Source organism: Uranotaenia lowii, chromosome 2 (assembly GCF_029784155.1).
Source record: "Uranotaenia lowii strain MFRU-FL chromosome 2, ASM2978415v1, whole genome shotgun sequence".
Classification (NCBI taxonomy): Eukaryota; Metazoa; Arthropoda; class Insecta; order Diptera; family Culicidae; genus Uranotaenia; species Uranotaenia lowii.
The window spans coordinates 271325686-271447581 of NC_073692.1; the positions used below are offsets into that span (position 1 = coordinate 271325686).

A 121896-nucleotide genomic window follows, 5' to 3' on the forward strand; every position below is an offset into this window, starting at 1 on the left:
AATCGACTTTAAAATTTTAAAAATTGCCAAATAGGGGACCAAAGGAAATCCGCTAAATCAAATTTTTAACATTGATGTCAAATGCATGAAACGTCAAGAAAAAATTTGACCAAAAATCAATTTTCTGGGACTAAGCCTAATACAAACTATTTTGAGTTACTGTAAATTGGAAAACATGCTATGATTTAGCATGTCTCGAATATTTTTGTTCATCAGTGTTAGTCCCAGAACGTCGGTGATTTTTGTTTTTTTTTATTATTATTATTTTTTGATATTTTTCTAAAGTTATGTCCGGTTGAGCTAACATTTGTCACCAATCATTTTCAAGACTATAAAAAATATGTGTATGGTCGGTTTTTGAAATAGCAGATTTTTTTGATTCGTGCCACTCTAATGAATATGATTTGCAATTCTTAAAAAGAAAGTTCAAATAAAAATTATTTAAAGAAACAATTTAAGATATACATCTTCCCATACAAAACATTTAATCAAAACCCGCCTACTACTACCTCAATCCTGAAATCAATAGATTTCAAAATTAAAAAAGCCATAGTAGTTTATATGACTAAACGGAGGATTTGAAGGATTTTGAAATTTTGAAAAGTTTCGTTTTGGCCCACCTTAGAGAACAGTCACTTATTTTCAAGCGGATTTGTGCCAACGTAAGAACTTAACTACACAATTAACACACGACGTATTACAGGACATGACACTTAACGTTCTTACAAACGGAAAAAAGGATTCAAAATTACCTTTTTTGTCGACCGGTTTCGGGCTCGATGTTACCCATCTACAGGACGATGTCCGACTGATCACACGAAAAAATTACTGGCAGGATCGTACTACGAGTGTCATAGTATTTGTCGAAGGATGGTTCCTTTTTAAATTTTTCTTTTGGTGAAGGTGAAAAGCGGCGACATAATTGGTGGGTCATCTTCATTCATAAGCGGTTTCTCGGAAGTGCTAATGAACATCGACTCCCATGCGTTCAAATGTGAGGCTTTTCTTACACATTTCTTATAGATAACTTTTTCCCAGTTAATGGAGTGACCCATTTCCGTTGCGTGGGTGGCTACGCTAGATTCATCGGCCCTGTTGTTGTCTACGGCGTTTCTGTGTTCTTTAAGTCGAACTTTAAATTTACGACGAGTTTGGCCAATGTAAACAACTGAGCAACTCTCACAGGGAATTTCATAAATTCCGGATCTCTCAACATGCGGGATCTTATCCTTCAAGGAGACCAACCGATCCAAATCCAACCAACCGATAGGGAACAGTGCTATTCAATTCAAGGATTTGAATTCGTGTTTTGCAACTCCTGAAGCAGCACAACTTATTGTACTGCTATCAATATGGTTTTCGAGAAGGCTGCAGTACATTAACAGCAGCGACTGAACTAGTCGATGATATACACAATGCCCTCGAGCCCTCGACAATCGCAAGTTGATGGGTGTGTTATTCCTAGATTTAAAAAAAGCCTTCGACACGATCGATCCATACTACTGAACAAATTGGATGCCTACGGAATCAGAGGTATTGCCAATTCTGTCTTCGCTGACTTTCTTGCGAATAGAAAGCAGTATGTACAAATTAATCAATCAACTAGTGATCCTGGATACCTTCCCGTTGGAGTTCCTCAAGGCAGCAACCTGGGACCCTTGCTGTTCATCTTGTATGTGAACGATATCCATAGCCTTCATTTGCACGGCAAACCAAGACTTTTCGCTGACGATACCTCCTTGTCTTACGAGAACTGCGATGTAGAGATAGTTGTAGCTCAGATGTCAGAAGATCTTAAAACTCTTCAAAAATACTTTAATGCTAATCTAAACTCGCTCAACCTGGACAAGACAAAATATGTCATGTTCCGATCTACTTCCCGGCAGCCCGAATCTCACAACCAGCTCCAAGTTGGCTCAACAGTCATTGAACAAGTCAAATCGTTCAAGTATCTAGGACTTATATTCGATGAACAGATAAGATGGAACAAACGTACGAAAAGAACTTGGTGCTATACATAGCATGATATGGAAGCTATCCAGATTCGTACCCACCAAACATCTGAGACATCTATACCATGCATTTGTGCAATCTAAGTTGCAATACATGGTATCCGTTTGGGGAGCTGCGAGAAAACGAGACATAAAACCTCTGCAAGCTTTGCAAAACCGAGTGTTCAAGAAACCCAGACTTTTCTCTACGATTAACCTTTTTGAAGCAGCCTCGGCGTCAGTTCTGCCGATAGCTGCCCTAAGAGAGATGCAAAGTGTCGTACAAATCCACAGTCAACAAGTTCAGCGCCAGCAACAGAATCATCGATTTCCTACAAGGTCCAGAGGAAATCTAACTCAGAGAAGACTGAAAAAGTGAAGAGATCCATTGCTCAAATAAAAAAAAAGAAATGAGAATTGATTGTTGATTAACCTTGTACAGCGAATCTTTGCATAACCATCACCAAAAGCTTATCGAAATCAAAAGCTTTAGTGCGCAAGCAACCGTGCCTAAATTTTTTCAAACCTTCCTACAAACATAGGTATGTTAATCCAACCACAGATTTAAGCCATTACAGTGTTTAGTTCATCCGATGTCCATCAACCGGAAAAAGTATGACAGCGGCAATTCCACCCAGCCCAGAACACAGAACAGCTTGTTTATAGCACGTGCTGAGCGAGCGAATCGGAACAGCATGATTGCGGCACAACTGACAATAGTTTTGATTTTGATTGAACATGATCGCTTGACGGATAGCGGTGGCGGTGCTTCTATGATATTTTCGTGACTTAAAACATGCATCAACCTTCACGCTGCGGTGGTTGGTTTTAGGCAACAGATGGAAATCAGTTGGAAGGAAAACCTATCAATTTGGTCTTTAGAACGATACCTGAATCTTAGTTCTGACAAGGACTTCTGATTATAAATTCTATTCTGTTCTGTTCATTTAATTCATTTTTTCAAACGGATTTCCAATCCATCTTCTCATGATTAAATTTGTATTGCTGAACAAGCATAGATTGAGAAACGTTCCGTAGCTGAGAAAATTCAAAAGCCCAAAAATAGCTTCCTTCCAGGGTTAACAAGTATCTACCTATGTAGTCACTTTTATTACACAGTGAAAAAATCTCGCTGTTTAAGAAAACAAACTTAACGCGTACTTAACACAGTTTAACATTACTATCAGCAGCCGACAAACCTTATCGCCTATATAATTATGTGGTTCTCGATACACTTCAGGCAAATTACAATTCACTCATAAACGACGCAGCTGGTCGACATTGACGATCCGCTATAAAGTGGAGTGAAAGCGAATTCTCGATAAACTGGCCTCTACTGAATGAAACAATGCATCTAGTTTCGCATCAGCAATGCGCGCGCATTGCAGCATATCTGACTTCGTCATACCATTTCGCTCATTAAAATTTGAAAGCAGTGATTTTTTTTCTGTCATTGGATATGCTTAATAAAAACGTGGTAATAAAAACGTTAAGGGTATTCCATGATAACGGAGCGGAACCTTCGCCTGGAAAATTCTTAACTCTCTTATCGGGACATCGAAAAACCACAAATTTCCAACGTCAATTTTGCTGCATGTCTCAATTTGATTTTTCTGAGACTGAGACAAGATAGCCAGCTGCCTTTTTTTTAAATGAATAAACAAATCATAAAATCATAAAAAAAACATGTTTCGTACGCAAAAAACCTTTTCATGTAAAATATGTTCCTTTTGTTTGATGAGTTCTGGAGCTATACCGAAAAACTTGTATGGAAGCCTTCCTCCCCATTTTAATCTCCCCACTCCCACTGAAAGGAAAGAGGGGTCTCAAAATATCATAGAAACACATTTCTCGTACCCAAATACCGAGGAAGATTGACCCCAACGGGTTAAACTCCTATCAAAAAAGAAAAAGAAAAAGTACCCAAATACGCCAAGAACCAATAATGGTTAGATTTCCTTCTTTAGTTCTCGAGTTAGGCAAACAAAATCGTATGAAGGTACCTCTTTTTTCAACGTGTCTTCAAGGGATGTTAAACCAACAGAGAAACCTTATTCGTAGGGGAGAGTGGGGTAACGTAGGCCACTCTGAATATCTCTGATGTGTGTTAAGATAAAAATCTTAATCCAACTGTCATCGTCGTCTCTTCGCGTAAGCATATTTTTCTTTATGTTGTTGACTTAAATACGCAACATATGCTTTATGTATCAAGCTTAAAAAATCAAAAATTTACTAACATAATTAAACAAGCACCCGCTAATTGCATCGATCACTATGGGGCAGTTCCATACAATGTGGCGGCAAAAAGTACGCTCAGGTGTTTTGGACTCTTTTGTAATTTTTAAAAATTTTGTATGAAAATTACTATTTTAACTAACTTAAAATAAATTCATACAAAAATTCTTTATAAACATCTCATAAAGTAGGATGCTTGGTGTTTTTTTTGACTCTACTTTTTATTTCTTTAAAAAACCGGGTTCTGTACTAACTGATCATTAAATTATAAATGTCAACGAGACATTTCATGAAACTCAAGAGAAAAATGTGTGAAATGATTGATCAATCACGAGAAATTTTGTTGAATTTATACTCATTAATTGGTAAAAATTACCCATTTGCATGATATTTTCAGCTTTATTTCACTATAACTCAAAAAACTGTGCTTTAAGGTGCCTGGAATCCCATTCATTGTATTTTTAGGACCTTAAACTAGATCTTGATAGTAAAAAGAGTATGGGGAAATGCGGGGATTTTTTGGCAAGGCTTTAAAGTTTTTGACTTTTGAAAAAAAAATGATTATTTTTTTCATTTTTATCATAGATCAATTTAGTGTGTAAAAATTTTGAATGGTTCAAATGATTGCTTTTAATATAACCTTTCATATGGTGTACTTGAAATTTAACAAAAAAAAATTCCCTATAGAAATATATGTGATTTAATTTTTTTCTTCATCATATAATTTTTTCAATTTTTCAAAGTCTGATGTCTGTGGTGCGTTCAGTATCCATGATAATGAGTTGAAAAACTGAGAATATCTTAGTCAAATATAAGTTATTAACTAGTAAAAATAAAAAAGCGATCCGACAAAGTTCAGTTTTTGACTTTTTGCCGCCTCAAACCCCATAGTGCGGTGGAGAACGTAAAGTTCATAACAAAAATATGCTCATACGTTATTGATCTTAGTTTTGTCATGCTGTTTCACGTGGAAAAGAAATTTTTAATAAAACTTCAAAAAGTCACACAAACGCAACCAATTTGAAAATCATAGCTTGTGGGGAATCGTGGGCCACATTTTGTGGGGTATCTTGGGCCACCTATATTTTTATGTTTTTATACACATTCAGAACTTAAAATACGCAAAGCTTGGTTCTTACATGATTTTATTTTTCTGTTCAATGGACGTTTCTGGTAAGAATAAATTTTAAACGTAAATTTAATAGCTTAAGCGGGGTTCTACTGTACATATTTCGTGCTATCTGAGGTGGCACCGAGCTATTGTCGCTGAATCCCCAAACCGGAGTTATCGTCAATGAGCGCTGGCGACATTTACTGGCGACACTCACTGGCGACAAGTTATTATCAGGACGTGTACAACGTCGGGTGTGTTCTTATACCAAAGATTTTTTATTTCAAAGGAAATTGCCGCAAAAACAAAGGATTTTTTCCTTTGGTTTTGGTATAAATAAAAAATCCTTTGGATCAAATGCATTTTCCTCTGTTTCAAAGATTTTTTCTTTTGAAAAATCTTAGATTCAAAATATTAATGCTTTAATACAAAAACCAGTTTCATTTGATTTAAAGTTATTATCTTTGCTCAAAGGTAATTTAGATATAGATTTAAAAGCATTTATTCATTGAACCATTTTCCATTTATTCCAATTGGAAGATTTTTACCCTGTTGTTTCGAAGTTCCTATTAGGAGTTTGAATAATAAAAAGATACAATTTTAGTTCTTAAATTCTTTTTTATTCACAAACACATAAAACACTGGTTCACTATAACCGAGTAGGGTCCTTGATATCGTTGACAAAGTTTCGCATTCTCCGTGGGCCGGTCAATAAACTTCCGAAAGCCACTCCAGCTGCTGGCTGGTCCGACTGGTGATTGCCGTTGAAGATTGGGCCGAAAAAATACTACCGCGGGATTTGGGGAGGTGTTACTTTGCGCAGCTTTCTCCATGTTCGAGAGACTTGGAAATCTATCCGTCGGCCGTGGTCCTGTAACTATACAAGCGTTTTAGAAAATCTTGAATTCACTTAAATATTCAGTATTTATTAACTTACACTTACCATTTTGCATCCTGAATCCTCCTTATTTATAGCTTACTCCGATTCACTGGTTTGATTTTTAAAACGAGCGGCCGAACTTTATTCGATTTTTCGGTTTTCTGTTCTTCTTGCAAGTCAATGCAAAATATCTTCTAAGTTTGAAGTCTTTGTTTCAAAAAATTATTCTTTTCAGTTTAAAACATTTTTCTTTGGTTGAAAGAAAATTTACTTTGTTTCTAAAGAAATATGCAATTGAACAAATTTCTTTTGAACCAAAGAATTTGTTTGAAAGCAAAGTCCAAAGTTATTCAATTCAAAAAATTTATTCTTTCTTTCAAAAATTATTCTTTTCAATCAAAACTATAATTCATTGATTCAAAGAAAACAGGAGCTGGATTCAAAAAAATGAATGAATTTAATTCGTTCCAAAATTCAAGTTTACTCTGCGTAAATACACGGAATCGTCCATCTTGTGACAGGCAATCGTAATCATAGGCATGGTAGGCGAACAATTCGCTGTCAAAAAGCGCTCCGTCTCCACCCCCACCAATGAGAAACTTTTGGTACTCCTTGCCTACTGTTGCTCAATATGCAACCACCCGTAGCTGTATAGGCACGCTGGTTATTACTTTACAAAAGCGTTGCCAGTAATGATATTTCACAACGTCGCTAGTTGGCAAGGTTGCCGATCACCAGCGCGAAAACTTCGGATTTCAACTTCAATGACAATATTTTAATTTAATCAAATACTGTAAATGTTTTGGAGGTTATGTGACTTACATGACAATCATAAATTCTCTTTTGAAATATTCTTGTAATTGTTTAATTTCCTGTATATTGATTACCGTTTGCATACTCAAAGAGGTTTATAACGACTAAAAGTGTATGATTATGGAAACAAAATGATAAAGTAATTCGTTGTAAGCCGTATTCCTTTCGTAGTTTTTGCATAAGATGTGAAAAAACATCATAAGATGGAAAACAAAATACGTTGGTTTTTCTGATCAAAAGTCTTTCAACAAAAAAAGAGTACATTTGGTAAAATTTTACAAAAAGAAGAGTACCTTAAAACGGGGTAGCTTTGATCACCGGGGTAATTTTGACCATCAATAAATTTTTCCACATTATCATCAATAACTTAGTCTATAGTTTGATTTTTTGAAAAATGTTTTCTACTTTTGAAAGCCTATTAATTGAGTATTAAATAGACAAAATTTGGTTTGCATTCGAAATTGTTTTCTGTTAGAAAAAATGTAATTTCAATGTCTTAAAATATTTATATTTTCCAAGGCTCGCAAACAAACAGCTCTCCTGATGATACCAAAAAGTATTTAGAAGCAAACGGGTGATTGAATGTGAAAGAACAGCTTTTATTCTTTGTATATGCTCAGTTATAGTGCTACTTTTACAGTAAGTGAATGATAAATATGTGATATTTGAAAACTAAGAACATTTTCCAAAAGTAAGCCCTTATTGGACAAATGGATAGGAATCCTAACAAATAAATATCTTTGAAGAAAAAATGAAAATGAAAATAGCGGGAGGGCCCAGGGGAATGTGTGAACTTCATATGGTCAGCAAATTCGAATTAAACACTGTAAGTGTCTTAACAAAGTAATTTGGTGAAAATCGGTCTAGGAAATTGCGAGTTACAGGTGTTTTAGTTTAGCGGACTGATTTTTTTTCTAATTTTAGAATTTAAGAAATTGATAAATTTTTTTATTTAAAAATCGCCCCCACGGAGTGGAAAATTTTGAAAATTCGAAAGAACACCCACTAGAAAAGGTTCTAATTTTTAACAGAAATTCCAGCGTATGTGAGTATTTTGTAACGGTTTTTGACGCTTGGGGGGGTGAACATCCCGATCATCCCCCCCCCCCCCCATAGGACCGCGTCTGGTGTGAAGGTAAAATTTCATTTGTATTTTGAAGCTTAAACTATTTAGTAATTATTTTAATTTTTGCCCCTAGATGTATGCTGTTTTATTTTTTCGATAGTAAATATTTTTAAAAGAAAACGTTAAAAATCAAGGTAATATTGATAAATTGAATTAGTAAACAATTATGAAGGTGTTTTGTATCCTTTATGATCATGAAAACTCGTTAAAACCGTAAAAATAGAGACTGATCAATGTAACCCCAAAGCATCAATTCCTGAACCGCAAAGAAATCGATTTTTTTTAAATTTAAAGTAGTCCGATAAATTTTGGCTACCATGTTTTACGTTCATAGGAGTCCAGTACTGGTTTTAAAAATATAAAACATGCCACATTCCCCTTAACAGGGAAAAATAATCGAAAAATATTGAAAAAAGTGATCAATATTACCCCGGATTACGGGACGTCCATTTATCGATCGAAAAAGAGTACATGTACTCTTAAAAGAGTACGTATGGTCTCCCTAGGTTAGACGCCGGTAACAGTTTGGCGGATGATGCTACTATTTGTATGATGCAACAATCGAAATAATCTATCATGAATGGTAAATGAAAAAAAATCGCCTCGACCAGAAATCGAACTCGAAAAGAACATTTTCCAAGAGTAAGCCTGTACAGAACAAATCGCTTGGACTTGGAACCACATAAAATGATGAACTTTGAAGAAAAAAAATAAAATGGGAAAGTGATAGGACCCCAGCATGTAATTGAATGAGGGTAAAACATGAGGCCCTTGGAGCCAAAGGTGCTTTTAAGTTGTTATGTTTGGCCATTTTCCATATATTTTTTGATAAATTTTATTTTTCTTTCGAACGTAAAAGCACTGTAAAAGTATGTTGATAAAATTCTAAAAATTTGAAAAAAAAAACACCAAATATAGTTTGTTATAGAAAAATCGTGTGAAATTGTTAACTCAAAATCGATAATTTTTGCACTTATACTCTTTTGGCTCTGAGGGCCTCATAAAATTTGTATTTCTAGTCTATAAATATTGTGAATTTTTTTGGCCTTACATTTATGCAACATCATTGTCCATTTTCAATTAGTATTTTTAAGAATAAAAGTTTAAAAAAAATTTGTTCGATATTAACAAAAAAAAATTACTGTAATTCATGTTTTCATGCCTTCTGAGAAAAAAGGTACAATTTTTTTTGAAGATTTTGGTAGTTAGGTATATGTAAAAACCCATGCTGATCAATAATGTAACCCCGCCACATGAAATCTGATTTTGTGATGTACTTCGATTTTGAAGAATGATTGGCAGGCTGCATAACTATGTTCAGGGCTTGCAGCTTGATATATAAATATTGTGATTTTGTGAGCTTGAAAATTGCTAATAATTCATGATCGGCCATGCGATTTATACGAAGTTCAATAACAAACATTCTTCTGAAACAGCGCGAAAACTGAACCAGAATTATCACAACTCAGCCTACAGCATCTTGACTGAAATCTTTACAGAAAAAAGAGCCGCCTGGTTGAACCAAAACAAAACAAAGTTCTATTTGCTGCTTAGACTGAAATATGATTGAAGAGTGACCTAAAATGCATTTACGATAGCTCTCTCTCGCTTATCAACGGGCCACGTAAGTGAAGGGGCATCAATTCTGCCGCCAGTCTATCGGCAAACTGGCAATCGCATAAACAGTTTGCGGTTTGAAACTGATCCCAATTCCGCCTACTACATCCACAATCATTACTCGCATACAAAGTACATACGATTAGGTACGTCATTTGGCACACTTACTCGGTAAGCAATTTCTAGTTGTTCCGGCGACCGTTTTGCGCATACGCATTTGTATCGTCCACTATTTAATGCACTTTTAATCTTCTTGGTTTGTGCGCGCGGTATGGAATTGGTACGAGACAATTGTATCTTGGTTCTTCCAAGAGAACGACGCAGTCAGATGATTTTCAAAATACGACTTGTCGTTTCTTGTTTCGAAATTCAGCTGAAGAATTTCGAAATTTACTGATCACTTGAATAGAACTGCTTTGGAATTGCAAGTAATCTTCCGATAGAACTTTAACACACGTTAGAACAGCAAAACACTTTCATTGTTAGACGCTATCGGTAACTCGCGCATTCACGAAATCAGCGCCATCAAATCGAATTAAGCGCGCACTGGTCAAACGAACCAACCGATAAAGGTCACTGAAGAGGCAGCCGGCAGAATGAAAACGCAAAAAAAAAAAATAGATACAAAAATTTAAAAGCGAAACATTTGAATTCGAGGATCAGTAGAAAACTCGACCGAAGCTGCACAGTTCCACATGCGCATCAAACCACTTATGTATATCAATGCCCTCGGTCGGCCTCCACTATTCAAATAGTTTACCGAAGTGCTAGAATTCTACTGGGCCTCGGAAAGCATGCAAACTCAAAGTCCGCCTCCGTCCGTCAATGTTGCTGTGTATTTGAGGAGTCTTATATGCACTTTTCGCCGGTGGAAAACCGAAAACAGCGCGGTAAACTTCCTGACGAATATTGGCCGACACAACCGACCTGATCGAGAACCCAAACAGAACTAAACAACAACGGTTCGTGCCAAGAACGCACGAGGAGGACGGCAGGCCGGCTCGTCGTTTCATCAGCTCACTTGAATCGATTTGATGGTTTTTTTTTGCTGGCTAACGTCTTTATACCCAGGACTTTAGCTCAGCGACAGCACGCCACTGGAAGTCCCTATTTTTGTTTGAATCTACACCCAGGAACAGAACCAGAAGCAAAGAAAATAGCTCTTTAGTGGAAATTTAAATCACTCACAGAAATCAGCATTTCCTGTTACAGCGTTTGGATGCGTAGACAAAATGCGCACTGGATCCGTTCCATCTCACGTATGAAACGTACTTAAATCTGAAATCTAGAACGGAGAATTAAAATCAAACCAGAAATTTGAAATCCGAAACGGAGAACAAAAATCTAAACCTGAAATATGAAATCTCAAACGAAATCTCTAATCTGAAACTGCATACTTAATCTTAAATTTGAAATATGATTCAAAAACCTGAATTATGAAATCTGAATATGAATCTGAAATCTGCAATCTGAATCTGCAATCTGAAGTCAGAATCTGAAGTCTGAATCTGAAATCTAAATCTGAAATCTGAAATCTGAATCTGGAATCTGAATCTGAAATCTGAATCTGAAATCTGAAATCTTAATCTGAAATCTAAAATCTGAATCTGAAGTCTGCATCTGAAATCTGCATCTGAAATCTGAATCTTAAATCTGAATCTGAATCTGAAATCAGAATCTGAAATCTGAATCTGAAATCTGAATCTGAAATCTGAATCTGAAATCTGAATCTGAAATCTGAATCTGAAATCTGAATCTGAAATCTGAATCTGAAATCTGAATCTGAAATCTGAATCTGAAATCTGAATCTGAAATCTGAATCTGAAATCTGAATCTGAAATCTGAATCTGAAATCTGAATCTGAAATCTGAATCTGAAATCTGAATCTGAAATCTGAATCTGAAATCTGAATCTGAAATCTGAATCTGAAATCTGAATCTGAAATCTGATTCTGAATCTGAAATCTGAATCTGAAATCTGAATCTGGAATCTGAATCCGAAATCTGAATCCGAAATCTAAATCTGAAACCTGAATCTGAAATCTCTGCATCAGGAACAGCACAATCACGAAACTTTTTACAGTGTGAAGTGTTTTTTTAATTTCAAATAAATTTTATTTTTGTGTTGTGAATAAAATGCTGTAAAAACAATTTTAAAACTGATTTTCATTTCAATAGTTTCATTTTAATAATTGTATCTTAAGGACAAGATTTATTGTATCGTTATTTTTTTTTATGAGATATCCATTAAGTGAAGATTCCACGTATGATACAACTCGCTCGGAGTGAGTAGAAAAAAGCAAAAAAATGGTTACTCTACTTAACGACCCGTTCCCTGTATCGTAAAGTGCGTCCAAACGATTCCATTTCATGGAAAAATGATAAGCCTTATCTTACATTAATAATCCAAAACTATAGAATAAATCTTTTGGGTGTCTCGGGAAGAAGATAATGGGAATAGTCATTGTATAATATACTGATTTATGCGGGTTATCTTAAAAATTGAGAATCTGAAATCAAGGTTGCCCAAAAAAAAAATTGTTCGATGTTTTTGAGGAAAAAAATTCCGAGTTTCTGTGATTTTACCCAAAAATTCTGAGATGGTTTTCTTTGATGTTTTTTCCAATAATAAAAATTATATCAGATGTCATATCAGATTGCGTCTTTTTACATTTTCTTGAGAAAAATCAATTAACATGCCCAATCTTTTCATATTTTCCAGTTCGTAGCTTAAAATCAAAAATGTATATTGACGTAAAAAAAGCTATTTTGGAAAAACTTATGCAATTTTTTAAATTTAAGTGAAATCTGTGAATATATCTGAAATTCTGTATTCAGTGACACAGATTCTGTGATGAAAAATTTGCTCAAAATTCTTTGTAGTTATATATTTTTCTGTGATTTCGGCAACCTTGTATGAAATCTGGATCTGAAATCTGAACCTGAAATCTGAACTTGAATCTGAAATCTAAATTTGAATCTGAATTTTGAATCAATTTGTTATCCTCTATTCAATCAAAGTTTCTTAATTTTTCCTAGATGTTGTAGTTTCAAAGGATTACAATTCTCCAATTTAATACATAATTGAACGTTGCGTGCCTCCTTATTCTCCCAATTTTTTACAAGGATTTCTTTTAAGTTTCAAATATTAAAAGTTTCATCTAAAAAACAAAAGCCTATAGAAGAAAAAACCAAAAACATCTCCACATAAGTAATAACAAGATCTAGAATTATGTGCATCTCGGAAAAAGTAAATTTGATAAGCCTGTGTTATCAATACCTCGGTAAAATTTATCTGTGGTAAAATGTATGAGGAAAAATTGTGTTTTTCTTATGTATGTATGTAGTATGTAGGTAATCCACCATGGGTGCACGGATTCACCGCAGTTTTACCAAAGTATGAAACCTCTGCATTCTTTCGATTATCAAATCGGCATATCTCCAATGCTTAGTAAGTCATACCCGGCACCATGGCTTCGTGTCATTTGTTGTGGGTGAATGTATTTCGTGTCGCTGTTTGAGTTTATTCTGGAAGAATGTATCAATCACCTCCAAAACCAGTTAGAAATTTATGAAATCTACAATTTTATAAATTTTCGCAGGTATTCCGGCATCCGTGTATATACCTGGCCAGTTTGCAGATGATTGATCGTTCTGATATATAGGCAGATAATTTTTATAAATTTCATTAACACTTTGAAATATTACCTTGTTATCACACCTCTTAATTGCCTTACCTGATACCTTCCTACACTCAGAAATGAAAAAAATATAAATTTATTATTTTTCATGTATTTTCAAGCTTCACCGTGCCCACTCCCAGAATTATTTCTCGGCGTGTAGTTTCTGAAATATTTCTCATCGAGAAATATCTCGGTTATTAAAATTTATGCATTGAGAAATATCTACGACAGTGACATCTGGTGGTGGTAAATGGAACAAAATTTAAAACGGCGGTTTTACTAAACGAATGCAACGAATGATATTGAAAAGATTTCAGGATTAAATGGTTCACGATTTTATAATTAAAATTTTTATTTTCAAATCATATGAAATTCATTACTAAGTAAAGCACCATGATGATGTTGCTTAACAATCTGAAAATGAAAAGCATTCTTTGAAGCCTTTTCTAAGATTCTCGTATAGAAATTAAGTACACCCACGAGCAGCGCTGAACTGGTACTTTGCTTCGCTCGACCGGGGATGAGCAGCTTCGGTGTTGGTTCAATTAATCAGCATCACCTGCGTGAATCCTTCTGGAGAGGCTGAATCCATTCCGGACAATCGACACCCCCACAAATATTCCACATTTCTGATGGCAGTGGACCGAACTGATTTTTCGACCCAGTCATCGCCCATGGTGCTGCTGCAGCTCCTAACGTTCGAATACCGCCTGTAGTTAATAAAACGGAGTTATTATTTTCTTTTTAGAAAACAGCAGAAGGCAGGAATACTTACATCCGCAAACGATTTTTGCACGTTTTGGCTGAAAAAAAAAACAAACATAACGAAACGACTGCCATGCATGGCAAGAAGAAGAATAAGAAAATGACAGTTCGAAATATTTCGGTTCTATTTTTTATGCGCTGGGACATTTCTCGCTGAGAAATGTTTCAAGTGCATTAAAAATTAATAATCCGATACATATTTTTTAGACACTGCGGCAATTAGTCGCATAGAAATAACGTGATGATTAAATAAAAATTATTTTTATATTTTATTCATTTCTGAGTGTAGAAAGCTACCCAAAATTGGTTTCTTATTGCCACTTGATTTAATAGGAACTTTTTCCCTTCCCGCGTTAACCACTAATCTCCCATTTATTCACCAATTTTCCAGAGCTTTCCTCTCTTCTTTTTCTGCAATATCTAGAAGCACGGTTTCTCTTTTTTTATTTCACACTTTTCAACTTTTCCTTTCCCAAAATTGAAATTTTCGATGAATTCTATGGGCTATGTCACTAACAATTGCTTCACAGATTGCGAACGGATATTTCATTTCAATTTTCAAACCATTTTAGAATCTTATCTCCACATTTTCTCATTGATCCACTGCGTCAACTTCACCAACAATTTACCCTTTTATGATTGCTGAAAACAATGACTTTCTCCACAATGGATAGGATACTTAAATCAATTTCATATTAAGACTGCATTGATTACTCCACATCTTAAATCCCTTTCCACATCACGAATCATCTTCGAATTGCTCGGAGCTTAGTCATACATTCGCTATCCAGACTTTGTGCCAGAGTATGGGCGATGGGCGCGCTCGCAGTCCCGGTTTACAATTTCTCGTGTGTTAAACAGAGAGAGAAATAGCCTTCACTCCAATTTTACTCCGATTAGCTGTCATTCTTATGGAAATCTGTGTAAGAGTAAAGAGCAGGCTTTATTCTTTTTAGCAGGCCCAATCCCAATTCAGCATTATCAGTAAAGCACCATTCTTTGTTTTTAGTGAAATCGGCTTGTTGCTTCTCCTTACTTGCCCCCACATGAAATCATTTGCATCACACGCAAGCACATTTCTTTCCGAATCTAAGCCTAAAACTTTTCGTTCAGACCGTGAGTTGGTTATCCCAAATTGAATTGCTTGAAATATGCATCATTAATAAAAATAATCAAGACGAAAAGCCCTTAATCAATGATATTGAAAAGCAGGAAAAGCGAAAGCTAAGTAGATGCAGGGCCTTATTCTGCGACGCGAATGACGTGACTCGGAGTCACATTAGTCGTAGTCACGTGACTCTAGTCGGGGTATTCCGAGAGGCGACTCACTCACGGTGACTAGTTCATTGCCTCGGTGGCTTGATGTTCATTTTGACGTTCCAGAGGCGATGAACCAGTTTCATCGGGTTCACCATGCGAACTGTCAAATATGTAAGGAACATTCAAAGCAGGTAGTGTGATATTCAATTTCTTAGATGACGTCACATTCATTAAGAATTTCAAAATAATGCATTAAATTTTTATGTAACCAAACCCAATGTAGGACTTAAATAAATCAAAACAAGTCAGAGATTAGACTGGTGATTCTGTTTTCATACATCGAAGAGTGTAGTCGTAGTGTCCCGTTTCTCCATCGAAAATTTTTTAATTCGATTGATTTAGTGAGACTGTGAAAACGTTAAATCCGCGAGTTTTTACACGGTTCACTGGGATATCGAGGACTAACCTACCTGGCAGCCTGCTGAATCCGGAATTACACTACCGTCGCGCAGCTGGGAATTTCTTGGAGACTCGACTGATTCGTGCCTGGATTGCCGTGACCGAGGATCCAAAGAGGATTTGATTCAAGACGACTCACCAAGCTTGACACAGCACGTACTCCGATCTTGACGGCGAAACAGTTCGGACGGAGTTTTGTGGATACGGACGATACGGACCGAGACGAAACCACGTGGCGGCCGGCCATTGTTTATATTTGGAATCTGGTCCATCGCTTACACCGAAACAAATCGTTGAATACGAATTACAAGTTTGTACTTTTTCTTTTTTCACTTTACTTACACTATCTTTTTCTCTTTATTGTAATTTCGACATTTAAGTGCTTCGTTCATATTTTCAAAACGGAAGGCATTAGTGTCTCCGTTAGAAAATATGAACGAAGGCGGGGGGTTTAACCCTTCATCTATGGATGAAGAAGGGTTGACTTATGAGAATGAGGAGCATTTGGAGGATTCGGATGAGTCTGGTCCCTCAAATGCAAGTCACACTCAGATTGATAATTCCTCATCATCCATTGCGGAGAGTAGAACAACCCGACTCCGACAATACGTAGAAAGCTCAGATTTCTCTGGCCCTTGGGTGGTTTTCATCCGGCCCAAAAAAGATGGTAAGCACCTTAATGTAGTTCAGATCACGAAAGATCTGGCAAGGTGGTCCTCTGTATCCAGCGTAACTAAGGTGCGGCCAAACAAGCTGCGCGTCGTTGTGGGCAACCGGAAGGCCGCAAATGAAATTGTTACTAGCAATTTCATAAATTTAGAGTATCGCGTCTACATTCCGTCTCGGGACGTAGAAATCGAGGGCGTGATCTCAGAAATGAGTCTGAAGGAAGAATACGTTAAGTCCAACGGCGTTGGTAAGTTTAGGAACCTCGATTCGACTTCGGTCGAAATCCTGGATTGCCGCCAACTCCAAACTACCACCGTCGTAAACGGAGTTAAAAAGTACTCGCCTTCAGCCTCATTCCGAGTGACCTTTGCAGGTACCGCCCTCCCTCACTACGTCTTGATTGACGGAGTGTTGAGGCTTCCTGTGCGGCTCTTCGTGCCTCGCGTAATGGAATGTAAGAATTGCATTAAATTGGGGCACACTGCGTCGCACTGCTGTAACAAGCAACGGTGTCCCCAATGCGGGGAGAATCATGGGGTTGGAGCGTGCTCAGCAATTGAACACAAATGTGTCTTTTGCGGGGGCTCACCCCATGATACCTCCTCGTGCGAGGCATTTAAGAGTCGCTGGGATAGTCAAAAGCGCTCATTAAAGGAACGATCAAAACGTTCCTATGCCGCCATCTTGAAGAGCGCGGCGCCTCCGATCCAACCTAAGTCCACAAATATTTTTTCAGTGTTGCCAGTTGACATTGAAGATAATGAATCCACTGATCAAGACCAACCAGTTATTTTTGTAGCAAACTCCCGGAAACGCGCAAAACCTGCTTCTAAGAACCCCAGGGTTCCAAAAAAAATCCCAACCATTAGCTCTCCAATAAGCGTAAGGCGAAAACCGACTACATCTTTAAAAGAAAAAAATGTTCCTCCAGGATTCTCCATGAATTTTGCACCCCAAAATAAACCAGAAATTCCGACGACTTCTAAGACCCCAAAAACTAATGTAAATTTGTCAGAACCAACTGTTCAATCGGGACTATTCAAGTTGTCTGACATTTTGAATGGTGTTTTCACGTTTTTCAACGCATCAGAATCGATCAGGGGCATTGTAACCTCAATGCTACCTGTAGTAAAGACATTTTTAAAGCAATTGATGCAAACTTGGCCCCTTCTTTCAGTGTTTATCTCTCTCGATGGCTAATTTACGCCCAGAGGTCGGAGATATCACTGTTTTACAGTGGAATTGTCGTAGTCTCATTCCTAAAATGGATCCGTTCAAATTTCTTCTTCATGAAACTAGTTGCGACATTTTTGCCCTTTCTGAAACATGGCTTTCTTCTCAATCAAACATCTCATTCCACGATTTTAACATTATCCGTCTGGATCGCAACGATTCTTATGGAGGGGTGCTTTTGGGGATCAATAAGCGCCACTCCTTTTATAGAATCCACCTCCCTTTATCAGGAGGAATTGAAGCTGTTGCATGTCATATAACTATAAGAGGTAAGGACTTATGCGTTGTCAGTTTGTACTGGCCTCATAGAGTTGCAGTGGATCGAAATCACCTAGAGGACCTGTGCTCAGTGCTTCCTGAGCCAAGGTTGATCCTGGGTGACTTCAATTCACATGGAACTGTCTGGGGAGAACAAACAGACGATTGTCGTTCTACTCTTATTTATGACATTTGTGACAGTTTCAATTTAACAATTTTGAACACGGGTGAAAAAACACGGGTACCTAAACCTCCTGCAAGACAAAGCGCAATTGACCTCTCACTCTGCTCAAATTCACTATCATTGGATTGCCAGTGGAAGGTAATCCCTGATCCCAATGGTAGTGATCATTTGCCTATCAAAATTACAATCACCAATGGGGTCAGCTCTTCGAATTCTACGAATATGACATATGACCTTACAAGACACATCGACTGGAAAAAGTACTCGGACGAAATAACAACAGCCATCGATTCTATGAATGTTTTGCCTCCTTTAGAGGAGTACCACTTTCTTTCACGTTTGATACATGAAAGTGCACTTTGCGCACAAACAAAACCCATCCCAGATTCATCAGTTCCTCGTAGGCCTCCAAACCCATGGTGGGACCAGCAGTGTTCCAAGCTTTATAAGGACAAATCAAAAGCATTCAAAGATTTTCGGAAATATGGAACTCTCGTCCTTTTTGATGCTTATGTTACCCTTGAAAATCAGTTCAAAAAATTAATCAAAGGGAAAAAGAAGGCGTATTGGCGGAATTTTGTGGGCGATTTATCACGGGAAACTTCCTTGAGTACCTTATGGAAAGTGGCACGAAGCATGCGCAATCGATCATCTACAAATGAAAGTGAAGAATATACACATAGATGGATATCCAACTTCGCACGGAAAGTCTGCCCAGATTCTACACCTGTACAAAAAATAATCCGGAATGTGCCTCCAGATAGGTGTGGTCTGGATTCCAGCTTTTCGATGGTCGAATTTTCACTTGCCCTCCTCTCTTGTAACAATTCAGCTCCGGGAATTGATGAAATCAAATTCAACTTGTTGAAAAACCTTCCGGACGCCGCCAAATTTCGCTTGTTGAATTTATTTAATCAATTTTTGGAAAACAACATTGTTCCCCAAGAATGGAGACAAGTGAGAGTTATCGCTATCCAAAAGCCTGGAAAACCAGCGTCCGATGCGAATTCGTACCGTCCAATAGCGATGTTGTCTTGTATACGCAAATTGATGGAGAAAATGATTTTGTTTCGTTTGGATAAATGGGTAGAAGCAAATGGTCTCCTTTCAGATACTCAATTTGGGTTTCGAAGGGGCAAAGGGACAAACGATTGTCTTGCTTTGCTGTCTTCAGAGATACAAATGGCGTACGCAAAACGTGAGCAAATGGCTTCAGTGTTTCTAGACATAAAGGGAGCTTTTGATGCAGTCTCAATAGAGGTGTTGTCAGACAAGTTGCATTCCAGAGGTCTGCCTCCTCTATTGAACAACATCTTATACAGCTTGCTTTGTGAGAAACATTTGAACTTTGCTCACGGAGATATTGCAGTTAGAAGAACCTCTTACATGGGCCTCCCACAGGGTTCATGTTTGAGTCCACTTTTGTACAACTTTTACGTAAGTGACATCGACAGTTGTCTCCCTGAAGGCTGCACTCTAAGACAACTTGCAGATGACGGCGTGGTGTCTGTCACAGGATCTACTGAGTCTCATCTGCACAGACCTTTACAAGATACTTTAGACAGATTGTCTTCCTGGGCTTTGAGGCTTGGGATTGAGTTTTCCCCTCAGAAAACGGAGATGGTTGTTTTCTCTAAGAAACATAGACCAGCTCAACCTAAGCTTCAACTCCTGGGCAGAACGATCACTCAATCGAGGTGTTTTAAGTATCTTGGGGTTTGGTTTGATTCCAAGTGTACCTGGAGGGCCCATATTGAGTATCTGAAAGGAAAATGCCAACAAAGAATCAATTTTCTCCGATCAATCACTGGCACCTGGTGGGGAGCCCATCCAGAAGATCTTTTAAAATTGTATCGAACAACCATTCTCTCAGTGATGGAATATGGTAGCTTCTGTTTCCAGTCAGCTGCCAAATCTCACCTCATCAAACTCGAGCGTATCCAATACCGTTGTCTTCGCATCGCTTTGGGCAGTATGCCAACAACGCATAACATGAGTCTCGAAGTTTTGGCAGGAATACTCCCACTAAAAGATCAATTCAATTTATTATCACTCCGGTTCCTCATCAGGTGTGAGGTCATGAACCCATTGGTGATTGTAAATTTTGAAAAGCTTCTTGAGAAAAATTTTCATACCAGATTTATGTCTATATACCATGTCCTCATGTCAATGCAGGTAAACCCTTCTTCGTATTCTCCAGCTCGTGTTTGTAGCCTAGACTACGATGATTCTTCTGTCCAGTTTGATTTGTCTATGCAGCAGGAAATTCGTGGAATCCCGGATCCACATCGTCCACTTCTGATTCCAAGAATTTTCGAAGCTAAATATAGACACGTCGATCCTGATAAAATGTTCTTTACTGATGGATCACTTATAGAGGAATCAACAGGATTTGGAGTGTTCAACGAAATATCTAGCGCCTCTTACAGCCTTGAGTCACCATGCTCTGTATACATAGCAGAGTTAGCAGCAATTCATTGGGCTTTGGACAGTATCGCTTCAAGGCCAGTTGGGCACTACTTTATTGTAACGGATAGTCTGAGCTCTGTTGAAGCAATGCGCTCGATAAAACCGGGAAAGCACTCGCCGTACTTCCTCGAGAAGATACGGGATATATTGAGTGCTCTTACAAGATGTCGCTTTATCATCACCTTTGTTTGGGTTCCCTCTCATTGCTCGATACAGGGTAATGAGAAGGCAGACTCTCTGGCAAAGGTGGGAGCGATGGAAGGCGACACGTATCCACGTGAAATCGTCTTCAACGAATTTTACTTTTTGGTTCGAAGAAACTCTCTTGTCAACTGGCAGCGCAAATGGGACGAGGATGAGGATGGTCGGTGGCTCCACTCGATTATCCCAAAGGTAAGCCTTAAACCCTGGTTTAATAGATTGGACCTGAGTCGGGATTTTATTCGTATATTTTCCCGTCTCATGTCCAATCATTGTTCCTTAGATGCGGTACTCTATCGTTTTGACATTGCTAGCAGCAATTTGTGTGGTTGCGGCCAAGGTTACCATGACATCGAGCATATTGTTTGGTCGTGTGAGGTCCACCTTATCGCCAGAACGAATTTTATAGACTCCCTTCGGGCCCGAGGAATGCCACCCAACGTTCCGGTGAGAGATGTGCTGGCTATGCTTGACTTGGACTACATGTTCGAAATATATCTTTTCCTTAAAGCTATCGATCTTCGCCTATGAATCTTTTTATTTTCATGTTTCCCTTTCTATCTCTCTTTTCCTCAAAAATAAAAGTGTTAAGCTAAGAAATAAATTGTTAAAAAAAAACGAGTTTGGCTCCTTAAAGCCTTAAGGTATGAGCCGTTTCAAATAAAGGATTTACAAAAAAAAAAAGTCAGAGATGAACGAACTTTTAAGTTTAAAGTTTCTCTAATCAAACAATCAATCAAATCAAAACAATCTTCTTCGAACAAGCTGTAAATTTCTAAGAAAAATTAAAATTGTCTTTCGTTCCAGTTCTGGTTGAGATAAAAAGATCAAATACAGATTGAAAACTTAAATCTAAAATTTCATTCTATATTAACAATAATCAGATAAATTTTTATTTTTCGATTTGACGTACTGTAATTTTATTTTATTTCTTTATTTTATTTCTGAAACCAGGATGCTAGGTAACATTTGAAATTTTCAAAAACCAGGATATCTGGGTAAAATTTGCATGTGATGAAAAAATTTTCAAATTACAATAAACTTTTGGTCGTTTTAACACCTTTCATCTTCTTCTAATAATTTATCAGTATAAAATCTTGAATTCTTGAAATATTCTTCTTTAAAGAATGTAACATTCACCGATATAGCCGTTCAAATAAATATATTTAGATACTTTCTTAAGGGATGAATCGTCTGAATGAAAATCATAGAAGAAGAAGATGCTACTTTTTTTTTACAATTGTGATTAAATAAATAAGGCACACTTTTTCAAACTTCCAATACATATGTTGAAACGAATATTGCGTACCTCAAAAATCAATTGCCCTTTATGGAATAAAAGTTCATTGAAGTTCATCTGAAATAAATTTTGCCCAACGGGCGTATATACCCAGGTAATGCAAATCTAATTGATTCCAGGCACAATTTTTCAAAGATTTCTAATAAAAACGAGTTTTGATTTGTTTCCTAAGCTATTTTTTGTGATTGTATTCAGCTCAAGCTGTAGTAAATGCTCTTTTCAGCATAAAAAGTAACGATTATTTCTCTGTCTAAATTTATTCGTAAAATATGCATCACCTACCAGTGATGGTTTGAATCATTTGACTTAATTTTGAATCATTTGCTTATAACTTCTTTTGAAAACATTTTTCCCAGAAATGATGTTCTAAACTTTAGTAGAACTAGATCTTAGCTGCAACTTTTGTGACCAACACAAACCTGTATCTCTTATGCCTTATGAATGAGAAATCGAAAAGTTTAAATTTTTGAGCAATGATCGTAATCACAATCATTTGGATTAGCGGGTTGGATTAAATCCTACAATTCATACCACATTGAAGATACATATTTATGACATACAAGAAAGTTGTAGCTTAGATCTGTATCTACTAAAGTTTAGAACATCATTTCATGGAAAAATGTTTTCAAAAGAAGTTATAACCAAATGATTCAAAAATAAGTCAAATGATTCAAACCATCACTGTCACCTACCATTAAATTTCTTTGATTTTTGCTACTGTGTTCTTCTTCTTCTTCTTTTTACTTGAACAGCTTCAGCCCTTCAGCTCAGCCGTTCGGGGGTAAGGGCCAGTAACTAAGACTATATGCCCTGTTTACGGTTTCATGTTGATTACAAATCAATTTTGATTTCTTTGGTGAATTTAGCTACTTCTTCGTAATGGGATATTTCTTTAGATTTGAATAGCTCCTGCAGATTCGTGTACTTGGTATAGAAATCGTACTTCCTCCTTGTCGTGGCGAAACGTGGGCAGCAGAAAATGATGTGATTTGAAGTTTCAGGTACTTTGCAAAGTTCGCAGTCAGCATCGTCGTTTATTTTCATTTTCGCCAGCCAGTGCTTGGAAAAGTCGTGGCCGGCCATCAAGCGATTTAGTAGCCTTACATCTTTTCCGTTTAGGTTCTTTCCCACAAACCATGGTGCGGTGGAAAATTCCGGTTGTATCGTATGGAAAATTTTTCCTTTTTCAGTAGAGTAACGTGTGTACCAATCTGTTGTGCTTTCAGCCAGTATTTTCTTCAGAGCGTTGAAACCATCCGTAAGCATGTACCCGTTTTCGATCACCTGTCCTGACTGGAGACTGTGTTTTGCCAGTGCATCTGCCACTTCGTTGCCACCAATAGAGACATGGCTTGGTATCCATTGGATGGTGATCCGATGTCGTGAACAGTTTTGTAGAATTTTCAGCAAAATACTTTCGGCTTCCTTGGATTCCTGTGCGTTAAGTAACATCAGGCACGACGCTTGCGAGTCCGTGTAGATCACGGCTCCCTCGAGACACTGCTGGTCGATCATTTCTGTGGCTTTGTGGATAGCTAATAGTTCCGCAGAGGTGATGCTGGTTTCTTTAGCAAGCTTTTGTGATAATCTCGTTCTTGTTTGTTCTACAAAAACTCCTATACCACAAACCGACCCATCCTTAGAGGCATCTGTAAAAACACGGCAACGACCTCGATATCTGCCGTTCATAACGAAGAGTGCCAGTTGCTTCAGCCTCATTGGATTTGAGTTTTGTTTCGATACCGTTAGCCCTTCTAAAAATGGAAATACTTCGACTTTTAACAGGTTGCTAGAACGCTCGATGGATTGAATGCTATCGAATAGTTCTCTGTTCATCCAATAAGTTCTTTCCATGTAGGTGAACTGATTCCATTTGTTCACATCGTCTGGTAATTCGATTGTTCTTAATTGACGCGCGATCAGATTATTTCTTGACATATGCCTACAGATTTCTCTCGAAGCGATATATGTGTTCCTAAGATCTACCGGCTCTTGACCACTAAGAGCGACCAGTACGTTCCTAGGTGTGCTTCTAGTAGTTCCCGTGACTTTTCTCAAGGATTGGTTGTTGACGACAGCAAGAATATTGCGGTTACTTTTGCTTGCGTTATTGTACACAGAGCTCCCGTAATCCATTGTGCTACGAATGAGTCCCTTATGGATTTTTATCATTGATTCCGGGTGTGCACCGTGTTTTGCCCCACTTAGAACCTTAATCATATTAAGTCGATCTTGCACTTTGGATCGAACCTCTTTTATATGCAAACCGAAATTGAGATATCGATCGAATATAATGCCCAGGTATTTATGAGATCTAACTGATTCAAGCAAGGTGCCGTTGAGTGATATATTTAGCTGTTTGTCACCGTGTTGGAACAAAATCGTTTTTGTTTTTTCTGGGTTAATTTTAAAATTCAAAGACCTCGCAGTTTCAGTAAAATTGTTTAAATATGCCTCTCCGATTTCGTTGAGGTTTTGTAGGTTTTTCGCTCGAACGAGAATCCCGAAATCATCCGCATACTGGACGAGCATCACGTCAGGATGTTCGATTTTGTGCAAATTTACGGTGTAGACGTTGAAAAGCGTGGGCGATAGGACGTCCCCCTGCGGTAGACCATTGTTAATTGTTCTTGAAAGCGTCTTTTGTTTCATGTGGAAATTTATAGTTCTGTTTCTCAAGAAGGAGAGTATCCAACGAAGCACTTCGTAGGGAACTTCTATTTGCTGCAGAATTTCTTCCAACTTATCGATGTTTATCGCGTTAAAGGCATTTGACAAATCAACGCATATCATAGCAGTTAATAGTTTGCACCTTTTGTTTTGTTTTACCCAGTTTAGAACAAAAGATACACATGCATTGGTTGATGTGTGTTTGCGGAACCCAAATGAAGTTTCGGGCAGAATTTTGTTAATTTCAAGAAAATCTTGGAGGCGCTCTAATACTGCCGAGTTGGCCATTTTGGTTATTGTGGGTACTAAGGAAATTGGACGCTTACCTGCTACGGTGCTCTGGTCTCGACCAGGTTTTGGTATGGCGATCACCTTAATTATCTTCAAACTTTCGTCCAGAGTTCCTCTCATCCACATGTCGTTGATCAATTCAATTATCTTTTCGGTAACCGCGGGTTTGAGATGGGTCAGTAATTCGTACGAAAGGTTGTCTTCACCGGGAGCGGATGTTTTCTTTTTCGAAGCCAAAGTTCGATACCAGAAAACTTTGTCTAGCAAACCACCGATAGATAAAGGTAATGGTTCCTCGAACGGTTGCGGGTCATGTTTTCCAAAATGCGTGTCTAGAAACTCCTCGGCCATAGCTTCGTCCTCTTGCAATAAACAATTTTCCTTTTTATAAAACCTTTTTCCAGTCAAACGACCCACTTTTTGCCAGAGTTCCTTCGAGCTAGAGAAAGGGCTCACTTCGTTGGAAAAATCTTCGAATTTTTTAAAGATCTCCTCTCTTTTCTTTTTTTGGAAAATAGCAGCTTTCCGTTTATAATTTAAAAGATTGTCAATCGAAGAAGTTTGATTAAACTTTTTCCTCGCGGCAGTTTTTTCTTTCCAGGCCTCGTCGACGGATTCTGACCACCAAAACTTCGGGGTTTTCAAATTTTTCATTTTGTTTTTCTTGTGAATTCTTTTCATTTCAGAGGAAAGTTCGGAGAAGTTGTCGTTGAAGTTGTGTTCATCCACAAGCTACAAAATGAATCATCTGAACTGTCAAAAGATATTTTCGAAAAGAAAATAATGGGCCCGGAAAAAGGTAATTTTTTCAAATTATATTTTTATTTAAACTAAATTTATTACACACCTTTCCACTCTTTTTCCATTTCAGCTATATTGTAGAAGTTGCAATGGGTTGGTGTTTATCCCGGTCTTAAGAAAGAAAGGTAGTTTTACCCAATTAAATTTCATTAATAATTATTACATGTTAAATTTATTCCAGATTCCAGATTTGCTGCTGTTCTCTAGACATTTCTCCTCAACTATTTAATTGTTGGAATTGGAATAGAACGAGAAATCCGTGGATGCTGAACCAACCATGGCCAAAAAGGCAGTGAAAATGTACTTGGGAACACCAAAAGAAAATCGAACGGGAAGTTACCCAAACCAAGAAAAGAATAAAAACACAGAAAAATGAGAAAAACGGAATTTTTAATCCTTCTATTTTGAAACATCAACAAAATTTGTGTATAATTTACGTAGCTCAGCCTCTTGGCAAGGCTCTAATTTGATAACTATCATGTTGGGTTTCGCGCATTTGATTGTTTCGGGTAGCGAAAAGCTTTTCTCCATAACAGCCGGCGGGGGTGGAAGTCCAGCTATGAGAGTTCAAGTGGTTCAAGTTTTTTTTGTACTATTTAAAAATTTACCCAAGAATATGAAGCAGATATTCAAAGAAATTCAAAAGATGTTGGTTATGTTTTCAAATTTGGTCCTTTTTCACACTAATTTTGTGGCAATAAAAACCTCCTCTCGATTTTCTTAGAATTCAGCAACTTTCCTTCTTGATTCTTACCGAGTCACCTGCGTAATAGGTTACGACTTCAAAAGTCACTTGGCACCGACTTGAGTCACGCCATTCGCCTCTGAGAATACGGTGACAGTTAAAAAAAGTTCATTCAAGTCACCTAAAGTTCATTGAAGTCACGGCATTCGCCTGCTAGAATACGGTGACTCTAAAAAACCAAGTCACTTCACGTCACTCGCCTCGCAGAATAAGCCCCGCAAACTTCTCCCCGCGCAATTTCCACCCCGTCCAAATCATGACGCGCTACGCTTGCTTTGATTGAAAAAAAAAAGTTGGCGGCATTTGGTCACTACCTCGTACAACACACGCGCTGCCTATTTTGAGACATGTTAGAACTTGTCTCGGCTGTAGGTGTTTCAATAGGAGTGCACTTTTTCGGGCAGATTTTCCAAATTCAACGAAAACATTATCAAGAAACACGATGTTCTTTCACATTCAATCACACAAGTTGGCTCCTTCGATTCAAAATTGTTCTATTTCACCGATCGATTTAGTTTTTCGCCTCACCCACACGACAAACACCGACGCGCAACAAGAAATACGAAATCGAACCGAACTCGATGACTGTTCGATGCAGACTGTGGAAAAATTGTGTTTTTCTTATTGATAATTAAAGTTCATAAAGTTGGATAAAGTTTGCACAGTAAAATGCTAACAAAATATAAAAATTTTACAGCCATTCCTTTAAAACGTTGGATCGATAGTTTTTGAACTGCCGATCAAGCTGGTAATTACATCTAAAACTTCGCTGTTTGTATACATAATGAAACTTTTTTATTATTTAACTTGATTTCATAAGTTCATGGATGGATGGATGTTTAAGTTAAAGTAAATTAAATTTACTAAATACCCCATTCAAAAACGTTCACACGTTTAACGACAGCTAGTGGCTACACTGAACCCAAATTCACTCGTAAAATACACATGATTTTCACTTAAAAACAAGGATGCAGTGATTTTCTTCCATTCAAGTGCGACATATACATTTAACTTGGCAGTCACTTAAATTTTAAGTGAATTCATCCACATTCACTTCAGTCGTCACTTGAATTTGAAGCGAGAAAAAATATTCACATCCCCATCACTTGAATTTCAAGTGAATGTCGGGTTGCAATTGTGTTTATTTTCAGAGTTCAAAATGGCAAATTCTAAAGAGCAGCGTTTAAAGCTTTTGCTGGATTTGGATTTTTCCAATTTTTTAGTAGGCGATTTTGGCGGTAGTTTGAGTTAAACGTGATGTAAGAAATTTAAAGGTTTAATTTATTCAAAGGTGTTATCATGTTTCAGCTTGTGGGTTGAACTGGACAGATTTTCTGGTTTTCAGCAGGGAAGTTTTATACTGTATTTGTTTTCTCCACTCGTGGAGTGTTCCACCGTACCCGATAAAAACAAACACAAATCGTCGCCAGTGTATTGCTATCTCACTCACTCACACGCTCTCTCGCAACACTGGCAAAATTATCGGTGGACCACCGTCCGTAAGCAGAACTCCGACAGGTCAAAACCAGTGCAACACCGTCCGAATAAACAAACAGTTTGACAGCACCTAGTGGTGCACCAGTGCAACACTAGTGCAACACTCTGCATAAAAAAATACGGTATTAGAAGTCGTACTATCCGCAGTAACCGATCTTCCTTGGGATAACGATGGAATTTCCCAATCAATAAATTTATGGCGAAAGCGTAATGTAAGTATTTGAAATCGATGTGGTGTTCTATAAATGTTTTTTTTATAGAATTAACTAGAAACTTACTTAGAAATTCAGATCAATTTCACTCGAACGTCATCGTGTAATTCCGGTCACTTAAGTGAATACACTTGACCCATCACTTAAAATACAATTGAAATTACGTATGACAAGAATTTACTACAGATGTCACTTATTTTTTAAATGAAAATTATTTTGCAGAGTTTTTTTTCTTTAAATAACGGTTGCGGGTTGACATCGTTGACATTCTTACACAAGATTTGAGCTTCAGCCCGACCGCTATTCTCTGTGGTTTTACATCGAACTTCGTTTCGTTACTCACTTTTCAAATCAACTAATTCGAATTATTTCCTGCTATTTAACCAGGGAAATTTCAACGAATTCTGGAAGAAATGTCAAAAGTCTGGAGGACACCTAAAACAAAGGCTGACAAAAGTTCAAATAGTATGGAAGATGGAAGATCCAAACAAAATCTGGAAGGTTGACATCACTGCTGACCACACACAAACGGTTGAAATCGTAATCAAACGCTTCCACATTTTCCATGGAAAATGTGGAAGCGTTTGATTGCAGTCGTTAAAAAAAAATGTTTATAAACGAGTACTCGTGCATGCATTGAAGCACATGCTGATAGCTGGTGAATTTCAATATGCTTCTCGAAATGCGACTTCATTTCGTTTTAATTAGATAAAAATTGAATCAGCTACTTTAAAAAATACTCTACTTCCAAGGTAAGTTAAATCATTATATGTATAGCGCGTTTTGGTTATCAAAGATGTTATTTCACAGTCCGAAATGGAGTCTGCCACAATGCAGTACGATGCTGCGGCCGGAGGAACAGTTAAACTGCCGGGGGAGATCGATTCATTGCAGTTCAACAACGAGCGGTTGTTGGAGATCAAAGCAATGCTCCGGAGTTTAGCCAGCACAGAAAATCAAACTAAGCTTATGCATCAATCCCTACCGCTGCATATGCGAAGACGGGCTATGAGCTATAACCCGAAGCGGTTACCCAGGAAATTCCGTTACACCCATATAGCCCAGTACAGTAAGAGTGGCTTGCCAGAGAAGAAAAAACGACCTTCCCGGAAATATCGCCGTAAAGCAAGCAATCTACTGAAAGAATACGAAAGGCGCCAGAAAAGCAACATTTGGCTGGAAACACATATCTGGCATGCCAAACGGTTCCACATGACCTCCAAGTGGGGCTACAAAATTCCTTTGACGGCCACGAGCAAAAGTTATAGAGCTTCTTATAGAGCAACGTCGAAGCACTGTCTGCTACAGGACTTGTCCTATTACGGTTGCATTGAATTGACAGGGGACGAGTCCATTTTGCGACAGGAACTGCAGCGTATTTGTTCTGATAAAGTTGGCCTAACTATGGTTGCCAAAGCATATATGAGTGGAGTTAGAGCTGGTCAAGTGTGGCTCTTTCAAATAGACCAATATCCACTACATTGTCTAGGTCAAATCAAATTTTTATGGAAACCTCAAACTACAACTCAAGAGAAACGTACAGTCTGGTTGTTTGCCCATCCAGTTTTCTATAATAGTTTAGTTAATGAATTGAAGAAACTATTTGCATTAAAAAACGCCCATTATAAAGGAGAATCTATGGAAGGAGCTGAAATCAAAGCCCCAAGTTCTATAAGAATACCTACGTACGAAAATCTTGACATCGAAGTGCGTCTGCGAGAGCTTAAGGATACGTTGAATTGTTTCCGACTGACGGGACCCCTGGCAAATTCAGTGTTAAGAGCAGCAATCAAACATTACATTCCTTTGGAGCCGGAGCAAAGCAAACCGAAACATTGGTTCGCGGACTGGAGACAATGCACTTCAAACCATGAGCTTCACTCTAAACAGGCATTATTCTACGGACAGGCAATGCAACTACCTTCCTCATCCAATTTCAGTCCGGGTAAGGGAAAAAATTTCACAACTTCGAAAAAATTGATCTAAACTGTATTTCTGTTTTTTTTTACGATTTACTCGTGAATTCCAGGTTGCATAATAAGTGTTACAATGGAAGAACCTCGACTAAACCGACCTAAAAGGCGTACCAAGGCTTTGCCGCCATTGGTTCTGGAACCCGTAACACTGCCGCCATTGGACCCGTCTGTTGCTAACTCGCCCCTCTGGGAACAATCGATCCGTGATAGCGTCACAAATAACATGGTTACCACCCATGTACTCAATCAAAAGCGGAACGAACAAGCCTTGGTCCCGGGAGAAAGATGTGCCTTTGAACGATCCTGTCAACCTGTACCCATAATTCTAATACAAAACCCCGGCTCACAAGATAGTGATTTCAAGCGCCTTGGTTATGGTGCCGGATGGGATTTGATAGCGCCGTCAGGTTACGGTCTTGCACTTTGGCAAACTTTTATTATGTGGGGAGCCAAACCTGCCGGTTTGAAAGAATTCGACCTGTTGGCCATTGAATCTGGCAGGGATATTTCCAGGATTCCAGATACCATTCTCGGAAAATTTTCAGCTGACGATGAACATACCAACAGTTGGAAAAAGTATTTTTCCCGGCCCAACAATCGGCGCATCAATTATACCAAACTTTCAATCGCTTCTCCTTTTCGCTGTCCATGGTCTAAACTAATCTCCGAGTGGAACGACTGTTCGGAAGATGATGCTTCATCTTTTTTCGTGCTACGTGATCAAGAAATCCTGAACAAAATTCATTTGTGCTTAAATCGAAAATTCAACGTTCAATCGTTACAATTACCGAAGAACTGCCTTATACCTATATTTCTTACAATGAAAGCGCGTGGCAGTCTTGATAGCAATTCAATAATTTGTCTCCCGGATCGAAAAGATTTCCGACAAAATAAAACACAAAACCAGTTGGGAGATTCGACCCCTGTCTACACAGAGCCACTCAGAAAGGACCCTCGTTCTAAAGAACGACATCGATTGCGCCAAATGCATCTGCGATTTCTTAAAACGCTTCGCAACAGACGAGTGCGGGCGAAGAAAATCCAGCAACGGGCACATCCTGGAAAGCTAATACGCATAAGTAGACCTCAAAACGATAAACTTATAAGTGAACAATTGACGAAAATGCAAGAACTGTGGCTGCCGGCAGAACCGGAAACAGTTCGGAACCAGTGTAGCCGAGAGTGTTTTGGCTATATTACCCAGTCCAGTTTCAGTCTTTCGGAAGCTAACGTAGCCGCTCTCGGATACATAACAGGGCGAGGGCTACGAAAGCTTTTCAAAATATGTATCAAGGGAACCTTCAAGGTTCTTGTTCGCAGTACGAAATCCAGGAGCTATCGATTCGCGAATTTCAAGGTAAGATTGGAATAAATTTTATTTAGTGTTCAAAATCTGGATATCTTCTATGTAAAATATGTTTGAACGTTGCTGAATATCACAGCCAGGGAGTACATTTACTTATATTTCATGTGGTGTTGACCAAAACTGCGAAAGTGTGATGCATACAAACAAAAATGGTATTTTCTTTTTATTATTCTACACTTGCGCGTTATTCGTACCTCACGCGAAAAGAAAGAAAATTAAACATTTTATTTGAATTGAACTAAAATATATTTCAATATCTTTCACTTCCACTCAGTACCATCATAGTAGTTTTACATTTTCGTCCGAATTAACTCGGAAAAGATCGATAGCTGAATAAATACATTTTAATTAAACTGTCACTACAGAGCCATTTTTCCTTGTTTTCATCATGCATATTGAACCGAGATGTAATACGGTTTATTTTCCGTTCGTTCCTGTCAAAGTCTCATGCGAACACCTTACACATAACTCATCCACGTTCTGCTTCAAAACTTTAGTGCTGTTTACAAACTGATATCAAGCCATCTAACTTGCGGGATAAAATTGTAACGGAGAGGTAGAGATGATTAAAAGTGGAATTTTTAAAAATCGATTTTTTTTTAAGTTATACCTTCAGCTTGTTTTTTGCATGACACAATTATTAGTACGACTTATTTATTTTCCCTCAATCAGTGTGCTTGATTAGCCTTCATGTTTGCTTTATATAATCTCAATGTTGAAAACGCTTATTGTGGTTTGATTGGAATACTTATTGTTTTGCTTTTAGTTCATTGTCATTAGGGGTTTTACTTAATCTTTGCGATTCATTATTCGTCGTGTTATCGGGTTCTTTATTTAAATCTGTTATATTGGTTCTACATCCCTAGATTACAATTTTATTTTCAAAACTATCGACTGATTGACTGTGTAAGACTAAAGTAAGTATGTAGGTGTTTCGAATTTTGTTCAATTTGGAATTTAGTTTGGAAACTAAATTAAATATATATATTGGTTTCAAATTACGTTCATGGTTTACATCTATTTAAAGAAGTAGTGTACCAGCAATTCACTGACGAGGAACATGTTTTTCGATAAATTTCTGAAAAAATGAATTCCAAATTATAACTTTTTTCAATTTATCTCCTTCAAACAAAAAAGTCTTACCTTCATATCCTCTAACTCAGCTTCAGAGGAGGAATGTGATAAACCTCTATACGATTGGAATTGAGAGTTTTTCATGAAAGACTTTAACACACTTGATGATAATTGACCAAATTTGTACGGCACTACTGGATCGCAATCGCCGTGACATTGTAAAATCTATCGAGAATTCAATAATTATTAGCTAGAAAATACAATTTAAAATTAGAAAAAAAAAACTTGCCGGTATTGTATCTGGACACTTGAGAGTTCCCGGGAATTGCTTATGCATTGGCAACCAACACGAGAGTGCCATAACTCCAGCCAAAGGTTCCGCAAAAGTTAGTGCTGCATATAATGCGAGGGCTCCTCCTTGTGAAAAGCCGCCTAGCATGATCCGATTGGCAGAAATGCCAGCCTAAAAACGGTAGAAAACGAGCGTATTTATGTAATGTTTGACTAAAATTTAAATTAGTTGTTGAGTGATAAGATGACCATGACAAACAAAAACTTATTTAATTGTTCAATAAAAAAGCTCGAGACTCACATGAATTTCGCTCTGAATCAATTCGTGCACATTCCGAGCCGCTTTCTTGATGCCTTCCTCATCTTCGGGTCCACCGATGTCGAGTGTTTTTAGATCGAACCACGAAGGCATCCGAAAACCAGCATTCAACGTCACCGGAATAGTTGGGGCTGTCGGACAGATGACCTTCATATCCGGAGTTCGAATCATCCCCATGGTAGTGGCCCAGCCATGACTACAAAAAACGTTAAAAAAAACAGTTTCAATGTGTACTGTGTACTCACAAAATTATCTCAAATATTCAGTTACTGGCATTCAAACTTCTAAGAGTTTTGCGCACTTTTCATGTTTTGTATGTTTTTTAATGTTTTTAAACTTGCTGATGAGTGTGAAATTATATTTAACTACAGTAGAATGACATAATTTTCAATGTTTATAAAAAAAACTAGAAGAAAAAATAAACGGTAAAAAAGTAGCTTAAATGTTACCACCTGAGATACTTGCCATTATCATAGTGCTTCTTTAACAGACCGTAAATACATAATTCTATCGCAACTATCAAAAATTAAAAACCTCGCCAATGTGTGCAATTTACAAATCAAACATGTGTGCAATAATAGCGTTATACCGTAATTACATAATTCATGTTTTATGAGTCTCCCTACAAGTAACAACAATACTACTAACAAAGCCTGTTGAAAAGGGCGGAATGAAAATGATAGCTATCAAGATTATCAACACACGGGCGATTCATTCAAAATAAAACCTTCCAATCCCATTATTTCACTTACCCGGTATCCCCCAGGCCGTGCAGGAAGATGAGCTGTAATGAAAATTTTATAAGACATCGATTAACCCTGGTCCATGACCTGACTAAGCTTTTATAAACAAGGAAACCGATTATCGATTACTTATTTTTGAAGCCCTTTAACCAGCCGTGAATCGAAGGTAAAATTGAAGGGTGAAATCACTGTTTCAGAAGGAAATTTCTTACCGTTGAGGTGTGTTTGGCGGCCGATTGGATAATTACTGGAGCAACAGCCATTTCAATGTTCTGGTTATTAAGTTATGCGTAGCGAATCAAGTAAAACAATGTCAACTTCCGGCAATGTTATTAGCGACAACCAGCTAAAATTTTTCACATTCACTTCTGCGACTTTTATCTTGCATTCAGATGACAACTCGCTCGCCAGATGCAAAAAAGTCGACTACTGTCATGTAATCAGGAAATGAACAAGGCGAACGTCGATCGGTTCGATTACTGCAAGTCTGGGTTGGCAGGTGCCCAGATTTGTCTATAAAACCAAGACTTTTGTGACCCTTCGACCAGATGATCAGACACAGGTTTTTTCCAGATTTTAACTGAGAGTGCCCAGATTTTACAGACTTTCAAAATTAAGTGATGAAATCAATATTCATGTATCGGAGTTGATCCGTAACTGCCAGATTAGACTGGAAATCTCGTTTGTATTTATTGGTATTTGAGTAATCATTTTTTTTAAAATAAGATCGACATGGTATGTTAGACTGAGTCGATTTGGGGTCATTTTTTAATTTCTCAAACCCTGGGGTCTTAAATGCTTCGTTTTGGTTAAAATCCCATCCATGATTTTTGCAGAATTTTAAAGTAACGTTTACATGAGTAAATTTAGACTTTTAGCACAGAGAACCAGAGTTCGGGCTGGAGCCCCAACCGTGTTTAAAAATACCAACCGTGATTTCAAAATAAACGACGCCATTTTTGCAACTGATCAAAGAGCCACCAGATGTCGTTACCTGTACTTTCATTTTTTCCATTTTATCTACACGCTCAGACGATAGTACCTTCAACGAATTAAAAATGCACTCAAAGCCAAATTTATTTTCAGTCACTCAATCAGGTTTTAAAATAATTGTATGGTTTTTCAGTTTTTGGCCTGTGTTTGTTTTTGTGGACATGAAATTCACTACATCAAGACTTAATTGAATTTTTTTTTTTATAATTTAGAATAAATTTCGATGATGAACACAAATTTAAAAATTCATTCAGTATTCTTTTTTTTTTAACAAAATTGTTATCTCGGTAGGATTGGTGAAAACTTGGTGCATGGTGTTATATCGGATATCTGTAATTAGTATAATAGAAGGGGGGAATATTTGAAGAACTTATACAATTTTGATATCAAGTTGCTTTTAAATGCCTATTGCTATTCCCTTAAATTCTTGGGATTCTTAGGTGTCCGGGTAACCTCCATGCAGTTACTTTGCCTTGTCTAAATAAGAGGCTAAATTCGATATTTAGAAGCGATTCCAATTTTCGTATATTTTCGGAAGTAGGTACTGAAGTCCTATCCTGACAGAAATGACGCGATACCTGCTAGACGCAATACCTGCTAGAATTTCGCAATGTTCGAACGAAGATGGGTGGTGATACTTTCGATTAATTAGATTTGAAATGCTTCGTTATGAGTGAAATTTGATTTAAAAAAATTTGATCCATAACAAAAAGTGGAGTTTATCCATTAGAGGGGTATCATAAATTAACACATCATACAGAAATCCTGCGGCAAATGTTTACTGAACTATTTTTGAAATTATAATTTATATTAAACCAGACACATAATTTAAATCTTATATGAACTTTCTCTTCAAACAACTAAATAATGTTTGCTTTTTTTTTCTCAAACAAAAGCCGCAGCTCGTGGCGTAGAGGAGAGCCTTCAAGTCTTCTAAGCCAACGGCTATGAGATCGAATCCCGGTCACGGCATACATTGTACACTTTCTGTGGATTGGTGGTTTTAGCATTTGTAAGATGCTAGCCATCATATCCTCGAAAGAAATACGCTTAGAGTTAAGAAAAAGGAATCTCTTCGAGGAAACATCAAGTTTTATTGAGATCCTGTAGGGGGAAGTCGTCTACTACCGGGCACTTAAGGGTTTTAAGCAATAACTTCAAAAATAGATTTTTGTAAATTTTGGTTCTTCTACTGATTTGAAGAGTATCAATATTATGATCACTTAACTATACTAGAAAAAAAATTAATTTACAACATATTCATGTGGTAAGAGAAATCATTTCATGTTAGTTTTCACTCATTTCCAAAAGTGTTCTCTATGGCCGGACACTACGAATTACTTCAGCAAAGTTGTCACCAATGTCACAAAAACGTAGCAAAATGACAGAAATCACTTGCACAGGTCTTGTGAGTATGTGTTTTCCAATACTGAACGTTCTATGAAGCCAGTCATAAAAGTTTTTTTGACAAACTAGAATGAAACATTTGTTTCGAAAAAACTAGAGAAAAATTGTCTATGACCGGACAGCAAAATCTTAAGTTTCTCAGAGGACCAAAATAGTTTCGTTATTGAATCCTTATCTTCTGTTAACCATTTGAGGGTGCTATAGAGATGAAAAAGTGAAAGTTTTAAATTGCAATCATCTATAAATTTTAATATTTTCTTGTCCGGTCATATAGACAACAACTTGGTGTCCGGTCATAGACAAAACGCATTTTTTTAAATTTTCCTAATATTTCGTTTGAACTTCCGTTTTATTATCTTATATCTACTGTAGTCGAAAGATAACCAATCAACGATGTCGTTCATGTGCAGTTCAAATTTTACAAGCAAAAAAAAACTTACCACAATACAAATGCAAAGTTTAGGGGATCCTCTCCGTACTACTAGGCAAAAGCTTCAGATGTCCATCATTGGTTTACTTTTTCAGATTGGATTACGATATTTCTAACACCATATCAGGCTACAATTTACTTTATTTTCATGGCGTGAAAACATTATTAGGATATTGTGTTTTCGAAAAATCTATGTTGTCCGGCCATAGGCGATGTCCGGCCATAGACGACTTCCCCCTATGTGTTTGTGATCGTTTAAAAAAAAATCAGTGGCTCAATACAAAACGAGTACCAAATGAGGCATCATTGCCAAAAGAAAAAGATTTCGTTAAAAGCGCATATAGTTCCTGCTGCAAATTTCATTATGTTGCTAAGAAAACTAACTTCCAGGTGCGACCTGGAAGCAAATTTTTGGTTATTTGTGTTCTGAGTGTTCTCAACTGTTGACAAAAAAAATCGACCACAACAGCTGAGTCACTTAGCTAAGAGCCACTAGATGGTGCTGTTTTTAGGCCAATTTTAACGGTTTTAAAATGGCCGACGATTCAAATTGTTACACACGGATTCGACACATAATTGTTCGGGGCCCGTTCTCTGTTTCTCTGTGCTTTTAGATTTGTATGAGAAAAATGGAATATTTTGTACTGAAAAATCATCATCAGTTTGGTTTCTTCTGTGCAATGCCTTGGTTATAATGTTCGGTTGTATGCAACATTTTAATCTTCCTTTGCGATTAAAAAAAAGGAAAATTCTACACGGAAAATAAAAAAAAGGTAAAATTTACCTTTTTGCGAGGTGATTTTTTTCCACCCTTCTTTCGAGGTAAATTTTACCTTTTTTTCATTCACCTAGCGAAGAGGTAGATTCTACCTTTTTTGAATTCACCTAGCAAAAAGGTAAATTTTACCTTTTTCGCATTCACCTAGCAAAAAAGTAAACATTACCGTTTCCCATTCACTGATTTAAAAGGTAAACGCCAATTCGTTTGATTGGTTTCCTCAATAAAAAATAAATCAAAATTCATTCAAAATTTGATATTTATTTTAAATAAATTGGGACTTTCACCTTATATTTAATATTTGGAACGTATCCCCGTTTTTAAAAAATTGTTGAGGCAAGTCCTTTCTTTGCCAGGCTCGTGACAATTCGGCTTTCCGGTTCTCCCGAGCCACCATGGCTGCTGAATAATCCTTCTGCATTGCGTTAACACATTCATGTCCTTCTTCGCTCTGTGGGCCGGTCTAAAAAAAAAAACGTTTTCAACAAGAACCATCACAACTAAATGATATCTAAGAAAACACTTACCATTTTGTTCCGATTTTCACATATTGGGCACGAAGCAAAACTTTCTTCCTGAACGACAAAACAGCTTAACCTCAATAAACGGGTTTGACAAATAGTTACTTTTTTTCGAGATGAATTGTACCGTTTTGTTTAGCTCAATCCAGGTCAACTTCACCTCGCTACGAGGTAAGTTTTACCTTCTTTGGTTTTACCTTTTTTTCTAGGTGAATTATACTTTTTTACTCAGCTCAATTCAGGTGAACTTCACCTCGCTACGAGGTAAGATTTACTTTTTTATGATTCACCTTTTTTCTCGGTGAATTGTACCTTTTTTCCAACTTCGGTTCAGGTAAATTTTACCGCGCTGTGAGGTGAGTTTCACCTCGAAGAGGTAGAAGTTACCTTTTTGGCTTTCACGAGCGTTCACCTTTTTATCTCGGTAAATTTTACCTTTTTATTATTTTCCGTGTATAGTTTGGCCGTAACATAGTGAATGCGATGCGATGCGAATTGTTACGGAAAAACGAATTAGCGAAATACAAAGCGAATTGCAATCTATTAAGTTTTCGACACCAAATGTTTTAGTTTTGACAAGAACATTTCCACCTCCTTTGTTTGCAAATGGCCGATTCCAACGAAGCCATGGGAACGCATTCATGTCGACTACTCTGGTCCTGTGGATGGCTACTACTACCTAGCTATCGTTGACGCCTATTCCAAGTGGCTCGAAGTTTTCCGTACCCGCAGTACGACAACCACCGCAACACTGGAGATCCTTCAAGAAACCTTCGCAAGGTATGGATATCCACGTACCCTAATATTTAACAGGCAACAGTTCCCAGTTCGTGAGCTCAACGTTCAGGCAGTTCTGTTAATCAAACGGGGTCAGCCACATAATCACGGCTCCGCAACACCCGCAGTCAAACGGACAAGCAAGTTCAACACCGAATCAAAACGCTCCCGAAGCAAAGACACCTGCTGAACTTTTCCTGAAAAGATCGGTTCGAACAACTCTGGATCTTGCCAAGCCGCAGATTCCGAGCCCAACTGAAATGAGCACGAAGCAACGCCGTGATGATAGTTTCATCCAGCCTCCTGTTACTATCCATTACCAGTCTCCTGACCGTTTAGTCCAAAATGGTAGGCTTCCCAGTTGGCTGATGCACTACGATCTTTCTTAAAAGGGGGAGATATCAAGGAATAGTCGAGATAGCCATGACTTGCTGTCATGGCTATGCAGTAACAAACTAGATAATTTTCATCACTCTTATTCTGACCACGAAAGAAACAAGTTTTAAAAAAATATCGTTAGACAGTATTTCTCTTGTTCAACTTATAGAAGAATACAATACTAAGTTTAATTTAAGTGCAAGAAAAATTGACAAAAAGTTTAAAAAACCGCTAGTTTTTTTTTTTTTTTGCCCAAGAGTAAACATCGATCACAGTTGTACCGGATAAGTTTTTCAATGACGTGTCCGCCAACTTCATCGTTGATATAAGTCGCGAATGACATACAGATGTTAAAACGACTATAATCGAAACAAAAAAAAAAGTTTGGAAAATTTGTCAAAAATTCTGTGTTTTGCATTTTGACAATCTAATTTGACAGTTGGAAAACATTAAGTTTTGCCTTTTTGTTATTGAAATAGCTGATTTTGAAAAAAAAGGAATAAGCATTTCTTGATATAAAATAATATAAAAAATTTTAAATGTCTAAATTATCATATTCATTACTTGCTTTCAAGTGGCTACTAATTGTTTAAAGGGTTACGGTACAAATTTGGTCAAGGGAAAACGCGTGTAAATCGGTGAAATCGTTTATTTAAAAAATCAAATTAAATTTCTTTTTCAAGTTTAATTAGTATAAAATTCAGAAAAAATATTCAGTTAGGCTTCCGCTTTTCCAAATCCGAATTGTCGGGCCTTACGCTTAACCCCTGCCATCAGATTTTGTACAGTCACCTTGTCCACCTTCTTCACCGCAGAAAGTCAGTTTGCCTTGAACTGCTGCTCGTCCTTAGCCGTTTTTTGGTCTTCTTTAGGTTCCGCTTGACAATAGCCCAGTATTTCTCAATTTGGCGGAGCTCCGGCGTGTTGGGAGGGTTCTTGTCCTTGGGAACCACCTGCACGTTGTTGGCGGCGTACCACTCCATGGCCTTTTTACCGTAATGGCAAGATGCCAAATCCAGTCAAAACAGTACGGAACAACCGTGTTTCTTCAGGAAAGGCTGTCCCTGGAAGCTGCTCCTGTCCCTGAAGCTGCTTGTAGTCGGCTTTGACGTAGGTTTCGTCGTCCATTACCACGCAGTCAAACTTCGTCAGCATCGTCGTGTACAGCCTCCGGGATCGCGCTTTGGCTGTCGTATTTTGTTTATCATCGCGATTTGGAGTCACTACCTTCGATACACGGTTGTAGACGATAGACCCAGCTTATTTGCGTCATCTCGGAAAGAGGTTAGGGTTTCGCTTGAAACTACCGGCAACTCTCTTTGTCGTCTCAGCGGCTTCTGGTTTTCGATTTCCCCCCCGATCCAGACTTCCTGGCTGTCGAAAAACGTTCCCCAAACACTTTAATTACATTTGTAACGGTTGATTTGGCAACTTTTAGCGATTTTGGCAGCTTTGCGTGCGAGTAGCAAAATTTTGTTACGCTGCTCTTCTTCCTTGGGCGGTATTTTGACAACTAAAGAGTGAATTCCAAAATCAAAATAGGAGCAACATTCTACACACACACACACACACACACACACACACACACACACACACACACACACACACACACATTCAAAATGAGGGGTATTCAGGTTTTTTAAATGCAAAATTGAAAGAAATACGTCAAGTTGATATTGACCTTTAGAAAATATTTTGGAAGTAAGTATATCCACGTGGACATGACCCAAACCCCTACACCCCCACCGGCCTCCCACCCTCCCCGTAGACATGCGTGGACATTTCCATACACCCTTCATCTCCCTAATTTCTCCACGTGGTATATGAACAGCACCAAATGCAAAAATGTGCCAAATTACGTCAACTTTTCAATCATCTTTTCAAAATTTATCTACACAGCAAATTTTTTTTTGCTGGAAACCAGCAAAATTTTGCTGGTTTTTGTCCCGCTGACTTTCCAGCAAAATTTTCAGCAATTTAAATTGCTGGAAAGAACAGCAAACGTTGATGCTGGTTTCCAGCAATTTAAATTGCTGGAAAATCAGCAATCCAGATTGCTGGAAACCAGCTATTTCTTTCAAAACAACCGGCTGTATTTAGTATCAAATTTATATTTCATTAAAAATTAAATATTGAATACTGACTGTGCATATAATGGGCAATAAGAAACAATTACTTTCTTCCATTTTTCAATAATGTTTGTATTTATTTCCAAAAACTTTTTCTAAAAATTTTACAACACCGGCTCTAGAGTGGCAGCTTTGTGCCAAAGTGTTGATCATTCGCCACCTGAAAAAAGAATTCTGATTAGTATCTTTTATGAAATATCTACATGTTAAATAAAAACTCACTCTTGATTTGATGTCTGGTTGCTAGAATATAGAGGAAAATAAAAATAATTATATTAATCTAACCAAAATTCGTAAAATAGACCTTGCATCAGCATACGAAAACAAACAGACTTCAATTTGACAACTCGATTGCTGATTTCCCAGCAAACTAGATCAATTGCTGGAAAGTCCAGCAATTTGGAAACCGATTGCTGATTTTTCAGCAAAAATGACAAGAACACAACCGAATGCTGAAAAATCCAGAAATTCGAAAATCGATTGCTGGTTTCCAGCAAAATTTTGGATTGCTGAACGTTTCCAGCAATTTTTTTTGCTGGAAATCGAGGCAAAAATTTACAGTGTAGGGTGACTTGAACAATGTTGACGGTTCATTGACAGAAAAGTACGTTTTTACACCACTTTTTTACATTTTTGTGGTCATGATCTTAATTTTTTTTACAAAATATACCCTTATGTGCAACGTTTAGCTTCTATCTTCAGCTTTTTTGAACACTTGCTGAATTTTTTTTGGATCCCATAGCTGATCTACAATCTTTTTCGGCAGCGTGTTTTTTTAGGATTTTTTTCTTAGACTTTAAATAACGGATAACTGAAGTGTTATAGATTAATAATGCCTGAGAAACATATTTGAGTTATATTACGAGGTTTCCAAAACTAAAAACATTGTAAAAATTGATTAATAAACAAGAAAGACACAGTGACGGACAAAACTTTAAGACTTCTCACCAAAATCAAATGAAGCTTTAATACCTACTTTAGGGTTGAAAAATTGATGTTCTTATTTGTTTACTGCATAGTTATAAACTCCACAAACAACATCATACATCTTGCAAGTTTCTGGGAAATCCTAAAACTGGATGACCTTATAAAAAATGGCGCGACAAAATATAACACCACTTACAATTTTGCTTTGATAAGCTTTCACAATCGATAATTTTTATGGTTTATTCATCTTTTTGGGCATGATATTCAACTGACAACTCTTTGCACACTGTCCATTAGACTGAGTCGATTCTGGGTCATTTTGGAATTTCTCAAACCTGGGATCTAAAAAGCTTCGTCTTGGTCCAAAACTCATCCATGATTTTTTGCAAAATTTTTAAGTAACGTTTACATGAGTAAATTTGAACTTTTAGGTTTGTATGGGAAAATTGATTATTTTGTACTGAATAATCAACATCATTTTTGTTTCGTCTGTGGAACCGAGCCAGCTGATGGCTTTTGTGCCAATTTATATAAATTTATCCAATTTATCCTAAAGGAAATTTTCCGCTGAACAACTTTGTCGAAGGCCGTAACTTTGTATCTTATTAGGAAAAAAGTTATCTGCTGTTTAACAGGGGTATGTCTTTTCGCATTGATAAACAATAAACACAATTGACATCCCTGCAGAGTGCCTAGCGAGGTATTGCTTGACTTCTTTCCATGCAACACTTCGCGAGGCTCAAGCAGTGATGTCAATTGAATTTATTGTTAATCAATGCGAAATGACATACCCCTGTTAAAAAACTAATAACTTTCTTTCCTAATAAGAGCGAAGTTACGGTCTTCGGTTTATAAATTGGCACAAAAGCCATCAGCTGGCTCGGTTCCACAGACGAAACAAAAATGATGTTGATTTTTCAGTACAAAATATTAAATTTTCCCATACAAACCTTAAAATTCAAATTTACTCATGTAAACGTTACTTAAAAATTTTGCAAAAAACCATGGATGAGTTTTGGACCAAGACGAAGCTTTTTAGACCCCAGGGTTTTAGAAATTCCAAAATGACCCCAAATCGACTCAGTCTACCGTCCATGTGGTTCAGGGGGTTCAGGAGGTGTCGTGTCTGGTAGAAAAGGGTGACCAGGTAGACCCCAACGTAGTGAAATTCTATTTTTTTTTTGTTCACAAAAGTCAATTTCGTTCATCTTGATGTCAAAAACGGACCATATATTGTCGGAAAGATTCAAGACGAGGTTTTGGGATGCTTCTACCGTTGTTTGGAACATGTCAATCGAAAAATATAGATTTTTTTCTTCATTGAATGCTTTAGGTCATAGGTCGGCAACCTGCGGCTCGCGAGCCGCATGCGGCTCTTTGGATGTATAACTGCGGCTCTTTAGCTCAATGTGCGAAAATTATTATAATCCTCGAAATTATCTAAAGTAAACGGAAGTAACTTAAGTTTTTCTCCTGTTCAGATAATATTTTCCAGAATTAAAAAAAACATAAAACATATAGCATTTGGAAGCCTGAAGCAATTTTTCCTCGCTGGCACGGGAGATTTCCCGTTGAATTTGATTTTCTGATTTAATCGGATAAAAACCGAGCATTTTTTAATCGCCAAATAAAGTCCTTACTGTGATTATGAAACTGAGTTTGTTTTTCTTGAATTGCATATTTTAAAAATAAATTTGCTTTACCACCGTTCTGAAGAAATATGAACATCAGTTGATGATTTTAATAATGCTTTCAATACTGAAAATAATTGTTTTGTGCATTAAAAATTCATTCTTGAAACATTTTGTTTTAAATTTTTTCAAATATTGAATTCCATCTCTCAATTTTCTTTTCAAATCCATGGAAAAAATTCAAGTTCTTTGTTCTAATTTTGAACATGAGTTCAAGTGAACAAAATTTTCAAGTTTGTTAATTTTTTTTTTTGAAAACCAGGAGCTAAGTGCTGGGTCTAATTTTAGAATTTCATGTATAATATGAATATTTTTAGGTATTTAATCGAAGGAGAAACTTTATTTGGTAAAGAAGCATTTTCTTCCATAAACTTTAATACACATATCTTTTAACAACTTTTACTTTTTTTTTTAAATTCTAAACCTTATTCCTTAATCGTGTTTTGCAATTGTTTTTAAAACGTCATAGCTGTTCTAAAAGTTGATTTTGATTTCTTAGCCTTTATCAGAATTTTGGTTTTGGTTGGTTCTATGAAGTGATGATCAAAATAACGTCAAAAAACTAAAATTTGAGTTTAAAACATCGGTTCGTTGAAAAATGAAAAACAGCGAAGCAAAGCCAAAGTTAGACGTCTATTATTGTGTGAGATTTATTATTGTTATGGATGATCCGAGATATCTATCAAAACTTTCATTGGAGCCCAGCATATTTCTACACCATCGGTTGAATCTATTCTTGACGATTCGAAAAATCAAAGGTACACTGAAATACAGCAAATCTGGCAAGAATTAAAAGTATCTTAAAATTTTTTTGACTGTTTGAAATATTTGAAATAGTTTTGTTTTTAAATATTCAAAAATAAGAATAAATGATTCACACAACGAATCTTATATCATTAAAATTGGTTAACATTTTCAGCCAGGGAACCGCCAACAAACTACTATAATGATTAACATTACAAATTCGCAAGTGAAAACTGAGAATTCATTCAACTAATTAAAATATCTGTTTGAAAAAATCAAATAGATTAAGTTAAAAATCACTAATTGTATAAAAATTTTAAATATGAATTTATGATAAGAATTCATAGAAACTTTGACAGAAGGATCAACCTGAATCCATGATACATTTGAGAGTTTGAGGTTTAGACATTATTTTTAAGATTTCAATAGTATGGAGAGGCAACAACTTGGAAGGGTTACGATTTTGAACAGAATAGAGAATTTAAACTTAAATTTTTGTATAGAAAAATATAATTTTTGAAAACTTTTTTTAAAATTTTATCTGAAATCAAAATGAGAACTAGAGAACTGAATTCGAATGCTTGTAATAAAAAACCCGATTTAATACACTTAACAGTGGATTGGAGGCTTTCTTACAGAGTATAAATAATCTTTGAAAACATATGACACAATGATGAATTTCTTATTTCTGAATTATAAATGATTTATCTATAAAAAAGATAACGATTAAAGAAATTCGAAAGCAAAAATAATCAAACTCAATATTAAAAAAAGGTGCACAGTACGTTTTTTGGGGGATAATTGAACTGATAATTAACAAGCTCATTTACTCTCAAAATATTTCAAACTGTTTAAGTTTGAGAGCCACATTACTCGACACTCACTAGTGGTCTAGGGGTTAGCCTCCCCATCTTTCATGTTAGATGACGCACAGTGGGGCAGGACCTATGAAAGCTTGGCCAAAACCCCTTTTTGTAAATTTCAAAAATTCATCATAAAATTATGCTTTTCAGAAACTGGACATTACACCGATCACAAATCTGTGAAACAAAACTTAAAATTTGTTGTTTCATACAATTATCTACGTAGGTGAAGTTGGGGTTTGATGCTGATGCATTTTATCGCAAAAACAAAAAAATATTTTCAATACTCCACTAAAATTTTATTTCTTGAAGAAATAAAAAAAAAACTAACATGGATGTGTTCAGAATAATATGAAATTTATTTATTTGAGGCTGAAGAATTGAAAAAAAATCGTAATTTTTTTTACGAGCATAAACGTATAACGTTAAAAAATTACGAATTTTCATCATATTGGGACATCAGGAAAACATGTTACCCCACGTTACCCCACTCCCATTTCTACTCGAACATTTAAATGGAAGTCTCAGCTATCCAACAAAACTAAAACTAGTTGCCTTTTTTTGCCTACTCAAAAGTTATTCACGTTTTGGTGAATCATGTTTTTGGACAATTTTCGTACTTGTGGAATTGCTTTTGATAATGGTTTTGTGTATGTATGTATGTATGGTTCCCCCATAGGTAGCAAGGTCCTGCCTATGTCTGTGTGGTTGGCCCGAGGGCTTCCACGGCCGATGGTTCGTCGAGGGAAGGCATCCAACCCTCAGAAACCTGCAATGGTTGGCTACCACTCCGCTTGCAATAATCTCTACGGGTTATCCCCAGATGCATTCCCTCTGGTTCCCAGTCCCCAATATGCAAATGTATAAATTATTAAAATTCAAAATAACATATAAAAAAACAATTACCTGATACCTGAAAAAGAAGTGATATTAGGTTCCTGTTTAAACAAATAATATATAAATGACGAAAGTTTAGTAATAAATTGAAAAACTCAAAATGTTGAATCGTATTTTGCGGCATCACAGTAAAAATAATTTGAATTATTTGAAAGAAATGAAAAAATCTTACAATCTCGAAGAAAGCACAATCTCAATAAAATTATGCTTTCAATTGTTGTTCAGCTCAAGTAAATATTGCGATCACATCATTGAACAAAGCTCTGTATGCGCCTATGCAAACCCGACCAACTTCTAGTAAACCTTTGCACTCCACTCAATATAAAAGAAGATATTGCCAAATTCCATGTAGCAATTAATCAGAAAGATATTCATTTTCGCGGACAAAATATGCAACATTACCATTTTACAGCGACGGCCACGGCCAGCTAAAATCGTGAGAGAGTGAGTAGTGAGGTCAGTTTATCAAACGTCGCTCGCTGGCTTTCATATGCTCTTTGCTCTCATCTAGGGAAAATTTCATTATGAATGATCATGATGATGACTGCCGATGATACATCTGACATATTTATGAATGGGTGAGTGAGATGCAACTTACAAAATAAGACAAAATAGTTTGTTTCGCATATCTAAAAACTGGTAATGTGAAAGAAAAATGGAAAGAGATAGTATGATGATAACATGGAATCAGAGGTGCCAGGTGTCCTGATTTATCAGGATTTGTCCTGATTTTCGAGAGACCGTCCTGATTTTTCAAAAACTCTCGAGTTGTCCTGATTTTTGAAAATTTGTCTCTAAAATGTTCTGATTTGTCCTGATTTTCATAAAAACTTCTTGAATATGATCGAATTTTTTGTTAAACTATGAGAAAATCGAATAAATAGGTTATAAAATAGATGAACTCATTTAACAGATGATAATCTTCGGTTCAGATGATATTTAAATTGTGTTTTTCGATAAGAACTACCGGCCAGCCTACAAGCTGCGTACTGTTGTTGCATAAAGTTTACAGCACCTGTATTGCGCCTTTATTTATGCAATCTAAGCAGAAATCCTTATTGTTTTCATGAATAAAGAGGTGTCCTGAAAAATCCTGATTTTGAACATCGAGTTGTCCTGATTTTTGACGTGACCACCTGGCACCCCTGGCTGTACACGCCCTGATCTGGCCTTAGTCGAAAGCAGAAGTGCCAGGTGTCCTGATTCATCGGGTTTTGTCCTGATTTTCGAGAGACCGTCTTGATTTTTCAAAAACTCTCGATTTTTGGAAACTGGTTTCTAAAATGTCCTGATTTTCTTCAAAACTTTACAAATATAATCAAATTTGTAGTAAACAATTAATTAAGAGGTGTCCCGAAAAATCCTGATTTTTAGCTTCACGTTGTCCTGATTTTTGACGAAACCACCTGGCACCCCAGCATGGAATATCCTCACCGAGTTTTTTTTTTCGCTCTCTCCAGAAATGTTGCTTCTCATCCAATCAGTAACGCTAGCTGCCGGGCGGGACCTCAATGATGTGAGTGCGGGTGGCGAATCGAAAATTTTTCTTCCAAATTTTATTTTTACCCCGCATTACATTTCTCGCATTTCTTCATTCAAACCCGAAAACACCACAAAACCAATCATCCAATGACAGAACAGCCAAATCATCTCATCTATCATCATCTCATAAAAGTACTCCCAGCGATATGCCCTGTTTGATGATTTGAATCGCCATTTTTCTTCACTTGTAAGTTGCGCATCAATTCAGCTTCGCATCATAAACCGAGAAGTTTGCCCACGACACCGCCATTTTGATTAAATTAAATTCCCTATTCGAGCACACTGTTTTGGAATATTTTCTCAATCATTCCATTTTCGATTAAGAAAAGTATTGCACAATCTTTTAATTGGAATGCGCTCCATAAATATTTTCTTTTATCAAGAGAAACACAACCCCTCAATTTTTAACCGGCGACGCGACGGCTCCATCCGACAGCAGAAAAAATCGACCGTACTCGAGCGCTGTTAGCTACGGACTGAATTGCTTTTGATAATGGTTTTTGCTATAAAAAACTTAAACTCAATCGAATTTAAAATTTAATTTATTATTAAATTTAGAATTTAATTTTCTTCAAAATTTATTTTCCTCTCAGTTTGATTATACTATTTCCATTTTTAAAAATTATATTTATCTACAGACAAGCAGATAAGATTCTTTGGAATATGAACTTTCTATAACCTTCTCAAATCCTTTTCGGTCAGATGTTTAGTACCTATCTGTTAACTAACTTAATTTTTTATTCAACATTTTTTTCTATAAAATGTAGAGATCTTAAAGTTTTACTCAAAAATAAGATAGAAATTATTTACACACTGAATGTTTGGATATTAAAAAAAAAAACAATGCAACCATGTTTCTTGCTGTCATATTGAGTAACAAACAGCCTACTTGATCCATTAGCCTCTTATATTGTAAGGTACTAATACTAATTTATTATCTGAACTTATTTGTTCTGTTACCACTGATCACACTGACATGAAACTTGGAAAACAATTCCGTTCATATTTTTCATATTTAATTTGTATGGAAGCATTCGTTTCATAGATGGAATGAGTTTTAAGCCATTATAATAAAAGATTTGTCGTACCCCGGAATCCTCAGAGGTCAAATTTGATTCAATTTGGTTCAATTTGCTTGATTTGTTCCTTGTCAGGTTCCAACCAGTTGTTAGATTTTTTGTGGTTGCTTGGTTAGTTTTTTGAAATGTAGAAATTTGGTACCATTTCTATGAAATCTCCTTCTTCCAGAAAAGAGATTGGTCTCAAACTAGCGTTAAAATAACATGCATATCTTTCTTGACAAATTTGGGTCCATTTGAATTATTTATTCAAGAGTTTTGTAGATATTCAGGTAACATTTGTATGGGGACCCCCCATTCTTGTGAGGGGAGGGATCTTAAAGCATCATTTAACTTATGAAGGTTCCTAAAAACCCTTTCATGATCATTTTCACGCTGATCGACTGAGTAGCCTTCAAGTTGATAAGGAAAATCTGCTAAACAAAGTTATCTAGATCAAATTTCACAACATCTAGATGAAAAAAAGTTGCATCAAATTAAAGATTTTGATCAGGATTTCATTTAAAAAAGTTATGAGGTTTTGACCATCGATTGGTCAGGTCTGCCCCACTGTGCGACATAAGCATTATATTTACTATGGAATAGAAAAATTTTAAACAATTTTGTTTGTTTTTGGTTTTGAAATATGCCCTACAGCAGTCTTCCGAAAATCAATCAAAACAAACACTCAGGATGCGTTTCCTGTTGGAAACATTCAGATTGTATAATGGGATAGCGCCTCTCGCAACTGCTTCGCCTGGCTGGTATGCAATCTCGATCAGCGCTCCTATCAGCTATGCAAACCGAGTCGCATCATTCAGAATTATCGGTTTAGCAAACATCGCATATCGGAGATGAGTGAGATACAAACTGATCCATTCTGAATGTAGCTCACTCAGTATCTGCCTGAATTATATGAAATTCAAAATTATTTTTTTGCAGGACGAGAAAAATCAAACAGTTGTGCGGGACACCATAAATTCTCAGTAGTTTTAACGTGACGGACGACAGTTTAATAAGAGAACTTGTAAAATTTGAAAAACATGGCGAAAGTGAACATCTTTCCCTCACAAACACAACTTCAATTTGATTTTGATCATACTGATGTTAAAAAACGTTATAACAACAAATAAATTTATTAATTTGCTATATATCAAATCAAACAAAATACGCTAATGATCGGCTTCATGTATCACTCACTCACTGCCTGATCCATTCACTCCTGATCGAAGACCAACAAGATTCGCCCTATGCATTGCGCATTGGTGAGATTCCAATTTGATGATGGTGCTGCACTGTTTTGACAGCAAGCATCGTACGAGGTGATCTGTATTTTAGCGATGAATTGAACGATCGATGATCGGGTAGGTCCAGTAGCAATCAATAACGAAACCCGACCGTTGTACGTTCAGTTGCGAAGTGCAATCAGAAACATTCATTGAAAATGAGTGATATTCGGAACACTGCCCTACAGGAAAAAAATGTAATTTTTTGATACTAAATTCATCAAAATCGTGAAACCTAGAATAGGAGTTAATGTGTTAAGAACGTTTTTATGGAACATACAAATTGACGGACATCATCGTAACTCGTCGAGCTGAGTCGATTGGTACCTATAAAGTGGGGTATTGGACCCTTAATTAATGATATCCCCAACTGACCGTTCCCTATGCCTTTCTGTAAGAAAGCCAAAAAAATATAAGAAATTTTATAACCACATTTTATAGGCCACGTCTCGCGACCGATTGTTAAATTTTGTCAAATTTTGACTAATATTTTTCAATCCGTAAAATGAACATTTATGAATTAAAATTTGTTGGTTTATTTATTCTAAGGCCCGGAAAATATTTATCTATCAAAAATGATAGTTATGAATGAACCTTAATGGATTTTAACGGATGTTCAAAACCAAAAAAAAATTAAGGCATATTTGTAGAATTTGAAGAAAAAATTATGGTGACAAACCCTCGAATAGTTTTTTTTATATCTATTATATAAAAAGTTTTTAAAGCTTTTTTTAAATATTTCAACAGAACACATAGTCTCATAGAAAGTCTATTTTTTATCTGGGAACAGGTGTTGGGAAATAATTGCACCAAAGTTTGAAATGATAGATTTCATCAGGTCACAATGGTAGATCGCCAATATTTCAACGTTACTAAGCTGAACCAGTTATAAAAATGTATTGATTCAGAAGAAAGAAAATCCCTTTCGTTTGCCAATTAAACAACGAAAACCTGTGGCGCTGTGAAAAAGAATAATAAAACTGAGTTAACATAAGGATGTAATGTATCTTACGATCACCATTATTTGTAGTAAGGATAAAATGAATTGAGGCTCTTTGAAACTTGGACATTTCCTTAATTTTCAATTTTTGGCTCTTCTGTCTCAAAAGGTTGCCGACCACTGCTTTAGGTCACTATTTTGATGAAGGCTTTTGTCGCGCTTCAGGACTCATTTTAGCATCGATTCTGCCAGCTTATTACAATTATGTTGATATAATCATCAGCAAACATGATATCAAAGATTTGAAATAAATTTTCTAACCCCGCCCAAAATAAAGACCCCAAATGAGAATGACAAAAACAGTAAATATGACAAAAGAAATCAAACATTATAAACAAAACAAGTAAAGTGCTTAATGCATAAAAACATGATGAAAAAATTAATAAATGACTACAAATGGTCGGAAATTGACTAAAAATAACGTTTTTGATAATAATAATAGTTATTTTGTTAAAATAACTGAAAAACAAGATGAGAAAAAAAACCGTTCGATTTTGGCAGCACAACATGTACCGGTTTTCTTGAAAAAATCGAACGGGGTCTCTAATACGTTTTTCTTCTTTATTAACATCTTTAAGAGCACCTGCAACGGTTCAGGTCTAAATATTGGTTTGAGGTATACCAGTTTAGCAATTTTTTTTTTAGCAAATTTTTATTTTATTTTTTTTTTAATCACGCGCTCCCCACCGGTGTGATAGCAAATTTAAAACGGGTACACTTTTATTGCAGACGCTCAATAATTGAGAAGAAAAAACTCATTTTAATTGAAAAAAAGCTAAGTTTTGAGTTTTACACCGTCATTATTCTACCAGGATTTCATTAACTTCAAGTCTTTTTAATGAAGTTTGTTCGAAACAAGTAGAAATGGATTGACGATTGAATTCCTTTCTTTTTCCAATTGACTTCTACCGATTTCTTCCAGGCTGTAACGAAACCCCCTGTCGAGCTGGATCGGTTTTGACTATTTTGACTAGTTTCAACTTGCTTCATTGACAACGACCTGACTAGTTTCGACCAAAACATTGGCTCATTGAACAACTACCAGTTGGCAGAAACCAGTTGAAACCGATTTTTATCTATGATTGAACGAAGCTTCAAAAGCAAAAATGACTATACGTGAAGTCGGGAATGCCATAAAGATGGTAAAGCGACTATAATCGAAACAAAAAAAACTATACGCAGCAAGAAAAAAGCTTAATTGAAACAAAAAATGAGAGATGTTTTAAATTTTGTGAAATTCACATCTCAATTTCTGAATTTTGCTACAAAATGCTGCTTCCAAATAAAATCCATTATCCATTACCTACTACCCAAAATTATTTTTGTGATAAAATAGACGAAAAATATGATAAAAATATGAAATGATATGAAGAAAATTGAAATGATTTGAAACGGTTATCGACACTGAAATCGGTTTGAATTTCAATCTGTTCTGTTATCCACTCGTTCGAAATAGTGCTTCACGAGCTGAAACCTTTTTTATTCAATTAATTATTTAGTTTGTATTCTTATTAGATTATTATATTAAATCAATTCAGAGATTATTTGATATTACTTTAAAAAAAACCAGCTGGTGTCTAGAATTTCAGAAAACAGGGGGCGCGGCGTTAGGATCCACTTTGAAAACCTCTGGTCTATAGATTATACTCAAATTTTTAATTCAAAATCGTGGGAATGGCCAATGGTCATATTTGGTACTGTTTACGAAAATTGTGTAAAATGTGGGATCTTGTTTCTTTCACTCCAACAGAAATGAAATGATTAAAAATTTCAAAAGGTGTTTCCTCTTCCTCCTCAAAACGAATGTGAATTTTGGTATGTACACCATGTTATCGGTCTTGAAATATTGACGGGTTACATTTTAATAACAAATTTCTCTTATCAAACGGGATCTAAGTTGATAATGTTAATGGTTCTTGGGTGTCTCATAAATATATAAGTCAATGTAAGCATTTGCCATTCGTGTCCGAGTTGTGTACATTTGCGTTCAATTGAGGAGGAATCAAAGTTTTTTTTGCAACAACAGATATGATAGTGAAGTGGGTGTTGGCCGCCTTCGTCATCACCTTCGCCTTTTTTGGGAAATTTGTGAGAACGGAAGGCATCTGTGCTGATAGGACTGTACGAAGTCACTGGTCAGATTGTAGGAAGTTCGTCGAGTGTGGAGACAATGTTACCTCTATCTTCGAATGTCCCGATCGAAGTTACTTTAATCCCGATACCTTAGTGTGTGACTATGCGATGTACCATGAGTGTTCAGAAGAGCCGACTCCTGAAATTTCTTTTTACGCCAAAGACAGCTTTCTCGATGGATCCACGGGAGTTTTGACAAATTCGATAGTTTGCAATGATTTTCCTCTGGGATCGAAACAGCCACACGAGGAGTGCAATAAATTCTACCATTGCTCGCCAACGGGCCCGATGCTGTTCACATGTCCCGAACCGTTGCTTTTCGACTATGTCATACAAGTTTGCAACTGGCCGCAGCTCGTAGAATGTTTCCCAGGGGGAATAGGACCAGAAGGAAGTTGTCCTCAAAACTGTATTCCAGACTTACGGTGTCCCAAAGACTGTCCAGGCGTCGTGCAACTTCCACATCCGGGGAAATGTTCCTGGTACCTACAATGTCGCGACGAATGTGCCTGCTGGAGCGAATGTCCCGAAGGTCAATTTTGGAGCAAGGTGCATCGGACATGCCGGGATCAAAACCTAGTAAACTGTGTTGATCCGGAACCGGAAGAATGCATTGCGGAATGCGTCGAAGATCCTCGCTGCCCTCTCATAGATGATCCGAACAATATTTTACGTTTCCCCCACCCCGAAATGCTGGACGCGTATAAGGAGTGTCGTAATGGATTACTTTGCGTTGTTATGTGCCCAAATAATGAACAATGGAATCAAAACGAAGAAACATGTGAGGTGAGTTGAAAGGATTAGAGGTTGGAAAACTGTAGTGGGCCTACCTTCTTTAGGGTGACAATGGATGTACGGGAAAAATTGCATCATCGGTTTTCGAAAATGGACCAAACATATATATTTTTTTAAATTGGTCCAAAAAGCAGAACTGTGCAAATTTCAGCTCAATCGGATTTAATTTTAGGTGTGCCCTCGAGAGCTTACTATTCTTTGAGCATAAAAATCACTTAAGAGGAATTAGTAAAATTCAAATTTTGATTCCAAATGACTTAAAAAAGAATACTACGCCGAGATCTGGTGTTTTAACGAAAACATATTTCAACCAAAAATCGACCTTCTGAGATGGTTGTCAGAAAATCTGTGGCTTCAGGTTTATGGAATGTTTCAGAGCTGACTTATAAAATATATCACAAATGAATAAAAATTCAATTTCAATAACAAGTTACACTAAGTTAAAAAAGTAAATGATAAAAGTTACAAAAATGTCCAAAATGCCAAAAGCCAGAAATGAAAAATATCAGAAACTACAAAATTTGTTAAAAGTTATATTTTTTGTCAATTCTGTGATTTTTTTTAAATTTTTGTCATTTAACCCTCATCCGCATTAGAGTGTCATTCTGACACTATTGCAAGTTTGAAGGCTTGGAACTTTTTCCAGAAGCTTCAAAAAGCAAAAAAAATCTTCGGGGACCCTAAATGAATTCGAAAGTTCTTTAATATTGCATCTTTACTTTTTTTATGGACGAAACCTGGAAGCCTGGACAAAAAATCCCTTTTCCGACTTAGAGTGTCGATTTGACATTCTAAAAGTAAAATCTATCAGCACAGAAAATTTTTTTGACTATTACGTGTCACTGAAACTGCAACCTTTAAAATAAATCAACCTGTAATTAACAAAAACTGTAATTTTAAATTGTTTTCCTTGAAAATTAACGAAGATTCATTTAGTATTACAGCAAATGTCCTGTAGAAAAGTTGTAAACTAAAAATTAAATGTCACGTAATTTGTTTTTCGACCTGTAAAATTACGGTAAATGTCCTGCTCATTTTTGTTACAGGACATTTGCGTAATTTTACAGGAAATAATTTTTGCTGGAAAATATATACTTATTCCAGAACAACCCAACTTTTCATGATCCGAATGCTGAATATACTGCCGTTCTAAGCAAGAATGTCCCATGTGACTTTTGGGTCATTTTCACTTTTTTGCTGGAAACGGTCTCTTTTAGTGTTAACTTTCGAATAAAAACACAAACAAGTATACTTTTTTCTGAACTTATACGAAATTTTCATCAAGGTGGTTGTCTCTATGTTGTAAGTTCTATGCAAGAATGTCACACTAGAGAAAATTCTATGAAAAATGCAAATTTTATCAAAAAATTGTCTTAAGATGAGTTCAAACTGTTGAATTTAATGTTATTCACTGAAAAGAACACTAAAATAGAGGGCAGAGGAGGAGCGAGAAGCCTTGAGTGTTTTATTCAGAAAAAAATTCACTAAACACTTTTCGGTAGGCACTACTTACAAGATCCATACTCAACTATACATTTTTATGAACAAAGAGTTTTTGGGAAAAAAATAAACTACGCAAGCTTTTCAAATGATAGAAAAATTGTAGCCGTGTGACAGTTTTTCGTAGAACTAGCATCGGCATGCGTTCTGAGTCTACGCAAAAGTGTCACACGGAGAATTTTTGGCTCTAATTTGCTATTTTTTTTTGTAGGAAATGTAATTTTTTTGACAGAAAACATTGTAACATGATTAACTTAAACTGTTCACTACGAAAAAACTGTCAGTGAATTTTTAGTTTGAGAGAAAAATTGGAAATATAGCTGATATTCCAATCGCGTTTTTCTCGTTTGCACGTTTTTCCACATGGGGCAATCTTGCTTAGAACGGCAGTATAGCTAAATTGTATTGAATGAAAGACAGAAAATAGAAAAAAATGTAAATATCAAGCCTGTAAAGTCTGTTTCACATAGAATCTGGTCGGATAAAATAGATCATTTCTCCTCAAAGAAATAACGTACAACTAAAGAAAATATGTCATTTTGTAGGGTTTTTATTGCACTTCAAGGAAAAAAACTATAAAAATCATTCGTCAGCTTTTCGGATGAATTTTCGAACTTTTTTTGTGATACCACCCATCATTTTCTGCACAGTACTGCTGGTAACCTCAGTCGCCATCTTGTTCCACCACTTTTCCATTTGAGTGGGGTTCTTTCATGGTTCTGCCACATTTCTTCAGTTTGCCCTTAACTATTGCCCAATATTTCTCGATGGGACGAAAATCCGGACAGTTTGATGGATTGATACTTTTTTCAACAAAATCGATCTTGTTCTCCTTATACCACTTAACGACGTCCCGGCTGTAGTGGCAGCTTGCCAGTTCCGGCCAGAACTTCACCGGACCTTTGTGGAATGGCGAAATCCTCTTCTGAAGACATTCTTTTTTGTAAACTGTTCTTTCTTCCCACAACTACAGATCCCTTGCCAAATCATCAACTTACGAGCAAATTTATCTGCGAAAACAAACTTGAATCTACCCGCAGCATTCTCTTTACGCTTCGCAAGGTAAAATTTGTTAAATTTTGACGTAAGTTTCGTCGTCCATCAAAATGCATCCGTTGTAGTTGGTCAACACTTTCTCGTACAACTTCCTTGCCCTGGTTTTGGCAACCAGGTTTTGTTTCAGCGTCCTGTTGGGGTGTTAGCTTGCATGATACGACCGCAAGCCTTCTCGTAAACAAATTCGTCGAGCTGTATTGTTGTTCGTTATTAACTTTTTCGCCAAATCACGCAAGGAGATTCCAGAACTATTGTGAACTGATCGAATTACCTTTGCTCGCAGCTTCCGGTCATATGTTCCACTTTTACGCATGGTTTGTTTTGCTCGATCCACCGTAAGGGTCTCCCGGTAACGTTGCAGCACCGAATTTACAGTCGATTTTGGATATTTCAGGAATTTCGCGAATTTTACCCTGACCCCGTCGGTTTCTCTACGTGAGTGTGGAGAATTTTCTCTCGCCTTTCACGTTCGATCGCCGATAACTTTTGACTGATTGCTTCAATCTTGATGAAATTTTCACCACTAAGTAAACAAACCATCCGGATCAAAACACTGTCAATAGAGTCGCGATGTGACAACTAGGGGCGCTGCAGTAAATGAAAAGATGAGACCAGATTCTATGTGAAACAGACTTTATAAAGCCGTCCACACTTACCCCAGGTAGGGTTTGAAGACAAAATTTTGGTTTTTTGTGAATAAACTCTTCTTTTTTCATTTTTAATCGCTGTTTCTTTTCCTCACTGGTTGTTTCGAAAGTGAGGATTGTTTCAATGTAGAGTTTTTCGTCAAGAGCCACCTAGTTCACGAATAATTTGTTATTGAAAAAGATGCACATCACCTCGACATCGTAGTTGAAAATAGAAAATTTGCAAAAAATCGCTGTAAACATCCGTTATTGTCGGAATCGTATCTTTTTCAAAGTTATTGGATAGATTTCAAGTAAATTGAACATTCTGCATTAAAAGTTTGAAAACATAGTGCACAGTATTTTTTTAATAGCCATCGTCCACACATACCCCGGTGTACCTTATAGCTAAAGCTACCACGGAAAATAAAAAAAGGTAAAATTTACCTTTTTGCGAGGTGATTTTTTTCCACCCCTCTTTCGAGGTAAATTTTATCTTTTTTTCATTCACCTAGCAAAAAGGTAAATTTTACCTTTTTTCAATTCACCCAGCAAAAAGGTAAATTTTACCTTTTCGCATTCACCTAGCAAAATAGTAAATAATACCGTTTTCCCATTCACTGATTTAAAAGGTAAATGCTGGTTTGTTTGATTGGTTTCTTCAATAAGAATTAAAAAAATACAAAATTCTTTCAAAAATGATATTTATTGGCGATAAATAGGGACTGGTAATACGGCTTCGCGTTCTTCTGAGCCGCCATTGCCGCTGAATCCTCCTGCGTTGCGTACATTCATGACCTCCTCCGTTCGACTAATCCGGTCAGGTTCGGCTTTTCCGGCTGGTGGATGACGTGGAATACACCTCAAAGCTCTATGGGCCGATCTGAAACAAAACCAATGTATTATGACGAGAACCAGCACAACTTAATGATATCTAAGAAAACACTTACCATTCTATTCCGATTTTCACATATTAGGCACAAAGCAAAACTTGTTCCGGAATACAAAACAGCTTAACCTCAATAAACGGGTTTGGCAAATTGTTACTTTTTTTTCGAGATGAATTGTACCGTTTTGTTAAGCTCAATCCAAGTCAACTTCACCTCGCTACGAGGTAGGTTTTACCTTATTTTGGTTTACCTTTTTTTCTAGGTGAACAATACTTTTTTTTATTCAGCTCAATTCAGGTGAACTTCACCTCGCTACGAGGTAAGATTTACCTTTTTTGGATTCACCTTTTTTTCTCGGTGAATTGTACCTTTTTTCCAATCTCGATTCAGGTAAATTTTACCGCGCTGTGAGGTGAGTTTCACCTCGAAGAGGTAGAAGTTACCTTTTTGTCTTTCACGAGCGTTCACCTTGCTATCTCGGTAAATTTTACCTTTTTATTATTTTCCGTGTACTAGTTTTCTCGTTATTCAGCATGAAAGAAAAAAATACGTAAAAACATGCCTCAGGAAAACTGCTGTAGTTCATATATTACACGTCCAAAAAAATATTTGCAGTATGCATATCAAAGCTGAAATTAATGTCTACATCATGAAGCCAAGAAATATAAAAAAATATAAAAAATGAATGGGTCACAAAAAGTTAAACAAAAATGGTCAAAACCTACTTTTCATTCGATTGCTAGTGAAAACTGTTTGAGCGATGGTAGAGTTTTTGAAAAAGTATGACTACAAGATTTCTAACATTTTGTTGTCTTTAGATTTTTGATGCAACAAAAATTGGATTTACTGGAATTTTTCAAAGTTGACTACTTTGCGCGATTTTTTTACAAATTGAAATTTCATTTGTTTTTGTGGTCCACCGTCAGGTTGTACCCGGATTTTCAGTGCTTTTACTTTGTTTGGACCAATTTAAAGTATATTCATTGGAAAGAAAATTTAATCTATGTACATTCTAGTGAGGTACAACAATCCACGCCGTGAGATTTCACAAAAATATGAAAATTGTAAACGTAATATCATTCCTGAGTTTCTAAGAACCACAAGCAGCGCGTCCAGCAACAAAACGTGTTTGTTTGCTCTCAGAGTAGGTACGATGGGTGGTGATTTGGGCAGAGAGCCAAGTCGAGAGCTGAAAAATGATGCGTGTCGTGGGTGTCGTGCGTTTCTTGGTTGGAAATTTTCCTATTGATAGTGGTTCGAGTTTGCAAGTCACGACACGCATCATTATTTCTTCTCTCGGTTTGGCTCTCTGCCCAAATTACCACCCACCGTACCTACTCGGAGAGCGAACAAACACGTTCTGCTGGACGTGCTGCTTGTGGTTCTAGATATTCAGGACTGATTTTACTTTTATAATTTTCATATTTTTGTGAAATCTCACAGCGTGAATTGTTGCACCTCACTAGAATGTAGATTAAATTTGCTTTCCAATGAATATACTTTTGATTGATCCAAACAAAGTAAAAGCACTAAAAATTCGGGTACAACCTGACGGTGGACCACAAAAACAAATGAAATCTCAATTTGTAATAAAATTGCGCAAAGTAGTGAACTTCGAAAAATTCAAGTAAATTCAATTTTTGTTCCATCGAAAATATAAAGACAGCAAAATGTTATAATTTCAATAAATTTTGTAGTCATATTTTTTTAAAAACTCTACCATCGCTCAAACAGTATTTACTAGCAATCGAATGAAAAGTAGGATTTTCAGACCACTTTTTTGAACTTTTTGTGACCATTTCATTTGAAAAAAATTTAAAAAAAAATTTCTTGGCTTCATGATGTAGGCATTAACTTCAGCTTTTATATGCATGAAGCAATTATGTTTTTGGACGTGTAATATATGAACTACAGCAGTTTTCCTAAGGCATGTTTTTTCGGATTTTTTTTTTCTTTCATCCTGAATAACGTGAAAACTAGTAGCTTTAGCTATATATAATGTTCAAATCATATTTTACTGACATTACAAGGTTTCTATTGATATAAGATTTGTATGAAATTAATTATAATTTAAACAACTTAGATAGATTTTACTTTTGGAGTGTCAAATTGACACTCTAAGGGCTGAAACACAGTGCACGCGAGCGAGCGATTCGCGCGAAGAATCGCACCTCATTTGAACACGTTGAAAGCTGTGAGACCGTTCACAGTGCATGCGACGCGATTCGTACTACTCGCGCGAAATACCATTCGGAAAATTATCCGTCGCAGCAGTCGCGTGAATACTTTGTTTTGGTTCACCCAAACTTCATATGAACCAGCACTGAGATTATTTCTCGGCAGTTTTATTTGAAAATATATCGCGTTATTTTTAAATAATAAAAAAAAACGATTTTCCTCGACTAACTTTTTAAATAAATTCGAAGCAGAGGTCAATTTCAATTATGACAAAGTTTTTTCAGCATATACCTGTCGTTTGTTCAGTATATGGACGAAACGGTGACCAGCAAATTCTGAAGAGAAATTCGTATTATTTTGCGGCACGGTGAATTTGAAATGATGAATGCTCTTTGTGCTGTAAAAAACACATTACTTCGGGGGAAAATTTAAACATTGTGAATTTATTTTTATCGCCAAGCTGCATAAGATGCATATTCCATAAACCGGCGCGCGTTTTTTTTTCTCTAATTATTTGAAACCTTTGGAGATTCCGATGACAAAAGGCGTGGTCATCAGGTCTCGCACGGTCCAACATTTTTTCATTCCATTTTTAATTGCTTGAATAATTTGAGAACGTGAAATTTTGATGGCAAAATAAATAAGATGGTTTATAAAAAATAATTTTCTTCGAAAAACAAATACTCCTTTTCTTTAGCTGCCAGATCAAAATCAGTTGCTTGGACTCACAATGAAAACTCCTAGAAAAATTTATAGCATCCTAACATCTGTAACCAAAGAAAACACTCAACTGCTAAGCACAGAACATTCATATCCTGAAAAAGATAAATTTTACTGGTTCAATCTGTAACATGAGCTAGGATAACGATAAAATTAAATAATAAATATAACTCTAGAAAAAAATTATCTTACATTAAAGTGCTTCTGAAATAAAATCTTTGGTGCTTATTCTGCGAGTCACGTGACGTGGATTTGTCGGGTCAACATGATTTGACGTCAGTGAAAGTCGCCGGCGCTGATAGCGATGAAAACTCCGGTTAGTGGATTCGGCAATAAAAATAATTAAATGGTTTTATGACGCTGTTAAAAATTTTAATTGAATGTCACATACGAATAATTTCATAATGATTTAAACAAAAATAACCTCTTAAAAATTATTCTTTCAATTCCCTATAAATTGATTTACATAAATATTATTTTCTTTCCTATCCATAAAGTTTTTTTCTCAGTGTAAATCGCATCCCGTTCGTCGCGTGCACTGTGAACGATCCTGAAAAATGTTCGCGCGAAATTCATTTCAGGTTCATTCGAAAATCGCTCGCTCGCTCGCTCGCGTGCACTGTGTTTCTGCCCTAAGGGTACGAACACAGTGAGCGCGAAGCGAACTGCGAAGCGAAATATTCATTCACCGGATGAATTTCGCAAGTTCGTTTTTGAAGGCCGGCCTCAGTGCACGCGAATTGCGAAGCGGTTCAACACTGAAAAAAACCTTCGGTGTTGCAAAAATTAATTACACGTGAAAAAATCTTTGCAAATTAACAAAACTGTGAGCGCATTAATTCCGAAAAACTCAATCAATTAGTAACAGTCGAATTTTGCAGTGTGACGCTATGAAACGCCATCTTAAAATCCAATACGGCGGCTTCCGCTCAACTTTAAAATATTTTTAATGACTGAAAATCGCAGAAAAAATCTACTAAAACTATGACATAAATATAACAAAATTTTGAAAAAAAAAACAATATTATAATAACAAATTTTACGAAACGCTGACAAAACTTTAATAAAAATATGGCATAGGTGATAAAAATATTACAATAATATGAGAAAAATATACCAAATCTATGATAAATTTGACATTGAAATGGCAAAGTCATGACCAAATTTTAAAAAAATCTGACAAAAATTTAATAAAAATTGACTAAATAATAACAACAAATTAATAATAATACCAAAACTCGAAATAAAAACTTTGACAAATATTTGACAACATTATGGAAAATATGAAAAATGAAATAAAAATATGACAAATATAATAACTAATCAAAAATAAAAAATACTATGACCAAAATTTTGAAATAAAATAACATAAATCTGGCAATACTATGACCAAAATCTTACAAATATGATAAAAATATATGCAACAAAAAATATGAAAAAAAATGTTACAAAACCATGATAAAACAAAACTATGACAATTGACAAAGGTTGTCATAGTACTGTAAGATTTTTCTCATTTTATTTTAATTTTTGTCATAATTTTGTCATGTTTTCATTTGTCATATTTTTGTCATAGTTCTGTCAGATTTTTTGTTCGTTTGAATGTAAGTTTTTTTTTATAGTTTTGTCTTTTTTCGTTCGATTATATTCGTTTTACTACCTTCTCTTCATACTGAAAGTCTTTTCCAGTACAACTGCATTCGATGATTACTCTTGTATTTGAACTCACGGACATTGGCTTAGGAGGGAACTAACTTGCCAACTGAGTTACACATATCACAAGCCCATAGATTTGTATAGATTGTGTCATGTTTTCGTCGTATTTGCGATATATTTTTTACATATTCATCATTCATAAATTATTATTATTATTATTATTATTATTATTATTATTATTATTATTATTATTATTATTATTATTATTATTATTATTATTATTATTATTATTATTATTATTATTATTATTATTATTATTATTATTATTATTATTATTATTATTATTATTATTATTATTATTATTATTATTATTATTATTATTATTATTATTATTATTATTATTATTATTATTATTATTATTATTATTATTATTATTATTATTATTATTATTATTATTATTATTATTATTATTATTATTATTATTATTATTATTATTATTATTATTATTATTATTATTATTATTATTATTATTATTATTATTATTATTATTATTATTATTATTATTATTATATGTTCGGATTTGTCTTTTTTTTTTAATTTTGTGATTTTGTGTCGTAATTGTCATCATTTTGTCATTTTTCTTACATATATTTGAAAGTATTTTGTTATATTTTTATCTCATTTTTCATAATTTTGTTAGATTATTGTGATTATTTTTGACAAATTGTCATATTTTTTTCAAAACTTTTTCATATTCTAGCCATTTTGCCTTATTTTTGTGATTTTATTGTAAATTTGCTGTTATTATTTTGTCATTTTTGTAAATATATTGTCAAATATTGACCCTTATATTAGTTCTGTCAGGTCATTTTATTGTCAAATTTTGATTATAATTTTGTCATAAATTTTTTTTTTCATTTGTCATAGTTTTACCATTTCTGTGATTTTTTTCTCATATTTTTTTCTTATTTTGTAATATTTGTCATATTTTTGGCCTAATTAATAACCACATTTGGCGTGTTTTATTCAAAGTTTTGTCATTTGTCACTAATTTTTTGTCATATTTTTAAATTTTAGTAATAGTTATTCATATTTTCCCACAGTTTTGTTTTATTTTTGTCAATATTTCTTTAGTTTAATAACACTTGTTATATTTTTGTTTATTCATTTCAGTGCTTTTTTGCAGTTCTCTCAAAATTTTTGTTAATTTTTTGTCAGTAATTTTTCATCTACTTTTTTATCCCTCTTACTCATTTCTTATATTGTGGATGGAACTTACGATTTTCAGTTATTTGTTGCATTTTGAATTAAGCGGAAACCGCCATCTTGTATTTCAAAATGGCGTCGGACAGCCAAATTCGACTTCTACTTATTGAGTACTTTCATTCAATACCCATATTGTGGGAGTTTCGTGTGCTTTTCAGTCACTTCCAGCATTTTAAAGTTGAGTGGAAGGGGCCATATTGGATTTCAAGATGGCGTCGGATAACAAATTCCAACTTCTATCCGTTCAGCCTCTTCACCCTATACACATATTGTGGGGCTTTCATGCCACCGGTCGTTTATTGCCAGTTATAATTTGTTTCAATTGAAAAAGAATGAAACCGCGTTTTTTTCGAAAAGCCGCGCTAAAAAACCGCGGATTTTTCATTACCAACACAGAACCGGCAATGATAATTGAATAAATAAACTTTTGAAAAAGATTTTTTTGATAAATCATTTTACGATAAAAAATATCCGAGAGAATATTTTCAGTGTATGTCCGGATGAACAGGATGAATTCGCGCGATCCAGCCGGGTCTTCGCACGAAAATTCGCTTGCACTGTGGCTGGTCGATGTTTTTTCCAACGTGTTTCAATGAGAAGCGGTTTTTCGCGCGAATTGGAAATTCGCTTCGCACTTCGCACCGCGCTCACTGTGAATTCGACACTCAGAAAAATACTATTATGTATGCCATAAGATTCTCTTATGAAGTGGCGCCATAAGAGAAATCATTGAAATTCATAAGATTCTCTTATGACGCGAATGAATTCTGAAGATGAACACCTAATCCAATGAGAGTTTGTAGCTTTTCAAAAGAGGCTCTTATGGAAACAGAAAGTCAATTCTAATTAGAATAATTTACGATATTTGAAATTGAAAACCTTCACTTTATTGTTTTCCCAATTTCTTTTAATAAAATAATGAAGTAGTCATCAGCAGCACAGCAACACCCCGGTTCCAACGAAGTTTTTTTGCCCGCATCCGATTCTTCGAACTTGCGTTTTTTCCTGTCAGCATACTGAAAAGTAAACAAAAAAAATATTTTAGTTTACTAATATATTGAGCGTTCACATCAAAAACATTTCAAACTTACCAATCAGAAAGATCAAAATGTTAAAGAAACCGAATTACCAACAATAGCGAGTGCTTCGTACCGTTAGACAAAAAAAAATTGATGGAATGAATGAATGTGTTCATTATATTTTCACAATGCCATTTCTCCTATTTTTCATAAGATGTTCATATGAAAACTAAAGGAATTTCATAAGATTCTTATGAAATACAATTTTACACTCTAAAAAGCGGTTCATAAGACGCATCTTATGAAAATTATAATAAGAATTTGCCTGAGTGGACCTAAGGCCGATGACATAGTGAATGCGATGCGATGCGAAACGGCGAATGCGATTCAATGCGGCGAACCACATTTGATGAGAATGTATGTGAATCGCTTAAACCTGACATACTCAACGCGGCGAAGCAGATGTCAATTTGTTCCGCCGCTCGAGTTCGCATTGGTCGCGTTCGCCAATTCGCATCGCATCGCTCTTACTATGTCATCGGCCTAAGTCGGAAAGGGAGTTTTCTTGTCCAGGCTTCCAGGGTTTGTCCATAAAAAAGTAAAGATGCAATATTGAAGAACTTTAGAATTCATTTAGGGTCCCTGAATAAATTTTAGTTTTTTAAAGCTTCTGAAAAAAGTTACAACTTGCCTTCAAACTTGCAATAGTGTCAAAATGACACTCTAATACGGATGAGGGTTAAGTAAATTCATATAATAGAATTTTCTAACAGATTTCTGCAAAATCTCTCACATCCTAGAAAGGTTCATTGAATCTGAAATAATCTCAAAATTACAATACAAATTAATTTAATCAGAACAGATTGATATGACAACGCTATTGTGCTAATTTATTATCAATTCATAAACAGAGCTTAAACTGTCGACAGCCTTGCGTGAATGTAAAATTTCTCTCCATTCAGAGTCTTCCGTTTTCGTTTCCTTCATTGCCTTCTCTCACTCAGAAAGCTCTCTCTGACTGACAGCATTTACAATTTTCTTTCGCTCATCGGTCACAGTCACTTCGAGGAAATGACTGTGAGCTTCGATGCAAATTCAGTCATTTCGATTTTAAATGAATGGAATCCATTTGAGAAAAGTTGAACTTACGCGTTGTTCCCGGCGCAAAGCTATCAAATTAATAGCGGCTAAACGGTAAACGATAGAACCTTGATGTCTTTGAGGGAATTTATTAACACAACAAGATCTTTCATATTCTATTTAAAAATAAATGATTTATTCACATATAAGGGAGATAAAAAATATTTTAAAAAATACTTCGTGTATACACCTGATTCATTTAATAGATCTGTAGATCGTGCAATTAAAAAAAATTGTCGAGGATATCACAGAAATCGAATGAAAAAACAGAAAAAATTATAAGCAATTTAAAAAATAAAATGAGAATTTTTCAGTTTTTGTTAATCCTCTAGAACCCAATTTTTTTTTGGCTGGAAAATTCACAAAAGCCTAGTTTTATGATTACAAACAAGGTTTATTCTACGAAAAACTTTTAAGATGAGACAGAACTTTTGACAATTGCATAGAAGCTAAATAAATTCACTTTCAGTACTTTTTCGATTATAGTTTCTATAAATTCAACCAATTTGTCCTCAATTTTGAAATATATAAATCCTGACCAATAGTTATACTTTAAAGTAATTTTTGTTGAAATTTTTCCATAAATTACTGAGATATTTCAACTTATACTAAAAGTAAATATTGTACATATTTTTCGAATTGTTGTCATACTTTTCCAACCCCACCTTTAAGTGAGGTTCATCTCTCCTACCTAACTTAGGAATTTGTCTTCTAAAAAAATCAATCCAGAATGGCGGTTACTTTTTAACCTTACTGCCAATATTTTTTTAGATCTTAAAACTCATTGACCAAGGATTTCTTTGGCTACCAAATTGATCATTTTTCGAAAAATAGGTCAATTTGTAGTTTTTTCATATTTTTAAACTTTTCTTAGCTGTTGCTTTTGACAACTGCTTGTCAAACCATTTGCATTAGTATGGTTTGTTATTAGCTTACCATATTTAGAAAGATTCTACGAAAAAAGTAAATAAAAATTATTGTAGTAAAAAAATGATTTTATGGCGATTTTAGTACACCATGTCTTAAGGCGGGTTTGGCACTAGAGGGTCAATATTTTTTTTTAATAAGTTTCAGAAAATCAGTGTATTTATCAATACACATCAATGTTCAAATTGCTAAAACACCCAACTTTGTTGAACATTATAGAGACAAGAAGAATTTATACCAATTCAATGCCCCCAATTATTACTTCAAGAGTATTTTTTTATTATTTGATTCAATTATTCAAGTTATCAGCTTTTCAATGATGTAAAAACGAAACATTAGATTACATTAGTTTATTTGTATACATTCAATCACTATTGAGTCATTTCTGTTGTTGTGATTTATCATTCATTTATTGACTTTTTTTTAGGTGAAAACGCCTCAGTTTGCAATTCATCTAATGAAAATTAATGTTTCGTGCGCTTACAGCGTCTGAAAGCTAATAACTTTGAAAAATGAATCCATTAATAAAAATGTACGACCTCAGCCGGACTCGTATAAGTTGATTGAAAATAGGCATTTTTCCCTTCTAGATGAATTTTTAAGATGTTTTTCAATAGAATACGAAAGTTTTTGTTACGTAGATAAATTGTCTCGAAGACTTAAAATGTCTATCGTTTACCGTTTAGCCGCTATTAATTTTGATCACTTTTTTCGATACATGCAAAGTAGCACAGGCGAATATAGGCGAATATGATAGGCTCACACATTCAAAGAGGATTTTTTTTATTTGTCTGCGTTTACACGACTTTGCCTAGGGCCCATTATGGCCCAACCTGGCTATTCAAAGAGGATCCAATTGAATGATTTTTGAACGTTTGATCCTGTCACGACTTTGTGGAACGATTGAGTGTGAAACGAATGGTGAAACAAAAGAGAAGACATTCACAGTCAACAAGAACCTCACTCTCTCCAAACGGAGATTATTTCATCGACTGCCGAAGAAGATGAAAGGGAGAGTTTTTTCTCTCACATTCAACCCGTTTTCTGTCAATGACGGTGACTGTTTAGAGCACTGTTCATGAAGTGTCAATACAGAAATTCTAATATAGATGAGAATTATTTAACTAGTTCGCAAATACTAAATAAAATTTTGGTATTAGGATATGCAGGTTTTTCTAAATGATCATTTATTCTATCAATGGTTGTTTCAACACAAAATAGGGCATAATATCCACCTTAAGAAGGAAGCTCATTTTACCACAGAAAACAGCTTTAACTTGTGATTTACTTCATTGTTTCGTGTTCAGTAGACTGGCCCAAATTTGTATGGGATGATTTTTACAAAAAAAAATTTCAACGCGGCACCCCCTGGATTGGTGCATTTAGGTGAAAAAATGACTTTCTGAACGTTTCAGGTCATTTGGCAGAAGCATGATCTGGCGCAAAGGACTTGAAATTTGTATGGAGATTTTCGGCAAAATGTATGGAAAATCGACATACTTTCACTCTTTGTGTTCTAAAATATGTTCCCAAAAAGCTAGAAAGCTCAGAATTTCAGAAAATGTAGTTCAAACAATGACAAACAAGTTTGTAGAAGATTGTGACGCGATACGAGTTGACTGTAATGAGTTATTTGCAAGTAAATTTGTGATTTTTTTCGCATTTCATCGATATATCGTAAACGGTGTATAGGTGGACTATTAGTACTAACTTGATCGCATTTTCACACAATGAGAATAACAGATAGAAAGTTTGTGTTCTCGGCAAAGTTATTGCTTATTTTATAACAAATATCTTTACACAAAGTTGAAAGAAAGGTTCGAAAAACTATGAACAGCTGCATTGTTTTTAGTATAAAAAAAGAGTTTTGGTTTAAATGATCTTTCTTCAAAATTTTTGGCGTTTATATTACATTGGTAATCAACAAAATTGTTTATTTCAATCAAGCAAGTATATTAAACATAGATCCTGAAAGTTTTCAACAATGAAGATTTTGTTTGATTTTGGTAAGTTTTGCGATAATGACTAACTAAATGCAAAATAATTTATTTTCGGCTTCGCCGTGGGTGAGAAGTTTGTTATAGTGGGAAATAAGCTTGACCCCTCTTTCTGCAGTGTCATTTACTACCTTTAAACTGCTTATACGTTGTTGCCCTTTGTTGAATTCTTTGATAGTCTTCCAATGCTCAGGATCTATTGTCAAAAAAACCTTTTGGTATATCGTACCGATCGAAAAGTTTTACCACAAGATTTTTTAGTTCTTGAGTTGACTTTTTTGACAATGCTTTAACCATTACACGTTTTTCTTCGAAGGTCTAAATGCCCCACAATAATGTTTTAAAGAGCTTTTTTCGTAACTTTGCAAAGGGCACAGACTTTCTATTTGTTATTCTCATTGTGTGACTATGCGATCAAGTTAGTGCGATTATTAAGCGTTCACGATATATCAAAGAAATGCGAAAAAATCACACATTCAATTGCAAATAACTCATCACAGTCAACTCGTATTGCGTCACGATTTTTTACAAACTCGTTTGTCATGTTTAAACTACAATTCCTGAAATTCTGAGCTTTCTAGCTTTTTGGAAACATATTTTAGAACACAAAGAGTGAAAGTATGTCGATTTTCCATACATTTCGTCGAAAATCTCCAAACAAATTTCAAGTTCTTTGCGCCAGCTCGTGCTGCTGCCAACTGGCCTGAAACCTTCAGAAAGTCATTTTTTCACCTAAAGGCACCTACCTAGGGGGTGCCGCGTGGAATATAAGGATTTTTTTTGTTATGGGCCAGTCTAGTGTTCAGACACTAAAAAAGTCTATTTAGTAACGGGCTAAAACTTCAAAAATGAGATAAAAACGATTAAAAATGAATTTTCATTTTTTTCTGCCAAAACCTGAAAATCAGTCACTGTAGGGGCATATAAGAACCCCCACTGGAGCAGTATAAGCACCATTAATTAGGTACAATGAGCATTTTCTGCCGTAGAATCTAGCAGCGAATTACTCGATGAAGTCAACTGAATCATAGAGCTACAGCTTGACTTGTTTCATTTGACGATTCGCCGTATTTGTTAGGGGTCGGAGAGGTAGTCAGTGGACTTGAGTTCGATTCCTGGTCGAGGTGATTTTTTTTTCATTTACCATTCATGATCGATGCATTTTGCACTAAACTTATCCATCAAACATTGCCATCAAAATGTATGTCTGCTTGTAGAATACAAACAATTCATTACATTATGTTGATGGTGCTTTGTTTGGCGGATGATGCTAAGGCTATGATCATTTAGTATCCGGGCAGTTTCAAACGTGTGTATTTTAAAAACTATTCATTTGATCGAAAAATTTTCTATGGAGGAAATGAAGGTGTTAATATGACATTTAAACTAAAAATATCTAAAAAAATATTTATCAATGATTTCAAAAAATACTCTTACTTTTTCATAAAATCTCTTTTTTATCTTTGCACACTTTTTTCAGTCATGTATTGATTTATTTTTTTTACCACAGAACCAAAACCTTTGCAAAATCATCATATTTTACACAAATACACCTGGATATAGCAATTAGAATCTGGTTGGAACCTATTCATGAGTTGGTATCTTGAAGAATTTGAACTCTTAAATCCGGTTTTAACATAATTTTTTTTTGTCCATCAGAACACATCTGTCATATTGCGTAAAAACCGGATGCACAGATTACGATCATTGGAACTGATCATTATTAGTCATTTACTTGGTGTCTACTAGTCAGGCAACACTTTTTGCCTGCCGGAAATGGATTTTTTGCATTATTTAGGGAGTCTGCATTCAGTTATCCCCAATAACCATAAACTTTTTACCATATTTAAGATCAAGGGTTGCACTCCGAAGGTTGATTTAAACTTCGTGTTGATCCTAGAGTGGCTCCTTATACTTATTAACCATTTGGTCCGAAAAAAAAAAATCAGAAAAAAATCAACAGTTCATGACCTTTCGAGTCAACAATGAAGAATTTTCGAGGCGCAAAAAGCGTAAAAGGAGCAAATTTGTGCAAAATTATTTTTACCATGTCTTTTTGCATCGTAAATATCTCAAACACACGTTAACTTAAAAATCTATCAAAAATAGGCATGATAGTCCTTTTCATAACCAACACAACGCTACTAAAGTTTTGCATATCCGAGCTCTATGAAAGCAGCTATCGCCGAAATAAAGTGCCCGGATACTAAATGATCATAGCCTTACTAGCCGTATAATGCAGCAATCAAAATAATCGATCATGAATGGTTAATGGAAAAAAACCATCTAGACCAGAAATCGAACTCGAGTCTACTGATTACCTCTCTCATACCCAACCGATGCACAGTGGTCCAAAATGCGAAAAACGTGATCGTTGCTTATAACTTTTTTAGGTCACATTTTAGCATATCGGTGTCTTCGGAGAAGTTTGTCAGTAAAATCAGCTCTATAATAAAAAACTATTATTTTTCTGATTAATCCCCCTACAAGTGAGATAAAATTTCTAACTTCCCTGTTATAGGTTTTAGCTCTTTGATGGACTCGACAAACTTGTTAAAAATTAAATTTTCTACAACTTTGTCTCAGATGCCAAGTTTCTAAAATAATTATTATCCGAGATATCGGCCAAATAAGAAACTTAACCTCTAAAAATCAGTTTTTTAATAATAACTTTTTTCAGTAAATTTTAAGTTTAATAAAATGTTCCACAAAGTTGTTTGTCTTACTAAAATACACCACTTTGTTGAACATTTCAAGTTTGTAAAATGTGATACTGCAGAGCTATGTTAAAAAGATTACCGAAAATAGGGCTTTTTCCCGCCTTATTTTACAAACACCGGGCAACATCGGGCAGCCCGCTTTAGATGCAAAATAAAGTCGAAGATTTCGTCTACAAGATGCAGGTACAATCGTCAGTATCCACTTGTATCCAAGCGAGATATATCAATTTTACTTTTCCATGTTTGCATTAAAAACAACGATTTCTATGAAAGCACATACAGCGCATTCTACTAGGTACGTGTGTTTTCTTCTAGCTTTTCTCTGCGCGATGTCAGGAGCAAATGTTTGGAAGCGCATTTGTATTATTAGAACAGGTTATTGTGTGTTCAATTGAAAAAGATATCCTCTACAAGCTGGAGATGCCAATAATACAAATGCACTTCCAAACATTTGCTCCTGACATCGCGCAGAGAAAAGCTAGAAGAAAACACACGTACCTAGTAGAATGCGCTGTATGTGCTTTCATAGAAATCGTTGTTTTTAATGCAAACATGGAAAAGTAAAATTGATATATCTCGCTTGGATACAAGTGGATACTGACGATTGTACCTGCATCTTGTAGACGAAATCTTCGACTTTATTTTGCATCTAAAGCGGGCTGCCCGATGTTGCCCGGTGTTTGTAAAATAAGGCGGGAAAAAGCCCTATTTTCGGTAATCTTTTTAACATAGCTCTGCAGTAGGTCACATTTTACAAACTTGAAATGTTCAACAAAGTGGTGTATTTTAGTAAGACAAACAACTTTGTGGAACATTTTATTAAACTAAAATTTACTGAAAAAAGTTATTATTAAAAAACTGATTTTTAGAGGTTAAGTTTCTTATTTGGCCGATATCTCGGATAATAATTATTTTAGAAACTTGGCATCTGAGACAAAGTTGTAGAAAATTTAATTTTTAACAAGTTTGTCGAGTCCATCAAAGAGCTAAAACCTATAACAGAGAAGTTAGAAATTTTATCTCACTTGTAGGGGGATTAATCAGAAAAATAATAGTTTTTTATTATAGAGCTGATTTTACTGACAAACTTCTCCGAAGACACCAATATGCTAAAATGTGACCTAAAAAAGTTATAAGCAACGATCACGTTTTTCGCATTTTGGACCACTGTGCGATGGGCTAAATCGTCGATTCAGATAATTCAGCTGACTTCATCGAATTGAATTCGCTGCTAGATGTTGCGGCAGAAAATGCTCATCGTGCCCCGATCGATTGTGCTCTATACGCCCCGGGTCATCAAGATAAAGTAAAAACGCGGTTTAAAATTGATTATAGTGAAAAATCAAAATATGAATAATGGTGAAAATTGAAAAACAATGTACATGATAAGCACATTGTATTTCAATTTTCACCATTATTCATATTTTGATTTTTCACTATAATCAATTTTAAACCGCGTTTCTCATAGATCAAAATGATTTAACGATCATAAGAGCTTATTTTCCGGTGCTCAAAAATTCTAATATTTTCGTCACTTGAAAACCTTGTTGGTTTTTTTTATATTTCCGTAAAGATGATATAGAGGTTTCGTTTGAGCTTAAAAGTTAATACTATAGAAACTAATAAACTGTTCCTCGTGAAAATTTATTTGAGAATCAGTCAATAACTGACCTGCTCGGTCTTCTATCGGAATTCTAGAATTAGTCCTTGCACCTCTAAGGTGGCGAGAAATGTGATAAAGTAATCGGCTTTTCTCCAATCATCGAGCATCCTCCAAGTATCGTCCGACATCCATTCACTTCTTCTTTCAAAAACTTTACCGAGAGTACCATGGCTCTTCGTGATTAAGGCCTTCTTGATTCCGCACCCCATTTCTTCGACTGTTCCGTCTATCGGCAATTCCAAGGGATTCTAGAAAGGGTAATGAGAAAGCAGACTCTCTGGCAAAGGTGGGGGCGATGGAAGGCGACACGTATCAACGTGAAATCGTCTTCAACGAATTTTACTTTTTGGTTCGAAGAAACCCTCTTGTCAACTGGCAGCGCAAATGGGACGAGGATGAGTTGGGTCGGTGGCTCCACTCGATTATCCCAAAGGTAAGCCTTAAACCCTGGTTTAATAGGTTGGACCTGAGTCGGGATTTTATTCGTATATTCTCCCGTCTCATGTCCAATTATTACTCCTTAGACGCGGTACTCTATCGTTTTGACATTGCTGGCAGCAATTTGTGTAGCTGCGGTCAAGGTTACCATGACATCGAGCATATTGTTTGGTCGTGTGAGGTCCACCTTATCGCCAGAACGAATTTTATAGACTCCCTTCCCAACGTTCCGGTGAGGGATGTGCTGGCTATGCTTGACTTGGACTACATGTTCGAAATGTACCTTTTCCTTAAAGCTATCGATCTTCGCCTATGATTCTTTTTATTTTTCATGTTTCCCTTTCTATCTTTCTTTTCCTCTAAAATAAAAGTGCTAAGTTAAGAAATAAATTGTAAAAAAAACTAGTTTGGCTCCTTAAAACCTTAAGGTATGAGCCGTTTCAAATAAAGGATTTACAAAAAAGGGATTCTAGCTGTATGCCCTTTTCACCTCTGGATTCTCCAACCGGCAGACGTCGTATCGCCACCCGACTTTCTCCTCGCGCCGTTGGACACGCGCAACTCTCAGTCGTATCTCGCCAAGGACGAGGTGATGGTCAGATGCAATGTCTGCGCTTCGTTTGTTGCGGACTTCAAGAAGGATCCTTCTCCATTTTCGGATGATGCAGATGTGGTCAATTTGATTTTCTAATAGGCCATCTCCGGATACCCAAGTGACATTATGTGCTGGTCGATGGGGGAAGAGCGATCCACCGGTCACCATGTTGTTGTTGCCACAAAATTCTACAAACAGTTCTCCGTTTCCGCTCATCTGTCCTAGGCCATGGCGCCCCATGATGCGCTCAAGGTCCTGATTGTCGGAGCCAAGATTTAACGTTTTTCAAAAGGGGAAATGCTACAATGTTGCCATCAGCCGGGCGCACATTGCCCAATCTAAGGATTCGTGAATTTATACGTAGATTACTTTGAACAAATCAGTCTTCGGGTATTGAACTTAAGATATACGATTCTTTAGTAGTTCTGATAAAGCCTAGTACGTGCTCTGACTTCTTCAGTACGTAGTTTTTTAAAATCAGTTTCAATCACTTAGAGTTCGATTTTTTTTCCTAATACAGGAAGCTCCAGACACACTCCCACCACCAACTACTGAAATTACGCCACCACCGCCGCCTCCTACAACTCCAGAACCACCGCCCACAACTCCGCCTCCACCGCCTCCAACAACGCCACCACCACCACCGCCCACAACACCTCCCCCACCGCCTCCAACAACGCCACCTCCACCGCCGCCCACAACACCTCCTCCACCACCGCCCACAACACCTCCTCCACCACCGCCTACAACTCCAGAACCGCCTCCCACAACTCCGCCACCGCCACCGCCCACAACTCCACCTCCACCACCACCCACAACTCTACCACCGCCACCACCGCCTTCAACACCGGCACCACCACCGCCTCCATGTAATTTGTGCCCAGAGAACTGTACACCAAACGATTTGTGCCCTCCAGTCAATCCCAACGTGCCAGTACTTTTGCCGCACGTCAGATGTGATAAGTTCTACAAATGCGACACCGGTAGAGCATGCGAGATGGAGTGTCCACCCGGGTTGCATTTCAACGAAGCCGAAAATGTCTGCGATTGGCCATGGCAGGCGTGCTGTGATCCCGCGATTCCATGCCAAAAGCCTTGCATCCCAGGAGTCACCTGTCCGCCATCGGGTTAGTTTGTAATTATCACCGCAAAAGAAACCACTGTGACCTCTAAGGGTTGAATCATTCCAAAGTATGAAAACCCCATCAAAAAAACTGTGACCTCCGGTGACCTCGATTAGATAACATATGAAAAAACTTACATTACGTTCGATGAATCCTCAACTGTGCCTTTCTTGAAGATAACAAATTATACTATGACAAATAAAATTTGTAAATAACAGGGCTGAGTATGCGGGATTTGACTGTGAAGCGCTGACAGATATCACACTTCCCGGTTGAGCTGAATATCTCCACCTCATCCAGTGTAGTTTCATCCTCTCGTGGTCTTGAGTGCACGGAAGAGTGCCTGCAATACCGGCGATTGCAGATGTGCGGCAAAGAGCACTACAGTTACCAACCACCTCCTTTTGATGACCACACTATACACTGCCTCCAGGGTTGCCAACATTATTTTTCAAAATTCAGGGACATGAGCAATAAAAATCAAGATACTACATGGTTTGACGGAAATTTCGGCCGAAGTTGGGACCTTTTTTTTAGTCGTCAATCCACATTTTGATCAGTGTCTCTAATGCAGTGCCGTACTACTCATTTTCCATCGTTTTCACAAAAATAAGGAAAAGTCAGGTTTGTTTCAAAAAATCGGGGAAAGACGGAGGCTTATCAGGTTATCAGGTTGGACTCCAAAAATCAGGCACATTGACAACCGTTGGCTCTATAAGAAGAGTAAATCTACTTGAAACCAGGAGTACTAAGACGTGGAGAGAATCTTCCTTGGAAATGATTGTTTTGTGATATTTTTCCACAATATCTCTCTTTTTTACGACACAAATTGTGAAATCGCCACAATCACTCTCTTTTCTTCTGCACAAATTGTGGCTGGCGACCTGTTCGACACCCTAGATTCTCTTCACATCCTCATTTTCAGGCAAGTCTCTCTCCATCGCCTACTCCTGAACTGGGTGGGAGTTTCAACCAGGGTTGCGATCCGTCATCGTCATGAGGCGTGAAGCTGTGACTGTGAAGACTTTTGGTCCGTCAAACTCACTTGACTGCTCCTCAAATTTGCTCCTCTTCGTGTGTCGGCACTCTTCCCCCAGTCGTTTGAAGCTGAAAGAATTTCATAGTCAAGCATTCACCAATAGCATTCAAAAACCCGAAGAGGAATTCGAAACGTATTTAGTAATATTGTTGCTCCTGTCAGCAAGCCCGTTTTCAGTTTATTTTTATTGTTGTTGTTTCTCGCTTGCACCTGTTTATTGTACATGCAGCCAACATAACGTTGATCTGTACAACCCTCAAAGTAATCTGGAAAGTGATCCTGAAAGGAGAAAATTGACGCTACCCTCCGACGGCAACAAGCTGGAATTCGACCCGGACGAAAATGTGTGGACCACATTACAATGCTACGAATAATACTGGAACAAATCAACGAATTCCAGGACTCTCACCTGCTGGTGATAATTGATTTCGAAAAAGCATTCGATCGACTGAACCACGAAAACATCTGGGCGCTTTAGAGCGGGCCATAGACTGAACCACATTTGTACAAATGCGATGAAATTCGATGACATTCTGTCGCTGTGATTACGATTTGTATCGTGGCACTGTTTGAATGAGCGCGCAAACGGTTTGAGTAAAATCGGTCGGGATCGAAATATTTTGTACAAACCACCCTCTGTGGCATGGTGTATGGTGCTGTTTGTAAAAAATTCAGACCAGTTACCCCGAGACGTGTGCCGGTTAGGTAACGCTTTCATAGCAACTCACGCCCGTCACAGCATCCACTCCCGTAGGATTTCTAACTACCAAGGCATGGCCGATTGAGAAACTACCAAGCTAGAGTCCCGTCACGACTACCACGAATGGTATCTCCGCTTTCTTTTGCTGCAGGAAAGATCCTTGCTGAGTACTTTAAAGTCCCACCACACGTATGAGTCCAGATTAGGGTTATACCGCGCGCTAAGATCGCGTAGCTTTTGAATTGTAGTGTCATACGAGGCCCAAGACCTTCCATTAGCTTGTCAAATTTGGTTGACTATCGCGCTCTCTCCGTTCATCATCTTTTCTGATTCTTATCAGATCGCGCATGATTTGCGAGATTTCATCGACTATAGCACGCAACGACTACTGTTCGTCCTGACACATTTCACTCACAATGTTTTCAACGTTTAAATTTTGAAGTTGTTGATGCCTTGAAATGAACCTGGGACAGACAAAGATAGCATGTTCTGTCGATTCCTCCGTATCTACGCATTCCGGGCAATAAGGCGAGCGGATAAGCTTAAACCGATGAAGCAACTGCGTCAGATAGAAGTTGACCTCTCCATACTTCCGATTTAGCCAGTCTGAAAGTCGCGGGATTAGCCTATGCGTCCATCTTGCGTTGTTCGATGCGTCCCATTGATCCTGCCACTTGAGCATTGATGCTGCTCGTTGAATTTTACGCACTCCTCTAATAGCTCTTGCTTTGTAACACTGCATATCCATCGTTGGTTTGACTATGTGGCAGCTAAACGACCTTGACCAGGCAGACGATATTGTTTTGCTCGGCCAAAGACAACAAGGCATGCAGAGCAAACTCGACGACCTTACCGAAAGCTCTAAGGCAGCAGGTCTAAAAATCAATGTCGGAAAGACCAAGTCTATGAAAATCAACACAGAAAATCGTTCCAATTTCGTGGCAGCTGGACAACAGGTTGAGAAAGTGGAGTGCTTCCAGTATCTTGGTAGCCAGATAACGCCCGATGGTGGTACCAGGAAAGACATCGAAACCCGGATCAGAAAGGCCCGATTTGCGTTTGCGAGTCTCCGAAACATCTGGCGGTCACGCCAGATCTCTCTACGAACAAAAATCCGAATCTTCAACTCAAACGTCAAATCCGTATTGCTGTACGGGTGCGAAACTTGTTGCACATATGCGGTGACGACGCGAAAACTGCAAGTATTTGTAAACCGCTGCCTGCGGAATATCATCCGCGCTTGGTGGCCTGGCAACTGGATCTCGAATGAGGAACTACATCGCCGGTGTCATCAAAGGCCGCTAGAAATCGAGATTCGGGAACGTAAGTGGAGATGGATTGGGCACACGCTGCGAAAAGATGAAAACGAGATTTGCAGAGAGGCGCTTGACTGGAATCCAGAAGGTCATCGAAGAAGAGGCAGGCCCAGAAACTCGTGGCGGCGAAGCCTAGCCGCTGAAATTCGAACTGTCGACGAGAATCTTGACTGGGACCAGGTGAAGACGCTGGCTCCGGATCGTCAACAGTGGATGTCTTTTACCACGGCCCTATGCACCGGAGGATCGGCGCGGGATCATTAAGTAAGTAAGTAAGTAAGTAAAAGCTACCGAAGCAATTGCTAAACCTTATTCATACCACTTAATGTCATTATCATTCGATAGTAGGCGATTTTTGATTCACTGTGTATTTTACTTTATCTGACAGTACTGTCTACATGAATTTAGGAACTAGTTCTAACTCTACGTTATATTAAACAATTTTCTTCTATTAAAAAGTCGCAAGACGATTTAGCTGGCTGATTTTTCTAATCCTTGTTTTAAAAACATTAGTTGAAATACGGAATTCAAACTAGTTGTAGAAACTGTTAAACGCTTTGCTCGCAGAGGTTCTTGTTGGTCCTTTCTCTGAAGAGTCGGGGTTTGATGTTTGATATGGACTTGACGCAGCAACGCTAGACAATCGATGTCACCATCGATGAGTTTCTTCACGAAGATGGCTCTTGAGATAATTCGTCCTTCAGATAGTGTCTCCATTCCAATCAGCAAGCAACGATGTTTGTAATCAGGAAGCGCATCAGGATTGTTCCAAGGTAGAAATCGCAGGGCATATTTGACGAATCTTGATTGAACTGCCTCAATACGTTTGGTATGTTGTGTAGGGACTCCAAACAACTGAAGCTGTTTCGAGCCCTGATCTCACCAAAGAATAGTACGGAGATCGTAGGCAGTGTGAATCTCTAAATTCCTTGGAAATTCTAGTGATAAATCCGAGATTTCTATTAGCTTTGACTATTATGCTAGAATAATATTGCTATTGCTGTGATTTTTTCATCGAGAATCAAACAGTCATTCTCAGTTCTGATCTTGTGAAAGTTTTTAAGATCATCTGCATAATATAGTCGGCATTAATCCGGTAACATTAAAAACACGCCATTGAAGAAGATTTAATAGGAGAGGCCCTAGATTGCTGCCTTGTGGTACGCCTGAGCAATAACAAAAAGCGGAAGAAGTTTGGGATCCAAGTTTGACCGACATTTGTCTCTTTTTCAAATAAGATGCCAGCCACGAGACAAATGAAAGCAATTTATGGCTAACACAATCGAACGCATCCTTGAGATCTGTATAGACAGTGTCAATTTAAAATCCCTTTTCAATGAACTTAAGGCAGAAGGAAGTAAATTGAGCTAATTTTGTACTTGTCGATCGACGAGGGAAAAACCCATGTTGGTCGATGGAGATAAGCAACTTGACAATGTTCATTATCGTTTGAGATGTCAAAATTTCAAATAATTTTGATCCAACACAGAGAGATGTTATGCCTCTGTAGTTTTGTACATCTTGTTTGTTAACTTTCTTGTAAACTGGAAATACAGTCGATTTTTTCCATATTGCTGGAAACGTGGCTGTAGTCAGTGAGCGATTGAAAATAACCATCAATGGGGCGCAAAGATAATGTGCACAATTTTAAAACACAGAAACGGGGATTCCATCAGAGCCTGGTGATGATGACGGTTTCAATTTCTTAATTACGGAGTGTAGTTCTTCGGCAGTGCGGTAACGAGATATTTGCTGCATTTTCTGGAACATATGCATTGTTGTACGGGTGCGAAACTTGGTGCACATGTGCGGTGCCTACGCGAAAACTGCAAGTTTTTGTGAATCGCTGCCTGCGGAACATCATCTGCGCTTGGTGGCCTGGCAACTGGATCTCAAACGTGGAACTAAATCGCCGGTGTCATCAAAAGGCGCTAGAAATCGAGATCCGGGAACGTAAGTGGAGATGGATTGGGTACACGCTGCGAAAAGATGAAAACGAGATTTGCAGAGAGGCGCTCGACTGGAATCCAGATAGACATCGAAGAAGACGCAGGCCCAGAAGCTCGTAGTCTAGCCGCTGAAATCCGCACAGTTGACGAGAACCTGGCTCCGGATCGCCAGCAGTGGAGATCTTTTATCTCAGCCTAATGCGTCGGTTAATCGGCGCCGGACCTTTAGGTAGGTAGGTGGATTGTGTATCAAAATGTTGGACTTTGCTGGTGAAGAACAAATTCAGCAACTGACCTTTACAACGTTGAATGCATACAATTTCTTTCAAAATAACACACATTCTTTCAATTGATAAGTATTGTATTTAAAATATATCTATTCTTTCAAGTGTCTGATATATGAAATACGTAGCACATCGTTTTAATATTATTAATCTCTGTATTTTGAAGTCTGTTCGCTTTGAGAGATAAACTTTCCAAGCTGGTTTTGGTAGCATCTGCGGTTAAACTTTCATAACTTTGTTCCTGGATACAATCATTACTAACAATTGGGATCTATAGGGGGTTTTCATCAATAAGTCTGCTATTGATCTGATATATGTTTTACATTCTCCCTTCAGACGATTGGAAACTAGTTGTGTTACTTATGCTCTTACAAAGCTAAACACAGACCGATCAATCCAGAAATTTGAAATCATTGTAATTGATTTGTTTTGCTATTACATCACAATGATACAAGAACATCGAATTCACGTTTGCTCATAACTTTATCTTTGATTTCTTCTACTACTAACTCGGTTAAAAGGAACTTATTATACAGTTTCATGTAAGTTTTAAATGTGACGCTCTAACTAACCACACAGACAAATCGTTCGTATAAATATAGTTTCGTTCTGTGTAAACGCATTTTCCGTAAACAGTTAGATTCATTCTACCAATTCTACAATACATAGATACAGAAAAGTCCAAGAAAAAAATCCACAGTAAAAATGTTAGCTTTTTGTTTTCCGTTATTAGCAATTATTCTGAATATAAATTTAGTAAAACCTATTCCAGAACCATGGATCAATTAAAATATACGTAGCCGATTAGTACGTGCTCTGTGAAGTATTCTTTTTAGAGAGATTTCTCTTTGTTGTATCACATATCTCGCTTATTTTGTTATGTTTGATTTTTAACTATTTTTATAGGATGAAAGATATTGAAATTAGCGGACTGCGTGTTATCATTTTTTCTCGGCCATTATCCTTTTCTCTCTTCTAGTCTCAAGTCTCATTTTCTCTGAACGTGAATTTAAATCCCACTGTTATATTCGTCGCTAAGAAAAGTTTAGTATATGCAAATTCGTACAATATCACAACTTTTTTTAAAGGTAATTAATTACGTAGACATTACAAAAAAATCATTGGCAAAAAATTAGGACATTTTTCGGGTAAATTACAATTTATTATAACAGTTTAAAATGCTCTTGGAAAAAGTGGAATTTTGGATCTGGATTGTTGTAATGATGACGATGTTAAGATAGTACAACGTATGTTAAATTTTATCAAGTACGATAAAAACTAGGAATACCCCGACATCCTGACACTGAAATCTTTGTGGAGTTTGAAACGAACAATTAGCAAGCCCGTACTCCAAAAGGTACAGTTGCACTCGTGGTGGCCGGTGTAGAGCTCGTGTCGACATGGGAAAAGCTGGGAAGTATAACTTGTTTTCTACAGTTAAGGTTTTGTAGCGGGTTTGTAGTTTGTTAAAAGTTATATCTATCAAAAGGAACCCAATGGAAATAAGACACTTATTTGAAGAAGAATTCCGCGTGATTAAGTATAAAATGAAATGGGTAGGTTTTGCTTTTGGTTGGAAGAATTTCAAGATATTGGGATAATGCACAAGAGCTTTTGGCAAACTTCTAATATTTGTTAAAGGCCAAATGAGTTAAAAATTCAAACGATGATAGACCAACTGACAATTTTGGCTGACAAATTTCTATTTTTGAACACATCGGTTTTCAAACCACCTTTGGGTAAGTCTTACTCAGTTAGCAAAGATGTTAAAGTACAACATTCAAAAAAATGAGACAATCAAATCATTCGAAGGAAATCGAAGTCAATGGTCTTCGATTCTCACACACGAATCGATGAGTAACTAGTACGACGAACTTAGATTTCATTGTTGGTCATAAATTGCACAAATATAATAAAATTGTTTGATCAGTAAAAAGGGTGACCTCGAAAAATGAATCACACCAATAAAAGTATTAGCCAGTCTTCTTAGGGATTTAATATTGATTGATCAGTTTTGATTACGCCACGTGATCTACACACAACCCCTTGATCACAACACTTTCTTTGAACATAATACAAAATAAGAGAAAAAAATATCATTTGTAATGAGAAGTTTCAATTCCGATTGACAACACACGGGTTAGTCCAACTGACCTTAAATTAAAACCACTTCGGTCTGTCTGGGTCAATTCGATCTTGTGTATGTGTTCGGTTAATTTATACAGTATCGTTTATGTTGTATTATGAAACAAGTTGTTGTTTTTTATACATCTTACAAAGAAAAATATTTGAGGAATTGCGCCGGTGGTACCGGTTGGGTTTCGGTAATTTCTCCATTACCTGCCTCCCGGATACGATCCCGTATATCCGGACACTGGTCCACGATGCAAGGGTGGCCGGCCGATGGCCAAAATAAACAGCGGCACAGTCTGCAAAACGCCAATATTTCGGCGTACTGGAGCTCCTCAGGCACACCGTAGGTTCTGAGAAAAAAAAACAGTAGATCAGTTTAGAATTAATAGCTCTGGTTAATAGTGAAAATATTTTTCACGTTACCACCATTGAAATGAAGATTTCCTGTTTTTTCTTAAACTAATGTCACAGGTTCTGTTTTTTTAAAGAATGTTAGCCCCGAAGAAATTCATTACTGACTAGAGTTTTTATCAATTTTTTAAGGTACTAAAAAGCATATTTAAAGTTTTTTTTACTCAATTGGTAAGTTATTCATTTCAACCTCAGAAAGTAAAAAAAAGGCATTTCATTTTTTCATTAATTGGACTAACATTCTTTTAAAAAATATAACAAAATATAAATTTGAAAACTTTAAAAAAAATCTCTAAGTTGTCACGATATAGGGGAGAATGGGGATACTTGATCCGTTTTTCTTATTTTCATCATATCTCTGGGAAAAGTCTTGCAGATCGCCGTCTTTTGCATCTTCGACAGCGTGTTATTTCAAGTTTATATGCTGCAAAAGTTAGATCGATACATGAATCAGTAGATGAACTAGAAGCGTTTTCGTAGGACTTGAAAAAGTTAATATTTTGAAAGTTAAAAGAGACTTGTTTATTCATGAAAGAAGACTTGATCATTTAATAAGGATGCCCTTTACTTGGACAAAAATCATGCAAAATCTAAAGATTAAAATTTTATTGATTTTTTTGGCCTTATTAGTTTTCATTTCACAGTTAAAAGTGTCAGACGATAAGAATTTTAAAAGTTTGTCTACTACCATATATTCATTGCATAGGGGAGAGTGGGGTATCATGGACCATTTTTTTTCTTTGCTTCATAACTTATTTATTATAAAAGATTAAAAGAAAAGAATAAATGGAAAGGTTTTCTACATTTTTAAGGTGGCATTTTTTTTATTTTTTAAATACTGTAATTTCCCGAGTTCTGACTGTTTCAAGAAAAGTTTTTTTTTTATTTTGAAAAACTTTGGGAAAACGTGGCCTACCAAATCCAAATTGACTAGATAACATGTGAAGTTTATGAGTTGACACAAAACTGAAATTTCGGATTTTATCTAATTATTTTGAAGCAATTTCAGATGAGGAAATAAAAAAGAAAGTTGTGTATGATCGAATAGTTCTTGATTCCTGGCTCGTGAACGTTTCGAAAAAAATCCTTATATAGGAAAATGGACAAAATATTTTTCATAACTCTTTATTTGGCATAAGAAAACTTTTCAGATAGGAAAAACGTATTTTAAGTTCTGAATATGTACAAATAAAAACACCAAAATATAGGTGGCCCAAGATACCCCACAAAATGTGGCCCACGATTCCCCACAAGCTATGATTTGCAAATTGGTTGCGTTTGTGTGACTTATTTATGTTTCATCAAAAATTCCCTTTCCACGTGAAAGAACGTGACATAAGCGTATGAGCATGTTTTTGTTATGTACTTTAGATCTCCCACGGATACAATTTTTCGGGTGCTTATTTAATTATGTAAGTACATTTTTCTAGGCTAGTTAAATAAAATAAGCATATGATGCGTACATAAGTCAACTGACGCTATTCGCAAGACTGTCCCATATGCATTTTCATCATTTTTCAGTTTATCTCAAAAATCGTTCAAATACAGTTAGTTCTTCAATGTAGACTAAAAACTTTCACAATTTTGTTCTCAACATATATGAAAAATACCAAGTCATGTCTGTCCCATATATATTCGCAAAGCTGTCCCATATGTTTATTTCTACAGAATGGGGCTTACTCTGCGACGCGAGTGACGTGACTTACGAAATTTCATATCGTTTTGGTGGCTTAAACAGCCTCTCTAGCCTAAAAATTTTCGTTCGTGTCGTAAACTTAGGGCTGGTCCTCGTTCCCTTGCCGTCTTCAAGTTGCTGCTTTTCTTCTGCTCCGTGATCTTCTCACTACGAAATCCGAATTTAGAATGGCTCTAAAGCACGAGCGCCGTTCTTTTTATATGCAATATGTCCACGCGTTTCGCCTACAATCTGGGTTGCCAGGTGCCCAGATTTGTCTGTAAAACCAAGACTTTTGACCCTTTGTCCAGATATTGATCAGACACAGATTTTGCCCAGATTTTTGCTGAGAGTGCCCAGATTTTACAGACTTTCAAAATTGACAGATAAAATCAATATTAATGTATCAGATTTGATATGTAAGTGGCAGACTTGACTAAAATCTGACTTGTATTCTTTGATATGACCAATCAATCGTTTTTTAAATAAGATCGGCATGGTACGTGGTAGGAAAAAGTGTTTGTTATGTAGTTATCAACACGAAAATAACCCGTACACCATAGCACAAACACACCTCAAACCCCCCACCCCCCCCCCCCCGCTCACACACGATTCACCAAATTTAATTTCTTGTTTAGTACCAAATTTGTGATTTTCCTTATGCACAGACACACACAGACTTTTTTTCAAAATTGCCCAGATTTTTCATCCTCAACACCTGGCATCCCTGCCTACAATCAAAGTAGTCCATTTTTGCAATTATCTCATATTCTTTGTCCGTCAGTCAGTGATGCATATTGGAGATATCATGAACTGTTGGTTTTCTCTTTCTTTGCCTTGTCTCATCTGTATCCTACAGTTCGGATGAGCTGTTATTGGTCTTTAGAGCTCATCGATACACACATATCTTTTCTGAATGATTTTCTGGAGTCAGGACGAAGACATTTTTCATTCCAAGTTGAACCGCGCTCTCTAATAGACGTGTTTTCTCTTCGCTCCGACTTGTTTTAGTTTTGTGCCTTTTCCCGTCTCTCTTAGTTAGACGCCGGTTTATTACCCCAGTGCTCTCGTTGTTTGTTTTGACGATAAACAAACTCTCCGCATCGTTTAGTTCCGGCTGAACAAATTCTTCGCCAGCAACATGGCGGCCCCGCCGTGGGGGGAAAAGTCCACGCCAAGCAACCCAAATGGCAGAACCTTACCGTCTTGGATGGATCCGAAGGATGTCCATGGGGACATTCAATTCATCCTTCTGAAACCTCAACCCGAAACATCGAAGCTCCCAAACAATCCGTTTGTCATCTCAAAAACAGTTGACCAGCTTGTTGGAAAAATCCACGGAGCTCATCCCATCGATGGTGGTAAAAATTACCTCCTCAAAGTCCGCAACCCCTACCAAGTTGACAAACTTCTCCAGCTGTCTAAACTGATCGACGGAACCCCAGTTGCAACCGAAATGCACCAAACTCTCAACTACACCAAATGCGTTGTCACCTGCAGTGATGTTGCCGGAATTAGTGACAAGGACTTGGCTGAGGAACTTGCTGATCAAAATGTCACAAGCGTGTATCGATTCGTGCGAAAAGTTGAAGGCAAAGAAGTCCCAACAAATTCCTTTCTTCTCACCATCAAGGGAACAATTCGGCCCACACACATCATGTTCGGCTACATTCGAGTATCTACCAGAGCCTATTATCCCCGCCCTCTCATGTGTTTGTGCTGCGGGAAATACGGCCATACCAAACTACGCTGCAAACAGGGACAGGAACCAACATGCCTTTCTTGTGGCGAAAAACCTTACCACGAGGAATGCGACAACCCTCTGCATTGCATTAACTGTGATGGATCCCACCACGCTTCCAACCGAAACTGCCCCAAATTCCGAGAAGAACAAGAAATTGTGCGCCTTCGAATCGATTTGAACATAAGCCAAGCTGACGCAGTCAAGGAGTACAAATCACGGAACTTAGCCGCTCAACCAACCAACAATGTCCAAAAACGCCTCGAAACAGCTCGGATCAGCAGTTCGATAGCCGAAAAAGATCTCAGAATCCAACATCTGGAACAACAAGTTGCTGCACTCATCGCCGAAATTCGAAAACTTCGATCTCAAAACGAATCCGAAAACGAGTCGACCCTGAAAACGACGACAGCATGGACACATCCGATCAATCCAGTGTTTTATCTAAACGACAACGAGTCAGTGGATCCTCCGAAGAATCCCTCAGTGCCAAAAGTGACTTAGTGAAAAAGAAAAAGTGTAGTGAACAAAACAGACCAACAAAAGAACCACCCAACTCAACATCTACCGAAGGTAAAGAGGAACGTCGCTCTCGGAACAACGGTAAGCCAAAAGCCAACTTTTCATAATGCTCTTCACCATAATCAATACAAATCCTGATTCTCCTATCAACCACCCTACTCCCTTGCGACCCCTCCAAACAAATAGTTCTCAAATATCAACCTCCAGTCATTCATCACCTCCTTCCCCTCACCCAACCCCCAATAGAATTAATCCCACAAACAACACCCCTGCCATGAAAAGCACTTGCAATCTAGCCATACAGTGGAATACCTGTGGCCTAAAATCTCGCCTCCCTGAAATACAACACCTTACTGCTCTTTTCTCACCCATAGTCATTGCCCTACAAGATATCTTAACCAACTCCCCTGTCTCACCTAATACTATAAAGAACTATAAATTATACACCGCCTCTGATCCAACTCGTAATAGTCGCCAAGGTGCCGGAATCGCCATAAAAAATGGAATCCCACACGACATAATTCCGGTTAACTCAACTTTGAATGCCGTTGTCGTTCGACTCCATTCCCCCATCGAAATCTCAGTTGTTACTCTTTACATTCCCCCCCAAACAAGATTCAATGAATTTTCAAACAAACTCGACGAACTTCTACCCCAAATCCCCCCTCCTTTTCTAATAATGTCTGACCCCAACGCTCACTCCACCAGTTGGGGATCTACTTACACCGACAATAAAGGGTCATATCTTGATGATCTAGCGCTGGCCAAAAATCTGACAATTCTGAATAACAGTCAACCCACCAGAATTGATCCGGCCACTGGAAACATGTCTGCACTAGACATCTCTATCGCCTCATGGGAGCTTGGCTCCAGATTGTCTTGGAAAATTCTTGACGACACTCATGGCAGCGATCATCTTCCCATCGTTATCAAAATTGAGCATCCCACTCCCATAGCATCATCCAGACCCCGTTGGAAGTACACCGAAGCAGACTGGACTAGTTTCCAACTCGAAACTGATCATCTTATCTCTACTAAAAAACCCACATCTATCCCCCTATTTACCGAAATACTCTTTGAGGCTGGCTCTAAATCCATTCCTCGCACCAGTGGCGTCCCTGGTAAAACTTCTGTCCCTTGGTGGTGCCCCGAAGTTCGGGAAGCGATTAAACGCCGAAGAAAATGGCTACGTGCTTTAAAAAGGATCCCTGACAATGACCCCAGAAAAAGTAGCGTTCTTGAGTCCTACAAAGCAGCTAGATCGTCCGCCAGAGCTATAGTACGCACAGCTAAGCGTAACTCCTGGCAAAAGTTCACAGAAGAGATTAGCCCCGACACCCCATCTACAGTCCTTTGGGACAAAATTAAAGTCCTTAGTGGCCAGCCTCGCAAAAATCAGTACAACCTTCTTCTCAATCAACACTATACAAACAATCCTTCTATCCTTGCCGATGCCTTCTGTCAACATTTCTCAACAACAACCGCTCCCCCTTCTCTACCTTCTCCCCCAAACGCCAATAACGAAACACACGTCATCAACAATTTAGATTACAACTCTAACTTCAAATTGAAAGAGTTGGAGTTCGTCCTCCGGAAAGTCAAAGGCCATTCCGCCGGCCCTGATGACATAGGGTATCCTTTCTACAAAAACCTTTCTCTCTCTGCCAAACTATCTTTCCTTGAAATACTTAACCAAATTTGGAACGAAGGCAAAATACCTGAATCGTGGACCACTGGACTTGTCATACCCATCCCCAAACCCAAACAAAACCATCATCTGTTGGACAACTATCGTCCCATCACGCTACTCGACTGCTCTGGTAAAATATTGGAGCGGATGGTAAACCGAAGGCTACAGGCCGTCCTCGATAAACAGCAACGTCTAGACAGTCGACAATATGCATTTCGTCCAGGTCGATCCACGGACGACTATTTCTGCCAGCTAGAATCCATCCTTGAAAACTCCTTGAACGACGGCTTCCATGTGGAAGTCCTATCCTTGGACCTTACTAAGGCGTTTGATAAAGTCGACAGAGCTCTCATCATCAAAACTCTGATTGATTGGGGTATTAGCGGCCGCATGCTCAATTATATTAGGAGTTTCCTGTCCTATCGCTCCATACAGGTTCTCATTAATGGCGTCCGTTCCCAAGCACAATCCGTCAACTCCGGAGTTCCTCAAGGTTCAGTAATAGCCCCTACACTATTTCTCATTGCCATCAATTCTATATTTCAAATTCTCCCCAACAACATCCAAACCTTAATATACGCAGATGACATACTTCTCCTCTCTACCTCACCTTTTATCCGGTACGCCCGTAAACAGTTGCAAAACGCCTTAGACACATTAGGCAACTGGGCACCTACTGCTAGTTTTTCCTTTTCCCCCACAAAATCAAAGCTTCTTCATCTTGGTCCTAACCGAAGAAAGCTAAATAAACTACCACCGCTTACACTGCTCAATCAAACAATTCCCCTTGTGCGATGCACCAGAATTCTCGGCGTCTGGATCGACGACCGATTGAATTTTAAACGCCACCTTAAACAAGTTCGAAGTAACACCAATAACAAGCTTAATATCTTGCGTTTCCTATGCAACAACAACAGCTCGGCTCATCGCCAATCACTGTACCGTTTTCTACATGGGTGGCTACTCCCAACAGTCCTCTACGGTCTTGGACTTATCAGTCGTTCAGAAACTTCGTTATTAGACACACTAGAACCCCTTTATAATCAGTGCATAAGAACCATCAGTTCAGCCTTTAAAACCAGCCCCATCCTCTCCATCATGGCCGAAAGCGGGCAGTTGCCTTTCAGTTATCTCGTTGCCAAAAATCTAACAACAAGGTCATTACGATGGTTAGCCATAGGTGGCTCAGTAGACTCCCCCCTAATTACCCGAACCAACGCCTTTCTAGAAAATTTGAACATCCCCCTTCTCCCCCCCAGTTTGTGCTAGAAAACCGACTCCCTTCCGCTACTGGAATGATGAAATCCCCACAGTTGACTTCAGTCTTTCCCGAAAAGTTAAAGCAGGCCAATCATCCTCAGTTGTACTCCCCCACTTCCACCACCTAATTACCCAAAAATACCCTTCCCTTCCCCACTTCTACACCGACGGATCCAAAACCCAGAGCGAAAAAGTTGGCTGCGGCATCCATACCAATGAAGGAGACAAAAGCCTAGCCCTACCACCCGCCTGCTCAGTGTTTAGCGCCGAAGCCTATGCTATCCTCTATACCCTGGAAAACTACTGCTCCGACACAGGGCCCTCCGCCATTTTCAGTGACTCAGCCAGTGTGCTAGAAGCCGTTTCCGCCGGAAATCTCAAACATCCTTGGATTTCCTCAATCACTGATCTAGCCCTCCGAAAAAATGTTACCCTGGTCTGGATACCTGGACACGCCGGAATTCCCGGCAACCAATGCGCGGATCATCTGGCTGCCGAAGGAGGTAAAATGGATCCTCCCTCAATCCCCATCCCCCAGAAAGACGCACAAAAACTGACTACCAACAACATTCAGCTTGCCTGGGACCAAAAATGGGACCGAAACCGAACGGCGAAGTTACGGGAGATCAAGAACTGCACCGGAAAATGGAATGACCAGCAAAGTCGGCCAAACCGAGTTGTCCTAACAAGACTAAGGATTGGCCATACCCGAATGACCCATGATTTTCTTCTCGACCAAACCGACCCTCCTGAATGCCCCGCATGCAATAGCACAATCACCGTCAAGCACATCTTATGCAACTGCATCACCTATTTGCCAGATAGACAACACTTCCAGCTTTCAAATAGTCTCCGAGAAATCCTGTCAAATTGTCCGATTGAAGAGGAAAAGTTATTGGCTTTCCTAAAACGCAGCAAACTGTTCCCACGAATTTAGATAGCCAAACCGAATGGGATGAATAAACCCTAGAGGCTTAAAATCCCAAATAAAACAACAAAACAAACAAACGGAGTCAGGACGAAGAAGTGAAATTTCGTGAGTTACGTCACTCGCGTCGCAGAATAAGCCCCAATGCTTTAAAATTGCTCCTCTAATTTACGTTTATTTTACAAATAATCATACAATGTGTGCGATAAAATAAGCATTCATTGAAATTACGTAAGTTAGACTATAGATAGATAAAACAGTACAGTAAAGTTAAAAATAACACTTTTCATAATTTTACAAGCTATGTTTAGTACTATGGGTAAATTCCACCTAACTGTTTTTTTTTTTAAATTCCGTATAAGGCTTATTGAATTTTTCGTTGTAAATCATGGAAAATAATCAGCTACAAAGCCATATTTTTTAGTTTTTGCCATGCTGTAAGCTGCTGCTTGGTCTTTCATAAAATCTATGAATCAAATTTCGCGTACCTGGTAGCACACGCCTAAGTCATATTGAATTGACTTTTCTCATTATATATTTGCAGCCCAGATGCTTGGCTGTTTCTGATTCAGCATTAATTCAATTTGTATTTATAGTCTTTCTTAAAAGATCGTCAACCAAAAAACTTATGAAAAGATGAAGGTACAGGTTGTTAACGTTGTTATTTATTTTATTTTGAATCTACTCAATTTTTATGATATACTTACGTAGATGTGCACCAAACATCATTTTAAACTTATTTTTATCAGTGAACAGCCAGTAAAGTGATTAACATTGCGCAGATAGAGGGAATTAAATTATCAACTTACAAAAGAATAGCCAAATTTGGTACAACTTTGCGGGTACATTTAACATTTTTTTTGCGAAATATACTCGCAAGGCTGTCCCATTATTATTTTTTTCCTCTGCATCAGCAAATTCCAAAGCAAAAAAAAAACAATGGACGAAATTTTACAACAATTATCTTCATATCTGTGAAGAAAGAATTAGAAGAAAAAAAGTTTCAACCGAGAAATTCACGAAAGTTTATAAAAATGTTTAAAGCCGTTTTTCTCGTTTCGTTGTTTTTACATATGGGACAGACTTGCCAGTAGCAGCAGTCAACAACGTATAGAAAGACATGCTTACGCAAAGCGACGACGATGACAGTTGGATTGATATTTTTAACTCAACACACATCTGAGATATTCCGAGTGGCTCACGTTACCCCACTCTCCCCTACTTAAAGGCGCAATTTTCTAATTTTCAGGTACAATCATTTTTTTATGTCCTTTTTTAGGAAACTATCAGTGATTGGATAAATATTAATATTTTCGTGCTGAGCAATGATCAACATCCATTCAGAAGAAAAATATATTTTTTTGGGCTCGAGGGACCAAGTGAACCCACCCATAACATTTTGGAAAACTTTTTCTTAAGAAATTGAGAGTTAACTATTGCTTTAGAAATAAGGCATGAGGAAGTTCATATTGTACTTTAACGATTGACATATTGGAATAAATATTTTTATTATAATTTTTTCGTGTGGGAAACACATTAAAATGATAAAAAAGATCTAAAAGTCGCATTTTGTTAGATTTTCAAACAAAGTGCAATAACTCAAAAAAATAAAATTTTAAGCTTTTTTTTTTAAGAAAACAGGTTTGTTGTTTTGTTCTATTTGCCAAACTTTTCTAAAACATTTGATCTATGTAAGGCATTCCAGTTTCGAGATATAGCCGAGGAATCGAGTATCTCCAGGGATCAAGTATCCTCATTCTCCCCTGTATATTTTCCACAGTGTATAAAGTCGAAAGGATTAGAAGAGACACTCACTTCCGTAGCGCGTGGTAAATAGCCTGCCAATTCCGGTGCCGTTCCTTCGTATCGTGAAGACACATTTTATCTAGGATGACGTCTATCTGCTGCTTGTTGAAATGATAGTGTGACAGTTCTCGCCACACTCTTTGCTCCGAGATCAGTGCCGCCATCAGCGACCAGGCTCGGGCGGAAGACTCCAGATCCTTGTAATCGGTTATTCTAAGTATAATTTCACGAACACATTCCTCTGGCAGGTCGTTTAGTTTTGGTCGGATATTCGGTCCTGGCTGCGAATCGATGAAACCATGCTATATTAAACCATGTGATCCCAAAATAAAACATATGAACATACCTCTCTTATCTCTATTTGACTAGCAATGTTTTGAATCCGTTGGATTGTTTGGACATGTCCCTCCCATAGACTTTGGCTGCCGAGTGGTTTTCCCCAGCATTTTTGGTTCTCCTGATTTACTAGCGAGCGAAGTTGCTGTACCAGACCCCGCAGTACGTTGATGTTTTGCTGGGAGTCACTAACGTAGGTTGCTACTTCCTCCAACATCTGCAACAGGAGCCTTTGTGCTCCCCCTGGGAGGCTGGATATGCCCTTTCCAGAGACCAGCAACCGGAGCAGGGCACACACGTAGTTGAACCGTCGACCATCACGGACGGAGCTTCGGAAGTCCAATCTACGAACCGCTTCACCGAGGCCATTGAAGCCGGCTATTTCACGGGTGCACTTCAGCGTGATGTGACAGTGAGGAGGGATTTCTACATCACTGAAATAGAGTTAATGGCCCTTGGATTAGATTGTACGGTCTACGGTGTTTATTGAGTTGTTACCAATTTTCGTTATCGTTTTCTGTATCACTGGAACTGCTGCATTCTGATATGCATCTGGAAATTAAACAAAGAAGATAAGTTGAACTTCTGATTCTTTTATGCGTCTTTGGTTTTCTTTTTTCATTATGCTTGAAAAGGGGACGATATCCTTATCCCATTTATTTAAAGCTATCTCTTATTTATTTTAATTAGGGTGTATTTGATGATATAATGAATTATAGATTGATAAATAGTCTAAAGCCTTTCAAAATTGTCTATCATTACGAGATACGACGAGACGGGGAATCCTGACGGACAATCGTGAGGTGATCAAAAGGTGGAAGCAGCACTTCGATGAACACCTGAACGGCGCACATGCAGGAAATCAAGACGATGAGGGAAAGTACATCGCCGGCGTAGCCACTCCTAACGGTGAGTGATCTTAAGGAAGCCATTCGCCAGCTGAATAGCAACAAGTCGGCTGAGAAGGATGGCATCGCAGCTAAACTCATTAAAATGGGCCCGGACAAGTTGGCCGATTGCCTACAGCGGTTGATAGTCCGGATCTGGAACATAGAACAGCAGTGGAACAGCTACAGGAGAAGATGAAGGAGAGGGTAATACGCCCCATCTACAAGAAGGGCGACAAATTGGACTGTGAGAACTACCGAGCGATCCGAAAATATTTTGAAAGCTACTTCGAAGCGAAGTTAGCCAATCTTAACATTGGTTTTGCGCTGGATAATCGTTTTACTGTAAACGAAATACTCTCCCCTCAAGCTTTCCGTATTCGCAACCTAGCCCTTCGCCTCAAACATAAAAAGCTGATCAAGTCGATCTTCGCACGGAACGAGAAAGTGTCTGTTCTCTATCCCGGCAAAAAAGAGTATGTCTAGATATACAGCATCAACGAATTGTCCGAGTTATCCGAATATATTTTTCGATGCTGTGTCAGCGCACAACTCTATCAGTTCCTCTCAACATCTATAACGCACTAATGACCTTACAAAACACCACCATAAATGACTCAATTTAAGCTTCGAATCGGTCACCTTAATGTGCGTGGTCTAGAGCAACACATTGACGGTATCAAACTAGTATTCAACAAGAACCAATATCACCTATTTGCAGTCACCGAAACCAAAATGAAAATGTCAGCTCCAGTCGGCCCTGTTCGTATTCCTGCATACAATCTGATTAAACATTGTCTTCCATGCGGACGTGGTCGTGGCACAAAAACTCCTCCTCCTCTCGTATGCAGAGTAGAGTACTTAGCTATCCTTGCCAAAATCAACGACCTTACTGTTTGTGTTACCGTGCTCTATAACCCGTCAGGTTAGAATCAGTTGTTAGGTCGCAGCTACGAAAAACTGCTGCTTGATCTTATGGAGTACAGTTATGATCGGTTAGTTATATTAGGAGATTTTAACATCAACGTCAGCGCTCAACATTCAGCATTCCAACTCTCAGTGCTCCCTACCGAACCTACTCGGTTCACTGATACAAGTGCTAACACGATAGATCTAATGATCACAAATGCGCCTGAACACATTATAAAATCGAAAACTCATATGGGCAGCTCTATCTCCGATCACGAAATCTGTTGCAGTATTATCGATTTAAGCAGATAGTAAGAAATTTGAACAACTTAAAGAACCATTAACATTCAGTTGTACAAACGGAATAACTGCTGTACCGTCGAAAATTATTCACAATCGAGAACCCCTCAAACTGCTAGCACCTCGACTGTCACTGCCTCAATCGCCAGCGCTTCTACTGTATCTGCCTCACTGTCACAGACTGTCACGACAAGTTCCGCTGGAGAAAAAGAAAGCCATTGGCGCTTAAAGAACCGGCGACGCAAGAAAAGATTCCGTCAGCTCCAAAGCAAGCCGTGGAATAAATTAAATTACACGAGCCAGACAATCCCGATATTCGGTAGAATCACCGTAAGTAAACCCCGCAATAACAAAAAGACGCTATTCATTGAATCATGGGTTCAATTTTGTAGGTGATCCCGGCCACGAGTGAACGTAACAGCGACGGTTAAAAGGGAATTGCACTTCCGGCTCAGCCGGTGAACAGAATCGTGCACCGACTCAAATCTTGCATAAGCACAAGAACTGCCAAAGAAATCACAAAACGACAGGTAAAATTCAGCTGCAATTCCATAAGTCAAGTGGGCTAACCTCACTCACTAAAACATACATCTGCTCCCATCCATGTAGATAATTGTCGCGCTATCCGCAAGGACGAATTGCTCGAGGCTAATCGCAAACAAGCTTATCGCATGAGAGGTAAAACCCGATGCCAGATAATCGTAACAAGACCTAACCGAATGTTTTCCTCACAGGCAAAGAATCCGACATCGTCGACAGTGCAATCACATGCTCGCTGCGACATCCGGCAAGCCAGAACTCTAATTTCGGGAAAAGGTCCTCGCATGAGGTAGGAAACAATCATCGATTCATCAATTCATTTGACTAATAGATATTATTCAGGGCCTTTTAAAAAGGGTTCTGATTTCGCAGGCGACAGCAAAAAGCAACAACACCAACTCGATAATTGCATGAGCCACCATCACTTCAACCCACTAGTGGGCAGTGATTGCTTTGGTTGCCCCAGTGTGTGTGCGGATTGCCTCGGATTGAATCATCATCGTACGTTTGCGAAACGGATCATCAGTGACTGATTGTGCGAAGCCTCTGTGCATGTAATGCATGTTTATGCCGCTAGCTCAAGGATCGGAGATCATCGAAACGAAACATCATCGTATGATTGTGAAACAAATCGTCAGTGGAGGATTTTACGAAGGCCATTGCATGTATTGCATGTGTGTGCCTGTTGCATGAACGTGGGAGCGCCCGAAGAAAAGTCGTCAATGCATGTGTCGGCAGTACAGGAGGACAGCAGTAAAGGATATTGATGCACTAGGAATGTGCCAGTGTTGGTGTGAGAGGAGTGTGTGAATCTTCAGGGAAGAGTGCACCACACGTTATGCATGAAAGCGGAGTACGTGTAAAAATCCAGCGTACGAGTCCGGGGCCCCGTCATCGTCGAGCAGGAGTAGCAGTTTGTTGACAGCGGTACCATTAATGACAGGTCAGATCTTAGCATATAAGCATAAATTTGTATAAACTGAGCATTCATAATGCATATTTGATTGTCGTGTTTCTTGAGTTGTATTTCGCGTATGGCTAAGCATCCAAAGCTTTATTAAACATGGATCTGCTTAAATGGAACTAAATTTTTATCATTTGTCAAATTGATTCTCACACTCACGGTGTGAATGGCTTTAGCGATTTTCCTTCGTCATTAATCGCTCAATGATAACTATCGGGTAAATAGAAAATAGTAACAAATCATCTATCTCATCGCCGACGTTCGCGTTGCTCGACCACCTCCAAGAGTTGTCAAAATGAGGAATTACCGCAACGTCGATATCCTCCAATTGCAAATCGATTTTCAGGCTTGTGACTTGCAACCATTCTTCAACACTGCTGACCCTAACACCAAGGCGCAAGTCTTAACATCAGAAATGCAAAGGCTCCTCGATCTTCATGCTCCCGAACGCGAAACAACTGTGCGAGATCAAAAAACTCCGTGGATCAGTGCTTCAATCAAGCAATCAATCGAAACCAGAAACATGGCGTACTCTTTGTATATCAGAAACCCTAATCGTTCAAGAAACGACAACCAGTGGAAAGAATACGTACGACACCGAGATAGAGTGAAATCCCTTGTCTTTTCTGCGAAAAAGAAATACGCAGACAAGAATTTCGACCATCAGCTTCCTGCGAAGACACTCTGGAGTAATCTTAGACGTGAAGGAATTCATAATAATCCCAAGAGTAGCTCGTCTGTAGATGACTGCAACGTCGATGAGCTGAATGCTTTTTTCGCTGAAGGTCATCTCCAACTTTTATCACCATCTAATCGTTATGTGACTCCTCCAGTATCCTGTCGAACTAATTCTCCCGATTCAAGACCAACCAACCAAATTTCGTCATACGCATGTGAATGAAATAAGTAGAAAGATTTACGAAATACAATCTAATGCCATCGGGAGTAATCAAATTCCTATATCGTTTCTGAAATTACTCTGTCCGTACGTACTGCCTAATCTCTGCAACCTCTTCAATGCCATCATCGATTCTAATACGTTCCCATCGATTTAGAAAAGAGCTCTGGTTACTCCTATTCCAAAGACATCTGCCCACACTGATCCTAAAGATTACCGCCCTATAAGTGTTCTCCCTGCGATCTCAAAAATCTTCGAGAAAGTACTACTGTCTCAGGTGACCGCACATCTTGAGAATGCCAACCCGACTCTGCTTGCTAAGCACCAGTCTGGATACAGGAGAAACTTCAGCACTACTACCGCTCTGGCTAAAGTCACGCATGACATCTACAGCAGTTTCGACAAGGGTCACTGCACAGTCATGGTTCTTGTCGATTTTTCGCTTGCTTTCAACTGTGTTCGACATCATCTACTGGAGAAGAAGCTACGAAACGAATTCAAGGATCATGTCTCAGTGCATTGCTGTTCTCGCTGTATATCAACAGTCTGCCGAGGCATCTGAAATGTGAATATCATCTCTACGCTGATGACCTACAAATCTACCTCTCTGGGCCCGCAGAACTCGTCGATCACATAATAGCGCAATTTAACCTGGACCTCGAAGCTATTGTCCAGTGGTCTGATCAAAATTTTCTTGTACCGAACCCTAAGAAAACACAAGCCATCATTTTCTGCAGGTCAGGCACCGTTACGCCGAACAGTGCAATTACATTCAGAAACGAAGACATCCCCTTATCATCAACTGTGAAAAATCTAGGCCTTATGATGGATTGCAACCTAAATTGGACACGACATGTAAACGATGTTGTTTCAAAAGTGTTTGGTACTCTCAGAACGTGCCGGCGTTTCTCCTCAGTACTTTCTCAACCCACTCGATTGAAGCTGGTACAAGCTGTCGTAGTTCCCATCTTGACATATTGCGACATCGTTTACTATCCTGGCATGTCTATTGGACTCAGAGACTGTATATTTAGAGCATTCAAATCTGCTATTCGTTTTGTTTTTCACCTGAACCGTCTCGAAACTACACTACCTGTGCGCAAGGCAATTCTCGGACATGTTCTTCGGATAGCATCTTTCATGCGTCAGGCCTACCACCAAACGCTCTACCAGAGTACATTCAACAACATCTGCAACGAGGACGACACGAACGGACTCGCTGCTTCATCGTACCACAACATGCAACATCTGGCGGGCAGAGTCTGCTGGTGTACGGTACTTCGTGCTGGAATAGTACTCCACTGGACGTGAAAAGCAAAACATCTTTAGCTAGCTTCAAAAACGCCTACAAACTAACATTAGGATAACTAAATCATATTTCTAGTTAAATTTCACTATACCTTGTTTGAAATGTTCAATCTTTGTTCAGTTTATTTTTTTATCAGTTGTTCTGAAATGCAATACTTTGTTTCGAATGTACTTAAAATTTCCTTGACCTTATAAAAAGGCCTGTGCTAAAAAGTTTTCGTGTGTAAAAATAAATCAACAATTACAATTACAATTACTGTCCTCAATGCCGCCTACAAAGTGTTGTCCCGAATCCTACTCCACCGCCTAACGCCACAAGCAAACAGTTTCGTGGGAAGTCATCAGGCCGGCTTCATGGAGGGACATCTTCACATTACGGTAAATCCTCCAAAAATGCCGTGAACACCAAGTACCTACGCACCATCTATTCATCGACTTCACAGCCGCATACGACACGATCGACCGTGACGAGCTTTGAAATCATGGACGAGACCGGCCATTTTCGGGAAGCTGAATGGAATGATGGAACGCAGTTTTGTGTGCGGGTGAATTGTCGAGTTCATTTGAATCACGCAGGGGGTTCGACAAGGCAATGATCTATACTGCATGACGTTCAACGTACGATTTTCAACAGATCCAACTTATCTGCTTTTCCGATGACATTGATGTAATCAGCAGATCATCTGGTGGAGGAGATCTGCCGTAAACTGAAACGCGAAGCAGAAAGGGTTGGGTTAATGATTAAAACGTTCAAGACGAAGTATTAGCTGGCCAGCGGATCCGAGACCGACCGAACCCGCTTGTCCAGTAATAACAAGGTCACAATCGAAGGCGATGAGCTGGAGATAGTCGAAGACTTTGTCTATCTCGGCTCAACGGTAACCGCAGACAATGACACTAGCCGTGAGATCCGGCGGCGGATGATCAGCGAAAGTCGTGCCTACTATGGACTACACAAGCAACTGCGGTCGAAAAGACTTAGCCCTCCAGGAAGTGTAACCTGCACATGACGCTCATTAGACCGGTTATTCTCTACGGGCACGAGACATGGGTATTGCTCGAGGAGGACCAGCGTACACTCGGAGTATACGGGCGACGAGTGTTCAGAACCATCTTTGGTGGAGTGCAGGAGAATAAAGTATGGAGGTGAAGGATGAACCACGAGCTCGCGCGACTCTACGGCGAACCCAATATCCAGAAGGTGGCGAAGACTGGTCGGATACGCAGGACAGGGCATGTTGCGAGAATGCCGGACGACTGTCCTGCAAAACAGGTTTTCCCTACGAATCCTGTCAGAACGAGACGAGGCGCAACGAGCGAGGTGGCGCGTAATCTGCGAAAGTGGGATGTCCGAGATATTGGAGAACGGTCGCCATGGACTGAGTGAATTTTAGGAATTATGTTCATCAAGTTATGTCGTGAGACGGAATACTATGAAAAAAGAAAAAAAAATAAAATAATTTTAAAAGTGATATTTTTCTTATGATTAAAACATACTTGAGAAGTTCTTGAATGAAAGTGCTATACTTTTGCAAAGCTTATATTCAAAGTGAATGTATAAGTGAAAATTTACGAAAATTCTGTTTTGAACAGCTTTAAAGCGGGTGAAAAACTAGCTCAAAGAATTTCAATTTTGTCCTGTGTTTTTTGCCAAACAAAAAATTTTAGAATTCAGCTGTTTATTGCATTGGAAGACCCTGTAAAATTATTTAGATATTTGAAAGAATCAATCAAGTGTAGGATTTATCTGTGCAAACCTCACCCGGAAGCGATTACAGACACATATGGATCTGGAACACTTATTAAACCATAAAATTTATGAATCTAAGGTCCAAAAATAAACATCTGTAAAAAAATACGAAAATATTTGTAAAAATGTGTGAACACTACGTTAAACTTCATTAAAATTGTAACATTTTCGAAAATGCACTCCTGATTGTCTGCTTCACATGTTCTACATGGAGCTTCTAACAACAAAATCATCAGACAAAAATAATTCAAAAATATAAAGATAAAACAAATAAGATGGGACAATTTTTCATTTCTTTTATGCTTGATAAATTATCAGTGATAACAGTATGTTCCTAAAAGCTTCGTAAATGCTGTAAATTCTGCTATAGATGCTGTTGTGATAGCGCTGCTTTTTGCTAAATAAGTTCCATATCGTTTTATTCCATTTTTCAACCATATCGCCTCATTCCCATTTGATTACTTTCAAATCCCTGACAACAAACCGTATCATCAATTAACTATTCAATTTTCGATTCATGAACTGTAACTGCAATGGTCGATAAGAATCTACCAAAAGCAAGCACGTGATATCTGTAGAAAAGTTCCACCTGAACGCCTGCAAAGGGGTGAATAAACCCTGTTCTACCACTTTTCTATTTTGCCTCGTGGTCATTGCTGCGATATTTTGGTGCCTCCTCCAGTACAATGGAAAATATTTTAGGAGTTTTATCGTGTTCCTTTTATGCTGTTAAATTTGCGACCTCGACCGATTTTTCATGTCAGTATTGTGTAGACAATAAATTACTAGCCGTAAAATCGTCTCAATCTGTAGCCATAGTTATCTTAAGTTAATTTTCGATTCGGAACATTTTTTGATAAGTTTTATGTTATGTTGATTTCTTTTGTATTTTTTGAATAACTTAAATTGAATCTTCTTTTTTTTTGTTAGCAGAGAATCTTACATATCTTATACACACTTACATACACATGTAGCTATTTGCCGAAAAGTAAGTTTTGCGTGGTGCAATGAAATTTTAACCAGTCTCGTGTGAGATTTAAATGCCGACATTTCCATTCCGCGTTCCTGTGGAAAACCACTACGCGTTAATGAATGTTGCTTCATTTTTGTTATTTCTTTCTGTAAAATGCTAAACGCCAACCTAACAATCCGACAAAACCCAAAACCGCAGCACACTGTCGGATACAAAATGAAAACAGCAAAACTGAACTTGATGTTAGGCAACTTGTGCTAGGCCAGGCGAAATGCCTTCTTCTTCCATCGATGGTTGCAGCCTTCGAGTTTCGGCCCAGTCGCGTTTTTTTTTGTATCTGGCCTTTGGAATGATTTCATTCGCCATGGTTCACAGATGATTGCGCCGCTATGCTAGCTAGGCTGCTTGAGAGAGTAGAGTAGAGACAACACAACACGTTCGTTGCTTTGCGAATTTGAACGATTAATTGCCTACCTTCTATTGCTATGCTTCGAGAAAGAACAATTGTTTCCGCGGAACGTCCGTACTGTGTGATGTCACAACACACAAACACACGTTGCGGAAATCGATATTAGGAAAGAAGCCACGCGGTGACCCTAACCCAGATCCTTGACCCATATTTTTCGCACCGGGATGGATCTGCTCGGTCAGACTTTTTGTTTTTACTTTTAACTTTATCCACAGTAGGGAGAAGAGAAATCGAATGGTACACAACATTTTTTTTGTAGAGGTAACGTAAAGTGAGGTAAATTGGATCACTTTTCACATTCATTTTTAAATGTTTTGAAAAGGGTTGCGTTTTCGGAAAATCTAAAAGTTTTAAAACTCTTACTTTCTGAGGAAAATTGTATAAAGCATGGTAATAAGTTGAACAACATTTAGACGAGAATAGTGTTTATAATTAAATGTTTATCACAGAACCAAATTTCATGTGTCGAGGTAACATTGATCAGCATGGTTTGAACGTTACCCCGGTAACTGCTGGAGTGAGACAAGGATGTGTTTTATCAAGCTACTTTTTCTCATGGTAGTGAATTTTGACTGGATTGATTGATTGCAGATCAAACCGAGGATTGCCTTGGAATCGTTTGACAACAAGGCAGCTAAACGACCTGGCAGACGATATTTTTTTACTCGCCAGAAGACAACCGGATATGCAGAGCATTCTCGACGACCTCGCCGAAAGCTCCAATGCTGCAGGTCTTGAAATCAATGTCGCAAAGACCAAGTCGCTGGAAATCAAGACAGAAAATCTTACAATTTCGTGGTAGCTGGGCAACAAGTTGAGAAAGTTCATCCAGTATCTTGGAACCCGGTAATGCCTGATGGTGGTACCAAGAAAGACATCGAAACCCGGATCAGAAAGGCTCGATATGCGTTCGCGACTTTCCCGAAAATTTGGCGGTCACGTCAGATATCTCTACGAACGAAAATCTGAATCTTCAACTCAAACGTCAACTTTGTAAATTGTTGTACGTGTGTGAAACTTGGTGCACATATGTGGTGACGACGCAAAACTGCAACTATTTGTGAATCGCTGCCTGCGGAACATCATCTGCGCTTGGTGGCCTGGCAACTGGATTTCAAACGAGGAACTACAACGCCGGTGCCATCAAAAGGCGCTAGAAATCGAGATTCGGAAACGTGGATGGAAATCCATCTTCAATCCATCACACGCTGCGAAGAGATGAGAACGAGATTTGCGAAGAGGCGCTGGAATGGAATCCAGAAGGACATCGAAGGAGAGGAAGACTCAGAAACAGGCTTCCAAAAAGTACAGTTTTGCTATGACAGCTTTTTTCTTGCCAAACCAACTGTCTCGGTTTTCCTTACCACTCGGTTCGCTGTTGTACCGTCGGTAACGAATCGAAACGCCTCGGCTGCATCGCACACGTGCGAGAACCCAGGCTGTATCTGAACAATCGGCTCAAAGCATGCGTTGCCGAAAATGTTGTGCTTTAAGCTGTAGCGAACCCAACCCAATGAGGTGAACTTTTACTAAGGTGGCGCAAAGGAACGCACACTATTGCACGTCGGGGAGAAAAAAGAAAAATAAACATAAACAAGCCCTGCGTCGCGACGCGTCGTTGTCAGCGAGCTTCATTTATCCTAGGCAAAATGCGTCGCGAAAATGGTCGGTAGTGACGTCACTTCTGTCATGGTAACTATGTTTACGAAGAAAAAACTTTACTTCTACTTTTGCAATGTGTCTTTCTCATCACCTCTCTTTCCACCACATTGAACCCAACCGACAGTTCGGTTTTCATCCCTTCGTGCCTCCTGTTTCGAAAATAATTTCATCCTAACTGTCGACTGCAGGCGTGACAGTTTTGGGCAGGACTGTCACGGGTGACTGTCGTGCCCATACCGTACCCATGCCCGATCGTATGCGCTGCTGCTCGGTTTCGAATATATCGAACGAGCCATCTATTCGCACCGAGCAGCAGCATACGATCGGCGCGTAACGCGATGTGTGGTGCCGGTGCAGGTTAGGCGAAAAGGGAAGGGGAGGGTGATTGGGGTGATCACCACCCGCAGTAGCTTCAAGCAAAAGGAAAATTCATACGTTCGTTCGAAATTAACTCGGCTCGAGCGAATCTCGGCTACAGTCGGACGGAGTAAGTAGTATTGTCATGCGAAATTCAACGCATTGAAAACTGTCACGAAGATATTTCCAAAACTGTTACGAAGCTTAAAAAAATTTCAAACCCACGAACAAACTCTCGCATGAGGTAAAACAAGGCATCGATGTACATCGCACGACTGCACCTTTTAAAACTGTCGGGGTATTACTTCGGGAAGCTTTCATCGAGGTGCATGTGCGACGTTCGCAAGAATACTGTCGTTCGCAAGTACTTTTCGGAAGCCTGCTCAGAAACTCGTGGTGTCCAAGCCTAGCCGCCGATATTTTCAGTTTTTCAAATTCTTTTTGAATTTCAAAGAGTTTGTTTGTCAGTTGACTTGCTGCTTACTTTTAGGGTATAACATTAAAAAAATACACTTTATGGTTTATTTGATAAAAATTATTATAACGAATAACTATTGGTTTTAATGGCCTTTATGGGCCTTGATAATTTTCTGACAACGCTTTGCATGCATTTTTGTAAGGTTTTGATGAGATTTTAGGGGTGGGGGTTCCAGGCAGACCCCAAAATAGCTGCTTTACCCTAAACATAGTTTTTGTTGAGTTGCAGCTGGAGTCTCGAATCACAATTCAAAGAAGATTTAAACTAACTTGTTTTCCGCTTGTGGGGCGAACCACGCTTGCCCTACTAATGTGTGGTGGTAGATGCAACTCTATCTGTATCTACCACTTCATAATAGTTGACCCGTGCTGAACAAAAATGTTATATGTGATGATAATGCTTCTAGATAAATTCTACCGCTCATTTTCACCATCTTTCATTTCTTCTAACTTTCTATCCATCTATAATTTCATAATCTTGAGATGTCCCTACTAAAAAGGACATCACTTTTCACTGATAAGGCGAATAAATTAAGTAACAAACACACATTACTGTGATTATTCTCTTCATATATTATTTTGTTTTCTTTATTCCTCGAGAATCAAATATCCTGGAGTTAACGTTGTACACTAAAATGTAGGTCTCCGAATGTCCTCTATCCCCCACACTCCATTTGTTAACATTTGACGCATTCGCTCTATTCAAAATTCACTACCGATTTTAAGTTTTGAAGTCATTGAACTTTGTTTGAAAAATTTAAAAAATGTGACTTTAAGATCTTTTTTATAACGTTTAATATTTTTTCCGCATGGAAAAATTGAATTAAATCAACTTCTTGAAGCCATACTTTTAAAGCAAAAGTAAACTTTCAATTTTTTTAAGAACGTGAAATGCGTACTAGGAAGCCGGGATCTGGAGGAAATCGAAATCGAAGAGCCGCAGTGGGGAACAGAAGAGTGGCTAGCACTTTCAAGCGAAACTCCAATCTTTACGTTCGAGATGTCACCAATAAGTTGGGAATATCGTCTACAACCGTGCATGAAGCCAAAAAACGATCCAAACTATCGACTCATAAGAAGGTAGTGACTGCTAATCGCAATGAAAAGCAAAACCTTACGGCAAAAACAAGATCTCGGTCAAGTTTGATTGCGTGGTAATGGACGACGAAATCCACGCTAAGGCAGACTCTAGATAGCTTTCGGGATAAAGATTTTATACAGCAACTGGATGGGGGAAGGTGGCAGACATTTTCAGGCATATTAAACTATCGAAGTTTGCCAAAAAATATCTCGTTTGGCAAGCTAACTGTACCTGAGGCTTGTAAAGCAACATTTTAGTTGTAGCCAGGACCGCCAACCAGGAAATTTACGTAAAAGAGTGTCTTCAAAAGCATTTGCTGTTTTTCCATGTCTTATCTGTGCTGCTCTATGGAGTGGTATGCCGCTAACAACATTCAGGATGTGCCCTCCCAACACACCAGAACTTTTCCCAATCGAAAAATATTTTACGATTGTTAAGCAAAACCGTAAGGAGACCCAAAAAAACTGTAAGCAGCGATAAGCAGTTAAAAGCAAACTGGCGTTCTGCGCCGAAGAAAGTGGATTAGGTGACAGTACAAAATCTGATGGCAGGCGTCATACGAAAGTCTCGCCAATTTGGAATAGGTCGACCGGAATCTCAACTGAATATTTTTACCGTCTTTTATACGTATTCTACTTCAAAAAGAAAAATACTTTGATTTTTTTCAATAAACAAAAAATCGATCTACACGCAATTTAGTTTTACCACTTTTTGATCCGAACACCCTTAACATCGTTAAGCTGAGAGTTTTTCCTACAAGATGGTTTGCTTGGGATATGAAGTAGGCGACGGCTTGTTGGTATCGCACGTGTTTGTTTTTTCGTTTCGTCACGGTGAACTTTCAATTTTTGAAGTTTAAGTAGTTTGTTATTGTAAAATTATGATATTTTCTGCAATAAGTGGATAAATCATAGTGAACAATAATTGCATGTTTAATTGATTGTGCCCGACCCGATTCTCTGTTGATTTTATCGGCCTCTGACATCGTTGAATGATTCGCTACAAGAGGTAAAACACATGCTGCTTCAACAATTGGTGAGTTCGTTCCATTATCCTTCTCATTCATTTGTTGTGAACTGATGTTGCAATCAAGGAGTTTCTACCTGAGAATTTTCAGGAGCCTACAAAATTTGAAAATTTTGAAATACCGCTTATTAATTTATTAAGAGATTATTAAGAGCAGTTTGTTTTTCAATTGAGGAAGTACAATGTTGGAAACACTTTCGGGTTTCGTGTTTAAAGTTATATGATAGAATTACCATTATGATTTGATAACAAATGGCTGGTGAAAAGTGAGATATGTATAAGAATAACGTCAGAAATCGTCGTAAAATAAGGGAATTTTTCCAATTATGTTGTGCCTTGGAACCCGACAGTTTGTGTATATGTTCGTTTTATAAATAATATTCCTGCTATAAAATTTTCGATATTTACCAATGTTTTCACTGCTAGAGTTCAATTGGCGGTAAGTTATTGAATGATATAAATTTCTTTGTTATGATTCATCTCTATGACGACACATTGGAATTGATTAGATACTGAGTCAGTCATGGATGGATTGTACTTTCACAATTATTCTGCAAAATCTTTTGGAAGAGTTGATTCTCAAAGATTTTGTGGTGGTACTAATTTTTTCTCTGTTCTTCCAATATTTATTTTCATGAGCGAGTAAAGGCGCTTTATCCAAGATACATGTTATTAGATTAAACTTTCAGTAAAGTAATTTTAAAATTGCAAATTATCAATTCAATCAACCTATACTGCAATGCTTGGGATTTCTGTATGTATGTTATGAAATTATTTTATCGGCTATATCGGTGAAATTTTATATTCTTTGAGAAAGAATATTCTAATCTTCTATCCGTCTATATTCTTTCAATTCTTAAATATTCTTTCTCAAAGAATATAAAATTTCACCGATATAGCCGATAAAATAATTTCATAAAATAAATTTACGGTGATTACCTCTTCATTTCAAAAATCAATGTATGTATGTTGTATGTTGGTTATCACCATGGGTGCATGCATTCACCGCAGTTTCTGCCTAAGTATGAGTTCACATGCATTCTTTAGATTATTAAGTTCGACAGTACCCGGACCCCATGGCTTCGTATGAACTGTTATGTTGTGAATGTATTGTGTTGATGTAGGTTTATTTTGGAAAAACGAGTCAATCAGGTGGGCTATGTAGGAAATGAGATACAAATTATTATAGTATTCTAAAAGTCGAGTGAAATTTTGAAACTTATGTAAAGATAGTTTAGAGTAACACATAGGTCTTTAAAATTATAAAAGCGTGTAGAATTAGATAAGCGTGTAGAAATTAATAAAAAAAAAAGAGAAAGAAAGAGAAAGCAAGGGGAGAGAAAAGGAAATCGGCAAAAGATAGGAATTCGGAAAAATAACGGATTAGAAGTAAGTCGTGTTTGATTCTACTGGTGTACTTTTAAAAGTGATTTCAGAAGTTGGATTAAAAGTGATTTTAATAGAGCAAAGATGGAGAAAACAAAGCGTGGCTACTACAGGCTAGTTTACAGTTATTCCGGCATCCGTGTATATACCTGGCCAGCTGGCAACTGATTGAACATTCTTATTATGAGGAAACACATCTTACCTGTCGGCAACTTATGGGATTCGAACTCAAAAGTTTTCTTGCCGATACCGGGAATCGAACCCAGTACGCCTGGCATACCAAAACCAGACCAGACTTCACATGGGTCACCATCAAGGAGCAAAGTAAATTTTAGCAAATGTCCTTCCAACTTTAATATTTCAAACATTTTATAATAATGGGAACGTAACTGTTGTTCCGCCATGTGTTCAAGTTGTCTATGCTTCCAATCCTAGACAGTGGGCCCGGCCGAGTTAAGATGAGTAGTAAATGTACTTTTACTAATCACCGGGATGCTGACAAGTCCTGGCTGTGTTTGTATCATAAACATAAGCAAGATCGTTTTCGGGTGATGTACCCTTAGGTACAGACCTGTGGGATTGACGGGCAAGTATTCATGACCCTAAAGCCTTAAAAGTGAAAATACTGCTTTTTACAGATGACAGCAATGGTCGATTTTGCAGAATTCGTCCAGCTCCAAGCCTGCTGAAGTTGTGAATCCATTTCAACTTAAGGTACCCACGGCCTTAAGGAAAGAACCCACCATACAGTCCACTCAGGTTCAAGCAATGCATTGGACCACACCCCAACAAGTTGAGTGAAGAAAGTTACAATTCAATAATTCTACAATATATTGTTGCTCCCTGAAAAATCATAAAATTGATTTTCTTACTCGATTTTTATAGGTTCTGGAAATGTGAGGAGGCTTTTTTTCGACGTTGAACATTTTGGCACAAATTTTTCAAAATTTTTAAAGTTTTTTTTTATCTTTGAAGGAATCTTAACGCTTTGAAGCTCAAAAATTTAAAATTTGATGTTCTTTAGAAAAATTTAACGAAAGCTTGAAAATTTTATTTGCTTGAAATTGGTTTAAACAGTCATCGTGCAATTTCTCAAATTTTCTTACACCGAGATTCAACTTTGCACTGGATTTTGGGTAAATAAACGATTGTGATTTTCGCAATAAAATTATATTCACCAGAAAGGCAATTTCATGCCGGTTCTTGTGGTGTAATTACATTAGCGCTGCAATACTTTTAATTTGAACCTCGATTTTGAATAGATAATTTTGTTATAATTTCGTAGGTTTTGCTTTGAAGTGTATTTCATTTGAAATTCCGAAAGGTTACCGAACAGACTCGAGAAATTTTATTTGAAATTTTTTAGCATAGACATAGTGCTATGCTGATAAATTTCATTTCGCATCTTTGGATACAGGTTTTAGCTACATAGCAAATGTAGGTAGGCTCTAGTTTCTGGATTCAGTTCTTTGTTAGAAATAAGTGGGCACTTATATGCCTACGAGATACTGGTCGTCTGCTAGTCTACAGCGTAAAATGTACAGTGTACATGCTCTCTTCCCGTGTCTGAATTCTGTATGTATGGATCTGACATTATGGCTGAGAGTTTGATACTCTATATCGTTACTTTTCGATGGTGAGTCTCAATTCTCAGTCAACAGAAGATTCGTGTGTCATCATTAGAAGGGTAATCGTGCACGAAAAAATCCAGTACAAAAACAGAAAAAAAGGCGCAAACTGTTTTTCTTAGACGACGAAAACCAAATTTCAAACAATATTTACAAAATTTCAAGATAGGAAAATTTTAACATATACAATATGAATACATCGCATGATTAGTTAAAAAGTATTGTAGTAAGTTCAACAATACTTTTACGAATTACTACAATTACTGCAAGAGTATGAAGTAAAAGTTAGTGCTCAAACATACACATTACTTTCTTAAACCTATATATTGTGTTGCATCACTTTGTATTGTGTACACAACAAAGCGGAAGAGAAAAAATAAATTACATGCTTGAAAAGTATCAACAAACCGATTCAAGAGGGCACCGATCAAGTTGATTCACGAAAACAAACAGCTGGTGGCTCTGGATGGGAGCAATATACTACGATGTTTATACCTACGGTATATCAGTTTGAGTTAGTAGGCAGGAATAAATACCTTCTCTTACAATCAGCGTTCTAGAAGCAACAATGCTGGAACCAAATGATGTTCGGCATCGGGATACTTTATTTTGTTTAAAGCTAAATTCTTTTAAAAATGGGACAGTTACGAATGCGTGTATCTCAAAAACCTTTCGTTTGATCGAAATACTTTCTATGAAAAAAAAAGAAAGTGATCTTATGATAATTCATGAAAAAATTTAAAAAAAATATTTAGCGTTTTTTGTAAGATTTTGTAAGATTGTAAGATTCTCGGTACCTTCTATCGGCCGGCGCACACTATTTTTAGCCATGTTTTCGATCAGTTTTTCAAACATATACTTCGTCTTATCTGTATTTTAGGTGGCTGCATCCTCCTCCTTCAATTTCTTCTACTTTTCGGTCCAATACTTCTCTTTTAAAAGAAACTGAGGGAAATTTAGTTGATACAGCTGTTTTAAAATTAACAAAACTTTATAATTTTTGAGCCACTTTAAAGCGTTTTGAGTGGGATTTCTACTGGTAAAATCTGACAATAACGAAGCAAAACCATTATGAGATTGAACTAAAAGTATAATCGTATTGTTGTTTTTTTTTTCAACAGGAGCAGAATTTTAGCAAATCATTATATTTTATACAGAATAACCAGCAAATACATACTTTAATATGCTAGGGACCACAACACGAGCAGACATGGTAAAGGATTTAAACACTGGAATTTGTTTTAAACAGGGGTTTTCATAAGTTTTGTCGTCCATCAGAAATCATCTTTCGCAAACCTCGGTACTGGCTATACAGCTTACAAAGCTCTGGAACTAGCAAAAAATTATTGTTTGAGGTTAGATTTGAATGAATCATATCTAGGCAACACTTCCAGCTTATCGGAGAAAATTTTTTGGACATTTCAGTGATCTACACTTAGTTTTCGCTTATTCAAAATTGAAAATTCCCTGATGACTCTTAACCGTAGCTACCGATCATGTGCTACACTCCAATGCTTGATTTGAACTTTGTGGACATTTTTGACAGTATTTGCAGACTTTTCCATTACCCACACACAGTAATTCTTCGAATAATCAACGGTTTTGTCAGCTATCAATTTGATATTGATGAATTTTGAAAGAAACTGTGCAAAATATTTTCTTTTTTTTCTCTTACATCGTGTATATCTCAGAAAAGCGTAAATTTTAAATTTTGACAAAAATAGGTCTGAAAGTACTTATCACAAGCAGCAATATGCAAATGAATGTCCGATCACTAGTAAACGAGCTATTAGCACAAGAAAGTGTCCTGTATCTAAAAGGACTACGCTTTAGAAAGGGGAGAGGGAGACTCCCATACCATTTTTCGCACAATTCGAGGACCAATCAAGCAATGTCTTATTTGACATCACTGCTAGGTGTCTAACGAGGTATTGCACGGCTACTTTTCATCAGCGGGAGGAAGACTGGAATTTGCCGTATCGTTTTTTTACTGTTCGGTAAAAAGCCAGCAATTGTTGAAAAGATTTGTAATCGTTCAAATTTTAACTTTAGATGATCAGTTTCGTATAGCGAGTCATGTAACTCAGTTGTTTAGGTGCTACATTTAGATTTAGCTACTTTTACAACAACCATAAATCAAACCATTTTTTTTTTATCAGCTTCAAAACTTTGACGAAATTTGAGCGACTTAATACGCCTGATCATGCAAGAATTTGCAAGAGCAAAACAAAACCGAAATCAATCATTGTTTTATGCAAAACAAGTGCTTTTCAGTATCAAACAAGTTTTATTAAAAATCACTAAATAAGAAAGTAAAGTTTTGAACCTTCGCACTGGTCGGAAGATTGCTGAGAGAAATTTGACGTTTGAAAGATTTTTTTCTTTTTTTATGCAGTCTTCCTCCCCCAGCTTTTCATGTAATACTTCGCGAGGTATCAGCAGTGATGTCTATTAAATTTATTGTTTTTCAATGCCAACAGACATACCCACGTTAAACAGCTAATAACTTTTTTTTTTGTTTCGATTATAGTCGTTTTACCATCTTTATGGCATTCGCGACTTTATTAACGTTACAGTTGGCGGATCGTTATTGAAAAACTATCCGGTACAACCGTGTTCGATGTTTACTCTTGGGCTCGAACTCACGAACATCGGCTCAGGAGACAACAGACTTGCCAACTGAGCTATATCACAAGCCCAGCTAATAACTGTTTTGCCTAATAATATACGAAGTTACGGTCTTCGACAAAGTTGTTCAGTGGAAAATTTCCTCTAGAGAATTTATAAATTGGCACGAAAACCATGAGCAGGCTCGGCTCCATAGAAGAAACAAATTATTTTATTTAGATAGTATTCCGTCACACGGCATAACTTGACGAACATAATTCCTAAAATTCACTCAGTCCATGGCAACCGTTCTCCAAATCCTCGGGCACCCCACGTTCGCCAGATCACGCTCCACTTGGTCTAACCACCTCGCTCGTTGTGCCCCTGCTCGTCTTGTTCCTACCGGATTCGTAGCGAACACCTGTTTTGCAGGACAGTCGTCCGGCATTCTCGCAACATGTCCCGCCCAGCGTATCCGGCCAGCCTTCACCACCTTCTGGATACTGGGTTCACCGTAGAGTCGCGCGAGCTTGTGGTTCATCCTTCGCCTCCACACTCCGTTCTCCTGAACGCCGCCAGATATGGTTCTTAACGCTCGAATACTCCGAGTGTACGCAGGTCCTCCTCGAGCAATATCCATGTCTCGTGCCCGTAGGGAACAACCGGTCTAATGAGCGTCATATACAGGTTACACTTCTTGCGAGGGCTAAGTCTTCTCGACCGCAGTTGCTTGTGGAGTCCATAGTAGGCACGACTTCCGCTGATCATCCGCCGCCGGTTCTCACGGCTAGTGTCATTATCTGCGGTTACCGGTGAGCCGAGATAGACAAAGTATTCGACTATCTCCAGCTCGTCGCCGTCGATCGTGACCTTGTTATTACTGGACAAGCGTGTTCGGTCGGTCTCGGATCCACAGGCCAGCATGTACTTTGTCTTGGACGTATTGATTATCAATCCAATCTCTCCTGCTCAGGGGCGGTCCTAGAGTCGGCTCTTGGGGGGGTGATTTTCCAATTTTCAAAAATCAGTCAATATAAATATCTGGTGAAAAAAACAATCATTTGAGTGAGCGAAAGGAGAAGGGAGGGGTTGCCGGGGGGGGGGGGCGGTTATCCCTTTATAAAACAACCAGCGAATCTATAATAACCACTGCGAAAAAATGTTGATATTTTTTTTTTGTTGGTAAAACAGGTATTTTAGAATTGTCATTTTAAGAGCCTTTTAAAAAATTTCTTGTTATAAATGTAATTTTTGCAATGAAAATAATACACACGTTGTTGAGAGATGAACACGTAGAAAAAAAAATCAAGTTATCTTCATTTATTTCCTGAGCTTCTAAATATTAGAGCTCTGGTATTTTATAATTTATCGAAAGTATTTTACTTTTCACCGATAAGCCCGATAAACAAATTAACAAACATAACTAACGGGCATTGAATTCTTTATTGGGGTATTTTACTGAATCGTGATTTGGAAATAGTATTATATTAATACTTAAATACTTAATAGTATATTAGTATTAAAATTTTCAAATTTTTCAAACAAAATATATAAAATCAACACTTTAAATATAAATTAAGTAGAAGAAACCGATTATCAAAATCAGTTTCTAAATTTTGGAACCGAATTTTATTTGATTTGCTTTTGAATTTAAAGTTTTCATCAACAATTTTCAATTTAAATTGTATTACAACAAATAAATTACAAACAAAAGTGATTGATCTTTGTTCACCTCCACTTAATTACCAACTTTTTAAATAATTTGGAATTATAAAGAAAATAATGAAATGAAGGGTTAATTCTGAATGTTAATACTCTTCTTTAGTTAACAGTCTCAATCATTTGCAATTGAAATAGCCAAGCCTTCAGATTAAGAATATCAAACCTTAAGCTAAATTTTAAATTAAAATTTCAATATTATTGTGTAGATGAGCTGAAAGCAGTATCGGTGACATAATTGCTGTAGATCTATAGAAATCCAGGAGTGTTGGTTAAAAATCGCTAAAAGATCTACTGACTGTTTTGCATGGTAGAATGCCTTGTTGCCGAAAAAATAGTGGAATGCTAAGGGGAAAGTTTTAATTCACAAGGGAAAAATTAAAACCGTGGCAAACTGATTTTGGAAGCTTTTTGCGTCTTAAACTCGATTTTTTTTTGTCTATTTTTTCCCTTCTTATTTTCTGGCATTGAGTAATTTTTAAACTTAGCAGTTCAGAGTGAAATCGATGAATGATAATTGATGAAGTAACTAACCTGAACAACAAAAAATATGGTAAATCTTTTCATTATCCTTTATTTATTCAACGATGCAGGTCAGAGGGAAGAATGCTAAGAAGTTAAAAATTCCCGAAAAAAAACAATACAGATTTCGTCTAGACAATCTTCGTATTTTACAAAATGGGGAAAGATACATACTCCTATAATTTTTTCTCATGGTAACTTACTCACAGTCTTTATGAAAATTAATCATTAAGTTAATACCTTTTTTTTCGAATTTTTTTTTTTGATATTTTACACTTTTGCTAAAAGTGCACAAATTTCTCCAATGAGCCTTGTATTTTAAAAATTTATACAGAAAAAAAAGCGCTGATAAAATAATACAAATTTGCATTTAGAGCTCCTAAATAAGTTGAAATCAGTTTCAAATTCTTTGCACTTCGGAAATTGAGAATTTTATTTTCTTGTGTTATAGTTTTGAATGCAGATTTTTGGTTCTAGAGATGAATTTTTGAATCTCTATCTCCAACACCAATTCCTGAAACAGCTGATACAAATACTTTTTTGTTCCTTTTTGGCACTCATAGGAAACGCAAAAGTCATAAAACGTAATCTCTTTCTTCGATTTATTATTGCTGAAATCTCTTGAGAGGTTTTTTTTTTAAATTTAAACTCTTCCCGATCAGGAGGAAAAATCAAAATTATATCAAAATGAGATATTTTGATACTCAATTTTTTTCTATCAATATGAGCTATAATTCAGTACTCGTAGGATGATAAAATATTTCAAATCATATAAAAAGTCTTTACGATCATAGCTTAATTATATCAGATTTTGATATGCTCAAATCAAGATTATATCTCATTCAGATAGCATAGCATGATATTGGGCAGAACAAAATCTTACATAATTATAACTCATCAAGATATGAATGCTTCGAGTAAAACTTCTAGAGGAATTTCAATAACTCACATAGTTTGCTAAAACAATGCTCCATTTATGATTTCCCAAAAATTGAATTCAATTTTATGAATGGGTTGAGCGAATTTCATTAAAGCACGGTTTGGGCCGTTGACTTCGATGTCCGTGTTTTATGGAATGTTGTATGCATATTAAAATAAGATATGATCATAATATTTTATAACAATTTGAAGCAAATTCTTTATCGTTGAAAGTGAGTTCAATTCTGTTCGAGAAATTCAATCAAAATAAGATATTACCCAGTTTTAGGAAACTTATAGTCGAAAACCTTGAGATCCAAATTTTATCTAAGAAAGATATAAATATCTCCTTGAAATATGTTTTAGTTATTGTTTTGGCATGCTCTCCTGATCGGATTCCTATGAATATTTTATATTCGATTTTTGTTTGGCAGTACTTGTATTTTTTTTCACAGTTATCCATAATATGAATGTCTGATGTAATACATTTAAAACAGAATTAAATAATATCAGATCTGAAATTTAAATTTTTGTTTTTGAATTTCATAATATAGGTTATTAATTTTAAGTTTGTAATTCATATTTGAATGGTGGATTAATTGAAGGTGAAAAAATCTCGCGAAAGAGAATCTCAACTGTGATTCAGAATCTGATTTTTTATTTTGCAATTGAAGGCAATGTATGATGAAAGCAGAACAAATATTTCAAGTATTTCAGTGTTATAACCATTTTCACCCCCCTGTATGACTTTTCCAAATTTTTCATTTAATTCAAATTCAAAACAAAATCAAGAATTCAGAAGCTCTGAATTTGAAGCGAATACTAAAATTTGTTGCGATTTGCTTGTGTTAATTAAGGCCTATGAGGGAAATTAGTGACAATTTAAAAAAAAGTTGTCCCTACATTTTATTAAAAGCAAATTCCAAATCAACACTCAACAACACATTTTCGTTGAGTAACTTATCAACAAAAGTTATTTGGTATAATTCAGTCCAGGGAATCCTAATTTACAGCTGCTTGAGTTTGGTGAACCGACTTTTTTTCAATATTGAGCCTTTTAAGTGATAAATTAACTTTTTTGTGGAAAAAACACCCCCACGGAGTGGAAAATTTTTAAAATTGGAAAGCACATCTACTAAGAAAAGTTCCAACTTTTTATAGAAATTCGAGCATTTGCGGGTATTTTGTAACGGATTTTTGCCGCTTGGGGGGGGTGATCACCCCGATCACCCCCCCCCCCCATAGGACCGCGCCTGCTCCTGCTTCGCGTTTCAGTTTGCGGTAGATCTCCTCCACCGCCGCAGATGATCTGCCGACTATATCAATGTCATCGGCAAAGCATATAAGTTAACTGGATCTGTTGAAAATCGTGCCCCGCATTTCGCCCACCGCTCGTCGAACAACACCACACGTTGAACATCATGCAGGATAGACCATCACCTTGTCGAAGCCCCCTGCGCGATTCGAAAGAACTCGACAATTCACCTGAAATCCGCACACAGCACTGCGTTCCATCCATCGTCGCCTTGATCAGTCTGGTCAGCTTCCCGGAAAAGCCGTTCTCGTCCATGATTTTCCAAAGCTCGTTACGGTCGATCGTGTCGTATGCGGCTTTGAAGTCGATGAATAGATGGTGCGTAGGGACCTGGTGTTCCCGGCATTTTTGGAGGATTTGCCGTAATGTGAATATCTGGTCCGTCGTAGACCGTCCCTCCATGAAGCCGGCCTGATGACTTCCCACGAATCTGTTTGCTTGTGGCGTTAGGCGGCGGAGTAGGATTGAGGACAGTGATCGCTCGGTAGTTCTCACAGTCCAATTTGTCGCCCTTCTTGTAGATGGGGCATATTACTCCCAGATCCGGACTATCAACCGGTGTAGGCAATCTGCCAACTTGTCCAAACAAAAACGATGTTGATTTTTCAGTACAAAATATTCAATTTTTCAATACAAACATAAAAGTTCAAATTTACTCATGTAAACGTTATTTAAAATTCAGCAAAAAATCATGGATGAGTTTTGAACCAAAACGAAGACCCCAAGGTTTGAGATATTCAAAAAATTGATCCAAATTGACTCAGTCTATTGAGACATACAAAATGAGATATTCGACATGAGACATTCGACATGATATGCAGTACGTAACGTATGAAAAGTAAGGCATGATGCATCTTGCTTCTCATATCTCATCTCTCGCATCCCACTTCTCACGTCTTACGTTTCATACCTCATGTCTCACGTTTCGATTCTCACGTCTCACTTCGCTTCTCAATTCCCAACTCTCTCATGTTTTTCTTCTCTCTTCTCACGTTTAACTTCTCTCGTGTTACTTCTAACGTTTCACTCCTCACTTCTCACGTCTTATTTATCACTTCTCATGTCTAATTGTGAGAAACTGACGCTGAAAAGAAAGTTAGGTGGAAAAATTTGAGAAAAAAAAATTACAACTCCAGGAGACACAGCTTAGAGCAAATTCACTGGTGTTGGGAAAAAGTGGTAGAAATTTTGACATTTTGAAAATTTTACCATGCAAAAATGTTTTTACGATCTTGGGGCGATGTATTTGTTTACAACCAGTGATGGTGAATTTCGCCAGTCACGCTTGACCCGACTAGTTTTGTTTCATCAAACGACTGGCACTGTTATCAATTGACGGAGCCTCACTACTCGCATGACGGACAAAGCACGACAACAATCAACATTTCTCCATCATCGACTGGCGAAGCTCCTACACAAGGTCAAAATTTCTCATGAGAGTGACTGGCAAATCTCTTCACACTTCGATCGGGTGCTGACGGCAGGTACAACTAATTGAACGACTTGCTGGCAGAGAGCAACAATAGCAATAAAAACCGAAAACGGGCTTGCTGGCAGAAGCAACAATAATAATAAATTCTTTTCTCTTTCGCCTTCGGTCGTCTTCGGCTTGCTGGCAGGAGCAACAATAATAATAAATGCGTTTCTTTTTCGTCATCGGTCGTTTGAATGCGATTGCTTGACTAGGTCATTCTTTTAGCTTCAAATGAATGGGGAATGAATGACTGGCAAACGAAGTGACTGGTCGTTAAGGAACAGTCAATTGAGTTTGACGGACCAAGAGGCTTTACAGTCACAGCTTCACGCCTCATGACGATGACTTTTGCCAAGCCTGTTTACAACACTGTTTCTATTTCTGCCGTATGTGATAGAAATATTGCTATTTTTGCATCACAGCATGCAAAAATACAACACGTGTTGTAAAAAAAACTAGAAGGCCACAGATCTTGAAAATGTTTTTGCATGACAAAATTTTCAAAATGTGCCGTAAGTTTAAAAATTTCTACCACTTTTTCCCAACACCAGTGAACTTGCTCTTAGAGTAGTAAACGATCTCGAGGAGTTATCTTTTCCTGATACTATCAGTTGGAGGAGACACGTTGCCGGGTAAGGAAGGGTCACTTGGATACTCTCAACATATCTAACTACATTTGTCTACAAAAGAGCTCACTTTCGTACAAAAAGGTTATTAAAAAAAAGCTTTTTCTAGATCTGAATAAAACATTCAAATTGTTTAATTAAATTTTTCATACTATAACTGCACAACAATTTAGAATGGCCTTATAAAATGTTACAGAATTTAAAATGCAAATATTATCAGTTAAAAAAATCAACTAACGTAAGCTAAGTACTCACCTTTTCCGTTTGACGCACTCCAACACCTTGAGTTTTTCCCAACCTTCGTCGGTCTTGACCCAAGCCTCACCAGGCGATCGCCAATCCTTGGAAATAAATGGCATGATTCTGGATGCCTGAAATGGGTCCCTACTCCGACTCCGATGATCTTGCGGCCTCCCCCCAAACGACGGTGTACGTACAGCGTCTGCCGAGGTGTGGTGCCTGGTGGAAAGTTCGAAGATTCGCTTCGAGATGTTATGTGAACTCGCGGCACTCGATTTGCCTAGCAGCAGCTATAGCAGCACTATAAGGAGAACCTGGCAGTACTTGGCCAATGTGGAAAAAGAGCAATTTCACTCACACACGTCTTCCCCGACTTGTTTTCGATTTTCCAATAGCGCAATTTCAGATGGCGAAAGGCTGCACGAGCCGATGGAATGGCAGAAAAGCACTTCACAACTTGTGGATTATAAACGGTGTTATATATAAACGTGAAATGGCTGTAAATTCACTTTTCATGCTCGGTACTTCCTGATTAATTATTTTTCTCGCTTTGTAACAGATTCATTCATTGAGTTTTTTGCGCAACACTTTTTTGTGTTAGATTATCCTAGAATGGTTGAAAGTTGACCTTTATTAATGCTTAAGACTTATCTTTGTATGATAGACACTGGAGAACCATTTACGCAACGCAACTGATCAAATGCCTACACAGCTGATTGTTAAAGCGACATCATGTTTGCAGGGTACATAGAGCTTATGGTACCGTTTTATGGGTTTTAAAAATAATCTTCAGTATATCTTTCAATGCAACTATGAGCAATAATTTAAAAATGTCTGAACTAACCAGTCATCAGAAATATTTAAAAATAAATAATTCAAATGTGGTCTTAAACATTCCTGCGGTATTGTAAGCCCTGCCTGATTTGGTAGGTGCTATAGGAGCATGTCGACCAGCTGAAAAATATAAAGAAAACTCAACGTTGCTTATGCGCTGATCCGATGCTGCTGATGATGATGTTCGTGTTATTTATTAACCCAGTCGTGTGCCATTTCCCTTCCGTTCAACAAACTCGGAAAGCACTACAAAGAGCAGTATTTTTCCCCTATGTGTCGCAGGGTAGGTATATAAATAAAACCATTGCACGCCTCGACGCTCTAGCTTCTTTCCACTAATCTACTGTAAACTATCACCTGAATGGGATTTAGTTCAGAAAATCTTCTGAAACCAGAAAGAAAAGACAAGAAAAGCGTACTGACATTATATATAGGTGTTTCCTTCACTTAACTTTTCTATCTGTTCTAAAAATGGCTTCTTGGGTGCATAGAACTGTTAAATGGCAATGTTTCATCCTATGTGTTATTGCTCTTTAGATCGTGCGAAGTTGGTTTGTGTTCAGCTCACTGCACGATTTTTCACCTCTTTTAGAAAGAACAATTTCGAAAAGCAAAACAGCTAAGAATAAAGGCGACGCAAAATAATCCACACTTTTGCTGCAATTTTTTCCAGCTGCTCACAGAAACACAAAACAACGAACCGTACCAAACTATTCCGTGTACACTGCGCGACAACTTTTCTATTTTGGTCAGGCCCGCTCTCAGCTGCTCTCAAAACACGACTAACGAACAAAGTATAAGGTGCACTTAAAGGAAAATCTACTAGCTGGTGGGGTGCGTTGGATTGGGTGGGTGAGGTTCAATGTGGTAGAAAGAAGGTGATGAAGAAACACGCACACTAATACAGAACTCGTTATTCAAGAAGTAAAAAGGTAAACAAAGCCTACGTCACTTGCCAGGATATTTATGTATCCTAGGCTAGAATCGTAAATAGCAGTTGGCAATGATTTTTTTCTCTATAGTTTTCGCTGTTGGTTGTTTGTTTGGAAATGCAACTGACGTCACAAATTGTCATGGTTTCAATGTTTACAAAAAAAAACTTTTACTAACACTTAGCACGGGATTTCCATCGCC

General features: G+C 37.4%; 5 protein-coding genes and 1 long non-coding RNA gene across 12 annotated transcripts; 2 read left to right on the plus strand and 4 right to left on the minus strand.

Annotated features, from left to right (window-relative positions):
* Positions 1-13789: 13789 nt before the first annotated feature.
* On the minus strand, positions 13790-14434 carry LOC129749158 (uncharacterized). The gene is made up of 2 exons (XR_008737940.1): positions 14231-14434; positions 13790-14165 (listed from the first exon to the last, which is right to left on the minus strand). It is a non-coding gene; the product is annotated as an uncharacterized LOC129749158 (long non-coding RNA).
* Positions 14435-23084: 8650 nt separating this feature from the next.
* Positions 23085-25565, minus strand: LOC129742639 (uncharacterized). The gene is made up of 2 exons (XM_055734567.1): positions 25250-25565; positions 23085-24490 (listed from the first exon to the last, which is right to left on the minus strand). Exons 1-2 carry the CDS (start codon positions 25563-25565, stop codon positions 23085-23087), a joined length of 1722 nt encoding a protein of 573 aa, XP_055590542.1.
* Positions 25566-29078: 3513 nt separating this feature from the next.
* Positions 29079-32315, plus strand: LOC129747693 (ribonucleases P/MRP protein subunit POP1). Its single transcript, XM_055742007.1, has 3 exons — positions 29079-29221; positions 29280-30414; positions 30499-32315. The coding sequence occupies exons 2-3, from the start codon at positions 29286-29288 to the stop codon at positions 31815-31817; spliced, it is 2448 nt and encodes an 815-aa protein (XP_055597982.1). The 5' UTR covers positions 29079-29221; positions 29280-29285; the 3' UTR covers positions 31818-32315.
* On the minus strand, positions 32055-34647 carry LOC129747694 (acyl-protein thioesterase 2). The gene is made up of 6 exons (XM_055742008.1): positions 34451-34647; positions 34248-34279; positions 33478-33691; positions 33175-33348; positions 32955-33110; positions 32055-32889 (listed from the first exon to the last, which is right to left on the minus strand). Exons 1-6 carry the CDS (start codon positions 34499-34501, stop codon positions 32857-32859), a joined length of 660 nt encoding a protein of 219 aa, XP_055597983.1. The 5' UTR covers positions 34502-34647; the 3' UTR covers positions 32055-32856.
* An 18984-nt stretch (positions 34648-53631) lies between these two features.
* LOC129747604 (uncharacterized) lies at positions 53632-76322 on the plus strand. Its single transcript, XM_055741897.1, has 2 exons — positions 53632-54578; positions 75499-76322. Exons 1-2 carry the CDS (start codon positions 53688-53690, stop codon positions 76108-76110), a joined length of 1503 nt encoding a protein of 500 aa, XP_055597872.1. The 5' UTR covers positions 53632-53687; the 3' UTR covers positions 76111-76322.
* Positions 76323-81446: 5124 nt separating this feature from the next.
* Positions 81447-121607, minus strand: LOC129746113 (F-box only protein 25). Of its 7 annotated transcripts, none has more exons than XM_055739576.1 (6): positions 121469-121607; positions 119944-120535; positions 94391-94444; positions 93903-94326; positions 93566-93837; positions 81447-83873 (listed from the first exon to the last, which is right to left on the minus strand). In XM_055739576.1, exons 2-6 carry the CDS (start codon positions 120045-120047, stop codon positions 83663-83665), a joined length of 1065 nt encoding a protein of 354 aa, XP_055595551.1. In that variant the 5' UTR covers positions 120048-120535; positions 121469-121607; the 3' UTR covers positions 81447-83662. The 7 variants fall into 7 exon arrangements, with proteins under 7 accessions (XP_055595551.1, XP_055595556.1, XP_055595554.1 ...); XM_055739581.1 differs by having other exon boundaries at positions 119944-120384; positions 121469-121537; XM_055739579.1 differs by having other exon boundaries at positions 121464-121537.
* Between the last annotated feature and the right edge of the window lie 289 nt (positions 121608-121896).

Excerpts from the sequence above, each read along its gene's own strand:
- LOC129742639 (XM_055734567.1), bottom strand. The coding sequence starts at position 25,565 with ATGGCCGAGGAGTTTCTAGACACGCATTTTGGAAAACATGACCCGCAA. Across the intron at positions 24,491-25,249 it reads AGACCAGAGCACCGTAGCAG|TGCAAGATCGACTTAATATG; the intron begins GTAAGCGTCCAA and ends TTCGATCCAAAG.
- LOC129746113 (XM_055739576.1), bottom strand. The coding sequence starts at position 120,047 with ATGCCATTTATTTCCAAGGATTGGCGATCGCCTGGTGAGGCTTGGGTC. Across the intron at positions 94,327-94,390 it reads GAAAACGATAACGAAAATTG|TGATGTAGAAATCCCTCCTC; the intron begins GTAACAACTCAA and ends ACTCTATTTCAG. Across the intron at positions 93,838-93,902 it reads GTCAAATAGAGATAAGAGAG|CCAGGACCGAATATCCGACC; the intron begins GTATGTTCATAT and ends ATCGATTCGCAG.
- LOC129747693 (XM_055742007.1), top strand. The coding sequence starts at position 29,286 with ATGGAGTCTGCCACAATGCAGTACGATGCTGCGGCCGGAGGAACAGTT. Across the intron at positions 30,415-30,498 it reads CTCATCCAATTTCAGTCCGG|GTTGCATAATAAGTGTTACA; the intron begins GTAAGGGAAAAA and ends CGTGAATTCCAG.
- LOC129747694 (XM_055742008.1), bottom strand. The coding sequence starts at position 34,501 with ATGGCTGTTGCTCCAGTAATTATCCAATCGGCCGCCAAACACACCTCA. Across the intron at positions 34,280-34,450 it reads CCGCCAAACACACCTCAACG|CTCATCTTCCTGCACGGCCT; the intron begins GTAAGAAATTTC and ends TTTTCATTACAG. Across the intron at positions 33,692-34,247 it reads CACGGCCTGGGGGATACCGG|TCATGGCTGGGCCACTACCA; the intron begins GTAAGTGAAATA and ends CGTTTTTTGTAG.
- LOC129747604 (XM_055741897.1), top strand. The coding sequence starts at position 53,688 with ATGATAGTGAAGTGGGTGTTGGCCGCCTTCGTCATCACCTTCGCCTTT. Across the intron at positions 54,579-75,498 it reads AAAACGAAGAAACATGTGAG|GAAGCTCCAGACACACTCCC; the intron begins GTGAGTTGAAAG and ends TTCCTAATACAG.